The sequence below is a fragment of the Hipposideros armiger genome, unplaced genomic scaffold (genome assembly GCF_001890085.2).
Source record: "Hipposideros armiger isolate ML-2016 unplaced genomic scaffold, ASM189008v1 scaffold_170, whole genome shotgun sequence".
NCBI classification, from domain to species: domain Eukaryota; kingdom Metazoa; phylum Chordata; class Mammalia; order Chiroptera; family Hipposideridae; genus Hipposideros; species Hipposideros armiger.
In genome coordinates, this window is record NW_017731520.1 from 2,877,709 (window position 1) to 3,021,887 (window position 144,179).

Genomic DNA, 144,179 nt, shown 5'->3' on the forward strand with positions numbered 1-144,179 from the left:
AATGTTTTACAAAAGTGAAGAAAGCTGGGGAAATTCGCGATGAGGCGGCCCTGGCCAAATGAGTGCTAGAATTTTCTAGTATTCGCCCCAGCTGTTTCTAATCTAACCCTTCACTTTGAACGGAAACTGTGGTTTTATTCCGTTGGCGGAATGCTTGTGAGGATGCTTATTCGGATTGTGTGTTTCGAGAACTATATAAAACAAGCTGCCACAAACAGAAGGCGTTCTTTAATCAATGAAGTGACTTGTATGGGAGTAAGGAGGGGGCTTCCATTAAAGTTGATGGAAGTTTTTCCAATAAAACAACGTAATTGTGAGACTTCCTCGTTAAAAGCAAATGAGGATGTAACCAACTATGTATGTATTTTCAGCGCTCTCTGGGATCACTTTTTCCAGGCTTTNTGTAGAGGGCAGTGTCACTGGCCCTCATATGTGGGATCCGAACCGGGGCCCTCTGGCGTCCCAAGCCAGCTCTTAACCATCGTGCCACTTGGCCGGCCCACTACATACCTTTTTAATACATAGTTTTCTATGCTGAAAGTGGGCCTGTCACCAATTACTGATTTTTATTTATTTTATGTTCTAGCATCTTCCAGGAGGGCAGAGGAAGAGGATGATGACATCAAACACTTGTCAGCTTGGGCTACTTAAATTAAAACGGAATTTTTGGACACCTAAGTGAATGAGCTGTACATAGGACATAAAAAAAAAGGTTTTTTTTGCCAAGTTCCGACGTTAACAAAGACCCTGTTTTATATTTACACTGGATGAATAATTGTCTTTGAAGTCTCATAAGTGAAAGTTCAAAAAAGGAGTCGTGTCTGACAGAACCAGGGATGAAAAGGGACTTCCTGGCGGCATCTTGGGGGATGTCTCCATTTGACGGGAGCGACACTCCACCTTGCTCACGACTGTTTTTCAGTCCTGGCCCTTACTTGGTGCTCTCCACACATGTGTTGAAAGGAGACAGGATCCTCTTCATATACAAAACATGTAACAGTTTATAAGGCACTTCGGAGGGATGCGTTTAGGAGAGCTGGGTGAATAACTTTGTGTCCTTTGCAAATCCAAGTGCGTGGTGGGGCGTCCTCTTTGGAAGACACGAGCCCACGGTCGGTGTAAACACGCCAGGTCTCTCGGAGGAGAGGTTTTCTGTAGAGAAGGCTGGTGCGAATATCTACACACACAGTTCCACTTGAGTTTTGCCATTTAAAACCTTAAAGGAGCTCTAATTGACATTTATTATGCCAATTAAGCTGGGAATGGGGCATTGGATGCATTTCCCCAAATGTCTGAAAGCGCAAACAGCTTACACCGCTGAGCGAGAGCCCCCTGGGTGTCATTTAGTCACTTGGGGAGCCGTGCGAACACTCCCAGGCCACTGCGTGAGTCTTCATGGTCTCCCGTTTTGTGCTCCCTTGTACATTCATTTACACTTTATGGCATATTCCTTGTAAACACATTAAAAAAAAACAACAGAGGCAATTAAAAGTATATCTTGAATAACGTTTTGGCCGTCATTATTTTTAAATGAAAGCCAATTACCAAATTGTGTATCGCCCATGATATGTCATGGACCATAAAATGACAAATGTCTCTGTATAAAATGTTCTAGTATTCCCTCCGTTTGCTTAGCAACACGGTGAAGGAGAGAGCGCGCTAGACCTGGAGGTAGGGGTCCTGCCTTCCCGCCCCCGGTCTGCTGCAAACGCAGTGCAAGGAGGCAGGTCGTACTCTGAGGCTTCGTGTCTTTATTGGGACATCTAAGGGCTGGACTTGGTGATCTCTAATGGTTCCATCCTGCCACGGGCCTTAGCAGTCTCTCACCCTCCACAGCACAGATCCGTAATCTTACAGATGTCTTAAACCTTCGTTAAAATGTCTGTCATCTTGAGAAGTTTTCTTGATTGCATAGACTAAATCAGGTCTCCCTGTCATATGCGTTCATGATGCTCTACCTTCTCTCCTGTCGCCTAGCACAGCTGATATTGCATAACTACTTGACTTATTACTCAGTGATGTTCTTCCTTGCTGGTCTGTGGTACTCACGAGGGCATGAGCTGTGTTCAGTTCAGTAGGGTCTCCCCAGCTGTCTGCACAGTTTCTCATACACAGCAGACATTCAATAAATGGTTCTTAGATGAACGGCTCTTCAGTTTTTACATCTTTTGGGCCATAACAGGAAGTGGAGGTGCCTTCTACCCTCAAACAACTAGAAAACTGGACAAAATACATGCAACAGTAGTTTCCAGACACTGGACAACAGGCAGCGTGAGACTAATTCCTGAGAGAGAAACAAATGGAGGGAACCCTTCCAGTGTCGAGCTCACTGCCTTCACAGCGAAGGACACACACAGCCCCCGGTGGTGTGGGGGAGAGTGGGAGAGGGAGAGGTGGGGTGGAGAGAGAGAGAGAACGTGCTCTGGAGGTTGGCAGACGGCCCCCTTCATCTTTGGCTGAGAACTCGTCCGCGTGCATGAATTAGGAAACTACTGAAGCCAAGAACTGCTGGACAGAAGTAGGCACATCCCCAGGGCTCACACAGGTCGCGGAAAGCTTGTGTTCCCACTAGCCATAGTGGGAGGACCTCCTAACACAGGAGTCATCAGATGGCATCCTCAGAAGGGTGTGGCCTCAGCAGGGAGCTCAAATTATGCCTAGACTAAAGGCTGAAGGACTGAAAAGCGAGTAAAAAGAATGAAGTGATTCCAAGTAGCCTAACTGCATCCCAGGACAAAAGCCCCTCAGACTTAAAGGAACATAAAAGCTAAAAAAGTCACAACCACAAAACAACTAAAAGAAAACTGGCATCCCAATCTTTGGATTTCGAAGACTTAGTGTAAAAAGAATGGAGACTATCTCATTAGTACTTTTATACAAATTTGATGTTGAAATGTTATTTTAGGTGCATTGGTTTAAATGAAATATATTATTACAGTTTACTTCCCCTGTTTTCTTTTACCTTTTTCGAATGTGGCTGCCTGGACGTTTAAACTTACGTGTGTGGCTCCCACTCTATTTCTATTGGTTAGGGTTACGGCAGGAGGTGCATTTCTTATTATCCATGAGTGCACTGACACCCTGAAGTACTAAAATGACAAATTGTTAAGAACAAAATTTTCAAGAGGTGACGTCTTATTCTGAAAAGAAAAAATGCAGTCTCAAAGGAGGCCTTCGCTGACCCCATGAGACCCTCTGGAGTCATGTCTGAGAGGAGACGACCCCTCCTGGGATCAGTCATTGAATGTGGCTGCCCTGAAAAGAGTGTGTCATCTTGGGAGGGGCGTGCCCCAGATCAGGCTTCAAGCAAATGAGGGACTAAGCCCTCTCTTGAATGAGCGCTGGGGAGATACATTGTTGACCCCCATTTCCATCATTTGTAAAATAAATATTTACAAATATCTTTATGAGGTCAATAGGGGGATTGAAATCTAACAATATTTGGAGTCAGCAAATTGTAGCTGGAGAGAGAAGAGGGTGGCAGAGGAACAGGCTAACACCTACTGAGTGGGAATTGCAACCGAGGACGTGGAGTGGGAGACACGAGCAAATCCAGGAGGCTTCCTAGCTTCTAGGACACGTTTGGACAATATGGAAAAAAGTGTCCCATGTCCATCCAGTCAAGTGGTAGCTTTCCTATATTATGTGACAAAGCTACTTCTCTCAGAATATAAAACGCCAGCCTCTAAAGGAAGATATGGAGTACAAAGGAAGAATTTTATTTTTTTCAAACTAAGGTGACACAAAGTTATCAAACCTACTACTGTTAGAAAACTAGCTGAAGCTAAAAAACACCAAAACAATGGAGTTAAAGAATAAGGAAAGTTTTTGTAAAGGAATAAAGAGAACGTGAGACTAGGAAAAGGGTAATATGGGGAATAGTTCTGGTAGGGAGTTATTTAAGCTTTTTAGAAATGGGCACCTGTCAATGTTGTGCAGCTGGCAGCTTAGTGAAAACTCGGTAAAATAATGGAAATGAAGTCAAAGGTTTATTAAAATTCAAAACAGTTGATAGTGACTTTTAGCACTTCAGATATGAAAATGGGTCAGGCAAGGGGCAATTTCATGTTTCTACCTTATGGAGACACAGGGGAAAACCCACCAAAAATACAGCAAATGAAATGACGCCTGTTTAGGCCATTTGAGATCTACCCTGATTCAGCGCTCCCGCTTTCTTCCATGAGATAGTAACTCAAGGTAAATCTCCTTGGGATACGCCTCCTTTACGCGCGACAAGCCTGTAAAACAGCAGCCCGTGTTTTTAGGCCTTGGGACTTTCATTTGTATCATCCCTGACACCTGCCCTCCGCTTTTCCCTGCACGGAATGAGATGTCACCAAGTGCTACACCCGCCGCGGCCACCAGGCGGCACTCCAAGCACACCGTGAGGCCCGGCCTCCCGCCCGCTGCAATGGCCACAGGCAGCTCCGTTTGTGGGAAATGGATAACGGTCCGGATTTGTATTAATTGGAACTTCAGAAATGCAAACAGTTCTTTGTAAACTAGGCAACAAGGCAGGCCATATGGTCTAATGGAGCCTGGAAGGAAGTCGCCTGGAACCCATGCGTTTGCTTTCTCTCGTTCTTGGGTGCCTCTGCAGGCGTGACACCTGGGGTGGTCCTGCCTTTCCTGAGCACAGGTGGCCTGCGACCGTGGTAACTGGGAGGTGCCTTGCTGGACGGGGCAGCCTACCACACTGCTGCTCAAGGAATTCACAGGACCCAAGTACAATGCTCAGACACAAACAAACAACCGTTGTGGCCCTGGTCTGCCCAGGCTGCGTGATCTATGTGGTGAGTGGGCTTACACAGGTGGGTACAGCCCCAGGTAGTAAGCAGTCCACTAAAGGAATGCACAGGGCGCTGTGGCTCTTAACTTCCTGGCTGTCCCAGTGGGAACGTCCCACGCAGAGCTGGGACACAGCATGTCGTAGCTCGGGGCTCATGGTGGGGATTGGAGAGGCAGCTGGATCATGAAAGGCCGTGTACGGCATTACAGCACATGTCACGGACATGCCCTGCCACTCAGAAGGTGGCCGGTGTTTGCCGACTGAGGGCCTGACTGCAGATTATATACACTGTTGGGTAACTGAAAGCAATGCTTTAGCTGGCAGGACGCTTCGTTAGAACCCGAGGCCAACGCAGACTCGGTCTCTCACCAGTATTTTTCCAGACTTCACCGACATGGACTGAAATCTCAACCTGGGCAGGTGTATCAGCTGCGTGGGGAGAAATTTTTATTTCCAACTCTCAAAATGCAACGTTCTTAGAGCATAGCTCCTCCTACTATATAGCAGAAGCTTGTAAAAAATAATGCAATAAAGTTACTCACATAATGTTTGCTTTCAAACATTGCTAAGTTTGAAACTCCCTTTGTAATTGAAAGAGCCAACCAAGGCCCAAGGCACACTGTATGTTGAGTCACAGTGGCCATGCTGTACCTTGAAAAGACATTTAGAAGTGACTTCCATGTCATGTGCATGTCTTGACAGCACACTAAATCCATACTATTCCTTTGACATACTTGAAAGGTGAGACTGAGTTAGATGAAAAACGCTTCCAAGAATACGTTTAAGGAAGTTTGATATCTGACCACAAAGAGAGGAGCTTCCACAATTCCCTTATTTCTCTGTGTCCTTAAACAAAATGCCTTTTGTTTCATGCATTTACAGTGGAAGATTCATTGTAACTCCCAGCGTTGATAAAACAATTTGCAAGCGTCACTAATGAAACGAGACTTAGTGGAAAGGCTGCAGAAGTAGAAGGTTGAGAATTCCCTAATGAGGTTTGGCTTTATTCTTCCACTGAAAGACAATGTAGAGAAAATGTTGTTTGAAGCCTTTGAAGTGGGAAAGTCTTGAGCACATTCAGTGAGCGGTAAAAGGCTAGTACGGGTGGTGAATAAGAAGAAGAGCCCTGTCCAGCTGGAAGAGGTGAGCTCCAATTTGTTGCCAGCTTGGGGGTGTTAAAAACGCGTTTGCATGAAAATGGCTATTCAAACAGAGATTCTGCCATCAGTGAGTAAGACTGCAAAAGGTAGGAATATGGGCAATTCAGCATTGCAGGTAGCTTTTTTTATTTTTTTTATTATTTTTTTTTAAGTCTCCTGACTGTCACTGAGTTATCTTTCTAGAACACAGTGTGGTGGGCGCTGGATGAGGCCAAAATGCCTGACTGGCACCCATCTTTACATGTGCACACAAAACTGCATGCTGCCTCGCTTAGCAGGCCGGCACCCCCCATGTTGACCTGGGGTTTATGGTGCCATTTCCGGGCTGCAGGAGGCGCCAGCTGTCTGCCGAGCACTTCACACGCCCTTCCTGTGCTGGTGAGCACCGTTCCCGTCTCCATTTTAAATGAGCACTGAGTTGTAGAGTGGCAAGGTAACTTAGCCCACCTGGTAAGGGCAGGGCCAGAGCTCAACCTCAGGCCTGCTCCATTTTAAAGTACGTTCGTGAATAGAATTGGATTAAGAGGCCAGTGAGTTTGGAAGGTTCTGAGCCTCCAAGAGTTGGAGAAAATTAGGAACTAGACAGGGCCTGTGGCAGGGAGAGGAGGCAGAGGACCTTAACAGACTCAAGGGACAGAAAGGTGGCCATGTGGGCTGCCATCAGGGAGTGCAGCTGGCAGGGTGAAGTCATGTTTAGAGGCCGCAGAAGGAAGTCTGACATGGCAGGAGCTCATGTGAGATACTTTGGTCATTGGGACACGGGGTGGCAGTGGTGATGGAGAGAATTGGATCGATTCAAGGTGTGAGGAAAGCCACCCTCTTGCCCCCCAACCTCGGAACACGCACTTAACTGGCCTGCCAAAGTTTTCCATCTTCTCTGCAAAACGCATACAGTGACGCCCATGTCACCCCGGATGGTCCTGGCTGGTCAGCTCCTCACCGGCACCCTCTGTTCCCCCAGGTCCCGCCACCAAGACAGCTGGTTACCAAGCATCGGTCTGATTTCCAAATTTGTGTGCACTCGCTGCCCTTAAAATTAAATTTTAAATAAGTGTATTCATAGCAATACTGAAACAATGAAATATGAGAACCGATGCTCATTTCTAGGGAAAACGAGGTCAGGGGGTTTGGAAAAGCTCCGTAAAAGTACAGGCCAGAAAAACAACAGGAAACGCTGCGCTTTGGGTCACAGGCTCCTTCCTACGTGTCTCGTATCTGCGCTCGACGGAAACCCAAGCAGGAAGCGGCAACTGCGTCAGGGCAACGGCGTAAGAAGACGGATGCACAGGAGCTCCCGTCCGTGGAGCCGACGCAAAGGCCTTGCCCTTCTGTTAGGACGCTGGTGGACGGATGCCCACTTCCGTGCAGTAAGTCACCGTGAAGAGTTTGAGGTGTCTGTCATAGTTTGTGTGTCCCCTGACCTGTCACGTCAGGGACGTGGGCTTCCCGTGCGTTCCGGAGCGAGCGTTGACGCGCTGGAGGAGGGACAGGAGTCAGGGACAGTGAGGCGTGCCCCTCGCGCGCAAGCCCGAGCTGAGTGGCCTGCTCAGCACGCCCTTCCATCCCACTTTTTTTTTTTTTTAAAGATTTTTATTGGGGAGTTGGGGGGATGGGAACAGTGCTGGGGGATTGGGGGAAGGGGAACAGACAAGTTGCTGTCGTTTTGTTCTTCAGTCTAGTTGTGGAGGACGTTGCTTCACTGGCCCAAGTTGGCACCATCATTGCGCTCTTCCCGGGAGAGGCAGATCAGTCGCAGGCTTCTGGACGGCCGCTCACTGCAGCTGCTGGCCACTCACGCTGGCTGCTGGCTACACACGGTAGCCCATGGCAACCCACTGCAGCAGGGGCTGCAGCCTACACCGTCGCTGGGGACTCAAGGCAGCCCAGCTCCAGGTTGAGCTGTTGTTCAGCATCTTAGCTGTAGAGGGCAGTGTCACTGGCCCTCATATGTGGGATCCGAACCGGGGCCTTTGGCGTCCCAAGCCAGCTCTTAACCATCGCACAACTCGGCCGGCCCCTTGCACCCCACTTTTAAGGAGCAGCTGCTGCACTGCACTTCTGCTTCTGGCCACCCGCCGCCCTCCCTTCCGACCCTCCGGTGTCCACAGTTCATCGCGAACTCCTCTAACCACGACGCTGCAGCGGCCACACCCGCCTCACCCGCCTGCGTATAAACCTCGTCACCCTGCACGCCTTGAAGGGGTTGCGCGCCTCTCAGTGACGTTTATACCCAGGACGACACACAGTAGGTGCTCAATGTTTGTGGAACGAACAAAGGAAAGAGCAGGCCATCCGCTCTCATCTCTCGGACCGAGAACTATCTTTGCAAACATTTAATGAAGTTCCCTCCATCCTATAGTTACAGACTGAATGTTTGTGCCCCCCCCCACCCCCCAACATTCATACAACCCCCAGTGGACTTGGAAATGTATTGGGCTGTGTTTGAAAATGGGGCCGCTGAGGGAGTACTTAAGGGTAAGTGAGGTCATAAAGGGTGGGGCCCTCATCCTAGAGGACTGGTGTCCCTAGAGCTTGCCTCAGTGCGCGCGCGCACACACACACACACACACACACACACACAAGCTGGTGGGCAGCTGTCTGCACCCAAGGGGAAAGCCCTCCCCAGACACCTTGATCTGTGTTGTTTAAGCCCCCAGGTCTGTGCTATGTTTTGTTATAACAGCCAGAGAAGACTAATACATACACATAGAACACTCAGTTATTCGCTCTCTTCCTATTTGGTTTGCCAGAACTGGAGCCTCAGAACTAAGCCTCACAGATGCTTCTGTCCCCTTCAGCTTTCAAACAAGACAATTTTCTCCCGGAATTTTTTTCCCTTTGCTAACAAACTACACAATATCACAGGAAGAAAAGCCTTCCCCCCGCGCGCAACCCCCGCCTCCTCAAGCTTACAATCTACCACCCAAATTTCAGATAGTTTTTGTCTTGGTACAACGAATAAAACACTACAATTTACAAGGTTTAACAAGAGGCCGGAGTCTGTGCTGCTCTCCCGCTCACCGCCTCTCATATTTGCCAGATGGCTGTCACAGATGCCCCCAGGCCATGACCAGAGAGGGTGCAGGCAGGGCGCCTGCCTTCCTGCAGGGAAAGCATTTGGTTCCCAGAGCTTCCAGACTGGCTGCGAGGAGCGGAGAAAACGAGTGCAGTTGACCCTTGAACAACATGGGTTTGAACTGTGAGGGTGCACTTACGGGAGGACTTTGATCAACAGTCGGCTCTTCCTACCCTGGGTTTCCCATCTGCAGATTCAACCAGCCACCGATGGAAAATAGTACGTATTTTCCATCAGAAGGTTGCGAATCTGCAGTTGGGAATGTGCAAATGCTCTTGATAATCCGTTGTTTGAATCTGCTGGTGCAAAGGGCGGGCTGGAGAGTCAAAAGCTGTAAGAGGGTTTTCCACGGAGTGGCAGTCAGTGCACCTAATCCCCACGTTGTTCAAGGGCCGACTGTATTTAGTTTATCCAATTCCTGTTTTGGGGGGCAAAGAAGAGGGTTGCAAATATCTGTGGGTTAGTCAATGAATGAGGTTTGCCGTGCAGGGAACTGGAAGGCTGGACTGGCGGATGAGCTAATTCTAGCCGGTCCCCCTGTTGTGGGCTTAGTCACCCCAAGGTGGGCTTTCCATTTCACACTCTAGCCACCATCTAACACCAATACCTCTGATTGCAATTAGGTAGGTTGCTAAGCGTTACCTTAGGTTTAAGGTACTTAAAGGTCATACCTATTCTCATCTGTATCTATTACAATAAAATACTACTTTTCATCTGCTGTATATACATTGGCTGTATTGTCTTTTATTGTTGTTTGTTTTGTGTGGAGATAATGACACTGCTCTACTTTTCTGTCAATGATAAAGTGGCAAGTGGGGTCTGTTCTAATTTGAGGCTATGGTTAAAAATCAGGATCTGAGTTTATCAATAGTGTGCTCCAGCCAAGAGCGTACCCACAGCTTCCCACTAGCCAGCGTTTCTAAGTTTGCACTCCACATGCACTGATCTCAAAGGCACCTTTGAAAGGGAAGAATAATTCAGCTTTCTGTAATTAATGGCATCTCTTACACTGCAGTGTTGTACAGGCTATGACAAGTTCCCACCTCATGTAGTCTAAAATACTCAAATCTGAGACTTCACCTAATAGAAGAACTTAAATAGGGAAGAAAATTGGAGTTAAGAGACAATCAGAAAAATGACGTCATGTTTACTACACAAACAGTAACTCATAAGGAAGCTATATAGGTCAACCACAATTTATTTGGCTTAGAACTGCACCCCCCAAAAGAAAAACAAAAAACCAAACAAACAAAGAGAAAGATAGCAATAGAGTTCTTAAGAGTAAAAAAATAAAATAAAATAAAATCAATTGTTTAGGAGAAGCACGGGTTTCTCTAGAACTGAGACCTAAGAGAATTTTCTTCTGTAAGTCCTTGGTGAGGGTCCGCCATGTGACATAGTGGCCATCAGCCTTAAGAGCACATGTATTGAAAATACAAATTTTGATGAGTGTTTTTGCTAATAGGAGCCAACAGCATACAAGGAAAGTGCGTGATGTGGGAAAGGGAATTCTATGAAGAGCCAAAATGTGGATCGACTGTGCAGCTCTTTGAAAACCTCTCAGAGGATAAAGTTCAGATGCTTCTATTTCCTAATTGGGAATACAAACTTGTAACATAGTCCCCAAACTCCTCAATCCCTATAAATGACAAAATCCATTTCAAAACCAGACAAATTATTCTTAGACCTAAGGCCACTGTTTCCTTGTACTTACTATCAGACAGCTGAAGTAGCCTACATAGATGATTTATCTCAGGAACACGTTTCCTAACTAAATGTGCTCTAAATGGCGAATGGCAGTATAGGAGACAGATAAAACACATTTTAAAAGGCTAAGTTTTATGGCTGGACTACCTACACGTAAACTTAATTTTTAAAAGGTTAAAAGATTACCCACAGAAGTTTTCTGTTTCACTTACATTCATTTTTTTAATTAATATTGGTTACATATGAAGTGCATTGCACCTATTGTCCAAGACTTAGAATGATCAGTAATATAAAGTGTAAACACACCAACTCATTCCACATCTGTGAAATGCAGCGGTTGTAACTGCTGTAACTACATTTATAATAATCCTAAGGGATTACGTACAGAACGTAGAATCTGGACAGGGAAAACGGTATTCAACATCTGAACAACACAGTGACTGTTGTACTGAAAAAATAATTTATTACATGAATACAATACTGGGAGTAAAATGCATTATAAAAGTAAAAAAGTAAATTCTAATATAAATAATAGTGGTTTACCTAATTTACAAGTTTTTCTTCACCCATCCAAAACTTTCAATACAATCTTCTGAAAGGGCAGAGTTTGAAAGTGTATGGTTCACTTTAAAACAGACACGTCGCACTGTAATACCTGGAATTTAGCACAGATTCTCTTGTTTTATAACACTAAAAATGGTATTAATTTAAATGATTGTTCTTTTTAAACCTTTTTAAAGCCTAGGAATATTTTGAAATAAATGGCAGACCAGTTTGTTATATTCTCTCTGTCTCCCAGCAGAGTGAACACGTTTCTGATACCCTTTGTGTAAAATATTCTAAGAGCATGCTTGTGCATTTTGATGCAGACTTTTCAAATTTCTGAAACTTTGGTACAAAGCAGCCTCCCTTTTAGATCACAGGTTAACAATAAGCGTTGGATCTGTTAATCTACATCAGAATTTTAAATAACCACGTCTTAATACGTACATCAAGTTACTGACAAACTTTTCAATGGTGAAGAAAGAAAACAGAGCTTGTTATTCTATTTCCCCAGCAAGCTTCCCTCAGTTTTTGGAAAGTACACGGTGTTCAAGATACCAATTGTGATTCCAAAATGCTAACATGATTCAAACGTTTATTAACAGAAATATGCAAAACTTCCTACTATAAAAATGAAACAAGGCACTTTCAACAACTCTGCGCAAAGCTGAAGGAAACACTTCTTCATAAAGCTGACTCACAGACCCTAGGAGACTTCCGTAAAAAGTGAAATAGTGGTGGCATTACACAATTCCTTTTCCCAACTCTACTTACTGAAGAAATTCACCAATTAAACTTGGCACAAAAAAGTTTAATTACCATAAAGTGCATCACTTGGCTAAATATATTAAAAAGAAAATCAGCCAGAATACATTATAGTAACATATTTACATATACAGACATAAAAATGCAATGCCAGGAGTCAACATAGTTAGGGACTTTGCAGTATATATGGCTTTTTATTTTTATTTGTATAACTCCCAATTTGCTTAGAATCTATAATCTATTTTCAAGAGTATGCCTTGATTAGCAAAAAGAGGTAGTGTTCTGAAAAAAGGCAAACTCACTGATTCTACAGGTAGAGATTTAAGATAAAGATTATGGGGAAAACAAAATAGACTGGGATACTTATAATATTTTGATATTAATGAATTAACATTTAACATCAAGGCTATTTTATCGTTTAGCTATGTTATTACAGTTCTTTCAAATCATTTTCCTTTGGTATTAGACAGTTTTCTTCTTTTAGGAACATTCCAAATAAGCAATTTTTATTTAGAGATGGTAGACATGGCAATATTTAAAACTCAATTCATCTTTACCACTGATTTAAACCATTAGTGAAAATATATCATGTCGAGAGATACGAAGAAGTATATATCAACCAGATAGTAACATGCAATTAATTTCCACTTGACTAAGATAACTGGTACTTTAAACACACATTGGTTTGGAGCAATATATTGGCAAAACACCAAAATAATTTATGCACAGTATTAAATACGAAGCTTGAATAAAAGACAATTTAAAGCAGCAGTGAATATATTTCCTATCCCAATAACTTAAAAAAACTTTTCTTTATGTAAACTTTATACATGTGCATTCTTGCTGTTTTCTGAAAATGCTTCAGTGTTTTTTTTTTCTTTTTAAATATTTGCACTCTACTCTAAACGAGCTGAAACGTGGAAATGGAGGAACTGCTTATGATGCATAGTCTTCGTCAGCACTATATGCCACTTCTGCTACTTCTATCTCTGATACCGAATTTTCAGGTTCGCTAAAACATGACTTGTTGTTAGCTCTGCAAAAAAAGGGAAACGTGTCAGTGTTAAGAATGGATGTGTGCTATCACCTTTAAAAAAATCTTTTACCTCGTGGAAAGTATATTTAAATATTTAATAAAAAACTATTTAAATATTCAAACAGAAATTCACTATTTTCAACTTGTCACAGCTCGATGGCGCTTTTGGGGATATATTTTTAGATCTTTCAGCTCTCCCAACTCCCATTTATCAATAAAAATCTAGTTTGTAATTCCCTTTACCAACATAAAATTTGTTCTCATAATTATAGCTTAACCATTACCACTAATGTATTAATAATTAAAACTTGGATTTATACGCAATAAAAATTCTATGTGCTTTCAAAAATGCCATTTTTCATCATTTCTATTTGTAGGCAGGAGGTTTGCTATTATAGTATCCCACATTTTGAATGGAAAAAGAGTGACACGGTGGGAGATGAAAGTAATTTGTCAAGATTGACAAAATTAATTAACTGAGTTACAGCCCAGTTAATTCAGACATAGTTTCAAAATAAATAAGAAAACGTACAGCCTGGGTGCCAGAGGCTCGCTTTCAGGACAGCCTAGAATATCTGTAGTCCTGTTTGCTCAGCCGTTCATAAAAATACTCTGTAGAGTATTATAACAATTGCCCTCCAATTATTCAGGTGAATAGGCTGTAATAAACCAAACATTATATATACCTAGATTCTGCATCCAGGACTTCCTGGTCAAGTTCAAGTGCAGAGGACTCCACCTTTAGGATCTGTTCCTCTTGTGTCCCTGACAAGTGCAGTGAGTCTTCAGGTTCTAAACACAATGCTCTAAAAGTAAATCACAGCAACAAGTCATTTTCCTGTTAAATATCTTCATGAATAAAATGTGTATATATTTATTACTGTGACTACATGCAGCCTTAGCGTCTTCCGCCATCACATCTTAATGTAGTCCTAGGGCTAATAAATTGCTGACACTGGGAGTCAATAGAAACATTAGCACTTACGATTAATTTAAAATGATTTTAGCATCAATTCAGTATATGCTGATGAGAAGTCAAACTAGAACTTTCATATGTGACAATTTGGCATACATATCTAGAGACAGAGACACCATTTAAATAGGTTAAAATGAATAACGTTTATCTTGTTGAACAGCTAGATGCTTCTTTTCCCCATGTTTCCTATCCTTCAAATGCTCAGTCTCCTAAATAAATAATCAAGACCATTTTCTCAATCTACAAAGAAGTGCACCGACAATCTGTGACTTTGGGAATCAGAAATTCGCTAAACCATTCTAACATACGAAGTGCAGTTAGCCCAGCACAGTACAAGCTGCCTCGGCCTGAAAAGGCCGGTGCCACACACACCTGATCCTGCTCTCCAGCGTGTCTATGCGGACTTGCTTTTCATCCAGCAGCTTCTTCAGTGACTCCACCTCCTTTTGTTTTTCAAGTAGTTCTTTCTGAAAACGGTAGTTTGTCTCTTCTAAAGTCTCACAGAATGCCTTCAAAACAAACAAAGCCATGTGCAGAAAGAGAATAAAATTAACTACATGTGCAGCACCTTTCTTAAGAGCATGACCGAAGACTCAAGGAACACGGATGATCAAGATAATATGGCTGCAGCCCAAACAATGTGTTCTCCACCGTTTTAGGCATCTGCTGTCTCGGCTCTCTTAACCTCTGCCTACCACCAGTGTGTCTAAAGTGAATATGGGATGGAGCGTAGAATGGAAAAAAGCGACTAACAACCATGGTTTTATTTCTATTCTCTCTAGTCTATTTGTGCCCAGTCCTGAATGATTATACTTAAAAAAAACCCCAAAAAACCATGGCTATTCATTCCATTTGAATTGGCTCAATAATAGTAAATAGAAATAGTAAATAGTAAATCCAAAAGCATCTACAACTTAATGAGAGATTTCACCTAGGATACGACATGTAAGATAAATCAATGAAAAGGAAGCAGCCGAGAGGACGTGGCACCAGACGATAATACCAATCCGAAGGAAGGAATGGGGAGGACTGGAAATAGTCAGTATACGGATAAATATAAAAGCATGTAAAAATGTTTTTTCTCATTTCTTCTCTTAAGTTCTTTGAAAGCCAAAAGATTGTATACAGAAATAGTTACTATATTTTGTTGTTATGTTTACAACATATATGGATGCAAAATAGAGAGCAATAACAATGCCGAGGAGGGAGAGGGGAAAGGGGTAATATTGGAGCCCAGCGTATAATTCACTGGAATTAAGTATTATTTTGAAGTAGACTGTGTTAATATGCACAGTTTGACACCTAGAGCAACCAGTAAAAAAATAACTAAGTGACAATTTCTAAAGAAGAATCAAAATGGGATACTAAGCATATTTATTTCACATGATAGTTGGCAGTTAAGGAGGAAGAAGACTGAAACAGATGTGACGGATAGAAAACAAACTGCAAAATGGCAGACATACAAGGCAGATATGTCAGACAATACAGAGCGAGACCTGACACTGTTAGACATCCATAGGAACTTAAAGACTCTCACCTCACATCTTACAAGAAAAACTAGCTCAGGATGGATCAGAGATCTAAATGTGGGAGCTAAAACTACAAAACTTGTAGCAAAAAATGTAGGAGCAAACCTTTGTGCCCTTGTAATAGGCAAAGAGGTCTTATGATACAACACCAGAAGTAGAAGCCATAAAACAGTGAGAAAATGAACTTCATCAAAATAAAAAACATTAGCACTTCAAAAGACCATGAAGATGAAAAGGCACATGTAGACTGGGAGAAAATATTTATGAATCATATATCCAAAATAAAGAACTCTTACAACTCAGTAAGACGAACAGCCCAACTAAAAAAATGGGCAAACGGCTTAAATCAACAATTCATCAGAGAAAACATATGAATGGCTAAAATGCCCATGGAAAAGTGATCAACACAAAAAAAATCATAGGGAAGTCCCAGTTAAAACTGTAATGAAATACCAGTGCACAGCCACGGGAACAGCTGTCGCCCCAAAGACAGACACTATGATGCTGTCACATCAGGGCTGTTCGTGGTCATCCACTGGCATGACCAGCTCTCACGGCTCAGTCTGCAGCCTTCGCTTCCCCTGCACACGACTGCGGCAAGCCAAGCCCTGGGGGAGGGGTGGAGGGTGGGGGTGGGGGACCCCTGACTGTTGAGAAGGGCAGACTGAGCTCATCTGAGCCGCCTGCAGCCTCGGGGAAGGAGAATCAGAGATGCCAGCTCTACCCATCTTTTAAGAGAAGCTGGGAGGTCAATTTTAAATGTAAAATCTCCTTAATTTTTAAAGCCTAGAAGAAAAAACGTTTGTGAGGACAGGGAGGAAACTGGAATTTTCATACACTATTGGTGGGAATGCGAAATGGTATAGCCATGTCAGAAAACATTTGTAAGTTCCTCAAAACAGTTAAAGGTAATCTGCCACAAAACCAAATAGTCCACTCCTGGGGGTCAACCCGAGAGATGAAAACGTAAGTCCACACAAAGCCTTCCACGAGATGGCTCATTACAGCATCATTTCTAGAAGCACAAAACTGGGAACGACGTGAATGTCTCTGGACTGGTGAGAGTGCACATGAAGCATGCCAGGCGCACACTGGGAACCGTTCAGCAATAAACAGTGTCGACAATCGACAGAGCTATGAAATGGGTGACCTTCAGAAACAGTGTGCTCAGTGACAGACACTAGAGGCAAAGATCGCGATTTTCAGGTATGCAAAGTCTGTTACGCATACTGTGTATACACAAGAGTATGTAACTGAATACTGATTTTAACCACACACAGATACATGTATATACGCTGTATGATTCCATTTATAGGACAATTCAGAAAAGGCCGATCTGTAGAACCTGAAAGCAGACCAGTACTCGTCCGGGGCTGGGAGCACACTGATGGCCAATGGCCGGCAGGAACTTCTTTTGAGGCGATGGTGGCACATTCGCTAAAAATTATTAAATTGTACATTTACAATGGAATAGCAAACAACAAATTTTATGGATGAAAATTTTACTTCCATAAAGCTGTTTTGAAAAAAGCTATGGCATTCACTCTGATACAAAGAAGTGACTCAGTTTAATTGAAAACATTACAAACCTACCAATTAAATCTGTTCCATTTAAACACCATTAAGCATTTGGGGAAAAAACTTACAAAAAAATCCTAGCTAATCTATTATTACCAAATCTGTTTTGTGAATCTAGCCAATTGCTTCAAGAAATAGGCCACTTTAACACGTCAATTACTGTAATTTGAGTAGCCTCAGACTTGAGCTGAATTGATAACAAGATAATAACTTTTACCTCTGAAAGTAAGTTTTAAATTTGATTTTAACTGTAGGTTCTTGACTTTGACACTTAGGTGGAAGAAAATGCAACATACGAATAATACTTTTAAATGTAGTAAAATAAATTTCCAAAATTTCCAAATAATTTTCTTTTCTTTTGTTTTTTTTTGGAAACAGTAAAAATAAAGAGAACAAAACGCAGGACTTAATTTTGGACCTCTGACTATAATGGCATGCATGAATTTTTACTTTTTCACTGAACTAGGTTCCTGTATTTCATTGAAAGAAACTTTTGACTCAAGTATTAAAAGCTTTCTGTGCAAAACTCGCATGGTTGAAATGATAATATTTTGCTGTTTGCTATTCCTTTCAAGGAACAATGTAGTTATTGTACTGAATTATTTGTTCCTCTTTTCATGTGATATACAATACAGCACTCACCCTGCTTTCTTCTAAGCTATCAAATGGACCTGGTGGATCGTCCAGACAAAGAAATTCTCTCACTGCCAGGCTTTTCAAAGGGAAAAAAAAAAAATTAGCAGCGGTACAAATAAGTTTACAAAAGATAGCAAAAGGCAAAAGGTACTTTGAAACTACACAGTGTTTTAAGCAAGGTGGTTGCTGATATACCAAAATAAACAAGTTGGTTTACATGGCTTCATACAAGTAACCAAATATAAACATAAAATGTATAGAAGATACAAAGATTTGAAACTACTGGGTTGTCAGAAAAGTCATGACACATTTTTGCAACAAAAAACAGAAAAAATAAGTCATGACTTTTCCGACAACCCAATATTTTCTAAGATCTTATGAACTGCAAAACAGAGATGGTGAATTTATGTTACATAAAAACTACAGGACATAAAACATAATTCAGGATAATGGCACAGACCTAAATGGTGGTGAATAGACATTTTATCGCTTTCGAAGAAATATTATTTTGAACTAGTCTAAAAAAGCCATTATCTTGTTACGAGGAAATACTATTTCTACCTTATACTTGTTTCCTTTTTAGGAGGGGCTACTAAAGTCACTGAGGAGTGTTTACTCAGAAACCAGTTAAAGATTTTTCTTGCGATTATGTTTCTTATATTAATTTAGTTAAGTATTTTCCCTAGAGAATTCAGGAGAAAACATTCTTAGCATCCCATTTCTGAATTACCGTAAATTTCAAAATAATGAAATAACATGGTATTGTTAGGCTTATACTTTGCAATGATCAGAAATAGGTTAAGAAGGTGGAAAATTGACCTCCTTTGTTACCAAAATACTCCATTCTCTAAAAGCAATTTGGGACAGAGAGACAACTCCATGTGCATGTTAAAACATAAAGGTGAAGGCTTAAATTTTTTTAGGTGTAAAAGGGCAGCAATATGATTTCTTAATGCGCCACAGAAAGGAGATGCCAACCCATGCTGAAATGGGGTTGGGGGTTCAGGATGGGCCAGATAGGCTGATGATGACAAGGGATGGTCATGAAGAGAAAAATGGGCTTTTTAGTGAAATCTTTCCAAAAGAAAAACAATATGAATATAGAGAAGTGGTGTTAAGAAGGAAATCCAGAAGGACCCAAAGAGGAGCCAATTTCTGGGCTATATAATCTTGACAACTTGGGTAATAGGGGATACACTGAAGGAAACCTAAAACTCGAGTATTTTTAATCACGGAATAACAGAGATGGAAAGGTCTTAGAGGTGGCAGAACCATCCACAGGAGGCATGCTTTTATTCCTCTTACATGTGCAGCCACCAGAACATCTACACATTTCAAAAATGGGAATTTCCACCTCTTAGAATAAACCATCCTATGTTTGAACAACTGAAAATTATGAAGTTACTTCCTTCACTCAGCTGGGACTTTTCTCCCTGCAGCTTTTGTTCATGAGTCTTTGTTCTGCTTTCTGGGATCGTTTGGGTAAATCAAAGCCCTCTTTCACACGATAATCCTAAATATGTCGGGAATGTTGTATTTTCTGTAACTTTATGCCTCCAAGAAGCAATACTAATACACCAACATTTTCTTTCCTTTTTTTTCTTTTCATGTCAAAGCCTACATGGTCTCTGCATTTATGAGGCTGACATTTCCGCCCCAGCTTTATTGGGGTATAATGGACAATTAAAAATTGTGTACGCTTAAAATGTACCATTTGATTTGATATACGCATGCGCTGTGAAACAGGAACTACAATCAAGCGAATTAACATATCCATCACCTCACATCGTTACCATTTCTGACATTTTCAAAGGACCTGGGACTTTCACATATGCTATTCTGTTTCATTTTCACAACAATCATGTGAGATGAGGACAGGCATTATTTTACCCTTTTACAAAAGACACCAAAGCTCAGAGGGTAAGATGTGTGGCCCAAGGCAGCACAGCGGAAGTGGCAGAGCTAGCTCTTAACTCTCTTCCGGGTGCAATTATGGGCCTTTCTACCCTTGAATTCCTGTCTCTTATATTTCGGATCATGTGGATTCTCTGGGTGTGCCGGCCACTTCGCTCTGACCACATTCACCTGCGAGTTTCTGTCTTCAGTCAAAGCCTCTGGAACACTGCAGCTGGCCTACTACCACAAGAAGAACAGGGGCACGCTACGTCCTTTTCGTTTAGATATTATACTTTCCAGCCACCCATTATTTATATCAGAGAACCAGCTACTAGGCAAAAATGACTCACGGGAAATAAGTTAGCCTTGAGATTGAGAGTTTAAAAGTCTGGATGAAACCCCAAGATAATGGCTCTTCGGACTTTAAAGTCCTAAGAAGCGTAGGGAAGGGTGTTTTTTCGGACTTTGTGTATGACACCCCAACATGAGACATTATTTTCTTATAGGTATGTGCCCAGATTCCCTTATTCTTTCGAAACGTTTTTATGTTCACAAATTACTCTACTGGAACGCTGCCGCTGGGAAAGAAAAAGTGGGAAAGGGAATTTATGTGTCTCTTTTTACACCTTTGGTTTATAGCAGAAAGTGAGCCCAAGATCAACAGTGATGTTGACAATATAGCCAACTATGGGGATCTTTTTTTTGGAACGGCTTTTGTATTTCATTCTTCTTCCCTAAAAATCCTTACGATCAACGGCTCACTAGAGCTCTACTCAAATGGAATCCAATGGACTCCCTCGGTTATTTTCTCAATGTAGCTCTGAGGTTATATTCCAGACCCTAATGTCTCTTTAATCTGTAACGTAAGAATGAAACTTAAAACTGGCTTTACGACTTTGATGGACAAAACAGTTCTTCAGCGGTTCACTTTATTATTTCTTCTGTTTGAACAGGACTCATTGGGAGAGGAAGGCAGTCAGTCAATGCTCTCAAGCGCTAGTTCCATCCCAGGAGTGGGGCATGCGAGAATTTCTGGGATAGCAGCGTTTGAGAAAACAATTTCTCTCTCAGAGATTCTCATACCTTTCCCCCCCCAGAAAAGGAGGCCCTTACCTCTGCTTGAGAATCACTGACTAAAGAACCTTAGATTTCATAAATACTTAACTGCCTATGAGTGCCATGGTTATCCTATGTATTATTATCAGTGGATGATTTATAAATTAATCAAGTTAATTCAAATCAGATATAAATACCAAAGGGTCTACATTATTAAATGGTCTATGGATTAAATAGAAGTCAATTTTTTAACGAAATCTTACTTTTTTTTTTTAATTGTGCAGATAGGATCCCTATAGGTCCCTCAGCTCTCTTCTGCACTCGGCCTTTAATACTCTGCTTCCATTTGATCATGATAATGAAGGCAAGAAAACCATCCGGACAGGAGAGCCAAGTATCTGACTAGGAGAACATCCAACAATCTGGAGTTAAAGGTAAGGAAATACTCTCTGTCTTTCTGTTCCCCTTACGTATTACCCAGAGGACCATTTCGGTGCGTCTGGGAAAATCGTCACATAATTAGGATCAGGAGTTGACCTGACAGGCCTGAAGATAAGGAGACCACAGGTGGCATCCTTTAGCACTGTTTATATTATCAGAGTAAATGTGTCCTATAACTTAAACACTTTCTTTGATTCTCTTAAAAATTTTTTCTTTAAAAGTTTTACTGTGTTTTCAAACTTGTTACAGAACTGTTTCATCCAGTGAAACTTCACCTTCTATTTACTCTTTTTCTTTCAGAGGAATGTATCTGTTTACATTTCACAATTTTTTTACAAGACCAGTCATTTAATAGCTAAATGTGCTCTTTATCTGAAACTTTACGCCTAGTTTAGACCTTGGTTATTTCTCACCTAGTTGCTTTTAGCCCACCTGTGTCCCTTCGCTCAAGTTTTATTCCTTTTGAGCTAGTGCAGTACTTCAAAGACCAGTGTTGTGTTTGAAATCCAGCTTAGTACCCATCTATGCCTCCTCTAGCCAGAGGGACAGAGCCACGGTCCTGCCGTTGGCACGAAGCTCCTGCAGGTGGTCAGGAAAAGTCACCTAGGGAAGTGAGGGTGTGTCTGCGATCTGAAGGGGATGGACGGGCTATCTGGGCCTGGGTGGGATAGTTGAGGGAGACGCTGCCTTCCAGGAACAGAGGACCGAGGGGACGCTGGGAAAGTAAAAGACCACTATAGCAGATGCACAGAGAATAGGGGTGGGAGGAATATCAGAAGGTGAAGTCACAAAGACGGGCGGGCAGGCAGGGACCAGAGTGGCCTGAGCGGCGTCACGAAAGGCCCCTGAGGCTCCAGTGGCCCCAGCAGTGAGAGCGGACCAGGCGGACCACCAGGAGCGCTCTGCAGGAATTAGGAGAGGCAATGGCTTCGACTAGGGCAGGGGCGTCAGGACTGGAGAGAAGCAGACAGACTTGAGGGGAATTCAAACACAAAGGGAGGGATACGGGTGGGAAGGCGGCATCAAGGACGGCTCTCAGGTTCTGGGCAGATGCTGCTGCATACGGGCGGGGGTGGGGGAGCTAGAGAACAAGCTGTCAGGTCTGTTTCAGGTTTGAAGGCACTGGAGAATTTCCAAGGGGCTGTCAAAGAGGCAGTGGCAGGGAGGAACGTGGCTTGAGGGCCCGTGGTTCCTCTCACGGGGAAACGAGGCTGGTGGGCAGAGGTGTCACGTAGCCGTCAGGTTTAGGCGGCACACACGAGCAGCGAGATGTGCATGCACAGTGTGACACAGGTGAACGAAGGGTAGAAACAGAGACAGGATGGTTTTCCCGTTCTCCATCCTATTGTGAAAAACGCTGCTCAAGGCAGTTTCAGACATAGGCACCTATACAATATTCACAGCTGCCTTGCAAGTGCTTTCTGCTTTTTCACAATAATTCTAATGTATATGATAATGTAAATGTCAAAATTAGATAGTCAGCTGGTACTAATAAGCAATTTTCCTGTATATATATATATTCAGAAACAAAACCCCATAGATATCTCTTCTCTCTTTTTAATGGTTTTTGGTATGTTCACTTTACCCTCTATATAAATTAACCCAACTTCACAATTTTCATATTTTTGCATTACTTAAAAAAATATATAAAGAATATTACCTTCAACATTATACAGTGTCATACTACCCAAAAATCTATACGAGGGCTACTTTGTTAAATGATTGCTAAAATATTAAATACTAAAATCAAGTTTACAGTGGATTCAGTGGTTTGAATATGATTCACTGAATTTTTAACATTGCTGACTTTTTAAAAGTGTTAATACAAATCAAACGCCGAATAAAGTCCTTACTGAAAAAAAGCAAGAAAATTCCATGCCATGCTTTGTTAGAGAGGACAAGTAATTATACTCCTATCCTATGTTTTTCTTCACCTTGAATAACTATGGTCCTAGATTTATTCTTTGGTTTAAACGAATTGTTAAAATGCATTCATAACCTTTTATTTCAATTCATTACATACCAATGAGCAATGTCCTTGTGAGCTACTAAATTTTGAAGAAACGCTTGCAATCCTAATTGTCTATCTTCTAAAAAGTCGGTATTGTAATTATCTTTAAACCAGCGTTTTGGTGGAAGCGATAATCGAAAGCCTGGAAACATCTCTTTTAACTGAAAAAGAAGAAAAAAGAATACGTGATGTTCAACTCAATTATATCAATTCGACAACATGACATGAAATCATTTAAGAAATAAGCTGATTATTCAAGACATAAGCTTAAAATAAAAGAATTAAATTTAGCTAAGCTTTTTACACCGTAATTGTTTCACTTCTTGATTTCTCCCAGCTGTTTATACACCGGAGTCATAGTTGCCCCACAGCCTTGTCAACACTTGGCACTGTCCGTCTTTCCAATGTTAGCCATTCTAGTGGGTCTGTAGTAGTGTTTCATTGTGGCTTTAAACTGCGTTTCTCTGCTGACAAATGATATTAAATATCTTCTCGTGTGCTTATTTGGATCTGTGTATCTTCTCTGGTGAATTATCTCTTCAAATCTTCTGACCCCTCCACTTTAAAAAAACATCAGGTTGTCTTTTTATTATTAAGTTGCAAGAATTCTTGATATATTCTGGGTATAAGTCCTTTGTCAGATGTATGTATGACAAATATTTTCTCCCAGACTGTGGCATGACTTTTCATTTTAACAGTTCTAACAGAGCATATGTTTTAAATTTTAATGTTATATCTACTTCATCCATTTTTGTCTTTTATGGGTTCTGCTTTTTCAGATCCCATCTAAGAAATTGTTGCTCACTCCAAGGTCGCAAAGATACTCTTTTATGTTTTTTTCCTGGACGTTTAGTTTTAGCTTTTACATTTTGGTTTATGATCCATTTTGCATGTTTGGCTTCAGTTTTACTTTCTTAGGAAAGACTTTTCCAATCTGCCAAGCTGGGTCAGATTCCTCTTTATATACTCTGTTCAAGTGACTATAACTGTGTAACAAGTTACCACAAAGTTCAGTGGTATAAAAACCCCACCATTTATTGGGCCATGGGCTCTGTGGGTTAGTAATTCATACAGGGCACCATGAGGATGGCTTGTCCTGCTCCACAGTGAGTTGGGGCCTCAGCTGGAAGACCTGACGGTAGGAGCTGGATTCACCTGAAGTTCACTCCTGCATGTTCACACACACAGTGAATGATGATGCTGGCTGTTGGCTGACAGCTCAGCTGGGGTCTCAGCCACAAGCCTAACATGGAGGGCTGTGGACTTCCTCACAGCATAGAGGCTGGGCTTCAAGGAGGAGTGTCTCGAGAACATCAGGATGAAGCTGTGTACTTTGTATGACCCAGCCCAGGCAGACGCATCATTTCCTTGGTCCTTTATTGGCCAAGTAGTTGCAAGCTCACCCAGGTTCAAGGGGGAGGGAAAACAGATTCTATTGGGTTGTCGGAAAAGTCATGACGTATTTTCTCTGTTTTTCATTGCAAAAATGCGTCATGACTTTCCCAACAACCCAATACCTCTTGATGGTCAGTGGCAAGATGGTAGAGCATACGGGACTGAAAAGGTTGCTGTGCGCAGTTTTAGAAAGGACAATTTGCCACAGATTCTCAAATCATTAATTTATTTTTAAATGACATTCATCACAATGTAAATAAATTCAGCTAAGCTTTTTACAGCTTGATTGTTTTATTTCTCGATTTCTCCCAGCTGTGTATACATAGGAGTTACAGTTGCTAAACAGCCCTGTCAACACGTGGCCCTGTCCGTCTTTATAATGTGAGCCATGCTAGTGGGCATGTAACAGCGCTTATTTTAATTTTGGACCTTTCTACTAGACCAGTGATTCTGAGCTTGGCTGCACATTGGAGTCACCCAAGGAACTTTAGAAGATATGAATGATTGTGTGCAACCTCGGACAGATTTGGATTTAATCAATTAGGGTGTGGCCTGGGCACTGTAACTTTTGAAAATCTGCTGGGGAAGTTCAAGGTACAGCTGAGATGGAAGCATTTTACTGCACTGCAACTACTATGTTGTGTTCACAGCTGCCTCCCTAATGTCTAGCACAGTCAACAATCTATGGTGGAAAAGTGGGTGAATGAAATGAAACCACGCACATTCACGTTTCTGTCCTTAAATAGAAAACTAAATATCACAAGGTTAAAAAAAAAAAGACCAGCAAAAGGGAAAAATTCACAAGGTAAAATGATAAGTAAAAATATAAAATATAACATCTGTTTACATTTCTATAACTATGTAAAGATAAAATGAGACAAAAACTAGAAAGTAAGTTGGACAAATGAAAACCCTGATTTGATTTTAAGATGTAACCAGATGTATTTTGGAGTTTTGTTATTTAATGTGCTTGCAATGAAAATAATGAAAGCCATGAAGAAGAAATAAAAATAGCCTTTCCATTAATTTTAAGCATTAAAATGTAACTGTCACATATGTCCACATGCATGGTTACACTTTATTTTTCCCTTAAAAATATCCTCTGAAGACGGAGCTGTCCCACAATTAATTCTCTTCATATTATGGATAATGGGTAATCAATAACTTCATTTTGAACCAAGTACAATTTGGAAACTATACATTAGCTTAAAATAACTTTAATAAATGCCAGTTTTTATATTTCATTAAATTAAAACATTAATCCATTTCCTGGGAAAATGAAATCATAACAGGCATTTGACGTTTCTATAAACAAGCCTTCAAAAAAGGAATGCGCATGTTTTCAGGATTCAGATGAAAAACTGAGCACACTCATCTCAGTCTGTCCTTCTGCCGCGCCACTGAAACTACAGTGAAGGAAGAAAACAGAAGACAACACACAGGAAACTAGAATGTAGAGAAGATGGCGAAACTGACTCAATAGAGCCGAGGAAACCTGACGTGTGGGAAGATCTACACCCAGTTTACAGGACGGAACCTCCGGCATGGGCAGAACAAGAAGGAGGCTGAAAACGCCTTTCTGGAGGGTTTGCTGAGCCCGAGGAATGAACCCCATAAAGATCCGGGCATCACAAGTTCTCCAAAAGCCACCCGCCTTCCTCACTCTGCAGTGAGGCTTAAAGTCAACAACGGCGTCAGCCAAGGAGTAAGAGATTCCAACCCGTCTTTGGTACACAAGTTTTAATCGTGACCAGACAACCAAGAATTACTACAACACAGTTCCTTTGACCTGGAGGACAAACAGAAAAAGTAACTCCAATAAAAGACAACACAAAGAGAAGAGAACATGAAAGAACAAAGATACAAATAAATACAATTACCAATATACTCATGGGTTATTACATTCATGGAATAAAAGTAAGATGACAAAAAAGGGAATAAAAAGATGCTCTTAGACAGACAAGGAAATCTCCAGAATAGCAAAAAAGAAGAAGAAAACGAAAAAAAGGGTAATGATGAGGAAGTAGCCCCAAAGTTCTATTTTACAAGAGAAGTTACAGAAGGAAAGAACTGAGAACACAGAAGGGAGGAATTCATTCATTAAGCAACCCAAAAACATCCCTCTGAACTGAAGAACACGAGTCGTCCAATTAAATAAGCCCACTGAGTGTCCAAGAGAATAGAAGAAAAGAAACCCACAAAAAGGCATTGTGAAATTTCAGTTAATTATACAGAGAAAATTCAACAGACTTTTAAAGAAGAAAACCACAGGTGACCTACACATGAGGAGAAAGAATGCCCTTGGACTCTCTGTAGCAACACTCAACGCTATGAGCAAGATGATAACAGCTTCACGTTTTCAAAATTCTAAAAAAAAGATTCCCAACTTTGAATTCTAAACCTATCCCAAATTTTAATCCAGTCTGAGGCCAAATGGAAGTATTTACACATGTGGGGTCTGAAAAATATCACTTTCCACGCAACCTCCCTCAAGAAGGTACTGGGGGTTAGTTCTACTAAGAGAGAGGAAAGAGTAATTCAAGAAAGAGGAAGACCAGGATGGAGGAAACAAGACCCAACGTAGCAGAAAAGTCAGAAAGGCGAGGTCAGGGTGCCACCCAGGAACCCCAAGATGAGGTCAACCAGTTCAGGACAGCTGAGGACAGGGAGACCCGAGACAGAAATGTTGAGGATTACCACTGAATCTCTCTTGAATGTGAGCACTGAACGCCTGGTTGGGCTTTGCCCAGATGTTCATGTGAACTTGGCTTGTCTTGACAACGAGCTGATAACGGTTCTGCGCCCTCGCCTTGCTCTGCTGCCTGGAGCCAACTGAGAAGAGTCATTTTACCTCCCAGAAATGGTCAGCTTGGACCTACTTCTGCAACCTCAAAGTAGAAAATAAAGAGCTTTTAACTAGAATGTGGAGAAAACCACTTCTCGTGGCCATGTTTCTGCAAACCAGTCATCACCAAGCCCTCTTTCCACACCTGCCAGGTGCCTCTCCTCTGCTAGGCCCTGTGTTCCAAATTGGCTCCTGAGTTTGCCCTCTGATGTCCTCAGAAGAGGCCTTATAAACTCCTAGAGAACTGAAGCCAGACAATAATCCAGGGGATTAAAGAAAAAAAGAGGAAGATAAAAAAAGAATAACGTTCTATAAAAACTGTTTTCTTTCTGACCAGTGTTATTTTAATTATGTGCAATAATTTTCATATTGTCAATTGGCTATTTTTTTCCTCATTACTACAGGTGAGTGGGGAATGTGAACTCTTTAAAGTTAGGATCAGGGGCCGGCCGAGTGGCGCGATGGTTAAGAACTGGCTTGGGACACCAGAGGGCCCCGGTTCGGATCCCACATATGAGGGCCAGTGACACTGCCCTCCACAGCTAAGATGCTGAACAACAGCTCAACCTGGAGCTGGGCTGCCGTGAGTCGCCGGCGATGGCGTAGGCTGCAGCCCCTGTGGCAGTGGGTTGCCATGGGCTACTGTGTGTAGCCAGCAGCCAGCGTGAGCGGCCAGCAGCCGCAGTGAGCGGCCGTCCAGAAGCCGGGGACTGATGTGCCTCGCCCAGGAAGAGCACAATGATGGTGCCAACTTGGGCCAGTGAAGCAACATCCTCCACAACTAGACTGAAGAACAAAATGACAGCAACTTGTCTGTTCCCCTTCCCCCAATTCCCAGCACTGTTCCCATCCCCCCAGTTCCCCAATAAAAAATAAAAAAAAATAAAAAAATAAAAATAAAGTTAGGATCACATCTATATAGTTTTCATATAATTCCAAATTCCTACACAGACCTGAACTCCAACTATTCATTTCATAAATACTTCATGATTGGTTTTATAAAGACCTGATTTTAAAAAATTATAAAAACCATAACTAGAATTTAGCCTGTGTGTCCACTGGTACACACATTTTTTATTCTTGCCAGTAAAAGCAGGTGATGGGTGTAGCTCTTTCTGGTACTTAGAAGACTGACACAGACACTTACTAATTTTAAGTGTCCGACTTGGATTATCAAGGAGATATTTACTATATTTAAATTAAACTCCTACTAATGTTTTTTTTAAAGCTTAAGAGTTATCTAAAATCTCAGCTTGCCTAAGAAGAAATATGTTAGCATTAATCTAGAGAGATAAAGGAAAATAAACACTAAGTAATAGTGGAGCTCTGAAAAAAAATAATAAGTCATAAGGATTAAAAATTTAAATTGTTAGAAATTAGTCCGCATGAACAAAAATTATAACAATTTCATAAGAAAACTGAGAATTCCACTTAAATATCTGGTAACTTCACGAATTCCTTCAATCTTCTTGTTTGTTAAATCATTAACAAAATTAATCAAGAGAAGAACAGAATTATGTTTTTAGTTCATCAGTGTAGCACAAGAACTCAGGAATAGCAAATAAAATTCATATAGAATGGTAGAAACACATTGGCAACAATACTTAAAAGTATTCTGGCATACTACAAAAATTCATCTTAACAATACATACTTTAATAAAGGGTAAAAAAGTTTAGCATTTTACATTTGACCTTTTCATTCAAACTGAGGCTTTCAAAATGGCAGAAACTTTTTGGCAGCCAGGCAGTTGCAGAGTCACAGAAATGGGTTTCCAGCACCACGCGTTACAAGGATATACCAGCTTTAGAACTTCTGAGTCCTCCGAGAAGGAAGAGGGGGAGGGAGGCAGGTGGGAGAAGGAGGACCAGTCAAGTTTCCTCCAGTAAACACCTGTCGAAACTGGGGAGTCATTTCTGGTCCAAGGTCATATTCCTTAGCCTTACAGAAGCATCACAAACTACTTGCTTCTTTTGGAAGAATGTTCCTTCTCTTGGTTTCTGCACCCCCACCCCATCCCCGTCCCCCACGGGACTCATCTGACTGATTTCCCTCGAGCTGTGGACAGCTCAGTGACTCTTTCTCTATTGTGCTCTTACTGCAATTTACTCAATCGATTCCCTATTGCTGGAAGTTTACGTGGGTTCCAATTTTTAGCTATGGAAAACAAACTAAAACACAAAGAAAACAACAATATAAATACAACACCTTGATAAGTATTTTTAGAGCTAAATCTTGCCCATATCCCTGATTTCTTATACAGGATGAATCCCAGAAATGTGACTACGGTGTCAAAATTAGGTACAACTTTAGGGTACACTCTAGGAAGATCCATATTTCCAACAATGGCAAATGGATAATACCGCTTAAATGTCTGTCAACTTGACAGCTGAAAAATACTTTCTCAATTTTCTTTTCTTAACGTGCTTGTGATAGCAAACATTTTCCGAATTTATCGGTTATTGCTATTTCTTCTGTGGATTACCTTTTCATATCATTTGTTGTATTTCCTACTTGTGGGTTTGCTTTTCTTGTGACTTATTTTTAAGGGTTCCTCATGTATTCAGGTTTATTATTACCCTGTCTGTTTATATGTGCAGTCCACCGAGTTTTAGATGGCCCCATGACCTTTGCCCCCGGTGTTGCTTCTGTGATTTCGTCACCTTACACAGCAAAAGAGGCTTTGCAGATGTAATTAGGGTTACTATTCAGTGGATCTGAAGATAGGGAGATTATCTGTGTGGGCCTAATCTTATCATGGGAGCACTTTCAAGTAGAGCTTTCTTTGTGGCTGGTGGCAGAGGAGAAAGTCAGAGAGATTCAAAGCACAAGAAGGACTTGACTTGCTGGTGCTGGCTGTGAAGCTGTGGGGGTGGGGAGGACATGTGCAGGGACTGGAGAGGGGTCTGCAAGAGCTGGTAAGGGCCTCTGGCTGACAACCAGCAAGGAAACAGGGACCTCAGTCTTCCAACCACAGGAGAGTGAACTCGGCCAACAGCCTGAATGAGCCCGAAAGCCGATTCTTTCCGTCTCCAGATAAGTCCAGGCAAAGGCTTGATTTGCCAGCTTTTGACGCTGAGCAGCAAACCCAGCTGAGCCCACTCAACCCCCTAGATAATACCCAGCTCTGTTTTAAATTACATTTGTGTTAATAATTTTAAGGGTTTCACAGTTTTATATTAAAAATAACTTTTTGTTTCCAAAAGAAGAAAGTTATGTGGAGAGATAAGGCTTCAGGCTGGTAAAGTGAAATGAAACAGAGTGAATTTTCTCAGGCACTCAGATAATTAACAAGGAAGAGAAAACGCAAGTCTAACAGCAGAACTGTCAGGAACAGATAACAATTCAAAATTGAAAAGTCAGTTTTGGATTTATTAAAGTACTTACTTTATTATTCAGCCTAGAGAAGTCAGTGTATCTTCTGAAAACTACCCAGCTTTCTTCCGGAGTTTTCTTTACTAGTATTTTATATACCTATGTTGGGTGTGCGGAGGGGGAAGAGGATTAAAAAAGAAAAAAATATATATATGCAAATATATTTAAAATGTCAAGTCACATACTTAAAAAACTTTTAGTTGATAATCTAGATCTTACCACTTATTATGTAAAAAATACCAGAAATCATTTAGACCATCAATTGTACAAATCATCAATGTAGGCACTGAAAGCAAGGTTTTTTCTTAAGAAACAAGACTATGGCAAATTTGAGACAAAACGCTTTTTATGGTGCACACTAATAATAAACTACCGTATTTGCCGGCGTATAAGACGATTTTTTGGCGCTGAAAAATATGCCTCCAAGTGGGGGGTCGTCTTATACGCCAGGTACACTTCAGATAGACTGCCCATAGTGCTTCCCCGTGCCATAGTGGCCTCCCGATGCCCGCCCACTTCATTCCACATACTGTTCAGGCATCAGCAGCGCTGCTGGGTGTATGCTCGGCTGTTATGCGATTTTGCCACACTCGCAAAATCGCACACAGCCGACCATATAACAAACTCTGTATTTTGAGTGGAAATGTTAGGGGGTCGTCTTATACGCCGAGTCGTCTTATACGCCGGCAAATACGGTAATCAGTTTCCAAAATACATGTTATGCCAACATATTTTAAAATTGATAAAAGAATCATGCTTGAAAAAGCTATGAAAAATAACCACTATTGTCCTACACAATCAATTTAATTTTTAAACTCAATAACTACAAGGCAAAGTTTTCTAATAAATTTGAAGTTTTTATCTTCAAGGCTAAATTACAAGCTAAAAATTACCCACATTAGATAACAGTTTACATTTCTATCATTATACACAATCATCCAGGCTATGGAATAGAAAAACTTGGTTGGAGCAAGTCCATGTTTTAAAACACATATAATAAGAAAAAACTAGATTCCATTTTTCATAAGAACAATTTTAGAATTTATTATGAGGAAGGACTATTTATAACAGAATCTCGGAGGAAATCTGGTGCAGGTTTTGGGGCTACGCTATAAATACATGGCACATATGAAGAACTGAATAACAACCATCTGTTGAATGAATGAAACGCCCTTAAAAAGAGTAGCTTTTTTCCTTGCAGTCTGCTGGACAGTAACTTTCAGCTGTAGCTGGAGAGTGGCACTCCAGCCACATGTGGCTACTGGACACGTGAACTGAGACTAGTCCAAGTTGACGTGCACTGTGACTGTAAAATCCGCACCAGATTTCAAAGACTTAGTATGAAAGAAGATGCGAAAATATTTCATTAAAATGTTTTTTTATGTTGAAATGGTCATATCTTAAATATATTATTTTAAATAAAATGTTATTAATTATAATTTCATCTGTTTGTTTTTATTTTTTTTTAACATGGCTACTAGGAAATTTTAAATTACAAATATGACTCACATTCGTGGCTCACACGATGGCCCTACTGGGAGCTCTAGAGACAGCTCATTATTTAGGAACTGTACACCACCCTTACCACTTGATTTTTCCCCCTGACAGACAACTCTTTCAGCTTTTAAGGGGGAGAATCAGCAAGAGCTAAGGATGAATCCTTTAGTTTTGAAATAAGACACTAAAACGCAAGTCATTTATCTTTGTAACATATAAGTGAGAAAGAAGATTATTTGGATGCCCTTCCAAGTCTCCGGGAAGTCCTGATCTAAGATACAAAGGTAATGGTGCCTGACACCTAATAGGTACTGAAAATACGTTACATTAATGGATAAATGAATACGATTAATCTCGTATCTGTTGCTTAGTTCTTCCTCTATAATACCTTGAAAGACTTCCTATTTATATAGCACTGCCTTACATTTGCCTATGAACTTGCATTTTCACACACGTCACCTTGGTGAATGCTCATTCCTTTATAAGTAGGTCGCTGTAAGGAAATGAGCCACCGGTTTATTATCATTTCCAAAACCACTCTAAAAAAAGTCAGGTTCATGGAGATGTCCCAACACATCATTAGTCATGATAATGTAACTCTAAAGATTGTCTCTTCATAGATTATCTCAAGTTTTTTCTTGGAGGTCCTTCTATGCTGTTGTAAATTTACAGTATTAAATATTGACATCAACATAAAACTTTAAGAAAACCCAAGAGAAAGAACAAAGTATTTCAACTGATACGTGAATTTAGCAAAGTCGCTGGACACATAAATATACAAGCCCAATATACATAAACTAGCAAAGAACAAACAGAAAACAGAAAAAGATAACAAGACATCCATGCCTAGAAATAAATCTAACCAAAAGATGTAAGACCGCTGCCCTGAAAACTACAAAACATTATTAAAACAAATAAAAGACTTAAGTAAATGGACCAGGTTCATAGATTCAGACTCAGTATTGTAAAGGTGTCAGTTCTCCCTAGATTAGTTCCACAGGTTTGATAAATCCTACGCAAAGGACCAAGAACAGCCCAGGCCATCCTGGAGAACAGCACTGCGGGAGTACTTAGGCCACCTAAGTACTTCAAGACCTACCATGAAGCTTGAATAATTAAGACGGTGTGGAACTGGTAAAGGAGGGAAAAATGGAACACAGAAACAGACGCATACATTTATGGTCATCTGATTTATGACACAGGCAACAGCACACATGCTGAGGAGAAAGAGTGGTGTTTTCAATAAAAACCTGATCGCTTGATCCCATACAGAGCAATAAAAAATGTGTGTTGGCCCTTACCTCACAGCATGGACAAAAATGAATTCCGATAGTCTACAGATCTAAATACGAAAGGTCCAACAATTGCTTTTAGAACATAGGACAACATCTTTTTTTTTAGTTGGGAGTAGGTAGATTTTAAAAAGTGCTGATCAAATAAAAAATTAGTAAGTTGGACTGTATTAAAATTAGGAACTTTTGTTTATCAAATGCATCATGGAGGGAGTGAAAAGGCAAACCAGAGAGCGAGAGATGATGATGATGTTACATGTTCCGAAACAAGACCTGTGTCCAAAATGTGTAGAAAACTACAAACCAAACTGGAAAAGGCTTCCCCAGAGAAAAATGAACAAAGGTCTTGAACCGATCCTTCACAAAAGAGAATATCCAAATGGCAAAAAAAAGTCTTCAGTTTAATTAGTCATTAAGACGTGCAAATTAAAACCACAACGTGGTAGCACTCTATCCACTAAGAAGAGCCAAAGTGAAAAGGATGGAAATAGACCATATGCCGGGAACGCATGGAGCAACTGGAACTCTCACACCCTGCTTAAAGGAGTATAAATTAGCACAACCACCCTGACACTGCCATCAGTGTCTTCTAAAGCTGGGCATGATTCAGCAATTTCACTCCTAGGCCGACATCACACAGAAATGCGTACATGTGTTTACTGGGTGACAAGCACTAAAGGGTGCACAGCAGTAGTATTTGTGAGAGCCCCAAAATGGAAATAATCCAAATGCTCTTCAACAGTAGAATGGATAAATAACTGGTAGTATATTTACATAAAGGCATACTATCAGCAATAAAAAAAAAACGAGCAACCTACAATTATATGCAAGGTCAAGGATGAATCTTACATACATAATGCTGAAGAAAAGAGACCACTCCCAAAAGACGACATACTCCCGTAATTCCATTTACATCAAGTACAAAAATAGGCCAAAGGAACGTAGGCTATCAGGTGAGTGGGTGTGACCCAAGGAGATCATGGGAGGTGGGTAAGTATGCGAGTAATGTTGTTTGTGCTAGTTGCATAGGTGTGTCTGGTTTGTGCAAATTCATTTAAGAAAAACAAAAAGTTTACGCCAATGACTTAATTTAGAGGTGGAAAAATCATGTGAAGTCTACCTTCAAGACATCACAAGTACACGCTATGGTTAATGAATGTACCACAGGTTTAGAACACAGGTGAGTCAATCTTTCCCGTTCTATGGGTGCACAGCAGAAGTCAATACTCACGGTAAATTTAGCACGTTCTTCCATCACCTCGTAACCCAGAATAGTAGGCGTCGAAGGTCTATCTTCCAAACTCGCTGTTTCAGGGTTTTGTTCTTCACTTTCCCTCGGTGTAGCAGAATATTCAATGGAAGAATCTGTGCCTGTAAATTTAGTCCTAACGACGGGACTGCTACAGTCACATGAAGTGCTATCCATTTGATCAGGTACACTTGTCTGTTTCAAGTTACCCACATTGGAGTCTTCCAACTGGCCTTTGGAAGAGTTTGAGCTTGTGGAGACACTCCCAAAAGAAGAACTTCTTTGGTTTCTGTGGGTTGTAAAGCCGGAAGCCGAGTTCCCTATGGGCATAGGGACTGGGACATAAGGAGTTGCCATCTTCTTTGGGCCTTTGCAACAAAGCTGCACACTGCTGAATCCAAACACTTAGAGAATAACTGCCGTGCAATCCATTATTGTCCTCTCAGGGATTCACTGTCTAAAAATGGGGAGAATACATTGAAAGATTAGTCTTTAATCTGGAATAGTATCCAAAAGAAACAAAACGTTCACATCCATTTCTTTTATTTTTGTGACACTCTCTTATTTAAAATGAAAAACACCCCATATCTCTTCCCTGCATTGCAAAATATCATCTCTAAGAATTTCCATTTGCAAGGTAAAGAGAGCAGAACTACTTCACACCTTTAATCTTGACACTTATATGTTATCCTTTGTTTTCCACACTGTATTTCTTTGTGATGGATTTGTGCAATGTTCACTTCACCTGAGTTATAAGAGTCAGAAAGAGGAAAAGTGGCGAAGACCTTCCTAAAGCTTTATTTCCTGCTTATAGTCCCGACAGTACTACATACAGTACAGGGAGGAAAGGAAGGAAAGGAAAGAGGAAAATTATTCACATTATCTTTTGACTTAGTGAAACTAAAGAATTACCCAGAGTAGTAACAGTGAACCATGAGCTTAGATGCTCTTAAAGTAACAATTCGTTAATCCCAGGATCAAATGTAATTGAAAAAAAATAATTGGTCATATTAAATTAATCAAATACAACCCAATGAACACTAAACTTACATCCAACAGGATGAAATGATTAAAAGGTTAAATGTTCTACATCGTGTCCCTAAACTCACTAACTCCGCTATGCTGTAAACTGAGGGTCCTTAACAAAGCTTCGTAACTCACACTCAACAACCTCTGTTGTCAAAAAGACTAATTTCAGAATAACTGAATAATAATACCAAGAAAAACAAGGCTCACCACTAAGCTAAGAAACTTATATAAACGAATAGCTACAGACCAATGAAATCACACGTAACAGCATGTAAACACATCTACGCAACGCCACCGGTGAGAAAGGTGGAAGGTGAGCCACTCGCACTTGCAAAGGTGCTGAAACGAGATTTTTCACCCAGCACGTGACTCTGGGCAACCTTCCCCATCCTCAGAGCGTCCAGAAACTTGAGCTGCTGATTCACCGTTCCTCGGTTCCGCCTGAAGGCCTCCCCGAAAAAGAAGTCAATAAAAGTTTGAACCCGCAGCCTTTTGTCAAGGCCTGCGCGCTGGCCCTGCCCTTTGCCACGCGACTACCTGAGGCTGGGGGGGGCTGGGGATTTGCGGGGTTTGGGGGGCTTGGGGGAGGACGCACATCAATCAGTACGGCCGCCGGCTGCAAAAGCAGGCGAGCGCTACGCAAACGTTCAGAAAACGGTGGGCTCCGCAAGAACGTCTTGTCTGCACGGTCGCCGGGCGTCCGGATGCTCGGAGCACCAGCGTCTCAGGTCGTCCTGCTCTGGAAGCCCTCGGACAGGGGAGGTGGCCCGAGCCCGAGCCCCGGACACGGCCAGCGGGCGAGGGAAGTGGGTGCAGAGAGCAACGTGGGGGCACCCGGCGCAGCTCGACCCCGGGAGTGTCGGCTGCGCGTCTGAGCAGGCCACGGGGCTCGGGCTCGGTGGGTGGAAGACCCCCCACTTCCAGGGGGCGCGGGAGCCCCAAGGCTGTCCCACCCCGGCCGCCCCGTGCGCACGGCGGGGTGGCGGTGGCCTGAGCTGGCCCGGCGCCCCTTGGTCCCCCGGTGGAGCCCGCCTGCCGCTCGCCGCCCGCCGCCCGCCTGGCACCCGGCGCAGGTGTCCCCGCGCGGGCGCCCAGGTCATCGCCCGCGGCCCTGTCCCTACCTCTGCCCGCTCCGCAATCCCGATCGGCCGCGCTTCCCGGGACGGTTAAATCCGACCCGCCCGCACCGCAGCTCTCCGCCTCCACCCACGGCACCCAGCGGCCTCACGTGATCCTCCGCCTCCTGAGCGACTGCTCTCCGCCTCGGCCGGGCTCTGCCCGGGCTGCTGCGCCCTGGATCCCCGCGCGGGGGAGCGAGGGGGCGGGGCGGGGCGCCGCTCCCGGAAGTGACGTCACTCCCGGGCGCCCGCCCCCGGCGGCGCTGGCAGGAGTTGGGCCAGGGTCCTCTGGCAGCTGGTTGAACCTAGTTTTGTGGTAAGAATTCTACTTTCTCCCCTCCAGCTGTATTATTTTTTTTATATACGTCAGGCTTTGGGCAATGGAGGCTACGCTCCCTAGTTTGCCTGACAGGTGAGCAGAAGACAATTCTCAGGAGAAGCTCAGGCCAACCGAGGTCAGGGCTCCTGCTTTGCATCATGGGACTTGTAGTCATCATCCGCTTGGGCTGGTTCTGATAGGTTATAGGTGGTTTTCCAGAATTAGCAGCGCTTTAAGGGATGCCAGTCTATTCTGAGAGTGGGACGATGGAGCACTGCACTACAGTCCGTGCCTACTGCATTAAGTCAGAAGTCTTCACCGACAGAGAACTGAGATTCTCTCGTGTTTTTGCTGTTTGCTTTTCATTTTACAAGCGAGAGCAATTTCCCCCCAAATGATACAGTATCAGGCATGTTAGACTTACACTTCTGAAGAACCGTAAGGGTTTCGGGAAAGTCGTACTTTGGTGGTCAAATACCCAAATTCAGACCAGTCTGCAGGCCTGAGGAGGTGTGCCATTTGATAGAAAGATCATTCCGTGATTTCCAAGGATTTGGAATGTTCCCAAGACTGGGAAAAATTGGTAGTTGTTATTTCAAAATGAACATAGGGAGGTAATCTGGTTTGTGGCATAATACTGTTTTGGGCTGATAATACGGCCCTTCCAGTGTGAATGAGACATAGAAGGGGAATTCTGTAGAAGCAGTAGACTAGCACAGGAGGTGGTTTTCAGGATAGACTTGGCAGTTTTGGCCCCGAGGTGGCAGTTACATCCATGAGTTCTGTAAGGGGAGAAGGGTAGTGAAAGACAAGACAAGAAAAATGAGTCTTGGATGATTTCCCTCCCTGGTGGACAGGGCTGTAGGTGGGAAAAGGTGCCTGTGATGGGGAAAACCTGATAGCCCAATATCAAGGAAGCCAAGAAAAAGTCAACTTTCAAGAAGTAGGGGTAGACGCATCCCACAGGAGGAAGGTGAAGGTCTAGACGAGGTCCCTGAAATTGTCCGAGAGGAACTTCCTTCACAGATTGTTGAAAGGAGCATACGGGACATACATACTGTATGCATCCTTTGTCTCCCAGAATACCTGCTGTTGATGAAGGTCTAGATTTTACTTTCAGAAAATGAACTGATCATATTTTTTCATTAAAAAATCTTTTAAAAATGAGGTATAATTGGCATATAACATTGTATTAGTTTCAGGTGGGCGGCATAATGATTCGATGCTTGTATATATTGTGAAATGATCCCTGCTATAAGTCGGGTTAACATCCGTTACTCTGCATCGTTACAAAATTTTTTTTTTTCATGTGATGAGGACTTTTAAGATTTACTCTCTGAGCAACTTTCAAATATGCAATACGGTATTATTAAGTATAGTCACCTGCTGTATGTTACATCCCCATGACTTATTTTATAACTGGAAGTTTTACCTTTAGGCCCGCTTTACTCATTTCACTCAGCACCCTCCTCAGGCAACCACCAATCTATTCGTATCTATAGCTTAGTGTTCTGTTTTTTAAATTCTCCACATACGAGGTGTTTGTTTTTCTCTGGTTGACTTACTTCATCTAGTATAATGCCGTCAAGATCCATCGTCCATGTTGTTGCAAATGGCAAGATTTCATATATTTCTATATGTGTATATGCGTGCGTGCACACACACATACCACATGTTCTTATTCTTTATCTATTCATCCATCAATGGACAGTTAGGTTGTTTCCATATCTTGGCTACTGTAAATAATGCTGCAGTGAACGCAGGGGTGCATATAGGTTTTTAAATTAGTGATTTTGTTTTCTTTGGCTAAATACCCAGAAGTAGAATTGCTGGATCATATATATGGTAGATCTATTTTTTGTTTTTTAAGGAACCTCCGTATTGTTTTCCATGGTGGCCACACTAATTTACATTCCCACCAATAATGCACAAGGTTTCCCTTTTTTCCCATATCCTCACCGACACTTGTTATTTCTGGTCTTTTTGATGACAGCCATTCTGACAGGTGTGCGGTGACATCTCACTGTGGTTTTGATTTTCATTTCCCTGATGATTAGTGATGCTGAGCATTTTTCATGTACCTGTTGGCCATTGCGTGTCTTTTTTGGAAAACTATTTAGATCCTCCGTCTAATTATTGGGTTGTCAGAAAAGTCATGACGCATTTTTACAATGAAACACATAGAAAAATACGTCATGACTTTTCCGACAACCCAGTGTTAATAGGATTTTTTTTTTTTGGCCATTGAGTTGTGTAAATTTTTATATGTTTTGGATATTAATCCCTTTCCAGGTATATGATTTGGAAATATGTTCTCCCTTTTGAAATGTTTTTTCATTTTTTTGATGATTTCCTGTGCTGTGCAGAGAGCTTTTTAGTTTGCTGTAATCCCACTTATTGATTATTGCTTTTGTTGTCTTTGCTTTTAAGGTCAGATCCAAAAAAAATCATTGCCAAGACTGATGTCAAGGAGCTTATCACCTATGTTTTCTTCTAGGAGTTTTATGGTTTCAGGTTTACATTCACACCTTTAATCCATTTTGAGCCAATCTTTAGTGTGGTGTGAGACAGTGGTCCAGTTTCATTCTGTTACATGTGGTGGTCCAGTTTTCCCGGTGCCATTTATTGAAGGGAATTTCTTTTCCCCATTGTATATTCTTGGCTCTTTTTTTTTTTTTTTTAGCTGAGCCATCCTGCTACCTATTGGCAGCTCAGCGGCTGCTCAGCTCGGGCTGGACTCGAACCGCTGTTGCTCAGAGCTCAAACTCTTGAGCGAGCTCTTAACCAACTGAGCCACTCGGCCGGCCCCTTATTCTTGGCTCTTTTGCCGTAACTTCATTGACTAAATATGCATGGCTTCATTTCTCGGCTCCTGAATATCTTTAATGATCCAGAAAGAATATCCATAGTTGTCAGAGTAAAAGTTACATTATCACAGACCGTATCTGATGGCTGGTCTCCATGTATTGAATATTTTAGTTAAGCTTGGATGCTTTTATACAGTGCACACAATCAAATTGAGTTGTGTACATTTTAATGTGTAGAGGAACTGAAGACCATTTTCTGCCCTTTCATTATTTAAATTTTATAAAATATATACACTTAGCAGGACATTTTAAGTCCACTCAAGGTGCAGTTTTATACAACTATATATATATATATATATATTTATATATATATGTATATACATGGAAATATGTAACTGGGGGAGGAGGGATTTAGGGGAAGAGTAAAAAAAATACACAGCAGAAAAATGTATATACAGTAGGAAGACATCTTTTGAGGTTGCTTCCTAGAGCCAACATTACCGCCTTATCTACAAGGCTGGGCCCCTTGTGGCCATGTTTGTGATATGTTACTCTCGTAAGAAATGTTTTTTTGTCAAAGTTGACTGTGCCTGAGGAAGACATTTGACCCAAATTGTGTCCAAAGGGTGCTGTCTCCTAGGAATCAAAATGGGTGGGGAGGGGTAGAGATACAGACTGGGAATCATGGCAGCTGAAGTCAGACTGAAGGCGACTCTGTGTGAGAAGGTCCATGCAGCCCCACTGCTGAGGTCCCAGGAGTTGATCTGGTTTTTTCCATTCTTCACTTTTCCTTGGAGCTCATGGGAGACTCTTGTGTTTTTTTCAATAGACTTGCTTTTTGCTTAACTCTAGCCAGAGATGGTTCTTTTGCGTATAGCCAAAAGTATAGCTAATACAGCAAGTTGGAACGAAGCAAACTGAATGAGTAGTAAAAGCTGATAAAATGCAAACAATCCTTTCTCAGTGATTTATGATTACTAATATCTCATAAAAAATGTCTTTTTCAGTTATTATTTTGGCATCATTTTGTTGATTCCCTAGTTTATGTGTATTGTTTTCCATTGGCAGTGTTTCCGTGTCTTAATATTTCGGGTCTGTACCCCACCCGCCCTCCATTTTCTCACTGCCATGGCACTGTAAGAGTCTAGAGAAGGACCCACAGTGGTCGATTCATAGAGTAACAGGAACTGATTAAAGCAGTAGCAGGGCGATATTTCAATGGACCTGTGACCTGCGTAGTTTCCTAAATCCAGGGTAGGAATTACACAGCGTTTAGAGATGGTACAGAGAAGACCGTCTTCCATACAGTTACCACTGATTAGTGATTTTCTACTAATCATGTTACATAAGAAACATGGTAAAAGCTGATCCTACTGGAAACACAACAGACCAAATTTCTTTGCAAAATCACAGGTATAGTCTTAGAACTCAAAGGGACCTTAATGATCATGAGGCTAAGCCTCCAGTCAGAGCTAAGACGACGGAGGAACACAGAGGTGAAGGGTCTGCCTATAGTCACAGAGCCAGTGAGTCTGTGACTTCCAAATGTGTAAGCTTCTCCCCATACGTGGTGAGACCCTCCTTTCTACACTCTGCCGTGTCCCAAATGCCTTCTAGCCTCCCAGTAGCGTCCTGCCTCTGGAACGTTCTCAACATTTCACACCTGGGAGGTCCTCGTGGGTTTTGTACAGGAGGAAGGCTTGCGTTAGGCCTTTATGGGTTGGTGGGAATTGGATGCGTAAGGGGGGAGGAGGCGGGGCACGCCGGGCATAATCAAAGGCTTAAGAGAGGACGTAACAGCGCGTGGGGGGTTGTGGGACCGGGCGACTGGCCTGATTGGACTAAAGAGCGTTCAGGTGCGACTGGAAATAGAGAGATGAGCTCCTACTCACTCCTCAAGTCCTTCTCAAGGGTAATCTCATCAGTAATGCCTTCCTGGTAGGTATTACTGGAATGGAATAAGCCCCTCCTCTATAGTCACATCGTGTTGGGTTCATGATGGAGGCAAGCACCCCATTACACTGTGAGTACTATGTGTGTGTGCAGCCTGGGGGCCAGGGTCATGGTAGACACCCACGTTAGACAGCGTCTTATATGGCACCTGAGAGGGGCAGGCCCTTCATGTAGTGTCCCCAAGGTTACTATTTGTTTTACACCCAGCCCACTTACATTTCTTCTAAGACCCGTGTAGACATCTGAATGTTCAACTCCCAGTTTAGAGAATAAAATCCAAATTCTTTGAGTCGGCCTCTGCGCCCTTTCATGAGCTGACTTTTAGCCCCTCTTCTAGCCTGTTTCCCCCAGATGAATTAATGAGCTAATCAACTAACCAGCTGTTCATTGAGTACCTGTCATATGGAATGAATCTCAAAGTTCAGCCCTGTCAATTATTTCCCATGCTGAGCTCTTCAGTTTTGCTCTTGCTGGCATTGGTTGTTGCTTTTGCCCCGAATTCTCCCACCTCCCCCATCCCATTTCTGAGGCTCCGCGCTAGGTGACCTCCCTCCGAAAGCTCGCCTGAATCCCCCTCCTCCATGTCCTCAGTCCCCTGCAAGCTCCTGCGATGGCCGTACTCCCACTGGCTGTGGTTATCTCTGCATGTCTGCCGTCCTGACTAGCCCACGTGGTTCCTGGGGCAGAGAACAAGTCTTTTTCTTCTTCTCCACTGGCCGGAGAACCTCTGGCATATGGTGGGGCTAAACTGAATGAATGAACGAATGGAAAATGAGTGATTACAGTTTTCTCATTGGATCATCATGGTGGTTTAATATAAACAAACAAACATGCACACATACATTCTCCATGGAATTTTTTTTTTTATTTTTTAGATTTTTTGGGGAATTGGGGGAGGGAACAGCGTTGGGGAATCGGGGAAGAGGGATAGACAAGTTGCTGTCCTTTTGTTCTTCAGTTTAGTTGTGGAGGATGTTGCTTCACTGGCCCATGTTGGTATTGTGATCTTTGAGCTTTTCCCGGTAGAGGCAGATCCGTCACCGGCCGTTGGACGGCCGCTCACCGCGGCTCATGGCAGCTCAAGCTGGCTGCTGGCCACTCATGGTAGCCCATGGCAGCCCCACTGCAGCCTACGCTGTCACCGGTGACTCATGGCAGCCCAGCTCCAGGTCGAGCTGTTGTTCACCATCTTAGCTGTGGAGGGCGCAGAGCACTGGCCCATGTGGGATCCGAACTGTTGATCCTGCTGCTCAGAGCTCGCGCTCCCCAGCCAACTCTTAACCAACGCGCCACTCGGCCGGCCCGAATTTGATTTTAAAGAAACATTAAATGGAAGCTAGCTCTATGAAACAAATAAAATGAAACATCTCTGGTTACAGCGAAAGGATTCGTTCATTTATTCAGAATAATTTGTAAGCCATTGGACTGGATAGACGATTGCTAAGGTCCACTACAGATCTAATGTTCTGTGAATTTATGCGTGTCATTTAAAACCTGAAGAAGATAATCAAAAAATGTCACAGCCTGGTTAGCAGTGGTAAGATCTATCAAAAGCCTTCAGCAGAGCAAAAATAAAATGAAAACAAACAAAAACTATAAACTCCTGAAATTAAACAGACCAGCGAATCAGGTATTATTGTACATTTACATCTTGTTCTAATTAAGTTTCCGATATGCTCTGACACCTGGTATAAACATGGAGAAGGAATTCTGTTTTCTGAGGTCCCAGTGCCAGGTGTCAGCATCGCAGTGTGTAAGAGATCCTTCCAAAATAAAAATAAAAATTTCTCGGGGGCAAAAATATAACCTGGAAAGAAGTAGCAAGTCTCCGTGCCATCCCCAGAATTCCTGCTCATCTTCTAGGTGAGCTTGCTATGCTCAGGGAGGGCTTACATCGCCTGGGTTCCCGCTGGCCTTTTGTTTGGATAACTTCTGACTTCTTTTCATCTGTAATATGCAGCAATGATAGTCCTTTCTCATAGGGTTTTTGTGAAATAGAAAAATGCTCATGCTTGTTAAGTGCTTAGTACACGGCCTGCTGAACGAACACTAGCTATTATCACTTGAGTCAGCTAAGTAGTTCGTTAAAAAGATAGACAACATGAATAATCACGTAAATGGATAATTGTCGAATGAATGAATAGTAGTTAACTATGAGCAGAGAACTGAACTATTGATTTTAGATGTGTTAATTATTTTAGTTCTCCCAATCATACCCTTAACAGGTGCTACTATTATAATTTAGTTTACAGATCGAGTCACCAAGAGGCTGATTAGTTTGTCCTTTTTATAGGGAAGGTTAGTCTCTGAGAGGTTATCTTGGTTGGCTAGGTTGGGACTCCAGCCCAGCCTGTCTGCCCCCTGCCCCCCCGGAAGCCCATGCTCAGATTCCTACTCCAGCGTACTTGTACATTCTCTGTCATTGGGGGTAGGGGGGCTGGGTATAGATCCTCGACCCCTCAAAGAGCCACACTTGGCAGGACATAGGTTGAAAACGAAGTCTTTGGACTTAGTTCCAGGAACTCTTGGTTCCTTACCCCATGTAACACTATGGTAGCTAGCCCAAGTGGTTTCATTTCTTTTTTCTTTTCCTTTGGCTATCACCTAGCTCTACTATAATGTAAGCATCCTAGTTTGGCTCCTAAAATAATTTGTCTTGATAAACTGATGTTATCTGGTGCCTGTCCTGCCCTCAGCTTCTCTGTTGTTTTTCTGATTTGCTCTCTGGTATTAGTTTTGATGATGGCTCACTTCTTTCTTGTTGAAAAACTGGATGGACCGGAAGGGTTGGGAAGGAGTTATCAGGGTGAACGCTTGTGGCATTCCGATGAATGTTTATGCAGGGGCAGACAATAAACATAACAGGAAATAATCTTGAAGAATTGAGCTAGCTCTGTGTTCTTTGAAGACAATAAAATAGAGTAATAAGATCAGAGTAGTTGGGGCATCAGATCAGAACTCTCTGAGAACGTGCCTTCATTGCTGAGATTTGAATGTAGAGAAGAAAACAACTTTACAAAAACCGGGTGGCAGAGCATTCCAGGACAGCGGCCTCACATGTTCCGCAGGAAGAAGGAAAAACAGTTAGCAAAGTTCTGCCTTTCCCTCCTTCTAAGAGCTCCCCTTCCAGGAAATCGGGTGCCAGATGCTGCTCTGATCACATATGGGACCCATATGGGACTTTGGATTTTAGCATTGAAACCCAGATCTTGCTAGTTTCAAGCTTCATTTGAAGGATTCTGGCCTCTTGTTGATTTCCCCGTTCCTACGTATCCTTAGGGTCCCCAAAGGACACCTCCTGTGCCCTCCTGGGCTCTGGTCTGGTTCTTGCTGCCTGCCTCATGGCTGGATGAGCCACCATCGCTGCTTTTAGCCTCTGGCTGAGTCGCGCTTGCCTGCACAGCGCCACACTGGCCTCTCCACATTCAGTGTCTTCTGGGTCATTCTTCCACCACCGATGCAGGCTGGAGACCTTCCAGCCATGCTGCCTGCGCCCACCGGACCAGAGACCCGCCGTGCCAGCCTGCCGCCAAGGGAAATGGAGACCCCTTTCACTTCTGGTTGAATCCTGAAGTGTTACAGGGTTTGGCGAGCGAGCGCTTTAGGTTTTGCTCACGCAGTCCTTTCCCCCAGGGAGCCCCGTGCCGTGTGGGTGCTGAGTTGGCAGGAGCCCCTGGCACAGCTCTGCAGTGGGCCTCCCGGTTGCCCGCCCTCTGAATCTCTCTGTGTGGCTCGGGCATTCCTGCCCCATGAATCTTGGCGAGAGGTCAGAGCCCACTGCCCACTGTAGAATTCCAAATGGCCGTGCACTGGTTCCTCAGCCTCCCTGCAGGCGGGTCTAGATGGTGCCCGAGGCATTGCTGGTCCTGTGAATCCTTTCCCATGCCAGCCTGTCGGTGCACCGGGGTACAGGCGCCACTGCTCAGTGGTAGCAGCGGCCTCACAAGACTAGACCCATGGTTTGGTTTTAGGCTTTGTTCCTGGCTGTGTGTCCCCAAGCTCCCCCACAGGCTCTGGGAGCTAGCTAGTATTTTTAAAAATGTTTGTTAGTCTTAAATTGGACAGTCACTTTTGGCTGCTTGCCACCTAGACAAGCGAAGGGTCAAGAGAGAGACCAAGAAAAAGGAAGGGCTGAATTCCTGTGCTTGGGGGAAAGTGTTCTCTTTTTCTACTGGGTGTGAGCAAGGAAGCACAGAGTCCCGACTGCAAGGGCATCGCCGTGTGAGGATGGCAGAGTGGAGAGGGGTCAAGCGTCGGACGACGCCCCTGAGCCTTTAATTTTGCTGTGCCTAGCATCTGCTCTGCTCCAGACGTGAAATTGTCTGAGGTGACGCACGTCTTTATTGATAAGCAAGCTTCCATTGGGATTTTCTGTTGTTGCTGCCTTTTCTACAATAAATACAAATAGTAAAGCCTAGCCTCTATTGAGAAGTTACAATGCTGGAGGCGCTTTTCATTCATTCAACAGCCATTCATTGAGCACCTGTATCTATTAACTCGTTTAATCGCTATAACAGCCCTAAGGTCGCAACAGCATAGTGTTATGTATGCAGCTGGATGTATAGACTTCCACACAGACACGGACATAATAGATACAGATATATGTGTCCACAGACATAAGCGTGTTGATGGATATAGGTGTGGGGCTGCTGCAGATATGGCTATGGTTATGGCTACAGGGGTGGGTGTAGATTTACACAGATATAGATAGACGAGTAGATGATCAGTGAGATTTATCACCTAGGGCAGCTGAGGCCCAAAGCTGAGGAGACCCGTTGCTAAGCACTCCCCGTTCTAAGGGAACGGCGCACGTGGAATGGGTGGCAGCAGGCTTCTCCTGCGTTCTTACTGAGGGGTGCCGGTTCCGCATCGGTCCTGTCGCCCACACCACCAGGTGACATTCGTGGAGGCCTGAGAGGGAGAGTGATATGCCCGCTGGGAGGATGCAGTGTTTGTGAAGAGCCTGTTGCTTTCCCATCACAGCAAATGACAGGCTAACCAAGAGTTCTCAGCGTCCTGATCAGGATGCCCACTCCTCAGCCTGGGCTGTGCCCCGCACCAGCCAGCCTCCCTTCCTTCAGCTCGGTTCACGATTCCCTTCCAGGTTCCGAGGTAGTCAGTATGCCTTGCGGGGTATGAATAAGAGAAAATATGGTTCACGCTTGCTGAAACATTGATAAGAAAATACGTTGGCATCATTACCTGGAAGGTGATGGTGTGAGGTTTGGGTGATCTGAGGAATTCCTGGCTCTGCTCTGTCTCCTGTGGTGGGAGGCCCGCTCGCCTCACTGCAGGACGGCCGCCAGGACTGATCAAGTAAATGTGTGTCCTTGTTTATTCCTGTGGAGGAAAGCGCTCCACCTGAACAGTCCAAGCAAGGCTTGAGATTCACCCTGATTGGACTGTTTAAGGCCCATGGCCAACAATACACCAGTGATGTTGGCCAGGAGACTAGAACTTGTTTGCTGGCTTGAGTCAACTCAGGTCAGCCTATGACGTGGGAGACTTTCAATCAGCTTGACCCAAAGTGCATGGGTTGCATGGGGGATGGGGTGTACATCTGACTAAAAATCTGGATGCTGTTAGGAAGGGAAAGTGAAACATGGATGCTGAAAAACAATCATAGTATTCTCTGTAAGGAGAGTTAATGGCGTGATGAGAGGCGATCAGCAATGGGGGCATATACAAACCCTAGATAAGAGGCAGAAGAACTTGGATGGGGTCCCACTTAACAGGTACAGATGTGCAGCTGTTAGGGAAAGGCTGGATGGTTCTGAAGAACCGTTTCTCACTAACGATCAGCTTATGCTTCCACTGGGACCTGTCTTCCTTTGAGGAAAGTCAGGTCAGGTTGAGGAAATGTGTCTCCCTGTCTGGCGATCCCCGAGGAGAGGCAGCGGTGTCACTGTGGTCGCTTAGTGATGGGAGCATCTGCATGTTGACATCGGTCCAGCTGGAGAAACGGTGAAGTTGGCACCCAGCCCCAGTCCTCCATTCCTGGAAGTGGTGACATGCGCTCTGTGGGACAGAAAAGGAGGGGCAGGCCCCGGAGGCGGATTTCCAATCACGGGTTGAATACTTCTGCCTGAACGTCCCGTCAGCACTTGGAAGGCATTGCTTCCCCGCTCTGCCTTGGCTGGTGGTGATATCCCTCCCTTCCAGACCACCCAAAGCGGAGAGCTTGAGAATTGTCCCCCGAGTTCCACTTCTCCATCCCTTACACCCCTCAGAGGCAGTCTCCGTCAACTGTTTTCTAAACAGCATTAAAGCTGTTGTCTCTTCCGTCACTGCAGACTTCCTTCAGGCGGCTGCATCTGTTGCCTCGGACCAATACAGTCAGCCCCGAATTGGACTCCTTGACACTGGACATTCTTTCTTCACTGTTGCTCCTAGAGTGAGAATTCTGGGACAGAACGCTACAGGCATTATAATCACCGGCTCAGAACCCTTTATTATTGCCCCGTGACTTAGGAGACAAAGTGCAAAACCCTGCAGCCTGGCAGCCGGCCCCCAAACACCTTGACAAACTGGCCCCGCCCTACCATTTCAGCACATCCTGCCTAATTTTCTTTCTCTCTCTCTTTAGTGCATATCCCGGATGACTCGCTTGTCATAAATGTGAAATGCCTCTTTTTCCTTGGTCCATGCTGTTTCTTCTCCCTCCTTGGGAAGATTCCGTTCATAAAGCTCGCATTGTAAATCCAGAACTTTCCCAAGCTTACTTGACATTTTTTCCCTCTATACTCATATCTGTCCTTTGTATAGATTTTGGCCTTTGTCACGCTGTATCGAAATCGTTTTCATATTTGTCTCTCCATTCATTCAGTCCACCCACATTTCTTGAGTACCTTGTGTGTGTGTGTGAAGCATGATTTCAAACCCTGGCCATTTAAAAATAAATACTTTATTGACTTCGGTGAGCAGTTCAGTAGAGATCTGTATTTAAATCAATGGACATGAACGTGTCCTAGATGCGAGGATGAGTCTCTGAGCAGGGCACCCACCTGATCAGTATAAAGACAGAGGTGGCTTGACTTGGAGTTGGAGATGCATGTCAGGCTCTGTGTGAGTCACTTTACACAAGTTATTCCATTTATTCTTTTCACCAACAACAGATATTTATTGAGCACTTACGATTGCCACACAATGAACCAAGAGATACAGTGGTAAACAAAACAATTAGCTATGGCTCTCGCTGCGTTTGGAAGGGGACAGAAGGTAATTACAGTATAGCACCGTGAGCCCTGTAATTGGGTGACAGCAGCTGTTCTCAGAAAGGGGTGTGCTGAACCCCGGCTGCGGGGCAGGGGGAGGGGAGCAGCCAGCGATGACTTCCTGCCGGAGGGGACATCCGGTTCAGACCTGAAGGGTGATTGAAAGTTAGGCAGGAGAAGGGGATGGGATTGGAAGTAGGGGCAGGGCAGTACTTCCTAAGGCCTGGAGGTGAGGACAGCGTGGCCGAGTGAAGGGTGTTAGGGGCAGAGCACGCGTGTATGAGCATGTGCGACTTCCCACTCACCTGGACTTTAACGTGGAGGGGCCAATGTTCCTTCTTAGGTCGTTTGCATAATCAAGTAACGGGCTGATCTGTTGTCGTTGTCGTTTTGTAGTAAGGAAAGCAAGCGAGAGAGCTGAGAGTGCCTTTCTCAGACGTGCCCTTCCGCTTCCGCTCCGAGGGAATGAGGGGAACCGGGGAGCCTGACCCACTGAGCTCTCTGGAATGGATTGCCTCGTCTGTGCGGCTGGAGTGGGAGCCTGGAGGCCAGGCGCGGTGCCTGACGGGGACGGGGAAGCATGGAAGGCAGAGCCGCCTGACAGTAGGAGAGCCCGATGGAGAGAGAAGACTTGAGCCAGCTGCTCCGTGTGGAAACCTGCAGCGGGAGGAGAGATGTGTCAAGGGGATTCTCAGGCAGCTTTCTGAGAAGTTCTTGGTGAAACTGCCGTGTCACCCCCTGAAGAACCCCCAGGTGCGATCTGCTCTGCCCTTCAGGCGTCCAGACGCAAGGCTTCCAGCTCTGTGGCTGGAACACGACGTCGAGGCTGGAGTCTGGGGGGCCCTGGGAGCTCTGTGGGTTTCCGAAGCAAGGGTAAGAAGGGCAGCAGGGAAGTCTGCAGAGCAAATACCACAACGTGTGGAACGGGGGGAGGCCCAGGCCGGAGCAGGTCACCGAGGGCCTTGGCAGCAGGTGGGGCGCTTCGGAATGGACTGTGGGCACGGGCAGTGGGAGGGCAGGGCGAAGGGCCGGGGATCGGATGTGCAATTCCGACAGGTGACTCATCTCCGGTGACGCAGGGCAGGGAGATTGGCAAGGGCACTGAGCAACCCTCAGAGGGCAAGTGTCGTTAGCAGCGTCCCCAGATGCCGGAGCAGAGTGCTGGCAGTGAAGAGAAGGTTGGGGTTCTGGACGGTGGGACCCGAAGTCCCTGAGTTTGCTGTGTGGGTCTCACAGTCCCCGTCCACGAGGCTGGACTACTCTTTGAAGGAGGGAACTGGGCCTTCTTGTGTGTGGGTCACAGTGCCTCTGCTGGTTATCTATTGACGAGCGACTGGCCATGACAAAACTCAGTGACCTCAAACAATCGCAGCTTTTATTCGGCTCCTGTACCTGCGTTGTGACCAGGGCTTGGATGGCGCAGCTCAGCTCTGCTATGCTCAGCAACCCCAGGGGCTCTGTGAAGGTGGGGGCCGGGGCCCCCCGTGGTTCCCTCACAGCCACGTCTGCCTGGAACCTTAGCTGGGGCTGTCGGCCAGAACCCGTCCACATGGCCTTGCCTTGTGTCCTCACAAGGTGGTGACAGGGTTCTGCGGGGGAGCACCCTCAGAAAGGGAGGACCACCACGAAGTGGTGCCACTTGTTAGAAACTGGCCCTGGAAGTCGCCACATTCCGTTTGTTGGGAATGTGTCACCAAGGCCAGCTGACACCTACGGAAAAGCACCGAGACCCCACCTTTTGATGGGAGGAGTGTCACGGTGTTTGTGGGTGTGATTATATCCACTGCGGTGCCTCTTAATAATAGCTGATGCCTACCAAGCTTAACACTGAAACATAATCTCTTCTATAATCTCTACTTGTACTGAGTTATCTGAGCCCCGTGACCGCCTGTATGCTTACACCCATTTCACACACGAGATAGTAAGGGCTGCAAACAGCTCCGCACTTAGGCAGCCTGGCTCCAGGGCCCGCCGTCTCAGTCACTCCGCTGTACTGGCGTTTGCAGCGCCTGGAATGTCATCTGGGCCCACTTATGTTTGTTGGATGAATGAGTGCTTTGTATTCTGAGACTCCCTCAAAGGCTAGAGAAGACATTCCTAAGGGAACGGTTTCATAGTCCACCCTGCATCCCACATGGAATGGGAGGTAGACTCCTTACAAGTGATAAAGGAGCAATCAGGGATTTCCAGTAAGTGAGGAAAGAGCCTACCCAGTGTGACATCTGGGTGTCACACGCTGCTAGTCACTCAGGAGCCGGAGTTCCTTCTAAATAGATGCTTTATGGCAACAGCCTTCTCTCTCTCTCTCTCTCTCTCTCTCTCACACACACACACACACACACACATCATTGAAAGAGCATTTAGTGGTATATATTGTGCTTAGATTTTTTTCTCCTTTCCCCAAACTGGCTTTATCTCAATGGTATTTACTTTAAAAGAACATGAAAGAGAGAATATATTCTCTATGGAAATTGTTTTTTCCAGACCTGCTTCAATGATACAGTTTATTCAGAATCCAGGATGTGCCACCTTGTGGCAAAATTTAGCATTTCACAGGTATATATTTTTAAAGCAACATTTAAAGCAGCTCTGCAAGAAATCCACTGCATAGCAAAATAAAATATACTGACTTGTTTATATACAAGTCACTTAATATGGTTTCTGAGATATATAGTTTGATATTAACATTAGCAAATATTATCCAAAGGTATTTGTTGAGAATTCAATTGATGATAAGAGAAGATAATGTAAATTACTGGAGAAGAATATCAACATAAATTGAAAATGCATTAATATGCAACTTAATTTTTTTACATTTTGACTACTTTAACTGAAACACATTTTTATGGAAGCAAAATATTAAGGATTTTTGGGGAGAAGAAGGAACGCCTTGAAAAAGAGAAAGGGCTCCCCTGTGTTCCTCTACCTGTAGACTGGACACTGTCAGGGGTAAAGACCAGGGGGAATATACACTTGACTTGCTGGTACCTGCACAGCACCTGGGCTCAGGAAGGGCCTGTCTAATGGACGAATGGATGAGCAAAGAGAAAAGTGAGATTTCTGAGCTGGTGCCCTGAGTACCAAGCAGCATGCTTGCTGATCACACAAGGGCTCGTTTCCAATGGCGAGTGTGTGTGTGTGTGTGACATTATACAGGTACATACCGCCCTAGGTGACAACCAAAACATTGGGAAACAGGTTCGTCACAAAGGAGGTTTTGTCTACTTTTTTCACTCTTGGCTGTTCCATCCACTTTCTTCATCTCTGTTAATTCTTATCTTCAGAGCTTGAAGTTTCCTGGAAAGGGTTAGGGACGGACAAACTGCTTGCTCAAAGCCACCTAGCTCCCCCAAAACTCAAGCCTGGTTTAATTCTGGAATGCCTGCAAGGGTGCCATTTGGGAAGGGGGCCTGACTTTTCCACCAGGGAGGTGGAGTGGAGCAGAGGGGGACTCCCATGGTAATAGTAATTCCCATCTACGTAGTACCTGCCTGGTGTCCCTAAAGCTTCACATTGCCTCACTTCATCTTCACAACCACCTCCAAATACTGTTCTTATTCTTTTTCTCCAGATGAGGACGTTGAGTGTTCCGGTTCCTCTATCTTTGTTGCACATGACATCAAAACAACCTTGCTATGTTTGCAGAATTCACACGGGGAGGGCCTCTCTTTTCTCCACAGTGCCGAGGCCGCAGCCGGAAGACCGGAAGCTGGGTCTGTGGCCGTCGGAAGGCCCCTCTGCTCACACTGTGCCGGTGGATGTGACATGGGCTGCTGGGCGCTTCCTGAGAGTGTGGTGGACGGATTGCAAAGGTGAGTGTTGAGAGAGAGAGATCGCTTCTCAGACTAGCCTTGGAAGTTGTGGCCGTGTTAGCTTGTGCCACATTCTCTTCTCTGAGTGACCGTGTGGCTATGAGCAGTGCCCAATTTCAAGAGGAGACGCTGACTTCTTCTCTTTAGGAGGGAGCAGCCAGGGTCTGAGGAGAGGTATTGATGTGGCCGCTACTTTTGGAAAAGACTGTTTCCACACTGAGGGTAGAGGTTGAATGACTGTCCCAGCCTCGCAGCGAGGAATTGGAGCCGCCCCCACAGGTGAAATTTGCGTGTCTCCAGCATCGTGGGCTTGATCTTGATCACACTGCACAGTAAAGTGCTGCAGCGTCAGCAAGGGCTTAAAAGAACCGTAATACCTTGGTTTGCGAGCATCATTTGTTCCGGAAACAAACTCCTCATGTTGCAAGACATCGCTCGTTGACCACGTTAAAATGTATTAGAAATGTTTGCCCGTCTTGTGGAACACTCGCAAACCACGTTGCTCGCAATCCAAGGTTTTACTGTATTGTGAATAGCAAAGCCAAGAAAGTTACACGAACAACTTACATTCAAAGTTTCGAATCTTACAGAGAGCCCCCGGGCTTCCAGATGTGCAGACCACTGAGGCAAGAGTTTGTGCCTGCTTTCTGTGCCTTTCTAAGGTCACCTGCTCCCCTTTGACCTTCAAGTGTGTCATTTATGCACATATAACTCACAGCGCATCCACTCTGGTTGCTTGTTTCATTCGGGGCACGATCTTCGTCTAATTTGATTCATCCCTTCTACCCCGACAACACCGCTTTTGAGAAGCTGGCTCACGGTAAACCCTCAGGAAATGCTTGTCACATGAATAAATATGAGTTCTTACTAGTATAGAATAGCAGAATAATGTGACTTTGTTACTGTTGAATGGTTCTGGGATGCTTGGACTATGCGTGTTGTGACGGCCCGGCTAGGAGATTCAGGTCACAGGGCTTTAAAACGGTAAATAATGCTGTTTGTGTTTTGTGGTGAATGTGGTGGATTCAGTCCTGAAGCTTCGCTAGACCTGTGCGGAAGCTGGAGGCATTGAGTTCTTGGTCTTTGCTCTGTGGCATGGGCTGATTTTCTAGGAAGAAAGATGAATCATGGTTACGAGATCAAAATAAAAGTAGCATTGGATGGTAGGAAGGTCTCTTCCTGAATGTCACCATATCTATCTATCTATCTATCTATCTATCTATCTATCTATCTATCATCTATCTATCTATCATCTCTCTTTCTATCTCTCTATCATCTATCTCTCTATCACCTATCTATATCTATCTATCTATCTATCTATCTATCTATCTATCTATCTATCTATCTATCTATGTGTCTGTCTATCTAATCTATCATCTGTCAGCTTGCCTTCCTCCCTCTCTCCCTTCCTTTTCTCCTTTCTCTGTCTCCCTCTCTTCTTCTCTCCCTCTCTCCCTTCCTTCCTTCCTTCCTTCCTTCCTTCCTTCCTTCCTTCCTTCCTTCCTTCCTTCCTTTCTTTCTTTCTTTCTTTCTTTCTTTCTTTCTTTCTTTCTTTCTTTCTTTCTATGTATCTATGTATGTTATCTATGTACATATATTTGTAATTTTAACATAACTCATAACTAAGATCATGTTATTTTTTAAATATTCTATTTTGCTTTTACTCTTAAAATATATCTTAGAGTTTTTTTCGTGTAAGTACATAGGAATTTATCAGTCATAGATCGCTATATACAATTTGATGGTGTGGAATTATATTGAAATAATTCAATAATAAATATATTGAAGTAATTCCCTATTTGTGTACTTTAGGTGGATCTTATTTTTTAGTTGCTGTTGAAATTATAGATACTGTTGAAGTTTCACACCTGTGCACAACAAGAATTTCTATAGGATGGATTTCTGAAAGTGAATTATTGAATAAAAGAATATGCTTTAATGTCTTGAAAATTTTCATAGATACTGGCAAATTACTCTCTAAAATGGCGATGTGGCTAGAGTCCTACTAGTATTTCCCTCTATCTTGCAGTGCTGGCTTGGATGTGAGTGAGGGAGAGAAACGGCAGGTCCAAGAATCCTCATGTTAAAAAGGAAAGATTTTGAACTGACATTTGGTGTGAAATTCTTACTCTGCCACTAACCAGTTGTATGATTGTGGGTAAATGAGTGATTCATTTTCAGCTTGTTTCTTCATCCCTAAAATACAGGCAATGCTAATACTCTTTCTGGATTGTTGAAAAGGGTAAATGCGATAACTACATATGTGAAGTGCTGGCTGAAATTCTTGGAACTATGAGTTATTGTTAAATTATTTTTCTTTTCTTCCCTTTGTCAAAATTTTATTTCAATATATTACCTCAAAATATGTCTCATTTTGGCCTTTATACATCTTATCACAAAGTCCAGCTTGATTACCAAATTTTCAGAAGAATAGCATTTCTTGTGAAATTACATCTTAAATGTCAAAAAATATATATTGGGAAAAAAATGCATTTTGAATTTGCTGACTTTAAAAATCCACATACCCAGCATTGTAATTTTTTAAAAAAACTTCCTTTTAATTGCTCTGTTTGACCATATAATAACAATCATTGTTTCTTGATACATTCCCATCTTGCAAAATGTATTTTAACAATGCTATACTATATCATACTAATCCTGGAGAAAAGCTATAGTTTTCTTATATAATTTTTTCATAGCAGATATACTACCTTAAGGAAATATTTTTAAAGAGCCAGAGTTTCTTCTGCCCTTTAATGTAAAATATTCCTGAGAAAAAAAGGACAACATTAAAACTTCACAATTATAGTGTAACCATTGATTGCATTTCCAGAAGCTGCTTGGGCTGAATAAAATTATTTGGTTTATAATGAGTTTTAGGAGAAATGAAGAGAATGGAGGCATTGGAAAATGAAGTATGTCTCTTAATTGAAAAGAGACTATGATTGTTTCTTTCCAATCTAAATCGAATTATTATGACAATGGTTTCATGCAACTGGAAAGAGGAATTATTCTCTGGAAATAATGGCTTCATCATATAACCTAAGAAATATAAGTTAAAAAAACCCTTTAGTTGTTTTTCTGCTGAAATGTTTTAAAAGCAAAAATATTTTTTTTGTTTATCTGCAGAATTCATTTTTTTCTCAAAATAATATATAAACATTAAAACACAGGTGTCTTATTCTTTACTGGAATGTTCATTTGGGCCACTGTGAGATATAAACTACCTAGGCAAAGGAAGTGGAACTCTGCATATGATACACACACACACACACACACACACACACACACACACACACGGTGCCAAACAAATGTATACACATTTTAAGAGAGGAAAACGGTATTAAAATTGTAAAACTCAGTATATACTGGTAACAAAAGATGAATACAAGTCACATTTGACTTCTGCAATTACAAGAGGTGCTCAAAGTGGTTCCCATCAGCGTCCAGACACTTCTGATTACGGCGAACCACTGCTTGAGCAACGTTGACCAAAGTGTCCACTTGTATACATTTTTTTGGCACCCCCGGTATATGCAGAGGGTACCAAAAATATATGTCTATAGATATTTTAAGAAAGAAAAAAGCTGTATTAAAATTATGCTGATGGTAACCACTTTGAGCACCTCTTGTAATTGCAGAAGTCAAACATGACTTGTATTCATCTTTTGTTATTGGTATATATTGAATATTATAATTTTAATACAGTTTTTTCTTTCTTAAAATGTGTATACATTTCTGTTTTTGGCACCGTGTGTGTGTGTGTGTGTGTGTGTGTGTGTGTGTATGGTGTGTATTAGGGTAAATGTTTATGATTTTAATTGATTTACTTGTTTAGACAGTTTCCAGCAATTACCTTGTTTTTTTTTTTTTTTGGCCCTTTTTAAAAAAATTTATTTTATTTTATATATAAATATATGTATATATATATATATATATATTTTAAGATTTTATTAGGGAATCGGGAGAGGGTAGCAGACAAATTGCTGTCCTTTTGTTCTTCAGTCTAGTTGTGGAGGACGTCGCTTCACTGTCCCATGTTGGTATTATCATTGCGCTTTTCCCGGGTAAGGCAGATAGGTCGCTGGCCATTGGACGGCTGCTCCCGCCAGCTGCCGGCCACTCACAGTAGCTTATGGCAGCCCACTGCAGCCCCACTGCAGGCTACGCTGTTGCCGGCAACTCACGGCAGCCCAGCTCCAGGTCAAGCTATTGTTCACCATCTTAGCTGTAGAGGGCATAGCGTCTCTGGCCCTCATGTGGGATCCAAACCGGGGCCCTGCTGCTCAGAGCTGGCATCCCAAGCCAACTCCTAACCAATGCGTCACTCGGGCGGCCCAGCAATTACTTTTTATTTTTTTATTTTATTTTATTTTTTTTGTAAAGATTTTTATTGGGGGAGTTGGGGGAATGGGAACAGTGCTGGGGAATTGGGGGAAGGGGAACAGACAAGTTGCTGTCGTCTTGTTCTTCAATCTAGTTGTGGAGGATGTTGCTTCACTGGCCCAAGTTGGCACCATCATTGCACTCTTCTCTGGCGAGGCAGATCAGTCGCCGGCTTCTGGACGAGCAATTACTTTTTAAATGTACTGTTTGAGATGAATATGATTTAAATTTTCAGGAATATACGTTACATTTTTGTGTTATACACGTAAACACATACACAATCCAGGACATGAAGAAACACCACAGTGGACGTGGGATCTCCCAAATGTTGATGCTTATAAAGGAAACATGAATACGTTTTCCTCACGTGCTGAGAGAAGGAATACTTTCAAGTATCTATTTTTTTACCTTTCAGGAAAATAATCTCCCAAATTCCAATACTCACTAGATCTTTAATAATGTCAAATGCTACCCACTTTTAAGCTCCAGAACAAATGCTAATTGTCCAAATCCAGATGTTAGAAATAATTTCTAAAGCCTTCAATCATTTTCCTTTTCCCATTTACTGGTACATGTACCGTGAAAATCGTTCTTCAGGCAGAGCCCTTAGACACTCAGTCTTGTCTTGATTGGGTTTGCACATTTTGGAAGCTGAGAAATTTGGTAAAACAATGTAATAATACTTATCTGCCTGTCTGTCTATCTATTGTATTTACCTGGTTAATATCTTTCTATCTAACCTACCAATCTATCCGTCCATTTCTCACCAGTTTACCTACCGTGTATATACTCTGTCAGTTACATTTGTTTTCTTGCCCATTTTTGTTTAACATTCAGTAGATCAGACTTTCAGAATAGAGGCATTTGGGATCAAATGCTCCTGGAATCCCCTCGTCTGTTCACTCTTGGACAGTTGTAACTGTTTGAAGATCCTTTCTTGTTTTGAACCAAAGCTTCTGCCCACTGGGCTCAGTGTTACTAAGAAGCAGCAGGCCTGATCTTTCCTGAAACACTGACCTTGTTTCATAGCCCAACTGCTCCTCTCCCATTTGATCGTCCACTCAGCCCTCTCATTGGCTTTCACACTCAGCTTTGGGGCTTTGTTTTAGATTCCTGTCTCCAAACGAGAAATGCTCATATGCAGAAATATATGTACATACTCCCTCCCCCGTGACTTTCTTTTTCTGTATTCCGATGATTAGCCTTATTATCCACAAATCTTAGTTGCACACAATTCTTAAAGGCATCGCCTATGTCCACACCAGTGTGCAGAGTAAGAGAGTCAAATAAAATCAATCTGAGATTATAAACCAGTGTGATTAAAACAACCTCATACGTCTAACTCTGATCCCCCTCTGCACACTCTTCTCGAAGATGAATCTTCTGAAAATATGCCTTGCTCAGGTCAGTATCTCAGAACCCTTCAGTAACTCTGGAGTGCAGACACGTTAATCCATCTTGTCAACTTCATCTACAACTCTCCTCTCGTGAGCAAAATCAATCTGATCATTATTCTCTGATAGGAAGTGTATTGTAGGGTGCCCGGCTGCCTGTCCAGTTGTAGCTCTGCCACCTCCCTACTGTGCAGCTTAAGTGCTCTGCGTCACTGAAAAAGGACTAGTAATAGTATCCCCTTCGTAGGGTTTCGAGAAGTATAAGGGTTCGTGTATGTAAAATCACAGAAAATTGTGCACAACACGTGGAAAGAATTAATATACACCAGCAAAAACTGGCGGATTGGCTTCATTGAGTTTATTTCCTTATACCTTTTTTTGTATAAAATCATTACTTTTTTTCTCTCTTTATGTAAATTCTCCCTTCAAGACACATTTCAGATCTAATCTCATCTTTCAGTGGTGCCTCCCCTTCTGAAGTGGTGTTTCTTTTCTGTGTCATCAACTCAGTGTTCGCTCAGGGTCGTCTCGTCATTTATTATTCAAGCTGGGTCTCTGGATGGCGAAAACGAGCATTATTGATAGTTACATTGGGACAAGTGGCATACATTGGAATTGACCTGGGCCAAGGGACAGATGGTTACCCTATGCATCGTGGAGCCTTAACTTATCAAATCTGTGATTATCAAATCAAAGCAAACTTTATGGGCATATTGTTATGGCAAATCTCCCGTCAACTTAACTGCCACGAAATGAGGTTCATCAAAATGAACCCCAGCTGTTTCTGGCGCTTCCCAGAGAATGGCTTCTCCTGGGTTCAGGCACAAACCCCCCAGGTCCTTCTGTTCAAACTTCTTCATTTGCTCCTCAGGCTGCTTCTGCCTGGCTGCCCACTGGTCCTTCGGAGGCAGCCCAGCTCCTCCGACCCCACCTCCTCCCCACGCTCCCTGCCCTCCGTAGGCTTTGGAGAGGAGGAACCGCTCTCACTTGTATTATACCTTCCCGAAATGTATGCACCAGGCCTTTCTTAATGACCCACAATGCACCCGAGGCCATGCTAATTCTTGCTTAGGCTTTACTGATGCATCATGGGTAAACAAGGATTTGAAGTCAGAGAATACCTCACAACCACTGCTTAATGCTGTGCCCAACCTATGGTCACTTCTAGGTCATCTTTGCCTTCATCCTGTTTGCTCTGACCAGGGACAGCTCAGACTCCACCATGTGGACCACGCCGGTCTCTCAGTTTTCTTCATGTGTCAAATGCTCCTGCCTAGAAAGAGCGGTGTAAAAACAAAGAAACAACAGGCCTAAAATGGAGCCACTTGTGCTAAGCCCCACATTAGCAAACCAAGACTTAGTATCTAACCTACAGTTTCAGCTTCTCTCAGGAAGGTGACGTTTAACCAGTCAACCTGGAATTATCTGCTTAACACTAGTGTGGTCATCTGCCAGACGGACCCCTGCCTTCTCCCAAAGGAAGGTGACCTTGCTGAAACAATCCATCCTTTGCTGGAATAACATCCTTGCCCTACCTCCTTCTGCCTGTACAAGCCTTCCATTCTGTGCAGCTCTTGGGAGCTCCTTTTCTGTTTGCTGGATGGGATGCTGCTGAATTCATGAACCATTGAATAAAGCCCGTTAGATCTTCAAATTTACTCAGCTGAATTTTGATTTTTAACACAAATATCTTCTATACCCAAGTTTCTTGCCACCCCCAGCTCTCTGGTGTAACCTCTTTTAGGATGATTCGCCATAGGAAAACGTTTTCTGTCTGGGGAAACTCTACCCCAATCCTCAAGGATGTAGTCTAGTTCTAGTCTCTCATTCAGATGGTCATAACAGCCTGCCGTAGGTATATTTCCCTAAAACTGAAATATTTAGCTTTTTTCATCATCACCTATTACGTAGTATCTGCTATTTTTTTATTTGTAGTTTCATAAATACGTTCCGTATCCTTAACGAGATCATGTGTTCCTTGGGGCAGGTATTCCTTTGCCTAGCAAATTGCCTGGTGGCGCTCAGTGAAAGTCTGTGTTTGATGAGTGAGTGAGGTGATAAGTTAATATAGAATGCTCCTAATGTGTGGCTGCCCATCCCTTCTCAAGTTGTGTCTCCTGCTTTTGTGTAGAACAACTTTCTGTGAATCTGGGTTCTCTTGGCGGAGCCATGTTGCCAATGCCTTCTCCTTCTGGTGCATGCTGCTTGTGTTGTAGCATAGCTTTCCTCCTGGGGTAAGTTAGTTTTGTGTTCTTGGCAAAAAGCACAAACCAGCTCAAACCTTGGTGAAAGTACGTTGTTTTGTTTTGTTTTGTTTGGAGGAGTGAAATTCAAAGGAGACGTGTATCACAGCATCACCAGGACAAACGCTGGACTCATGGTGATCCGTGTCAGGAAATTTCACCAGCAGCATTATCTTTTTCTGAACACACCTGTCAGTAGAACTCGAGGGGACTGCTCTGGCAACTCTTCAATTGTTTAAGATAGAAATGGTTCTCTGAAGTTATGAATTTTCCTCTTCTCAACTCTAATAGTTTTCACATAATAATATATCTTTGTCAACCAACACTTTTATGTGAGCTCCATTAGCTATCAAATGTGACACAAAACAAGGAAGGGCTTACTCTTATCAGTGCAATGTTTCTTTCTATCACTCGTGCTGACCTGGTGTCAGCAGCTATTTCAACAGACACCATCATCAGTACTCACAGTTAACCTCAGAGATGGATTCCCAGATTTTAACCTTTCTCCTGCACACTGAGGCAAAGAAAAGGGAAAAAAAGCCAACAACAAAACGATTCTTTATTTGAACAGAAGATGATAGAAGACTCAGGAAAGGTAGCACTATGCGAAAATTTCTGTTATTTATTATAACTCAGTTTTAAGGTGACTTTAAAAAATTACATACTCATTTTAGCTAAATATGTTGAAATCTTCCAAACAATGATGGCAGATCTATTATTTTTACTCCTTCATTTGTTGCTATAGAATTTTAATGCTTTGCATTTTTGCTGAGCGTTACAGTTTTTAACCTGGTTTGTGAAACAAGCAGTGAAATCATGTATTAGTCTTTGGTGGTAGGTCAATATTAATTACATTATATTTTATGCAGTGTGCAGTAAACTCAAGGAAATTGTACTGGCAAGATATGGAATTTTCTCTGGGAAACTTTTAACTTAGTGTTTCTTGGGGGCCATGGAGGGGACAAATCAATACCACCTCCGTTCCCCAAGGAGCAGGTCAGGTGGAAGTCCAAATATTCCCTTTCTTCCACATAAAGCTGATAATTCGGAAAGTGGCGTATATTTGCATACAGGTGTGTTTGTTAGTATTGAATTTTGGAATTAGGCCAGTTTTGTCACTGAGTCCTAACTGCCTGGATTGAGGCAGCCCCCGCACACGCCCCACTACCAAAGGGCAGGGCCCAAGGAGCTGAGCAGACTGCCCACTCACTGCGGGCAGGGCCTCCCCGGGGGAACGGGGAGGGCAGAGGAAAGGGATTGCATCCCAAGCTCTGCTTGCACGTTTGCCAGTCGTGGAAGCCATGTAGGCGCTCGTGGATGAGGGCTGTCTCTCTGCTGAGGCTCCTCCGGCATTAGAGGAATCGTCAGGAGTGGGCAGTAAGTAGCTGTCGCCACTAAAACGTCCTGCGCTCAAGGGTGAAGTTCACCTCCATGTTACTTCCTATCTCAAGTGCATCTGAGTACATATCCAAAAGGGCCCATCAGAGGTTCCTCAAATGAGAAGTCATCAATGCAGCCCCCTTCTTTTTATCAGATTCCCAGGGAGAAATTAAAGTTGTAAACCTAATTCCCCTTGTAAGTTGTCTTCATCTAGTGCTAGCAGGAAACAGAGGGCACACTCCAAATGGGCAAATGGAGAAGAGCTTAATGAAGGGACTGCTCACGCGGGTGCGGATGGTGTGGGGAAAGCGCCGAGGATGGGTGGTCCTCTGGGGTTATCAGGGGGAGCTGTCAGGACCCGAGGCCTGAGGAGAAACCCGGAGGGAGAGGTTCCCGCCATGTGGAGGGAGTTGTGTGCAGAGGGCCGCCTCGCACAGAGGTTTGCAGCCGGCGCGTGGTGACCCAGCAGGAAGGGACCAAGGGGGCCAACACCGTGACCCAACCTCTTCTTGTCCGGTCGGTGTGTTCCAATGGGTGGACCTGGTGGGGAGTCGTCAGCGGGCAGGAGCCTGTGTAGCTTCTGGGGTGCAGAGCATGCAGAGCAAGAAAAACCAGCTCCTAAATTCAAGTTCAGGAAGTGTGAAATAAAGTCCAAAAATAAAGTCCAAAATAAAATCCTGTTGCCCTTGTGTTGTAAAACACCAAAGCAATCTAAGTCCCAAACCCGTGCTTTAAAACTTACTCTTCTGCTCAGTCTCAGCTCGAGGCATTTCTCAGTGCCTGCGGGAGCTGGGTTTCTTTTCACAGCTGCAGGCGGGACTGTCTCCTCCTGCGGCGGCCCTCAGAAGTTGTATTAGCGTAATGCCAGACGGTTAGAGAGAAACAGGATGCATCAGGCTATCACAGCTCTAGGCTCACACGCAGTGGATTTTGAAATGACCCACTCCGCAGTCCCTAGAACAGTTATACAGAGTCCAGAACCCGGGATCCAGTCTTCAAAGCTACCTGTGGGCTGCTCCCAGCCAGTGGCTGAACACGGCTTGGGGACTGGTGTGGCCTTACCTCAGACCCCCGTGGGGGGTGACCTGAGTTAGAGGTCTCCCGCTGGCCTTGCCGTGCCTCTTGGAATGGCACTGCAGTTGGCTGCTGTAGGCTCTTCTGCCCATCTCTCCTTAGCAGGCGTCGAACTGCATGGTGTCCTGAGGACTCTTCTGCTCTTGTCTGGCTCCCTCTCGTCTTCTGCAGGCATTCCCCCCCCCCCCCCCCCCCCGAGTTAACCTCTCCCACGGACTTCGAAGGACTTGAACTCACACACATTCCAAACTCATGGAATCATTAGGTAATTCTTTCCGTCTTCACTAGGACTGAATGAGGAGAAGGAGAGGGCGAGAGTGGGAAGCGAATGAACACCCTTGCACTTTGGGATACGCTGTTGGGATTGGGAAATACACGGCATTACGAGGAATTAGGGAAGTTTGAGAATACCATCTTGTCTGCTTCAGCTACGTCTCCATGAGAATATATCTTCAGGGGGCTGCCGGGAGCAGAGACTGAGCTGGCCCTTGGCATGGCCTCATGTTGCTTTTCCCTGTGATAAGAAAATACAGCTGATTGATTTCACCAGGGGCATAAAAATTAGATGTCAGTTGTTGAGTTTTCTAATTTCAAATTTTAAGTAACTGCTGTTGTATCCTCTAAGTGCTGTGACCTCCTGATTCTTTCTTTTTAGTGCACTTCTGTCAATTTGGTTACAACTGTCAGCAAGCATTCCATTGTCCAGCCTAGAAATTTTAATTCATCTGTTTCCTCCATCGTCATCTTTGGAATGCGCTACTCAAAGATACCCAGGACCTGTTTCCCCCTTTCCGTTCTTCCTGGTACTGCTCCTGTCATCCAGTTTGGCCCATTTCAATGGCCTTGTTACAATCTTTCTGTCTTGAGTCTCTTCATTATTCCAGTTGATTCTTTTTCTCATCTATAAACCAAAATATATTACCCCTCTGCTCAGAAATTGCTTTCCATTACTTATAAGGTGAAGTGAAAACTTATTGTGCTGCAAAAAGTCCTTCATAATCTGACCCCAGCTTCTCTTTTGAGAATTATACCAGGAAAACTCCCCTGTTCCAGTCTCACATAATCATTGGCTGTTCTTCTGTTTGCCGGTTGTCTCACTCCTCTGTAAAATTGTGAATGTTTTTCTTCAGACCTTGCATTTTATTTCTTATTTCCACTTTCATTCACCTGATAACTTCCCTCATATTCTTGAAAGCCTGGCTCAAATCACCTCCTCTATAAGGATTTTTCCAGTCTTCCCAGAGAGAATTAATTATTTCTAAAATCTGTTCTTAAAACATTGCGTGTATAGCACGTTTCAATTATATTTTGTGTTTCCCCCATGTGTCTTTGTCCCTTTTGATTGAAACTCTAATGAGGGTAGGCAATTCTGGTTGGCACGTAATAAATATTATTAAATTCAAGTGAAAATTTCAAGATACCAGAAAAGGGGTCTAGAAATAATCAGCATGGTTTAACATATACCGGGGTGCCAAAAAAATGTATACACATGATTTGTATTTATTCATCTTCGGTTATCAGTATTTATTGAGTATTACAGTTTTAATACAGTTTTTCCTTTCTTAAAATGTGTATACATTTATTTTGGCACTGTGTGTGTGTGTGTGTGTGTGTGTGTTTATATATGTTTCTATTCAATAAATAGTAAACTAATTTTAAATAATATATGAAAAATAACATAAATTAAAGTGACAGGCTTGATACAACGTAATTTTCAACATCATGAAAATTTTAAGATTTTGGTCTTCATCAAAAGGGCTGTAATATGCAGAATTACTTCAATTGTGCTATTGCGCCTGAGTGTCTCTTATGTCGTTAGCGCCAAAGAAGAGTTTTAGCTTAGGGTGTAGTGAGGTCTTTAGTCCCAAACTGATTGAATATTTTCTATGCGTTATTTCTTCTTGGTCTCTTTTGTTTTATTGTCAACTCTCTTAATCAGAAGCAAAAATAATCAATATAAGCAAAAAGAACCTAAGTGTAATTGAGTGTAGTTGTCAATTTTGAACTAAATTACTAGAGCAAGTACTAAAAGCGTATGTAGCTGATAAACCACAGACGTGTACAGCAAACAACATTAATGGAACACACACGCCGAGTCCAGGTTCGTTTTTGTAGCCTCTCAGCAGCTCTTACAGGAGGACGAGAGAAGACGTGTGTCCTTTCTGGGTTCCAGTGTCCGCAGTTGTGAAATAAAAGGGTGGGACTAGGCTTATTCATCTTTTCAAAACGCTTCTGTGTTAGGAGCTAGTGCTGGGAATACAAAGACGGGCAAGACGGAGGGCACTCCTGTCTTCCAGCGACTTAAGAGACACAAGTGAAGTTGAAGTTCTTTGCCCTCTAGGGTCTCATCAGCATGACGCGATGGTGTCAATTAACTGAGATGGATAATTAAACATCATTCCATGTTCGCTTTTTTATTCAGTTGTTTATATGATTAAAAATTTTCATTGGAAGACAAGTTTCAATGGTTGAATTGGGATACACATATTGTCACGATTTTGTGTAGCAATTGGCTGTTGACTTTAAACAACAGAAAACTGGTCGACGTGTTGACCACACCTAGACTGGGGTTAGTCAGAAATATACGCTTCAATTAACACAGAGTCCCTCGTAGAGATTTCGCTTTGCTCACCGACTGTTACTCAATTCTAGGTTAACATTGGTGTTCGTGGCCTTTTGGATGACTCGGCAATGGGGACAGAGACTTTTTCTACTGATTTAAAGGTTGTGCAGAAGGGACAACTGGTTAAAAATATGAATTACGTAGCCCACTTTTGAAGTGAACAATGGATGATGAATAAGAGGGACAAAGAAATAATCAAGCATTTACTACCTTAGTAAATCTGCCCCAAAGAGGTTTTGGGGATTAATCGGAACGACAATAAAGACACTGAGAGGAAGATAACTGATTTTGAATCCATATTATAAACGATCCCAATATTGCAGCCATACTGTATTCCTGCCAAGTGAAGAAATGTGTGATAAACAGAGTCAGTGGCAAGACGGGTACCTTTCCGCTCCCTTTTCTATCTGCAGATTGGAGTGTAGGATTCCCTAGAGTAACAGGAATGATGTTTTCGTGGCAATAGACCAATATGGGTTTGTTTTTTTGGCAGTAATTTTATGGCTTCTACATGAAGATCCACGCCTGGTAGGTCAGACGATACCATTTATTCTTTAACATAGAGATGATACCTCTTCTGTTATGGCAGCTGGGAACTGAGGTTGCATGTCTCCTTGGAAGGAGCAAGATACAAGGTAGCAGAAGACTTGGCTTGAGAGGAAGTAGAAGCGTGATACCTTCCTTTTCGGAACATGTGGATTTGGGAAAGGAAAAGAAAAAGATGTGGCCAAGAGGTCGGATTTCCATGCCCCCCCCCCCCCCCCCCGTTTTCCTTCTCTTGGGAAAGGGACCCCGTGTATGTGGTAGAAGCATCCAGACATGTGGCGAAGAACGTGACCACAGCATCAGGTCTCATGGAAGCAAACCCAGGGGAGGCAGCCCGGCTCAGAGAATCTCCTGGTGGGCTCTGTCCAGGGTGGTATGGGTGCAGACAAGTATCGGGAAGGGCGGTGGCCAGTGGGTGACATGGTTAGCATCCTTGGCTCCCCAGGTGGGCACAGAGCGTGAAGGGGTTAGGAAATTTCCTTATCTTCTGGTGAGAAGATGTGGAGGGACTGATAGTGTCACTGGACCATCAAAGGCCGGAAGCTGAGACCGAGAGGTCTCTGTGTGAGGGACTTCATGACCAGAGTCACAGATCTAAGGGCACAAACCGTCATGGTGGAAGCCATCATGATGTTTCAACAGCTCATCACACAGTAGCAGGCATGGTTCAGGAATGAGAACAAACCAGCCTCATTACAACAGAGGGCGCTGCAGGGATGCAAGCTCACCTTGTATGCCCAGACACCGTCCAGGGGCGGAGCCAGGAGCCAGGGGATGGGCCAGTTACTACGGCAGCATAACAAACCACTTCTGGGCATAAAGCAACGATTTTATGATGCTCATGGATTTTGTAATCTGACATTTGGACAAAGCGTGGGGAGGATGGTATTTGTGGACCGCATGGTGTATGAAGCCATATCTAGGAATGCTTACTGGCTGAGCATGACTTGATGGCTGAGGCTGGAGTCCCTGGGAGGTCTCTTCACCCACATGTCTGGTGGCTGATGTTGGCTGTTGGTTACGACCTCAGCTGGGCTGCCAACCTCTACATGGCCTCTACACGTGGCCTGGTTTTCAAAAACGTGAGAGCCTCGGAGTAGCTGGACTCCTTACATGGTGGTTCAGGGTCCTAAAAGCAAGTGTCCAGTGGACAAGGTAGAAGCGACATCGCTTTTTATGACCTAGCTTTACAAGTCACACAGCATCCCTTTTGTCATACTCTATTGTTTAAAGCAATTGCCTACATTTGAGGGGAAGGGACCTAGACCTTATTTAACACACACAAAAAAACTTTTAAAATCATGTTGTAATTTTATATATATGGCTTATTTAATTTAAAATATTTGAATTATACAAAATAATATATTTAACATATATATATATATATATATATATAAAGTAAATTATATGTCAGATATGTAAAGTAACAAGTATGTAAAGTAGGTTTCATATAATTGGTATGTATAATATTGATATAAACACTTGTGAGTATACTATTTAAATTATTTTCCTGAGGTTTTGTCTTATTCTTTCACTTGGAACATATTCCTTTGTTTTTTCACTTCGCCTGACTCTGGGTTGGTGTCTGTGCATTAGATGAAGCGTCCGCCTCTCCCAGCCTTGAAGGAGCGGCCTCGTGCGGGAAGTGCACCTTGTTGTTCCTCCTGCCCTAGATCGTGCTTGTCTGTCTGACCTATGTGGTTGTCCAAGCAGCCTCTCCTAGTTGTAATAACTCCCAGGCGTTGAGGGTGTGCCAAGACCTGTCAGTGTCCCCACAGGGAGGTCTCAGTTCACACCGAGAGTCAGGCTGATTGGAAGCCAGACCCTCAAGCAGGAGCTTTGAAAGTGCAAATATGTACAGTCCTGTGGGACTGCAAGCATAGACCCCATTGGCCACCAGGGCCAGGTGAGACAGAGGAGTCTCAGTGGCCACCTCAAAACCCCGGGCACCAGACATGTGGAGAAGCTCCCCTTGGGGAGACACTCTGGAACAGCAGAGGGGGAGAGAGTGCAAAGATGGCACCCTGCCGTGTCCAGAGAGCCCCCCAGCTAGCCCCCAGTGTGTGTCAAGTCAGGTGCCTGCCCCTTCGGCCAACACTCTAAGACAAGCAAATGAGCCTCTCCCACACAAAGTCCGGGTGCACCTCCGGCAGCTGCTCCCGTGCTGGGCCTGGAGAGGGTGAGTCCATGAGGGGAGCCCGCTAAGAGCCGTTTCTCAGATGGCTATCGTTTTGTGGGTCTCATGGATTATGAACCCCAGTGGTTTTCAAAGTGAGATGTTTTGGGGGCTCATTTCTCAGGGGCTGGTCTTAAAAGCTGGGGGTGCCCAATGTGGGGTTCCAACCATTCGCTTCTCAGGGAGAAGCCCCGGGTTTTGAGCTCCTTTCCTGACTGTGGGACTGTGGTCAGTCCCTGCATGGGGTTGGGGTTCACGGGGCGCTTGTGTCCCAGCCTCTCTTACTCACTTCGATGTGGGCCTTCTCCCCTTTGCCCATGCGGAGGGGCTGCTCTGCCAGTTTTTAGGTTTGTTTCAGAGGAAGTTGTTCCTTATGTAGCTATAGATTTGGTGTGTTTAGGAGAGAAGGAGAGCACAAGATCCTTTTATGTCGCCATATGGAACGGGAATGTTAGACCTTTCTTTCTTTCTTTCTTTCTTTCTTTCTTTCTTTCTTTCTTTCTTTCTTTCTTTCTTTCTTTCTTTCTTTCTTTCTTTCTTTCTTTCTTTCTTTCTTTCTTTCTTTTTAATTAAAGTTTATTGGGGTAACAATGGTTAGTAAAGTTACATAGGTTTCAGGTGTACAATTCTGTAATACATCATCTATATATCACATTGTGTGCTCACCACCCAGAGTCAGTTCTCCTTCCATCACCATATATTTGATCCCTTTTACCCTCTTCTACCACCCCTTCCCCCCTTACCGTCTGGGAACCACTGAACTGTTGTCTGTGTCTATTCTGCCATAGGCAAAGATGAAATAGTGCCATTTGCGGCAACATGGTTGGATCCTGTGATTATTATGCTAAGCGAAATATGTCAGACAGAAAAAGTCGAGAACCATATGACTTCACTGATATGTGGGATATAAAGCTGAAAGCAACAAAGGAACAAGACAAACAAAGAGACCCCACTTCTCGATGGAGGGTGGCAAGGCCATGATGTGGAAGAGCAAGTCAGATGGGAGGTACTGTTTGGCATCTTTGGAAGATACTGTGAGACTCCATGGAATGTCTTTACTTGAAAGGGAGTGTAGTACACTGAAAGGAGACTCGTTAAACCCTAAGTGACTGAGATAATACTAATTGGAAAGTTCAAATTTTTGTTACTCAGTGGAGTGCGGTTTATGGAGAAGATTAGATTAGGATTTTTTGTTTTTTTTCCCCACATAGTGTATAGTAGATATTTATTTTGTAATCCCACTATGTTAGTCTAGTTGATTTGGGTTTAATTTTAAAACCACTGTATTCTCTGTCAGTGACATTTTAATTGCTAGCCCACATCTCCAGTGCTTAATCTCAATTTCAACAGTCTAGGAACAAACTTTTCTCTCTTGATCTATAGTCAAACCATCTTTCAAGTACCTCCAAATGATGATTGCCTGTTTCTTGGCGTGCTCAAAAGTTCTTCACCTTCACCTTAAATCCCAGACTCCGATGCTTTTGAGAGTACATGCCTGTCCCAATTGTGAACAAACCCCTCAGATTAAATGGCACTTTCATTCACTTAAAAAAATTATATCGTTCCTTATTTGTACTCAAGTGATTATGGTATTCCTCAAGTCCGCTTGCCCCCAGTCTCAGGTGAATTCCGTATATGCCATCTTATCCATTTATTAAATTAGACTTTCTAATCATCCCCTAATTTGTTGGAAAAAAAGCAACAAACTACCCAGTCGGCAGGAGAAACATAAACAGATTTATTAAGACTGGGAAAAATATATGTCTATTCTAGAGTGACCAGAATGGGGCATCATGCACAGACATTTTTCCTTGCAAGCTTTTGGAATGGAGCGAGAAGTCAGGTACTCAAATGAGAATGCAGCCGTGATGCAGACAGGTGCACATTCGCTTACCAGTAGAGCGAATTCCTGCCACTGAAAGCCTAGCAGAGGTGCGGGCCAGGCATGAGGCCTCCTGGGCGTGTCCGAGGGAAGCCCTGCCCTGTGTCGCCTGCCCCTCTCCTGAGCCCAGAGGCCTTCCAAGGATGAAGAGTTTGAAATGGCATAAGCAACCTTAGTATGTATATTGTCATTTACTGACTTAATGCTTGCTATTTTTAATGTTAATGTTAATGAATCTTTATTCCTATAATTGTGTGGTAAATGCATTTAAATGAATGTGTCCTGTGTGTTTTAGTTATTTATATGATTTCTAGGAGAGGGTAGGAATTCACGGAAGGCCATCTTGACATGTGGCTACAATTCCTTTATATTGATGATGTAGTTGAAAGGCCTTTAGACAGAAGATTGTTTTGGTCACAATTTTGCTATTAAGTAAGAAGTCATTTCTTTTTTTTTCTGGGCTTCTAGTTTCCTAGTGTTAAACAATAGAATGAAGGTATGTGAGGTAAAATAATTTCAAAGTTTCCATTCAGTGTTATGAATCTATTAATTAGTTTCTCTTATTTGAAGGAGGTGATGAAGAATAGTAATGAATCTATAGTTTAATTTTGCATAAAATGATTCTTGTGTGTATCTACTTGGTCACACACTGACAATTATGAAGGAATTGTATTAGGAGGTTTTGACTATTTCTTTTCTATGTAACTTTAAATAGGTTTGTAGACTCTTGATGGAATATATAACTGAATTATTTTTCATTATAAAGGTGGAAAAATTTTCTGTACAATAACAGCACTTCACATAAATTTAGAAATACCACAGATGAATAAATGTGAAATTAAATTGCTCTTGAACTTCAGGCATATGAGCTAAATTTAATTTTGTTGCATGATACAAATGCTTCGTTTGTATTCATGTGGAAGAATAGAAAAACCTTGTGGAGATAATAGAATGCTTTGGAGAGAAAATAATCAATTTAACTACAATAACTAAGAAAGATGACTGATACGTGTGAAAAAGAAAAGAAAACTTACCTCATTGTGATTATTACTGTGAAAGGTACTTGTTTTAGAAAAAGGCATCTGCATGTTTAGCTTTTTTCAGATTGAGAGTATATTATCTTAAATCGTGACTTAAATATTTTGTGATATTTGATTATATTTGAGATTTTACTTAATAGTAAATTACATAAACCATTAGCTGAGCATAGCCAAAGCACATTATTTTGGAAACCACTAAAGCGTAATAATCATTTTTGCAGGGTGAAGGCTGGAAATGGATTTGCAATATTTTTCTTGGGCAAAACAGAATTCCATTAAAGGTAGTTTATATATTTTTCAGCTAGAAAATTTCCCCCCAAACAACACTGTATGTAGAGCTACAATTTATGATGGATCTAAAAATTGACTAGAATGGCGCTGGTGGGCCCTAAGCCCAACACCCTTGGCCATTCTTTTTCACCCAACAAGGCTCGTTATGCATCTCAGAACCCTGGGCATCGGAAGAGAAGTTTGAAAATCAATAGCTTATTGCATTAAGTAGCTCTGTGTTAATATATAAATGACAACATTAACTTATTACAACATGACCAGTATTTGAGAAAGATAGATGTTATTTACTGACGTTTCTCCTTTTGTGTGTGTGTGTGTGTGTGTTTCAAATGATTGTTTTCTTACTAATAGATATTAAATTTCTTCTCTCAAAGAGAGTGGCATATGAAAGAAAGGCAGTCTTGTTTAAAATGTGTTGCAGGCTGCCTAGAAATAATTAGATGGGCTCGGGAGCTTCTATGTGAGAAATCAATGGGTATCCTCAAGCAAATGAAATAAAGCATTGCTCCCAAGTTTGTTCAGATTACTACCTTAAAATGATGGCCAGAATCAGACGTTTGTGAAAAACACAGCACTATTGATTTATCAGAATAGTAGGAAGCATATTTTATTTTGGGTTATTTTTATTGAATCACCTCACTTTCGAAAGATGTGACATGACTGGAGTGTCACATCTGGATGTTTCTCTAGATGGTAATGAGCTGTTCAGATTTACAAGTGAGGCTTGCGGTGGCTGGCAGTCTCTCCAGTGTGTTTTATGGCATTTATACAATGTGTTTGTCTTTGTAGGGTGTTTGCCACTGAGCATCTCCCAGACAAGCAGCCGATACATACTTGACTGACAGGGCATAGCTCCTAGGCTAACAGATGTCTTGGTTGGCAGTCTCAGTGTAGCAAAAGCAGATGTACTGGCATTTGTTTACCTGCTTTCCCGCCTTCCTCAGTTTCTGTCACCCTCAGCCATAAACATGGCACTGGCTCACCTGAGCGTGTAATCTCAGATTCACCTTACCTTTTTTCATCTCATATGCCAGTCGTCAGCGAATCAAGGAAAGTCATCATTTCCCTAACCCCACGAAACCAAAACCATATTTTCAACCCAAACCTCACGTCCTTGAGCGAGAACTGGATATTCCACATGAGAAGCTGGGCAAAGGCCTGTTGGTCCTCAGATTAGCTTGGCTTCTTCTAGAAAGGGAGAAACAGCATCCTCAACTCACTGTAGCGATAATCTTGACCTTGGTAATGGACATCAGACTAGACATCACTAATCCTTGAGAACTTGCGAGGCAGTTGGATGTTATAGAAATCGTCCAAGCCCCCAACAAGTTCTCACTCAGACATTTCTGTTTGTGAGCCTGTGGGATAATCATATTGTGCCAGGACCTGCCGGAGAGAAACCAAGGCGTTCTGTCACGTGCAGGACTTTGGAGATTGTTTGACAGGCAGCATTGTATTGTGGGTAAGAACTCAGACTCAAGAGCCAGACTGCCTGAGTTCAGATCTCTCTTCCGTCACTTGATAGATGTGGAACTTCAAGCAAGTGCCTTCATTTATCTATCCCTCAATTTCTATATGTCTTAAGTGAGGATTATGAAAATCACTACCCCACGCAATTGTGAGACTTAAATGAGTCAATACAGGTAAAATACTTCTGCGTGGCACATGGTGGGCACATAGTGAACCGTTACTAGTTGGCAGGTGCTGTTTGTCTCTTGGCTTCTCAGTTCTCCATGCTGCAGCCATTTGAGACTCACTGAGCTGGACTCCAAAAGTAATAATTCAGAGGATTCCTCTCCTGATATTTATCTGCACCAATTGATATACGTGTGTGTGTGTGTGTGTGTGTGTGTGTGTGTGTGTGTGTGTGGCTTTTGTAAGAAAACGAGCTGAAAAGGAGGCCAGTGGTTTGGTGTGTTTCCAGTCAGGTCCATGGACTGGGTTTGAGTGGCCGTGTTTAAGGAGTGACAGAGCTGTCGCTCTCAGCCAGGGCTGGGGGGATGGCAGGCGAGAGGTGCTGGTCAGACGCTGAGAGGACTGTCTGCTGAGACGAGGTGAGCGGCAAGCAAACTGAACTTCGGAGCATTTCGGCACAGCTTCTGAAGGCTCACTATTGATTTCCCATCACAGATTCCTTCACTCTAGCCTACTTGCCTAGTTCAAGTAAATCAATACCCTTTTAACATCAGGCACTTAGAAAAAGAAACCCATTAAGTAGGTGCATGCCCCAAATGGAAAAACCTCAGGGTGAGTCGTTTTCCAGGCCCCGTTTTCCCGGGGCACACTCCAGAGCTGGTGTTCAGCCACAGGGTGTCTGGCATGGGTTAGCCGGTCGTTCCAGTGTGGACAGCTCCCCCTGGACCCTGGTCGAGTGGCCTGGACCCCCATCTTCCCAGTCCTGGGAGAGTGGAGAAGGGCCATTGTGACGGGTAATACCAACCATCGCAACCCAGGTGGTGACCAGAGCGCGGTCCTTTCGGAGCTTGCTTCCTACCTGTCTCCCAAGGATGTCCGCCTGTGAGAGCAGAGTCAGGGCCTCGGTGGGTCCTGTCTCAGAGCCTGTCTCAGTCCCCTGAGGTCCCAGCCGGAGAAGAGGGCGCCACTATTTCATGAATCAGCACGCAGTAGGTGCTCATTGTTCGCAGCGGTTATCCTGCCCTCTGGGAAACGCTGCCTCAGCGAATTCTGAGCCACTGCCCCCCAGGGAAAATAGAGGGTCAGTGCCCGGGAGCCTCTGGCCACAACATTTTTATCAACGTAATCCTGTTTTATGTATGTTTCTATAAAAAACCCCACAAATGTTCTGAATGTTATTGATTCATTACCAGCAGCACTGACCCCTGCCTGAAGGCACGTCACGGCCTCCTGTGCCCTGGGACCTGAAACCACTTCCAGTTTAAAGGCACAATCACCAACAAAAAGCATAATAAGACGACAAACATGGCACTAAATATACTTGGAAAGGACACTTTCACAGGACGCTGGTTTAAAAGGACAGTTTATACTACTAGGAGTAAAACAGGTAGACACGGTGTCGCCTTGTTTGACTTCAGCTAGGAATGTGCACGGCTGACAAATTTTTCACCTCTGTGTTCAAGAATTACTGGAAAAATGCCACATGTATTCATTTCGGGTTACAGATAAATTCTAGCAAGTAGGCAAATTTGCAGATATGGAATCTGCAAATAATGAGATCAGCTGTATCCTTCAGGCTGGGTCATATGGATGGGTAGAGTTATTTATTTATTTTAAAGATTTTATTGGGGAAGGGGAACAGTGTTGGGGGATTGGGGAAGGGGAACAGTGTTGGGGAATTGGGGAAGGGGAACAGCCTAGTTGTTGTCCTTCAGACTTAGTTGTGGGGGGTGCCGCTAGCTCAGCTCCAAGTCTAGTCACCATCCGGTCGCCCATCGGTAGCTCGCAGCCACTCAGCTCTCGATGCCATGTTCAATCTTAGATGCGGGTGGGCCTAGCCCACCATCCCCTGCGGGAGTCGAACCAGCAACCTTGTTGTTAAGAGCACATGCTCTAACCTCCTGAGCCACCCGGCCACCCCTCCTGCTAGCTTTTAGCTTATTGATTTTAGAGATCTGTTGGCCTCTGTTCCCGGAGTTAAGGATTACCTTCCTAACATAAGACTTCCCATTTCCACTGCCTCCCCTTGGAGAGTTTTGTCACTATTACTGGTCTTCTGCCCTGAAATCAGGTCCAGGTATACGAGTCATAAGCTAAGAAGTTATCTTCCACCCCTCCTTCTTCTTCCTCCCCCACAGCCAGTGAGTCAAGATCACTAAATATCTCAAATTTATATTTCTTCACATCATTACTACTCACCTGTTATACCAAGCTATCGTGTTGAAACAGCCTCCCAACTGACGTACTTAATTCTTGCTCTCCTCCGCCTCCCAATCTATCTTCTCATCGCAGCCCCCACTGGTATTGTGTGAAAGCAAACCCGATCTTGTCTGTCCTGTGCCCACTTGGTGAAAATCCTCCAGTGGATTGCCGTTGGCTGTAGGATGTGGGTAAGACTCCTTCACGTGGCCTTGTCGTCCCTGTGTGGTCTGCTCCCTGTAATTCCATCTTTATTGAGGATTCTCGTCACCTTATTCCTTTCACTTTATTCCATGAGACTTGCCTCATGCAGCTCCCTTTCTCGGAAGGGTCTTCTTTCATTTATTCACTTGGTTAACACTCTGTCACCCTTTAGGTATAAACCCAGTTTTCTCTTCTTTAGGGAATGTTCCTCAATCTGTTTGACTAGCTCTAATTCTTCAGTGAATATGCTCCAATAATTCATATCTGTCAGCTGCAGTTCACGTTTGTGTGATTTCTTTTGATTAATGTCTTTATCCTTTACTAGACTAAATGTCACGAAAGCTATTTTGTTGATAATTTTACCGCCCATACTTAGCAATAGAGGGGAATAAAATAACAAAATGAAGTGAAGTAGAGGGGATCAGGTAACACTGGTTGGCTGAATAAGCAAATCTGCTGAAAATGAAAAATACGGTACCCACAGCTACATCGCTGCCCATTACTACCCTCCCTGTAGGCACAATTTCCTTTAGGAATATAAAGTTCATGTCTATATTAGTGAGAGAATGCTCACAATACCAACTTCCAGATGGAATGAAGAACCCTTTTCTGTGAATTCTGCTTATAACAAATTTTAAATGGAATTTAAAAATTTTATTGCTCTTTCTAGAATGTAAATACTAAAGCCCCAAAGGTAAGTGTAAAAAGTGTTTCTAAGATCATGTACGTGTGAAATATACACACAAAACGAATGACGTCTAAAGTTCTAATTATCATTTGCATACTACGATTTTATGACACTTTTATTAACTTATGCTAGTATGCTTGTATGCCAGGCACTATTCCAGGTGTTTTACAAGTACTGCATGTGTTTAATTATCAGGGCCACATTATGAGGTAGTAGGTATTATAATTATCCCCATTTTATACATGAGGAAATAAATGTTTATATACTGGGGGTGCCAAAAAAATTTATACAAGTGGACACTTGGGTCAACGTTGCTCCAGCAGTAGTTTGCTGTCATCAGAAGTGTCTGGACGCTGATGGGAACCACTTTGAGCACCTCTTGTAATTGCAGAAGTCAAACGTGACTTGTATTCATCTTTTGTTATCGGTATTTATTGAGTATTTCAATTTTAATACAGTTTTTTTCCTTTCTTAAAATGTGTAGACATTTTTTGGCACACCCTGTAAATTAAAATATTGTCTAATATTCAGCAGTGGAATCAGGATTCAAATGCTGGTGCTTTGGCTTTACAGAGTTTAATATTTGCTTAGATTCTCTTTGGGTGGCCTCCAACATCTAGCCAGTCCCTTGAAAGCCGTGATTTGAAGGTAAAAGTTGGGCCCTTCTGAATGACAGAGTGGTTTTTTTCCCCATGCCTAGTCCACTCTGGGCTTTAAAAATCTGCGTCTCCTTTTTCAAGTAAGCAGGGAAGCAGGTGAGAAAATGAGCATTTATGAGAAGATAGGTGGTATTTCTCTCATGGAATACTTCCCCTGAGGAGTAAGAGTGTTAATTCCGAAATATTCGTGGCAAGTTGGGAAATGGCCAGAATTGAAGGATTTCAGTGTGACTCATTAGATTGAATGAGAGAAGCCAGAAAATTAGTTGAATACACTAAATCTGGTAAATGATCTGTCATAGAATTCAATTTAACAAATCCTTTTAAGCAGAATGTACATTTTTGTAGGTTTGGCAAAGTGTCAAAACCCATGAAATATTTGGAGGTCTCAATTCAACAGTGGCCTCAAAATAGATTCTCTTTAATGAAAGTTAAAAGTTAAAAGGCAAAATTGAAATATATCCTGCCTTAATGTTTCGCAAAATTGCCTGATTACCAGATGATACTTAATTGGAAGCTCAGAAAATAACGATGAGCAACTTAATCAGGAAAAATCTATTTGGGCTTACTCTCTGGAGGAGAAGTTTGCAGACAGTAAACAATAAACTAAAGACATTTAAAAATGAATCTGACAGGGAAAAACAAAATGAAACCAGTCCCTCCCACTGCTAACAGGCATGAAAACAACGAAAAAAAAAAAAAGCAGTTGTTTAACTTAATATATCATACATTATTTTTGAGAAAGAAGGTTAGACTTTATCCAGTCGTGAAGTTGTGAAAAATGAAAAATAGAAAAACCTATTATATAGGTTTTCCCTGTATTTAGCAGTGGCAGCTAAAAGTCTTTAATCAATGTCTGTGATACATTTGTTCTGTTTAAGCATTAGATTTGGCATGCAATGAGTCCAAATTTGTCCAAACTAGAGGGAGAAGAAAAGTGTGGTCAGCGAACTAGAAACTTTGTTCTGGAAATTCGGAGTTGCATTGCTTTTCTTGTAACAGCTATTTTAGCCCCTGGGTGTAGTTTATGGAAGCACAGGAGACATTCCAGGAATTCTTTAGTGCTGTGCTATCTGATACAAGTGGCTTCTTAAATTGAAATTCAAATTAATTAAAATGAAGTAAAATTAAAACATTCTTCCTTTGCTTTAGCTACATTGTAATTGCTTAGTAGCTGCTTGGGGCTGGCGGCTGCCATGTTGGACAGAGCATACATAGATATTGATCATGTCCATCATTCCAGAAAGTTCTACTGCAGAGTCAGGCTTTGAGTATTTATATTTGAGCCTCTCAGTGCTGTTTTTCAGCCTCCATGGTCCTGCTCTATCTCTCTGAAGCCCGTAGGTCCTATTCATCTTCTAAGCAGACATACTGTAGTGAAAATGTCTTTTCACTAGTCACTTCTTTTTTTTAAATGAGCTTCAGGTGTACAAAACCATGTACTAGTTAGACATTTAGACCCCTCACAAAGGGATAACCCCCCTCCCCCAATCTACTACCCCTCTGACATCGTCAAAGCTGTTACAGTTCCACTGACTCTATTCCCCATGCTGTGCTCCACACCCTATGTGACTATATGTATATAAAATTATAGTTGACATTCAGTATTATTCAGCTTCAGCTTCAGGTGTGCAGCGCAGTGGTCAGGCATCTACGCCGTCCATGAAGTGGTCTCCCTAAAAAGCCCAGTGCCCATCTGACACCCTACAAAATCTTTACATTATTGATTATATTCCCGAAACTGTCTTTGGTATCCCTGTGGCAATCTTGTGGTTACTGATTGTGCTTTCTAATCCCCTCACTAATCATTAGAGAAATGCAAATAAAACCCACAATGAGATACCACCTCACTCCGGTCAGAATGGCCATCATCAATAAATCAATGCTACTCACTCCTTAAGACTCAATTTCCTAATCTGTGCAGAGTGAGACGATAGACAGGGTTTTTTGTGAGAATTATATAGTGGTAGCTTTACCTCTTCTTCAGGATCAGGTTTAATTTTCTGCGCCCAGCCTGGTGAGGTCCCTTCTTCCCTGAAGCCCAAAGTGCCAGGCCCATAGCTGGAGCTCCCAGTTAGTGGGCTCCATGCTGTTTCCCTGACAGGGGGCTGCCTCTGGGAGTCGGGACTTTGCAACCCGCAGAACCCAGAACTGGGAGGCAGAAAGCGAACCTTCTCCATGTGGTTCCATGGGAGTGATGCCAGCGAGGCTCTTATGTCACCTGCTGGTCCTCAGAGTTATGCGTTTACCTCTCGGCAAAGAGTGCCATTGAATGCACTGAGAGGTGTGCGTGTGCGTGTGCGTGTGCGTGCGTGTGTGTGTGTGTGTGTGTGTGTGTTGCATTCTGGGGAATGGGCCCCCATTCTTGTAGGATATTTTCTCTGAGCCAGTGCCTTAGCTATGCCTTCAGCAGGCTTTTCTTTGCTCTGTCAGGCTGGCAGATCCCGTGTGGTGCAGGGTGTGAGAGGACCACTGGGCCCCAAGTTCGTTGTCTACTCTGCTTCACCTCCATTGGCCTGTTGTGATTTTGTGTGAGATTCACGTCGATGCGTCAAACATTTTTAAGGATGTTGGAGAACAGTACAGGCTAAGGCCCAAAGGGAAGGGAACGGAAGGCATGTCTTAATATATGCATGTGGCAGGCCCGTAACCGATTGCCCTTTGATGCGGGAAGGGGTGACCCTACCCCCAAGTGATTACTTTGCCTCCTTGAAATCCTGTCTTTCCCACTTAACCTTCAAGTGCTATTTAACCTGTCTGAGCTATTTTTTGTTATCTTTTCTTCCAAAGCATCAGTTATCTCCAGCAACGGCCACCACTGTCATTATAATTGTACAAGTCCCCCAATATTTCTCAAATTACTGATGAATTCCATATGCTGGTGCATCTCCTGCTATCGTAGGCCATCCAAATCTACCACCGAATGAAAACTTTGGTTTTAGTATATATATTGCTACTCGGCGGGGCACTGTTTATATTCCACTGCTCCGCAGACATGGCTTCCTCTCTGCCAAACACCCAGGAGGTGATTATGTTCCCGGATTTCCTGACTTTTCCAGGCTGGATTCCCTGGAAGGCGGAATCAGTGTGATGGAACTTGGTTAGGGAGTGCTCCCAGAATCCATATCTGTGGAACGGTTGCCATATTTAGCAAGTACAAATGCAGGATGCCCAGATAAAGTTAGATTTCTGAATACTTTTTAATATAAAATGCACTATTTGGAACATACCTGGAATCCCAGTTTAGCCAGCCGTCATGTGTTCTGCGTGACAACCCTGTCTCAGGAGGACGGGAAGGAGATGGAGCGGATGCGGGGACACCGGACTGCTCCCAGGAACGACAGAGGCCTCAGCGGACCCTGCTGGGAACTGAAACGGGGGTGGCCCGTCAGCTCATCCCACGTTGGGGTGAGGAGGCTGGGTTTCTCTATCCTTGCATCCACCAGTCATGGGGTGGGACGGTGGCCAGGGGAGAGTCATGACCTTGAGGAAGGCACCTCCCCAGCTGAGATGAACTTGCTGTGAGGGCTGTCAGCCAGCAGTACTCGCAGCAGCCAGGGGAGTATAGTTCCGAAGGGAGTACCTGGGTCGAGGGGGGTACATCAGGGGGTGTATTTTAGTCATCGTTGTGATAATCAGCATCCTCCTGTAAATCCTCTGAACGTTGTGTGACAGCTCACACTGAGAGCAAGACCTCCGGTGATGGTTCCCTAACCAGGCTGTTTGTCACCGCCAAGGCTCTGGATGAAGTCCGTCTCAGAATAAGGCCCTCGCTCCCGGTCCCCAACACCCTGCTCTCCCCCCCCAAACTCTCTGGTGCTCCGTCCTCAGACCCAGGTGTTGCCATTATTCTGGACCCAGGCATGAACGCTTGCTCGGAACAGATCTTTTTGGGCTTAGGAGTCGATTCCTATTTCCTTTCCTGTGATGCAGTGAAGGTCAAGACTTTTAACCCATTTGTTTTCCTCTTTATCTTGTATTTTTAAGCTGCTTTCTTCAGCTTGCAGGATTTCAAGTCTCGTATCCTAAAGGTATATGCCCTTGACCCATATATTCCTTTAGCTTCAATTTCCTCAGTCCTCTTCCTTTTTTCATTCGTCAAAAGACTAACCTAGACTCGCTCTCCATGCTCTCTAAGATTCTCTACCTGCTGGTGTTGGTCTTCACCTGCACTCACCTGCCCGAGTGACTAATGGGTTCTCCTTAATTGCCTAAGCCAGTGGCCATTCTTTTAGCCTCTATGTTACTGGAACTTCCATTTGCAGTCATAGTTCAGTTTCTGTTTCTGAATGTCTGTACGACCTTGACTTGACAACTCTTCATTCTCCTGCTTGTCTTCATTTTTCAGGACTTCAGCATCTCCACTTTACCCTGTTGACCCTCACATGTGAGTGTTCTTTTATTTTATCCCACTTGTCTTGGGACTCTATGTGTTCCCCCTGGACATTTTATTTCCTCTATCGTTTCAATGAAGAGTTGCTGGTTACTCTTGATTTGATCTCTTCCAGGCACGATCTTTCCCCTGAGTTTCAAGTTTGTACATTCAACTCTTCAAAGGTTATCTGTGTTTGGACATTCCAAAGATGCCTCAAAGGCAATATGAAAAAATTACAATCACCATAAGCTAGGCCCCCTTCCCCGTTTAAGCTGGTGTTCCCAGACACACAAGCTTGAATTCTGAGAGCTGTCTCTAACTCCTTCCTCTCACTTTCTATGTTCAAAAATCTATCTCATCCTTTAGTTAGTTTAGCTTTAACTAAAATATTTCTGGAGCGTCTCGCTTTCACATCTACTCTTTCCCATATTTTTCTTCTGTAGAACTCCTAGAGTGACCTGCGATACAAATCTAACCATGCCAGTCTTCCAACTAAAATCCTTTAATGGCTGTGCATCATCTGTACACTCTAAGATGAAACTTTCACTCTTCAACTTACCTTCCTTCCACACACAATCAGAAAACTGGGCAATATAACTACTGCAACAATTTTTAGTCATTGGTTAAACAGTTAGCATGATATTGAAGGAAGGGCAACACATGAGATGAACCTACAATCATGCCAGCTCTCTGCTTCTGGTACTTTCCGGACAGTGTAGGGAGGGGTGTCTTCAACGGAACACAGTGGTCTCATTAAGTTGAGCTGACGGAGTTCAGTGTCCAGGAAGCTGGGTGCATCTGGAATTTGTGGCGAAGAATTACGGAGAGGTGGAAGCTGCCTGGAGAAGGAATGTGAAACATCTGTGGAAACCCCTTCCATTTGTTCTACGTACTAAGCTGCACATATGTAAGTATGAAGAAACTCCCTATGGCCAGACAAAGAACAGCTGGGAAGCTGTAAGCTGAAGTTCCCAGTATTCACACAGGGCTGGGGGACATTTGAGTTATGATTAGCTAGACTGATGAGTCCTTTGTGAACACTTGGGCCTTCGGGGAGACGCACAGGGTTCATGCCTTAGTATAAGATGCCACTAAACTGCCAGTCTGTCTCACCTGGGGCTTTATGGAAAATGATTTGAGTAACTATTTCTTATTTATCTCAAGGCTGGCATTACTGCATCAGAGATAAGTTAAGCGATTAGGTACACTAGAGTTTCATTCTTTTGTGGAACCCCAATTGAGGAGTATTTTATACCCACTCCTCAAAGATAAAAGCATACTTCAAAAGGATCAAGTAAGTTAACTGCCTGACAGACCAAAATCTAGTCTCCAACAATGTAAAATACACACGATATCCATCACCCAATCAAAAATTACTAGACTCATGAAGAAGCAAATTGTGACCATGCCTAGGAAAAAGAAAAAATTCAGTCACTAGAAACAAGCACAAAAATGATGGAAATGATGAAATTAGCAAATGACATGAAACATTTCTTATGGATATTATAAATACACTCAAAGATTTAAAGGAACACACGAACATAAAAAGAATGAAATGGAAGCTATAAAATGAAGTATAACTTTTAAAGATGAAACATACAATGTCTGAAAAAAAAATTCACTGAATGGGCTTAATAGCAGATGAGACACTGAAGTAGAGAAGGCTGGTGAACTTGAATACGCTGATAGAGAAAGCCCAGAAAAATGAAGCCCAGTGAGGAAAAAATAACAACCAAGAACCTCAGAAAACAAACAGACTACAAAATGTAGAGCCTCAGTGATTTTGGGGATAATGTCAAGCAGCCTATCAAATGTGTAATTGGAGCCTCAGGAGAAAAGAAGGGCAGAAGAAAAATGATTTCAAGTCCACAGCAGTTTGCATGTTTCACTATGCATTTTATGATCTATCTTTTGCCCCTCTTTCAAGTTTCAAATCTAAGCCAATTCTTGACATTTGGTTTTCTCTTTAGCTCACTGAGTGACTCATTGTTTATCACACATGTTATGCTATTTCTTATCTCAGTGTGTTTGTTCATTCTGGTGTCTCTTTAAACTTACCCACATTAGCTATAAGATAATATATTTTGATTTGCAAATAAAGACTAAGCCATACTAAATGAGATTTAAGGGAAATGAGATTCTTATTATTGTTAATGGTACGTATAATGAACATTTTCATAGCGACAGGAAGAAATCAGTAAAGCAAGCAGAAAAATCCTCTTGATTATGTTTTAAGATTTGTTCTCTAAAGAAAAAAAAAAGCATTGTTTTAAAAACTTGTGTTTGATTGGGAGCCCTTGATTCCAGGAGGAACAAGTTGCCGCTGACAGTTTGTGGATTAAAGGCTGGAGGGAAACTGCAATCACCTGTGCTCAGCAGTCACTGTGGTTAAAAGCAGGGCTTCCCACCTGATCGCAACATTCTAAACATTGTATTAAGCCATTTACTTAAGGGCATTTTAGAGAACAGGTGAATGGAAAACCTTGTCACATTGTCTTACAGGGAGCGATCATGCTGTGTTGAACGGCTGTATCAGAGAGCAACTTTTGAAAAGCTGAGCCAACTTGGAGAAAAAGAGAGTTAAAGGGTTGTTTTCATACATAAAGGTGACAAACCATGAGATGTCCTACAGACATAGAATATTACGTTTGACCTGTGCAACTTGGACAAAGAATATATTGATGAAATCTCAAAAGTGAATTAATTTGAATGGAATTTTGAAATTAGTTCATTCTTTTTGAATACACTCAGTTTTTCACATCATACTTTATATCCATATTCATAAATTGTTTTAGAAACCAGTCTACCTACCTACCTACCTACCGTCTTTTCCCCTACCCATCTATTAAATCTAATATTTAAATATATTCATAACACTAGAAAACAAAATTCTCCAAAAAGATGTTATTCTGGTTCCAAATGGTCTAGAAAATTTCTATCCCAATGTAGACCTGAGGTTGTAGAATCTTGAGTCTTTTTTAATCAGGTCAGTTCTACTTTCTGTTCCCCAAAAGGCCAGGTAATTCCTTTCTCAGAACCAGACTACAGAGAGTCTCACTGTGCATTTGGCTCAAAGGTCAGCAAATAGGGAAAATATAACTGTAATCATAGCACTTACAGAAAAGGGAAAAATGGGTGTCAGGCTGAACACAGAAATGGATAGTAATAACTATATATATATATATATATATATATATATATATATATATCTTCTCTTTTCCTTCCATAATACTTCATTCATGTATAGAGGTAGATTTAAATTATTTTATTAAAATATACCCATTAAACTTAAATCACATGTGAATAAACTCTTAAAATGTGCTCGTTCTTAGCTTTGTCTTCCCCATGATGTGTTCGTTGTGGCTTATGCTTTATTACCTCCTATATCAGTCTTGCGTTTTAGGGGACAGTTCCAGAAGAAATTAAGTTCCATTTACTGTTGCCTCCCTCTCCTTTATGGGAGCAGCACTTAAGAACTCAATCCATGTCATTCGTTGTTGACACTGTTGCTGTTATTTCTGTTCTACCGTTACTGGGATTTCTGCCTTGTGTTTCTTGTTGGAGCTCCACAACTGCACGCTACTAGCCATGGTTTAGGAGAAATAATGAAGCCACCTGTCTGGGTCGCCATGTTTTAGCACTCTTCTCCTTTAATAGTGCACGTCGCTCTGACTGACAATAATTAGTCCTTCCATGGCTGCCTTCTGGTAACTTTAAGAATTCCTAGCTCCGTAAGATTATGAAACAATATGCCCATGGATTGCCTGTTCCATTTCCCAGACAGAGCCTCAGCAGGGTAAACCCCGCGGTCCTACCAGCCTGTCCTCACTAACATAGCGGAATCTACTTGAATGCCTAGTACTTGTCATCCATGCATTTCAGAGCAGAAGGGTTCTTGAGGCCACACTGCTGTGAGATATGGAGTAGCTCTAGGTAGCTGTGAGGAGAGTCTTCCTGAAACCAAGCTGTGAACCCAGGGCACCGACAGAAAATGTGTTAATACTTACTCTTCGAGGTTTTGGTCAGAAATAGACTCGGTGAGCACTGACAAGCCGCTGGTGACGGAAGAGACTGCTCACAGGTGAACCCAGTCTGCCTGGAGGAGGGCTGAAGCTGAGACGACGACGACGAGACGGTGTCTTCGCGGTTTTAGCTCCCTGAGTAATGTAAAATTGTGAACTTCTCCATTAAGCCTTTCTTACATAGTTTGAGGTCTGAGATTTCTAAAATTGCCTTACAGTAGCCTGGGCTTTTGGGGGAGCAGAGAATAAAAGAGAGTAGAGAGAAAGGCCTGTGAATCCTAAGATCTTATCTTTGAAGGAGAAATATGCTCTATTATCTTCACGGGTGACAGCTAAACTAGTGGCAGCACGGCGAATGACTCCGAAATTCTTGGGAGACTCTTCTGGCGATCCTGTTCCATTATTCATTTGCATTTGTCATTATTGGAGTCTAGTTAAACATTCTTATGCTTTTAAGAATTTTATTGAAGTACATCATTTATGGATGGCCTGGGTCTTTTCGACAGTGACAACACAACTGCTCAGCAACACTGTGATTCTTTACATTTCTTTTAGCTTATGCAAGAGCTGTGCCTGCAGAATTTTTCGAAGTATAATGATTCTTGTTGTATCAATTTTTGTATTATTGCTAACGAAATGGCATATGGAATGAAGTTGCACGAATTATAGCTCTGGTCTGCCCCTTTAAGGAATTTGCTGTGTTCTTGGTTTTATGTGGTCCTTTGTTCGTGTCAGTGGCTATATATTCAGAGTATTGATTTGTTATCCAAGGGTATACGCATTATCTGTGAAATACTCTTTGTTTTATATGTTATTTATAATTATTTTGTTTTTATCAAAACAGAACAGGCAAGCTAAAAATTCAAATAGTACAGATAGGCCTTAATGAAAATCTCCATTCTTCATATTCACTTGTCAGAAGCAATCATCTTCAACTGTCATTATTAGACCTTTTGTTGTTTAATCCCATACATCGAAATAAGCAGCCATTTCTTGAAGTATCAACTTTGGAAATATTAACTGTATTGCTTGTATTATGAAAGGTAAGTATTTAACTCATATTATTTCAGTCCCTTTCTGCCTTCTCAATTATTGATATTTGTATTATTAATCTTTATTAGTTCCTTTTGTAACTTGAAGCATTACATATAAACCTATTTATTATTCCATAAAATTCAGATGGCATCTCTTGAGTTTGCACTAATGTAAGACACAGTTATTAGCACCTCTATCATTTCTTTTCAGAGTCTGCAATCTATAATTTTACTTTCACGTTATTAATATTGATAATATTTACATTTGGTTCTCAAGCATAATTGGGTCTTCCATTATTAACCTGTAGGTTGACTTGAGATAAATAGCCTATTCTTTAGCTCACCATATCTTTATAAATATTCCATGTAGTATCTATATTTAAATAAACACCTTAGAAGTTTTTACAGGTTGATCCTAATTAAATGTTATTATTTTAGTATTTTTAGCTTCAAAGCCAAGTGGCATGCTAGAATTCCCTCCCTAACGGTCCATGGCGAAGACTTTTCTGTTACAAGACTATCACCAGAATTAAGGTCAAATGAATCATCTTTTCTCACTCTTCTTCATTAGTTGAAAATCATGCCGTATTGTAATGTCCTTCACATTTGAGCCATGCGTTTTTCTTAACATTACTTCTGTGTTGTTTGTTGTGGCTTCTTCGTGAGGGGTTTCTTCTTGGAGCCCACTGATTCCCTCTCCTCATTTGGACCCATTGTTTTCTAGACTTGCTGCACAGCTGTCATCTTGGCAATTCATTCTGTTGGAATCCTGGCAGAGCTTACTGTCTTTCCCATTACAAGCCTTCCTCTTTTTATTTTTCATTCGTATTTAAGTGTACATAGTCACATGGATTTCCTAGAGAGAACAGTGAACTAGGGTTTTGAGTCCTTGAATATGTGGAAGTATCTTTGATTTGGACTCATATTGGATTTGTAGTTTGCTGTGGTATAGACGTAAGGGTACGTTATAATTTCCCGTAGATATTTGAAACTTTGCCCTGTTGTCACTTAGCATCTCATGGATGATAAGAAACCTGAGACCGGATTCTGCTGCTTCAGAAAATTTCATTGGCTAGGTGACTATAGTTTCAGCATGATTTGTTTGATAATAATTTTATTTCATCATCCTGTTAAGTCCATTTAATTTATGTAATACTTTTGAGTACAGATAGCATGTAACAAAAAATTAAATATAATTTGGTTAAAAATAGTTTGGAAGGCACAGAATTTGTTCCCATGGCAAATATTAAGTTGTGTAAAACCTTCTCCCTGGCCCAGATAATTTAGAGGTCATTGTGATTATGGTTATTTTATATCATGTTCATAGTACTTAAAATGGACTTGCAATTTCTTTCAGGATTTTTAGAGTAAAGATTATTATCCCATTATTTTGTATCATATTTTTTGAATTTGAAGAAAAAAAATTCAACTAATTTTTCTCAAATTATACAGTTTTGACATTTAGAATGCGAGGGATGATAAGAAAACGTAGGATAACACTTACAGCGTTATACAAGCATCAACTAAGGTAAAATATATCTGTATCACTATAGCAACATGTTATATCATTTAAAAAGCATATGTTTTGGAGCCAAGCAGACAACGCGTTCAAATAGCAGCCCTCTTCATGCTGTCTGTGTAAACCTTGAGAAGTTGGTTATTGTTTCTAAGCTCCAGTTTCCTTATCTATGAAGCAATGCAAATTGTTTTTACCTATGGAGTTATAAGACTGTGTGAGATATACTATATATAAGACCTCTCTTATTGTTGTCACCGATGTAAACGTAAGCATTTTATACATATTCTCTTTATGTACATTATTCTTCAGTAGCTTCTCACAGTAGATGTTATCAGCAAGTAGTCAAAATTGTTGGTATACACTTATTCGAAAATCTCTTTATTGTCCTTTTACTCTCTATAAGATCTGTAGAGACAATCTTTCAAAGCTGACATTGATAATTTGCATTCTCTCTCTCTCGCTCGCTCGCTCGCTCGCTCGCTATCTAGATCAGTAATTATAGCCAGGGGTTTATCAATTTTGTTGATCTTTTCAAAGAAACAATTTTTGGCTATTTAAACATTCTCAATCATCAGTTTTCTCTCTCTTTGACTTCTGCTCTTATTTTTATTATTTCCTTCCTCCTATTTACTCTTGGTTTACTTTTCTTTTTCCTGGCTGGTTCAGGTGGAAGTTCAAGCCATTAGAATCAACCCTTTTTCATTTTCTAATATAAGCTTTTGAAGCTATAAATTTCCCTATACATGTGGTTTCACTTGCATCCCACACATTTTGTGAGTTGTATTTTCATTATCACTTTGGTTGTAGACATGTTACATTTTGTCATCAGGTCTATTTTGTCTGATATTAATGTAACATTGCTCCAATCTTTTTATGCTTACTGTTCGCCTGGCATTACATTTCCATCTATTTACTTTTAACCTGTCTGTCCTTTATTTTATTTTATTATTGTTATTATTTTTTAGCTGGGCCATCCTGCCACCTGTTGATAGCTTGGCGACAGTTCAGCTTGGGCCCATGTGGGACTCGAACCAGTGACCCTGTTTCTCAGAGCTTGCACTCTTGAGCGAGCTCTTAACCAACTGAGCCACTCAGCCGGCTCATCTGTCCTTTATTTTTGAAGTATATCTCTGTAAGAGACAGCATATAGTTGGCATTTGCTTTGCTTTTTAATTTTTAAAAAATCCAATTTGATGATTTAGTTCTGTCCATTGGCACATGTAGTCCGTTAGCATTTAATGTAATAATTGGTATTGTTGGCTTACTCGGTCACTTTATTGTTTGTTTCCTTTTTGCCACAACTGGTTTTGGCTCCTCTGTGCCTCTTTTCTTGCTGTCTTTTGAGTAAGTTTTAAAAAATTCCATTTTTAATTTAGTTATTGGCATTTTAGTCATGCCTTTCGGCATTGCTTTTTAAGTGCTGGATCTAGGAATTATAATATACATTCTCAATTTTCCACACTGTACTTAAAATTAATATTTTACTACTTGACACAAAATGTAAGGTTAAGATGGAGCCTCAAACAGAAAAAAAAACATGCTTTTAAGCATCTGAAGAGCACGACAGGCGAACCATTGCCTTTAAACAACAGGACTTTTATGAATGGTCCTACCAGTCTCACAGGCAGCTTGAGCCCAGGAGGGATTTTCCTGGCTGGATTTGTGGGTGTGGTTTTTATCTAAGAGAATGAATCACACAATGTTTTTAAGATAATTTCACTGTTAGACACATGGGCAACTTGGACCAAAAGGAATGGAGTTAGTTGAAAATAAAATACAATACAATGAAAAGAGGCCTTTGAACCTCTATTTATATTGGGTAGAAAGCAGACTGAGATACATAGTATCTACTTCATTATTTTGTGTAAATTAAACCGGGATATAGTGATGGTTGGTACATCAAGATGAATTCTGGGAATGTCTTACAGTTCACTCGATGGGCTTTGCAATATTAAGGCACAGTGTAAACCCTAATAATTTTGCAATTTAAAGTAGACCACACTGAATAAGACAGCGATTAATTCATTTGTGGAGACATGGTTTTAATTTCCTTAATAAGTGTTTCTGCTGGATCTTTACTAACAACATCTATAAATAAATAATGACGGACATGCTGGCTGTGATTATGGACATCAGAGCATGCATTTGAAAAGTTTCAAAATTGTTAACATTTAGTAATTTTGGTTGTTTAGAATCCTACGTTCCCCGAGACTGCTAATGAGTCAGTTAATGAACAACAAGGCTGTCATATATCTCCTTGTGAAGATTAGAAATACCCATTAATTCACTAAAATTAAAAAGGAAATAGTTACATATGGAATATTAATTAGAAAACAGATTCTTTATTTCAGTGAAAATGTTCACAGCCTCTTTGGGATGCATCTGAAACATTTGCTAAAACCATTTTTTTCCCCTCCTGGTGGCAACAGCCAGACAATTTAAGCTCATGACTTGTAATTTTCCAGATGCTCTTTTTAGAGTGCTCAGTAATCTCATTTGGACGTGGATCAAGACAGGTGCAGATGCTGACGCCCTACTCAAAGCTGCATGACAAATAAGAAACCTCAGAAAGTGTCCTTTTGCAATTCATATTGTTGAAAGATGGTTAATTATGTGAAACGGTAAAAGTGTAAGCCATAGTATAATTTAAAAATATATATATATCTGTGTGCTGTCTTTCTGTGTGCAGAATAGACGAAAGAACTGAGGCAATTTGAATGGGTAGTTCAAACTAACCAATATTTTTGACTTGAAAAAATGTCTACTCAAGGTGTCTGAATTCTGGAGAGTTGCTTCAGGTTTTCTCATTACGTAGAGTGTGTGTATTAGAGCATGTAGGCCATGCTTGCATAGGTGTCTGTATATGCATCGTGTGTACCAAATCCAGAAGGCATTTTGGAAGGGGTGTTGTTTACCTTGGAACTGGCCTCGCCATCAGAATCTTGACTCAAACTCTCAACAGACCCAATGCAATAGTCTGTCTACAGGGTCTCCCAGCCTCGGCGCTGTGGACATTTGGGGCGGCCCTGGGCGTTATAGATGTTCCACAGCACCCCTGGCCTTTGCTCACTAGGTACTTCAGTGGTAACAACCCAGCGTGTTCCCAGGCATGGCCAAATGTTCCATGGAAGGTGCGGGGAATGTCAACATCACCCCTGGTTAGGAACCACTGGCCTGTATACATAACCTTACTGTTATGTCTACACTTACTGTTATACCTGGAAGGGTGTATATGGACAGTTGAGCCCCCCGAAGAGCCACCATACTTTAACTGGTACCTAGTCAAGAAGTTCCTTGGAATCAAGAAGATGATGTAAAGTCGTTCTTTAGAGTTCTGTTCCTTCCAGCTCTATTGCCATCAACTTGTCCTTCAGTTTATATACAGCCAGCCTCAATGGGTGGCTGGAAGATTATTCAATTATTCTACTGTAGCCAGAGCTGAGAACCCTTTCCTGGTTGCATGCTAAGAAGAGTATGTTGGAGTCTTACTTGCTTCAGAGTAGAGAACCCATGAAACAGACACAACCTGACCTTTTGAATATTGATTGACTCTCTTTCCATTGCTTATATGTAGCTTTCTGCTGAATTAACAGTTTCTTATTAGGGGTGAGGATGGCCAAAGCTGTAGAGAATGAAGGGGCCAGTAAACCCTGTCATTCACGTGTAAATAATAATTCATAGACAATATGTAGGTGATACATTATAGAAATGTACTCTTGAAACCTACATAATTGTACTAATCAATGTCCCCCCAATCAATTTAACTTCAAAAAAGAAAGAAATAAATCTAATAATTATTAGTTTTTACAAACACACAAAAATAAACACAGGACTTCCTTACTTTTATGGGCTAGCTCAGGGGTCAGCAAAATTTTTCTGTAAAGACCCACACGGTAAATACTGTAGAGGCAATATGGTCTCTTTTGCAATTTCTCACTTCTACTGTCGCTGTGCGAAAGCACCCACTGCCAAGAGTAAATAAACGGACATGGCCATGTGCCAATCCATCTGTACTTACTCAACGAGTCGTTCGCCCAGCCCTGACCTAGAGGTACATGACCAATGTATATATAATAAGCAATATATTGTTTAATTTTCCTTGAATTCAAGCTTTATAAAATTGTATCGTCATCTCCTAAGTGTTTCTGTGAAAACATGGTAAATTATGAAAGCATTTTTAAGAGTCGTTGTTGTGGATGATGCAAATTCGCAGTAATTGCCTCCCTACATCTTTGCATTTGGTTTCCTCTTGCTGTTCACCTCAACTTAGTTTTAATTCATTAAGTAAGATTGAATGATTTTTTAAATAAGTATATTGGAAAGAACAATAATCGCAGTGTAATGGGATGGACTTTTTTGTTTTTAGCATAAATTCCGCTCATCTCAAAACAGAATCAATTATACAAAAAAGCTCCTCTATCCTTAGGTGGAAATGCAAAGTTACATTTTGATTCTTTTCATGCTCCCATTTTATCCCAGTCATGAGTTAGGTTTCCTATAACCATTTCAGTTCAGCGTAATGAGTAGTGTCCTGAAGCATCAATATAAAAAGTAATATAATATTACCACGGTAACTTGTAAGAATAAGAGAGAATCCATAACTGATTAGCTTACTGGAATTTAACTCACTCATAAGATACTCCTATATCAAAACAGTAAAAGAAAGGGAACCCTGAAGGATCAAATCCTGACTCCATTTTTTGTTTTGTTTTTGTTTTGGCTCTCAGAGCCATCCAGCTTTCCGTCTTTCAACCCCAAGTTGCCTGATCCCAAGCAGAAAGTGCCTCAGTCCAGCATCTAATCAAGCTCATGGGTAGCAACTGAAGCCATTGACATTATTTGGGGGAAAACTGGGTATTCAGGAACAATGTCAGTTTGAAAACAACATCAATCTACCCAACGCATTTATTGTCAAAATATAATACGTAATTTCTATTTAGTTCTAACTAGCTGCAAAAGGCAGACTACCAATGGCCAAATGGTAGGCATTACATAAGCAAAAACTTATAAATCAAATGTAATTGATGTGGAAACCACAAGACCACAATGGAGTGCTAACATTCTTTGCAAGATGACAACTTGAAATAACTCCCCCAAACTGGCCGGTTGCCATAAGGTTAATAACAGCTCCCTAACTAGGGATGGGTAATTTTATAGCCTTTCTGCATTCTGTCTATGGCATTTGATGTGATTTCTGTTTCAGGGCTCTGATCTCCTGGCTGTGAGTAAGTACTGTGAATGCACAAATAGATTGCAACGAAAGTAGAAAATAGCATGTGGCAAATTGCAAGATTAATTGGGGAAGGGCTCGGGGGTTGCGCAGATTGTTAATGATTCTAAAACTGGTTTTCATTCCGTGAATTCACTCCTTGACTTGGAGCTAACTATGTAATCATGTCCCAGGATTTGCTTTTCGAAAATATTAGTCTTCACAGAAGAAAGATAGATAATTGACCTCCTTGGACCTCTGAAGTATTTCCAGGCTAACTCAGAAACGAAGAGAGATTTTGCTACTGCTCTGTATGAAAAATCTGCTTTTTTGCTTTCTCTTTTCTTTCTTTTTGGCAAGAACAGTCAAATATATAGCTACCTGTAATGGGACTTTAGGACACGTGAAAAGCGCTTTGGTATAAAAATTCCTTCTTTATTGGTTGACTAATCTTTTGCATTCTATGGTTAGAAATTCTTTGTCTTTTTAGACACCTAGTGTCTTGGGAGTGAAAACATGAAACAGTCATTTATAACATTGAGCAATTAATTTATCTTATTCTGTGAGTCAGTTTTTATAGCAAGTCATGGCTAACACGTATTGAGTACTGTACTATGTTCCATGTATTTCATGTCTTATCTGATTTCATCTTCACTTTAATATTATGAATGTGTTAATTCTACACCTGTTTTTGTGGGTGGGGAAACTGAGGCTCAAAGACGTAAATAATGTTGTTCAAGGTCAGAGAGCTAATAAGAGGCAAAGCCGAGGCTCTGCTTCAGGTCTCTAATGCTGCTGTTTATGCTCTTAAATGCTACACTCTGATGTTAGGGAAAGGGGGCAGAAGGAAATAAAAGCGCCTGGCACCGAGAAAGACATCACAGCAGGCTAAGGTCAGGAAGGGGCAGAGGAGGGTGTCTCTTCGTTGCTTTTCGTTTTTCCTTAGTTTTGGGAAGGCTGAACTGTGGACGAGCACAGGATGATGCCTCGGCCATTGTAGGGAGTACAGGGTTTTCCAAACTGTAAATTATAACTTATGAGTGGGTCACGAAGTCCCTTGAGTGGATTATGAGCAGCATTTTGGGGGAGACTTGTACAATCTTAGGAGATTTTATTAAAATATGTTATAACCCTCGTTATGGGAGTTAAACAATGTTAAGATCCAAGATTAGAAAAAGAAAATTTTCCGAAATATTTACTCATAGCCATGTGATAATATGTGTGTAACAGCGGGTACTGGGGAGATCTATCTACTCAGCGTCCACCTCACAACACCCCCAAGCAGTTGGGGAGCGGGGGCGGTTATCATAGGTCCCGGTGCAGAAACTGATTACTTTGAACAATTCGTTGTAACTCTCCCCAGAATTGCATCATAATTGTCTCAGGCTCCCAGGCCTGAGTCAAAGCAGCCAAGCAGATGCCATGGAGGAAGAGTTATGTGGTCAGCATGTTAATAAAAGCAAATAGAGAAGAGGAGAAAACATCAGCGTTGGCCGAGGGATTCTTAGCACGCACACGGCATGTTAGAACTAACGCCTGGACACTGGTGGAGCGTGTGTGAGACAGAAAACTAGCGGGAAGGATGTGAAACGCCACCCATTGGCTGGATGGAGCTCTGATCTCCCGCGCCTGGTACCTCATCTGAATCTGTAGCAAGTGATAATAATAGTGAATGGATGCCTGTAAGCCCCTTCCCCTTTGCGAGGGACTGTTCTGAGAAATCTGCATACATTAATTTTTAGCCCTCACAGCAAGTCTGTGATTTAAGGACTCTTCTTAGCCTCATTTCACAGGCTTGGTGAAGTAGGCAACACGTCCCGGACCCACAGCAAGACTGAGGAGGAGCTGGTGTGTGGCTCTGCCGTCTGTGCTCGTGATCCTGACAGTATCCCGACCGTCACACAATTAGGGCATCAGTGTGGTATAAGTTAATTTTATATGAACACAACTTATATTTAATGGTGAAACGAAGCTCAGGGGAACCTGAATCTCTGTCGGCAAAGCACTGGCATTTTCAACTGAGTTTCAGTGTATGTGATATATATATATTTTTTTTTTTCTTTTTTTTTTTTCTAAAGAATATTATGGAATGAGACTCTTTCAGAGTTTGGGGAAATTTTACCCTTTTGATTGAAATAACATGATTGCCTTTAAATAGGTGGTTTTTATTATGAGAGGAAGGAGAAGGAGGAAGTGAAAAATACAGAGGCATGTTGATGTTGAACTGTTGGATATGCGAATGTCCATCGCGGACACAGAAAATGTTGAGTCCTATCAGCATTTGGCCAGTAAATGCAGAACCAGCATGAGTGATATAGAATAAATGCTTAATTATAGGGATCAGACCTTAGATAATTATGGGACCCAATGGAAATGTCTCTTCAAGGACTCTTGAGTCTAGTGTTAGGCCTGACGTTCGTACAGGTCCACGAGGCTGGCTTCCGGGGAGGAGAGCAGGATGTGACGTGGGAAAGAGCAAGGGGATACTAGACCTTCTCTCATGCCCTTCAACCCTGGGGAGGTGAGACGGGTGCCCTGCACAGGAAGCTGGCGTGCGCCACAGAGATGCACACACACCTGGCCCAGCTTAGCGGAGCAGAAGGAGGGACTGCATAGGAGCTGGACGTGCTGTGGGTCTGGCTGCTGTCCTGTCAGCGAGGTGAGTTGCAGCAGACCTGCAGTGAGGTGTGCGGGCTGCCGTGTTGCCTGGCATGCTTGCACCGATCTCCAAAATGGAAACAAGAAAGTAGGATGGAAGGAAGGAAAGGGGAGCACATCTAGAGGCATGTTCCTGGTCGGCTGTTGCATAAGGACATGTAAAACGTTGTCCTGAGAAGGGCAGGGAGTTAGGTTTCTCTTACAGCCATCCAGACACAGAAGCGTGTGGTCTCGGTGGGAGACGGTCCAGCTCTAGGAGGTCCTCTGGCCAAGCTCCTTGCATGTCCTTGCGCCTCCATCCCGTGGGGAGCTGTCCTCCTCCAAAGAGTGAGTGTGGCGCCAGCACATCTGCCTGCGGCCTGCAGAGAGAGAGAGGGAGAAAATGGGTGGAAATGGGCTTCAACGACGGGACCGGAAGTTGTACAGCTCTGTATTTGTCTGTCAGGTCTGTTTGGTCTGTAATGTCATTCAAGCCCTTGTTTCCTTATTGGTTTCTGATTAAAGTTGGTTGTTCAAGTCCCTGCCTATTATTAGACTGCTGTGTATTTCTCTCTTCAGTCCTGTTAATATTTGCTTGATATTTAGGCATTGTGATGTTGGGCACATCTATATTTATAGTTGTTGTATCCTCTTGATGAATTGACCTCTTAATCATTATGTAATAACGTTTGTGTTTTGTTAGAGTTTTTGACTTAAAGTCTGTTTTGTCTGATGTAAACATGGTCACTGCTGCTCTCTTGGTTCTCATTTGCATGGAATATCTTTTTCCATCCGTTCACTTTCATTCTGTTTGTATTAAAGCTAAGGTGAGTCTTTCATAGGCAGCGTATCTTTGGATCTTGCTTTTTTGTTTTGGAGGCAGGCTGAGAAAAATCAAGACCAGTGACTGCTGTACGTGGCAGCCAGTGGGAAGGTTTATTATTCCCATTAGTGGTCTTCACTCTGAAATGTTTATATAGCTAATAAAATGTATCTAGTAAGATGTTTTCTACCCATTTTAATTCCTTTTAAAATGACCTTTTACCTGACATTTCTTTATTGTTATTATTATTATTATTATTAGTTTCAGGTGACATTTCATGGCAACATCCTAAGATTTCTCTTTTATTTTTTTCCACTGAAGGTCTCTATTATGGTTTTAACTCTTGGTTCCACCTTGATGTAACATTTAAGTCTCACTTAATATGTATTTTTGAGGTTATTTCAAATAGGGAAAAATAATATGAGAAAGATAGAAAAAATTCGTATATTCCAAACGGCTGTAACACATTTTTTTATTGACACTTCAACTAGATATTACAGCATAACTTAGGTGGCCCATGGTTTCAGAAGCATATTTATACTTATTGATGCAGTGTTGCCCTTTCATTGGTTACTCCCCAGTAAATGTTTTCAAGTCATAAATGGATTTGAAGTCATCTAGTTTCTCCCAAATTATTTCTCTTCACATCATGAATTACAAATAAAAATTGTATGTATTTACAAATAAAATATATCCATATGGGGCTGGCCGAGTGGCACGATGGTTAAGAACTGGCTTGGGATGCCAGAGGGCCCCGGTTCGGATCCCACATATGAGGGCCAGTGACACTGCCCTCCACAGCTAAGATGCTGAACAACAGCTCAACCTGGAGCTGGGCTGCCATGAGTCGCTGGCGACGGCATAGGCTGCAGCCCCCGTGGCAGTGGGTTGCCATGGGCTACCGTGTGTAGCCAGCAGCCAGCAGCCACAGTGAGCAGCCAGCAGCCACAGTGAGCGGCCAGCAGCCGCAGTGAGCGGCCATCCAGAAGCTGGCGACTGATCTGCCTCACTCAGGAAGAGCGCAATGATGGTGCCAACTTGGCCCAGTGAAGCAATGTCCTCCACAACTAGACTGAAGAACAAAACGACAGCAACTTGTCTGTTCCCCTTCCCCAATTCCCCAGCGCTGTTCCCATCCCCCCAATTCTCCAATTAAAAAAAAAATCTTAAAAAAAAAATATATATATATATATATCTCCGTATGTTTCAGTACCCTTCACCTTTCAGTACCCTTCAACTTTTATCATTAATTCATTCATCTAGTAAACAACGACTGATGTATATTGGGTTATCGGAAAAGTCATGATGCATGTTTGCAATAGATTGCACTAGTTCATTTTTGGAAGTAGTAGAGTCATTCGCATCTATGTTATTGCTATGTCATTTAATAGCTGCCAGTTCTAGCTTCATTCTAAAAAAAAAATATTGAGCGATTTGGTTGAGTTTTGGAGATTTTACAACAAGTTGAAGATGGAAGACCAGACTGTGCATTTTTGCCATATTTTACTGTTTTACTTCCATAAAGGGAAGAACGTGCATCAAGCTTGTGAAAAGTTGCATCAAGTTTATGGTGACAATGCTCTACAAGAACATCAGTGCCAACGATGGTTCACGAAATTCCGTGCTGGTGATTTTGATCTCAACGACGCTTCTCGGTCAGGGAGGCCCACCGAGGTTGATGACGACAAAATAAAGGCATTCATCGACTCAAACCCACGTTACACGACATGAGAGATTGCAGAAACATTGAACATCCATCATTCAAGTGTTCACGACCACCTGAAGAAGCTGGGATACATAGGCAAGCTCGATGTTTGGGTTCTGCATGAACTCAAAGTTGTTCATTTGACGGCAGCGCATATAAACATCTGTGATATGTTCATTAAGCGTGAGGAAAACGATCGTTTTTTGAAGTGACTGATAACTGGTGATGAGAAGTGGACTGTTCACAACAATGTGGTGCTCCAACAGTCTTGGTCCCGACGTGATGATTTGCCACAAACAACATCGAAAGCAGACATTCATCTGAGGAAGGTTATGCTCTCAGTGTGGTGGGGTTTTAAAGGTGTGTTTTTTGAGCTCCTCCCAAGGAGCCAAACAATCAATTCGAATGTGTACTGTTGGCAATTGGACAGGTTGAACAAATCCATCATCCAGAAAGAATGCAGGTTGGTTTTTTTTTTTTTTTTAGTTATTATTAGTTTCAGGCGTACAACACAATGAAATAGTTAGACATTTACACCCCTCACAAAGTGATAACCCCCCTCCCCCAATCTACTGCCCCTCTGACATTGTCAGTAGCTGTTGCAATTCCATTGACTCTATTCCCTATGCTGTACTCCACACCCTGTGACTATATATATATATATATATATATATATATATACATATATATATATATATATACACACACATATATACACATATATATATACATGTACACACACACATATATATATATATATATATATATATATATATATATATATAATAGTTGACATTCAGTATTATTCAGCTCCAGCTTCAGGTGTGCAGCGCAGTGCTCAGGCACTCACACCGTCTGTGAAGTGGCCTTGCTCAGAGAAGGAGTCGGCAAGGTTAGATCACTGCGTTGGAAGGTGAATGTTTAGGCAAGATGGTTTGTGAGAGGTAAGCAAGAGCTATGGTCTTGTTTGTTATGCAGAGGAGTGTGGCACTTGAGGTCAAAGAAATAGGGGTGAGACATGAACAATTTGTGTCTCATTAAGGTGGCATTGTAATGGAAGAATTTATGAAGAGGAAGATCAATACATTTAATTATTTTAACATGCAAAGGCTGCGGGTCCAAAATAAAAAAGACTAAAATTAAGAAGCAAGTTAAATTGTGACAACTATCTATAGTAAGTGTGACAAAGGTTAATCGTTTTAGTATTTAAAAAGTTCATTCAAATTGAGAACAGCAGCACTGAGAAGACCCTCAGGGATTGCAGCGTGTGACACTAATGATAATTAGGAAATAACTAGGTTAACAAACTTGTTAGCATTCAAATTAAAACAACAGGGAGGCCTCACTTTTTGTTTGTCAGATTACAAAACTTTTGAAACAAGAATTACAGTCAGACTACCCGGTGCTGACAAAAGTATGGAGTAAAAGGAATTTCATGCTTTGCATAAATTAATATAATCTTTGTGGATGTAATTGTATATTGAGTTTGAAAATTGACCACATTCAATGACCTAGGAGTCTCTCATGTTGGAATATTGGCTAAGGAAATACTCTGAAGTATAAAAGGGGCTATTCTGATGCTTAAATAAGATCAATGATGTGAAGCAGATAGTGTATATCCTGACACATACAAACACAAAATGAATGTTATTATTATGGTTATTATTGGCACAAGTATGGGCCATTAAACATCATCAAAAGTCACTTCCAGGAGCATTTGTAACCATGTGGTACAGAGAATAACAGGAGTTCAATTTGGTTCACTACATTATATTTAAAATAGGTCTTAGGAAATAATTTGACAATCATGCCCCAAAATATACACCTTAGAGTCTTTTGTACGTAGACATGATCATAAACGATATTGCGTGATCATAAATAATATCGCACTTGACCATTAATGAAGAGTGATACAAGTTTGTAGAGAAACTTGAAATAAAAAATTCCATCTATCATTTAACACGAGAAAGGAGAACGGTGAAGCAGACTCCCGAACAAGTATGTGCTGTTGTCTGAAATGTTCTTAAAATGGGAGAATTAAGGCAACACTTGAGGCTGTTTTTCTTATGGTCAGGGGCTGTCACCCAGTGGGAAGCCGGGGAATAGAAAGCAAAATTATAACTGAGTGATGGGAAGTGGTTTAAATTGTACTTTTGGAAACTGCATGGAGTCCAGGATTTGGGACAAGTCATTTTTTTTTCTTCCATTTGAAGTATTTCTCAGGCTTAGACTCACTCAGATCATCCAGCACATAGCGATTGACATTTTGTAAAATATACACAGTCACAACGTTCAGGGTTAAGACGAATTTTTATTTTCAAGTGCACTTGTCCTAAGGAACTGTGCTGCACACAGCACGTCACATCGGATAAAGTGGAGGGAGAAATTGAACTATTAGATTGGCTCCCACCTATGCACTTACCAGAAAAAAACACACCTGCCTCATTGGTGAGAACTTAATTGCTGCCACTGTGGAGTTATTTTGGCCTTGAAATGCACCCAGGGTGGAGTGGGGTGGGGAGAAGGGGAATTGTTGGTCTTCTGAGTTCCCTCTACCCCCTGCCTTTTCCCCTTCCCCTCCTTCTCTCTCTCCCTCCTGCCCTTCCTTCGTTCTTTCCTTCACCATTTCATTTTACATTCCTGGCTTAGCTGACCTGACTCTTGAGTTAGTCTTGGTTCAGAAAGAGTGTGAGAACCTGGCACAGTTATAGGTCCCCCCAAGGATGTGCGGAATATATCTTGATGCCATGATGTCCTTATTTCTGTGAAGTGAGCATAAGCTTTAGAGTGGGGTGACCCTTGTCGATTCCCAGTTGTGCTGGTTATTAGCCATGTGACATTGTTGCATAAGCCACTGGGTTCTCTGAGCCTCAGTTTTCTTACTTATAGATTAGATCCTATAAGAGTCCGTTTGCAAGGCTGTGGCATATAGTAAATGTTTCATATTTGGTGCCAAATATTTAACCCCCCCTCCCCCCTGCAAAGAAACAAACAAACAAAAACTTGTTGGGTTTCCTGAGAGAAGATTTGATACATAGATGACCTTTCTTGTCACCATGGTATGCGGCTCAGACACCAGTCACAGAAGCTCATTCGTAGTGTATAAACTTAATTTCTGAAGTTCCCGCTTCTAGGAGTATACCATCCTTTGATCTCCCATTTAAGAAAGCAGAGGAGGAAACCACAGTTGCAATGTTCTGGAAATAATTTTGAATGTGATTTCGTTTATTTTGAAAAGGGTGAGTCCATTTTTGTACATTGTTAAAATTACTTAAGACACACCGCCCAGCCGACCTCGGGTGAGTCACTGACCCCTTGAAGGAAATGTAGTGGGTGAGAAGAGTTTGACTGGAGCACACCTTCAGACCCCTGCTGGTAGCGTCATTCCACAGAAAGTCTGCATCTGGTGGAAGAGGAGAGCAGCCGCAGTTTTGAGAGGTGGATTCTTTGAGGAATAACTAAAGGCAGGGAGGGAGCTGTTATAGGTGAAAGGGGTGAGCGTAGTAAGCTGAGCAGCCTTGAAATTACCTTAAGATGCTGGACCCTTTCAGCTCTCTCTCACCAGGGTATTAACGAGGGAGGGAGAGGCGGAGTGGCAGAGGGAGCGGAAAACGATTCGTGCTGAGAATATTTACAATTTAAAGTCTGCAGCAGCAGAGTCTGAAAGCATCCTTCTAATCTAGTCACCTTAGCCGCCAGATGTTTTTACTTAGCGTGAAGAGAACAAGCAACCAGGGCCTTTCCTTACAAATCCGTCTCCTCTTTCTCCTTATGGGTAGATGGCGGATAACAGTTGTTTCCAGCCTACATATCGCTGTCACCGTGAATGAAAAGAGTGTGTCTAGGACAAGTCAGTTCACCGCCTTTGTCTTATTATCTCATCTGCTTCCTGAAGGGAAGAATCAGTTGATAGAGGTAGCTTGCCGTAACAGTCTATGATTCTATGAATGTGAATATTCAGAAAGGCGTCCTGTGGCCGCACAAACATCTCCTTTACTAATTGGAGTTCACAGCTTCCTCTGGAGGCCAAGGGTCAATGAGGGGACGGGCTCCATCAGCACGTCCATTGGGGCAAGTCACCTGACCCCTCGGTAATTAGAGCGTCCTGGTCTAGTGCAGGGGCTGTTCGTGAGAGTTGAAAGAGATGAAGCAGGAAAAACACTTTTCACATCATAAAGCTGTGTAATTGTCATCTGGTATCATTAGGTGAAATAGGGCAACACGATCATTATGGATTCCGGGAATTAATCAAATAAACAACGATGGCAAAAACAGTATTTTTCACTCATCTAATTTTAACTCGAAATGAGCAATAGAGGCTCCTTTATTAACAAGCAGTGTGTCATTATTTTCAGGCTTATTGTTTCCTTACATAACTAAGAGGTTGCTATAAACATTTACTATGGAAGACAGAACATAATTCTGCCAGTGAGAATTTATCCAGTTGAAATACTCACGATGCAAATAAAGTTTTCAAAAGTTATTCATTTGTTAGTTACACATAGGAGTATTAATTTCACAAAAAATATGTTACTGACTCTCCCCATTATCTGCCTCCCTCTCTCCCTCCCTCCCTGCCCCCCCCCAGTTTCCCCCATCTCCCTCTCTCTGCCTCCCTCCCCATCCCTGCTCTGTTTCTTAGACATCACAGAGTGATCTTTGATGGTTCGTTTCCTTTTCTCTCCATAGTTTCTCTCTAGGCAGACAAGCTTAGACCAGGTCATGCCTTTGACAGTCAGTGATGTACAGGCCATTTCTTCTTCTCTGTCGGGTCGGGACCCCTCTTCCAAGCTCCAGTACCATATTTTCAGTTGCCTGCTGCTTATATCTGACTATATCGAGTACGAGCTTCCACTCACAGTGGATCTGTTATTAATATGTCCTCCTACACCTGCTTTTCCCTCCCTGGTTCTTTGTCTGTGAGGGGCTACTGACCTCCCTGCACGCAGGCGCCAGACCTTGATGTCATCTCTGTCACCCTTCCTCTTCCTCTTCTCATCTGATTCAACAGTTCCTCAGAATGGGACTATTTCTTCACTCTTCTCCATTTCTAGACTCACTATACAGTTACAGTTTACCTCTTACCTGGGTTGTCGCGATGCTTCTCAGCTGGTTTCTCTATCTCCACACTCTCCTCTAATTCATTGTATATGCAATTGCCAGATCAACCCTAGTTCTTGGAATCATAGATCCCAAACTTAGAAACAGACCTCACAGTGATCTTGTTCAACCAGCGGGACGCTCTTTAGTTTTCTGTAAATCCCAAACCAAATCTGTGCTTAGATATCTCTCCCACACGCCTTAGCCTTTGAAAATAACCTCGCTATTTTCAGGTATTTCCCCCCTCTTCCTCCTCTGGCTGTCCTTCCGCCTTCTTCCTTGAGCTGAAATCCTTCTCCCTCTTTTGTCTTAAGTCTGTCCCCTGTGGCCGTGCAGAAAGTTGGGATTTCAGATCTGTAGGTAGTTATTCCGGGTCACAGCATGAATGTGCTCCATTGGGCTAGGGTTTCGAAGCTGTCAGGAGCAGTGCTGGTTTTAATCACGCTGGTTGCAAACTTCTGCAGAAAGAAAATAGAAATGTACAGCCACCTCTGAACCCAAAGGTATCCTGGCTGTGTAAATTCTTTTTTTTTTTGAGAAAAAAGGCAGAATTTTAAGGCCAGGAACGTAAAAACATGCATTGTGAACTCCTTTGTGGTTGATTTAAAAGTATAATTTAAGAAATATGATTTATCTCCTATACTAGTCATTTTTTTATTTGATAAAATTAATTAAAACATGTTCCATGATTATTAGAATTTACAAGTTTAGATTTTTAGATACATATTGGAATATCTTAATCACAAGAGAGTAATTATATCTTTACACTAAATGGCAGACAAATACAGCAGAGAAATTTGCCATTTAACACAGAGATCAGATCATACCCAAATTTAATTACATTTTAGACTTTAGTGTAATTGACTAGTTATCGAATATGTCCTCTATATAGCTCCCTAAGTCATAAATGTTCTGGATTTCATATCCCTTTTTATGAGCTGATGGGAAAAGAATTACTACAATCTAGAAACCAAATAAACAAAAGAACTTTTACGGAACTTTCCACTTTTCCTCTGTTAAGGTTAACTGTATTCCTAAGTAGAGAATAAAATTTATAAAATTATATATATATATATATATATATATATATATAGTTTCAAGATCCTTTATTGCCCGGATTATTTTCCTTGGAGAAAGACTCGTTTTGTTCAGAACCTTTTTAGCAGATGCTGCGGCTACCCTTCGGCACGTGGGCTTCCCGTTCATAACCGGTGTCCTAAGGCTGGTACCTGTGGTTCCTGGCTGAGCCTTTCTCTGTCTGGTACTTCCTGCGTCTTCGCCCATACCATCTACTTGTACTCAGATCTTAGTCTCATGGTTAGCTTCTGGGGATGCCCCACTCAAATCACCCCTCTTATAATATCCTACTGTGTACTCTGCACTCAAGCACAGAGTTTTTCCTCTACTTGAATCTTAAGAGACAGGCGATATTAAGATGTCACAGGTGTTTTGGTAAGCCATGTTAAGATTTTTTTTTTAACTCTAAAGCCAAGGGGAGATCACGTAAAGGGTTCCCGCCAGGGGAATGCTAAGGTCAGGTGTGCTGTGTGGTGGGTGGATTTGAGAAAGGCGAGGCCTGAGGTCTCTGTCCACTGAGGCTGTTGCTGTGGTTCAGGAGAAATAGGGCCTCACTGGATGACAAGCATGTGACAGCAACGCAGGAGACGGTGTGGTGTGGCGAGATGTTTATGGAGTAGACTTGACACAACTTGGCCACTGGATTCACTAGAGGTGGAAGGTGAGGGAGTAACTGGCTGGGTGTCGGTGCCGTGTTTTTCCTTCTTTTTGTTATATTAGCTTCAGGTGTATGATTAGATATTTATGCCCCTCACGAAGTGATAACGCCCTCCCCCCACCCAGTCTGCTACCCCTCTGACATCACATGTAGTTGTTACAATTCCATTGACTCTGTTCCCTATGCTGTGCTCCACGTCCTGTGACTCTGTGTGTGTGTGTGTGTGTGTGTGTGTGTGTGTGTGTGTATTCTAGTTGACATTCAGTATTATTCAGCTTCAGGTGTACAGCGCAGTGTACAGATTGTACAGGTGTCTGCACAATCTATGAAGTGATCCCCCTAATACTTCTTAAGGAAGGAGACAGTTTGGGGAGAGATACCTTTTGTTTTTGACATGTTATGTTTGAAATATTTGTGTGAGCCTGAAGATGCATATGTTGTTTCAGAGAGGGTGTAAATAAAACATGTTTATGAAACTGATATATACCTTTCACTTTATTTGTTCAAAAGTATCTTCCACTTTCCCTCCATAACACCTCATCTGTATCAGTTTTACATTAGCTGTATTTGAGGTTTTTTTCTGTTGCTAAGAACTATTATATATTGTGATGTAACCATGTGGACTAAATTCTATTTGCATATCAGTTTATACCTCTTAGGTCCCAGGAGAGAGATTAGAGCATCAACATATGTGAAACTTGTATCTGTAAGACATTTGAAACAGATAAAATAATTACACTGTGTGTGAATGTAAAAGGATGGTGTGTGGGCAGCCATCCTTTAAAAAGTGACTCTGTAATTGAAGAAGAAAATTCGTTTTGTAATATTTGAAAACTCTCCTTGGTCCTCTGCAAAGCTTGAATATGTATGGCAAGCACTATTCGATATAAACATTAATGACTTCATGAAATAATTTTGTTTTTCCTCCTTTCAATATGTGCTCATTTATATGCCTAGCAATGTTTAATGGGCAAAATACCGGGTTGTCGGAAAACTCATGATGTATTTTTGCAACGAAAAACAGAAAAAATACGTCATGACTTTTCTGACAACCCAATAGGTAAACCTCCCTGCCCTCATGAAACTTGCATTCCAATGGAGAGTGGGGGGAGATGGACAAAAGATCATAAAGCAATAAATGGGAAAATCATTTACTATGACAGGTGTGTATAAATGCTCTGAAAAAAATGAAGGACTCGTTCATGGTGAGGGAATAGGGGCTAGGGGCAGGGGTGGGTGGGGAGGGCTGTTAGGAGTGTTAAGGTAGGTCTGCGGATAAAATGAGAGCCAAGCAGGTTGTAGGAGGTGAGGGGGTGATTCAGCCGAGGGAGTGTTGAGAGGAGAAGTGTTCCAGGTAGAGGATCAGCTAGACCGAGGCCCACGGTGGGAGCAGACCTGGGATAGTCGGGAAATAGCAAGGAGACCAGTGGGCTGGCCCAGGTGCCAGGTGAGGGAGGCTCTTGCACGGACTGTGCTGTGAGACCTTTCGCTTTGACCGGGAGTGAGATGGGAAGCAGTGACAGGCTCGGAGCGGAGCAAAACTAGTTTCTGATGTATGTTTTTAAAGCACCACTCAAGCTTCTGTGCAAAGAGTAGACAACGGACGGTCAAATGGGAAAGCACAGTGACCAGTCAGGGTCTCTCACCGCTGTCCAGGTGAGGGAAGCCTGGAAGAGACGAGAAAAGCTGGGATCTCAGTGTACTTTGAATGGAGAGCCAAAAGGTGGGGGGTACCGCAGAGCAGCAGGTTTTGGGGGTGGGCTGATGTCCAATTTTTGCTATGCTAAGTTTGAACTACTTATTAGATAACCAAGCAGTTAAAACAAGAAAATAATGGTGAGTCTCTAACATGGATAACTTATTCTGACTCAAGCTTTTTTCCTCATTATTTATTAGTTTTGTTCTATACCAAATAAAGGACAGTCTATTTATGACAGGGGACTCCAGGCAGTATGGTTATGAGCCTGAATTTATGTGGGTAGTTCTTACAGATGAGGAAAACTATGTGTGCTGAAAGATAATTTACAAAAGGGGAACTGGAGGACCTTATGGAAAAGGATTTCTATTAAGGGAAGAGGCAAAGATAGCAGAGCTTCTGATGTCCAACCAGAGGGACAGGTGTGGCCCCAGGATAGTGTGTCTTTCCGATTGTCCCAAGTCCAGCTTGTATTCCTTCTTCCTCCCATGGCTGACTCATTTTTAGATGCTATGAGAGAAAGAGCTGCGAATAAAAAGTGGAAAAGTGACTTTCACTAAAATCTCTAGAAGATATTAAGACAGGAGAGGTTAGGACATTGGTTCATTCCTGACAGATCCTTACGGGCGAGAGAAGGACCCCTCTCTCTCCACAGTGGACTGCAGCACGGAGCAGCTCTGGTAACTTGGCACTCACTCTGTCAGCAGCACCAGCTAAGGCCATGGCCTCGTATGAGCTGGCAGTGTCAAGTGCAGGAGGCCCAGGCGTTGCCGTGTGGTGGCGCCCACTAGAGATGGTAGCAGGCCTAGAAAAGATGGGACTTAGTCACAAGGGAGATGTCTGTGCCCTGCCCACATTCATATGCAAAATCTTAATCAGTGTGATGGTGTTAGGAGTGGGGCTTTGGGCGGTAATTGGATCAGAGGGCGGGGCCCTCGTGAATAGGACTAGTGCCCTTAGAAGAAGAGACACAGGAGATATGACCTCTGTCCCTGCTGTGGGAGGGTGTAATGAGAAGGCAGCCATCTGAAACAGGAAGATAGCCTTCCCGGGACCGAGTGCTGGCACCCGGATGCTGGATTCTGGTTTTCAGAACTGGGCGAAATAAATGTTTGTTGTGTAGGCACCTGGTCCATGGGGTTCTGTTACAGCAGCCCAGACAGACTAAGCTAGTAGACCCCCAGGTCGTGTGAGAGTCCCACTGGGACTCACAGCTGTATTGAGAGAGAGAGAGAGAGAGAGAGAGAGAGAGAGAGAGAGAGAGAGAGAGAGAGAGAGAGTGTGTGTGTGTGTGTGTGTGTGTGCATGCGTGTGTGCTATGCAGACAATTGGGTGCAAAATATCATGATGGATTTGCGAGCCAGGGAAATGTAAGTTTTACTATCCAAGTGATTCGGTTTTGGCCTCGATCTGAGGTGGACTGAAGAGTGGCTTTAAATGCATCCGTTCTTACCAAAAAAGAAAAATACTGTTTATGTGGTCACCTTGGTTATAGACACGGGATGCTACTGAAGCAGAAAGTGTGTGTCCCATTTCTGAACGAGCCTGTTGGGAAAGAGTGTTTAGGAATGCAGTCGTTGTCAGCTGTCCTCTGTGTGCGACACCAGTGCACGCGCTTTGCACAGGATTTTCATGCCACGAGCCACGTGGTCTCGGTGAGGCCTAGACAGGGAATAGACAACTTGATTATGAAGATGATGATAGTGATGATGATGACAGCAGCTTCCCAGAGCGACTCGTGTGCCAGGCACATGTTTGTGTCACATACGTTGTGCTGTTCCATCTTTATAGCAAGACGCTTAGATTGACATCATTATCTTCATTTTACAAACGAGGAAGCGGAGCATCCCATCGGTTAAGAAGTTTGCCCAAGGTTACGCAGCTAAGCCGCGGCAGGGCTGTGCAAATCCAGATCTTTCTGACCTTGAAGTCCACATTCGAGACACGTGTGAAGACAGCTGCTGCTTCCGTCATACTACCTAACAAACCGTTCCAGAATTCAGAGGCTTTCCCTTCGGAACGTTTGTTTGTTTTTCTTTCTCCTGCAGGGTGGCTCTGCTTCAGGCTGTCCGGAAGCAGGGCTTGGCTCCAGCTTTGGGCTGGTGTCAGGTCTGCTCCCACCCCTCATTTGGGATGTGAGAGGAGAGTGTTTTTATCATGGCCATCAGAGATGCCCAGGTAGACCACATACGCCTCTTCTTAACACCTCAGCTCCTGTCACCTCCACAGTTCAAAGGCATATGGCGGAGCCCAGAATCGGGAGGGTGAGAAGCATCACCCGTGGGAGGGACTGCAGATCACATGGCTAAGGGAACAGAGTTCTAGTTTTATAGAATTGAGACCAGTTACCCAATTCATCACAGCACCATGGCACGCTACTTTCCTGTTGAGAGGAAACTTATCACTGCTTTGAAAGAGTCATTCTAACTGTATATCCATGAATGGTGCTTTGGAAGTCCCATCTTTCTGTGTGAAGAGCTGCATCACGCAAAATAATACATCTTAACACGTTTGAAAGGCCTCTGCTGACACTGAGTTTTCTAGTTAACTGTCACGTGCAAAGGCACATTTACTACTTTTATCGCTTATATGCATTTCTCTTTCAATAAGATAAAATTAAATTTAGGCGTTCCCATGTGTGTCCGAGTTGGACCTCTTTATAGCTCCTAGATTCATCCCTCACCCACTCCCCGTAAATGCTGATGTCTTGCGCACGTGGATGTTTCTATGATACTGAACTTCACCTCTCCGTCTTTTTATGTATGATAAGAAAGCAACTGGTTGATTCATTAAAGTCAGAAAAACAGTATGATCCAGAAAATTATTTTGCCTCATTTGTACCAAACAATAGTATCATTGCTTAAGGTTGTTTTTCTGTTTCGTTTTGTTTTTAAAATTTCAGATGATTGTTATGGCTTCATGCAGACAATACTTTAGTTCATGGAGATTCTAACACATTCAGTACTTGCACATTATTTAACCTCCAAATTCTATGATTTTGAAATCTTCCAGGGAGTAATTGCTAAAAACGCTGAATTATTGTTTATTTGGAGCCCGCCAGATGGAAGTACATTCAACAGTCACCTGGAATCAGGGGTTCCCTTCCTGAATAATCTGCCAGCCGAGTTCCTACATGTAGGACCTTCAACATTAATCTGAAAGCACTCTAAAAGAGAGTCGTAACATAGATTTTGGCTCTTTATTTGTCTTTGGCTTTCTTTGTAAGGAGTCCTTTTCAAGAATGATGGAACCAGAAGTAGTTGTAACAGAAGATAGCTTCTCGCGGAGAGAAAGCTCAGTTTAGACATTTCACTTCCTTAACTTTGCTTTCCAACCTTCTATCGAAAGCATCTATGGGGCTGATAAAGCATCTGGAGAGTAAGCTGTGAAAAGCCGTCCGCCTTAGATAGCTGAGAGCAACAGTTGGTCAGAGGGGGCCTCTTTTCCTCTATGTTGTAGCTCAGCTGAGGAGTTTGTTTTTTTTAAAGATTTTATTGCGGAATTGGGAAAGGAGAACAGCCAAGTTGTTGTCCTTCAATCTTAGTTGTGGAGGGTGCAGCTAGCTCAGCTCCAAGTCCAGTCACCATCCGGCTGCCTGTCTGCAGCTCTCAGCCACGCAGCTCAAGGTGCCGTGTTCAATCTCAGTTGTGGGTGGGTGTAGCCCACCATCCCATACAGGAGCCGAACCGGAAACCTTGTTGTTAGGAGCACGTGCTCTCACCAGCTTAGCCATCCTGCCACCTATTGGCAGCTCACCAGCAAGGAGCTTGCTTTTTGAACTTGGCAACCTAGCTTCTCCAACCATGCAGCCCTCGCGATACTCAGGACATATAGGACAGCCAGCACGTGAGTTCGTGACTTTCTCATGGAACAAACCTGCAGAGTTCACTTTGCAAAACATCCAACCGTTAGTGTGTGGAACACACCTCCAGAAATGAGGCCGCAGTCCCAGGGGCCACGGGGCGGCTCAGGCATCTTCCCTCTGTTATGGGGCTTATAGTGCAGACAGGCCAGCTTTCACAGCTTTTCTCCTGCATTTCATTATGGAACTGACATTACATCTTCTCTCTGGATAAAGGGAGCACAGCAGCCTGTGATGCAAGTTATCTTGGTTACATTTGTGACTTCACCTTCATAATACTGAGGCCTGGCCTCATGTTAAAATAATCAGAGTTGGCATCTAGCCTTGATTTTGGTTGATCTGAAAAGTTTCTGTGTGTGCCAAAAACAAAACAAAACAAAACACCTCTTTTCTTAAAATTCCCAAGGCTGATTTGTGTGCTGGACTGGTCATTTCATTTGGCATACTTCACTGACCTTGACAAAGGAGACCTTCAAATACCACTAACAATCCTTAGCACTGGGCAGCTCTTCTGTGGTTCAGGATTTAGCTACTTATTCAGTTTTTGGCAAGCGTTTCTAACATGTCAGCTGAATGGATTTTCCATTCTGTGTTTTTGATGTCATAAAATCAGATTGCCCGTACCTGTGTTTTAATCCCGTAATTTCTTTTTTTTTTTTTCATATTTATAGCTGTTCCCTGTCCAGGTTTGGGTATCTGTCTGTTGCAGCTGATTCATGGACACTCTCGCTGGCCTCTGAAAGGACAGAGTGAAATTTCATAGAGCACTTTGGCATGTCGCTCGCCACCATTTCTCATATGTGAGAAATAGACTCGGGGCATAAATAATTCGTTAGGTACAGAATGTGCAGAAATATAAAGAGGAATGGCTGTTGAGATAGCGAGTCAGGAGACATAATTAGGTGTGGGCATCTGATGGAAGATTTAGGATGCCAAAAGTTTTGGAGCTGATCCGATAGTAGAGAGGAAGTCCTTGAATATGGGCAGAGTGTAATGAAAACTACATCTTAGAAGAAGAACTTGGTATAGTGTCTTAGCTAAGCTAACCTGGGAAAAAATAGGAAGCCATAATAAGTCATAATGGTAAGGACAGGTGATAATGAGGTTTTAATAAATATGTTTTTAAGATTTATCTGCTTTAGTCAAATATGATTGAAAGTAAAAATAATATTTTTTTCAATTTTTGGACGATTGGCAAGCATACAGATTTAGAGAGTCTTGTGAAAATTTAAGTAATGAGTTAAAGGTTCTACTAATTTTCATCTTTCATTGTCCATCCTAGGTTTCTTACTGCCATGCTTCTGTCTGTCTCAATTATGCAGGTCCTACCCTTAACTGAATGATTTAGAAGTAGCTGGATTTCTGTAATTATACATTTTTACTTGAAAGAGGAGTTTTAGATAACCCACAGTAATTATCTATCTATTTTAATATCTACCTACTGATTATCTATCTGCCTATCTACTTATCATCGTTCTATAGGTATAAATTATTCAACATAACACATATTTCATCTTTACCTACAGATATAAAAATTATAAAATTCTAAAATCCGTATTTTATTTAATTATACATTCTTCATCATCATTCATTTGCTCATTTAATTAATTAGCAAACATCTGTCTTCTTAGAGACTTGTAATTAACATGTGTAAAGCATTTCAGGATGACTTTGAAGGACAGATCATTATAGGTTTTGACTTTATATTTCAGATTTCCCCTTAGAGCTCACTGCTTCAGAATTCTCATTGGCAATCTCAGATAAGACAATTGCAGCCATCTATACCACCTAGGTTATACCTAGGAATTGAAATAGATTACAAACTGACTCAAAAAAAGTTAGGGTGTGTTATCTCAAGTGGTGGTGTAGTTCTATATTTTTTTCCTAGACTCAGACATATGTGTTCATTAAAGAACAGTAAAATCCAGTCTACTATTATATGTCACATCAACTCTCTAGATCTGAGCTAATCCACTAGCCACTAAATAAATATGGCTGGTCTGAATTGAGATGTACTGTATGTATAAAATATACACTGAATTTTGAAGATTAGTACAAAACAAAAAAAATGTAAAATATTTCATTAATAGTATTGATCACGTCTTAAAACACTAGTTTTGAAATATTGGGTTAAATTAAATATTAATATTATTTTACTTGTTTATTTTTATGTAGCTACTGGAAAATCTAAAATTAAACATGCAGCTCATGTATTTCTTACATGAGCTGCACGTTTTTACATTTTTATAGTCTAATCATTCTTGTAAATAGTTTCACAGATAAATAGCCTATGAAAATTCTGTTTGCCAAATTTCCTTTGGCTTTGTCCACAGTAAAATGTTACATTTGTTGGGGTCCACACCCATTCTCCCACAGTCCTACCCCAGTGACGCCCCCATTATTAGGTAAGAACAGAAGCATGTGCTTGAAATAAGTACAAATTGGTACTTCTGTGAACACCAAATAGAAAAAAAAACAACCATAGGAAGGAGAGGCAGCTGTTCCCATTTTTTAAAAAGACTCACTGATTCATTTTGAATTGTCTTGTGCTTGCTCTGTCTTGCCAGATCTGTCTCTGTTGGATGCATTGAGGATGTGGCTATCCTTGAGGACAATCCAATCTGCTAAGGGTCATGATATCTCACTAAACTTAGTGAATCTTAGGCAAGGTACATTGGTCTCCTAGTCTTGGTAGTAAAAAATCTGAGGCTCTAGAAAGCAGAAGCTTCCTCTTTCTTTCTTTCTTTTTGGACTCCAAATTTATTTCAGTTACTTTCACCTGATAAGAGATACTTGGGACCGCCAGTGCTTTGCTGGGGTAGACCAGTTGTCTACTCAGCCACCACCTCTGCCCTGACTATAGCACCGCAGCCTGATGTTGTAGGAAGGTTGGACTGACCTCGTATCATCAGTCATAAAAGGCGAGAACAGAACACTTTTATTGAATACCTACTATGTGCCAGATACTGAGGGCTATTTATACACATTTTCTCAATTAATCCTTATTCCAAGCTCATAAAAATTATGTTAATATTCCCGTTTCTCACACACACAAAACAAACAAGCGCTGTTTATCAGAGAGGGCCCCTAACTAGCAGTGATGGATCCTGGGTTTGAAACCAGCTACGTTCAAGTCCATTCATGATTTTTCATGTTACCATTTTGCTAGGAATGCATCTCCTGTTTAGTAATTACTTATCATCAATAAATGTATGATAATTAAGTCTTGTTAAAATTTATTATTTACATTTCTCCTCCCACTATAGTTAGGATAAAAAATATAAAATCTTGTCACTTCATACTGTGTCACAGCTACTTTTTAGATAACATTCCTTATAACTCACCCACACTTCATTAAATATAGACTTCATGACTGACACTGAGTTATCTTGAACCACTTCTGGTCATTTGTCAACTGTTACGTCTTTAAAAATAGTGGTTTTCACTACATGCCAGGAACAGTTTTCAACACTTTCTGTGTATCCTCTCATTTAATTATCTGCCAAACCCTACGATGCGGGTACTGTTGTTTTGAGGAAACTGATGCAGTGGAGGTTTTGACTACTAACTAGAAGAGCCAGAATCTGTGTGCCGTAAACGTCTACATGCTATAAACGTGTATGTTCTTCTGCTTCTTTCTCAGTAATGGGCTACCTTCTCTTTATGGTTCTTTCCTTAGAAACATATCCATTTATGGTCAGTTTCCATTTCCCAGGAAGACTGCTAGGACCAATCAGAGAAACACCGTGGAAGATAAACTGAATTTAAGTACCAGAAACAGGTATTTATCTTTAGTGTTTTGCTTCTTCTTTATCCATATTTTGTGAATTTATTATATATATATCCTTTATTATAGGTGTTCAATAAGAATTCAAATTCGATTCAAATTTACCTAGTCTTGACTTAAACTAGTGGTCAATTACTTTTGGCATTGCCAGTGGTTGGTATTTGCATCTGTCTCTGGGTCTGTGATTTTTTTCAGATCAAATGGCAGGGAAGAATGTGGTTTTGGAAAGACAGAATCGCCAGGCCCAGTCTCTGCCAAGTCTGAATACACCAGTGACAATGATGTGACAAGAGTCTTATTTAAACTTCTAAGATGTTTGGGTCATAAAGTCGAAAAGACCTAGAGGAAAGGAAAGTGGCAAGACATGCTGCATGTAAGCGGGAGATGGAGGCTTTTCAAGGCGAATCAGGTAAGTTGAATTTTCAGCTTTTTTTTTAGCTGAGCCATCCTGCCACCTGTTGGCAGCTCAGCGGCAGCTCAGCTCAGGCTGGGACTCGAACCGCTGTTGCTCAGAGCTCACACTCTTGAGCGAGCTCTTAACCTACTGAGCCACTCGGCCGGCCCTTCCGGCTCTTTTTAAAGACACCTTGTGTTCCATATTTGCGGACATACCTCACATAGTGTTCATTCAGTTGACTAGCCTTGCTTACTTTGAGCCGCTTCTTTTATCGCCTCTAATTCCATTGACGTAGTTGACGTTGAAAATGTGCATCAGATCTGCTGTCTTTGAGTAGAGATGTGACTTTATCCTCATAAAATGGAGCTCAGAGTTTATTAGAGGCTTTCGGTGGCATTAAGAACTTTGTTTTCCGAATGTACAGTAAATTGCACAGAAAATGACCTTTAATTTTTTTTATCTAATTCTGGAAGTAATTTCCTGTGTATTTCCCTCCATTGTTCTGAGAGTATGTAGAAAATGGGGAGGAATTTAACAGATGAAAGGATCTCATGCTTACTCTATTTCCTTAATGTTTTTGTGCTTTGAAATGTCTTGACATTACAGCCATTTCTGATTTTGAAGTGGGATGTATAAAATTTTAATGCTAATAAAATGGCCCCCTCATTTGATGTCGTTTCTGTTCTGAGTATGTGTTTGAAGAGGGTAAAGGCAAGACAGCTTAAAGTATATATTGTTCTGAAATTCAGTTGTTATGTTGATAATGGACGTCAGCCTCTAGGCGTCTGTGTTTGTCAGAGAACGGAAGGGCTAAGCACCATCAAACTATCCTTCTGGTTTTGTAGCATTTGCACTAACATTTCTCCCTCTTCCTGAGGCTCAGGTTCATTATTCAGGTTCTGTCTTCGATTCAGTTTCAGTTTTCACTACACACATTTGGGAGTGCGTATATTACCAGGCAGCTATCATCTCTCCACTTCTATGCACCTTCAGAGCGAGATCCTAGAACAAGCTTAGTTAACTGAAAACAGCAAGAATGCATCCAGTCTGTAGGGTGGATGTGCTAGGCCATCATTCGTCTAGATTCCAAAACATCAGCATGCCTGCGCAAATAGGCCAATGCATAAACAAGACACAGTAACGAAAACATTGCATTTTTACTCCTTTCCTTCCCTCCTGAGGTCTTCCACGTCACTTGTTTATTTAAAACCTTCCAATAGCTGCCCTTATTACACCTTGAAATGATCTTGTCCTTTGCCATGACCTGCAGGGCACTGTGTGACCCGGTCCCTGCTTGCCTCTCAGTACTTATCTCAGTGATCCTCCGTGTCATCCAGCTCCACACACTGGCCTCTGTCTGTTCCCTAGAAATGCTGAGCTCTTTACTGACTGGGGGTGTTGGCATTGTTTATTCCTTCTTCCCCAAATATTTCCCTTAGATCTTCTCATGCCCGAGGCCTTCTTACCATTCAGGGTTCAGTTCCAATGTTACTTTCTTAGAGAAATTTCTCTTTCCGCGCTCTTTAAAGTAACTGCCATCTCTACCCTAAGCCACGTTACCCATTTATTCCCCTCGCTTCATTCTTCTCTCCCCACTACATTCAGTTCCATGAGATCAAGAATCTTATAAATTTTGTCAATCCTTGTATTTTCAGCTTCTAGAATGCATCCTGACATATAGTAAGTGCTCAATAAATACTTGAGTGGATGCATGGGTCGCATAGTCACAACACAACTTATGCTTTATGTGGAGGCTACATGGATCAGCGTTGTGTTTGGGCAGCGTTTGTGTAAAGGTTTGAAACCGCTTTGGTCAAAGGAGACAAAAGAAGAAAAATGGCTTTCACGAAGCTGCATTCATTATGGGAATGAGTTGCTGACAGGAGTTCTTCTTGAAGAAGCAAAAATCCACAAAACAGCTCAAAGAGCAGAAAGGAGACTTCACATTCCTTATGTGAGGTGGTGGCCCCTCTGAGAATTAAAGATGAAATGTAATGAGACTAATTGCGTGAAGGAGTCTCTTGGTTTGACCGTGATCGTTCTTTGGAATCGCCTCTGCCCCACATCTATCTTACTAGGTTTCGGGAAGGGAAAGACAATTACTTGGACACAAATGCATTTTCTTCCTTTCTTACTGCTCAGCATCAGTGCTTGGGTTTGATAAATTGCCTAAACTACCTGGCTGGCTGGAAGGGAAAGTTATGTTTTTACATTTATATTAAACCCAAACCTTGTGCTTTAAAAATAAATCATCCCATCTGATGGTATTGCCTCTCTTTCATTTGTTTGCTATCGAGCATGAGTTAAAGGTTATGTGCAGAACAATCCTACGGGAGTAATTTACCGTCTCAGGTAGCAGAGAAGCCCTGTAACCAGTAGGCGTCACAGACAGAGGAGCTGTCAGCGAGCGAATTCATTGCTCCCATTCCCGGAGTCCTTTTGTTTTTAGAAGACACTAAAATGTGTTCTCTTTTCTTAGCGCGTGAGAATTTCAGAGATGTCCTGTGGCCTGTCTTTTGGCACCGTGCAATCCATATAGAAAGGACCCCTCTGCCACCTTATGATGGCATTTCGGAGGGATGGGAGTGGGCACACAGACACTACACTGAGTGACAATCACTGTGGTGTCTTAGAGCTTTTAACATTGGGTGCAGGGCATGGAATAAGGTCCCGGGGGACTCAGCATCATTTCCGTTGGGCAGTGTTTTCTCATTAGAGGCCTTCGCTGGGCAAAGGGTGTGAAGTGTGTGAGGCGTTAGGTTTGCCCCTGGCCTGGCCGGCTCAAGCTGCCATTCCCGGCTCGTGCTGCTGTCTCCAGGGCGGCTTATTTCTGCATACAGAGAAGTTCACGATGAACTTTCCTAGCCTCTTCTTCAACGTTTTGCCTTTTCCAGTCTTTCCAAGTGACTATAGTAATATATAGTCAACATCCTAGCTGTGCGACTTTTAAAATCCCTGTAATGCTTTGGACCTAAACATTATCTGCGAAGCATGGGCCGCTGAACGTGTAAGCCATGCTCATTCCTGCCTCTAAACTAGAAAGACAAAGTCACCAAAGGTACTTTTTCCACATGAGGCAACTCCTTCTGGCAAGGTAGTAGTAGTACGAATATACGGACCTATATTTTTGTCATTTTTTTTTCATTCAGAAAAAGGGTTAACTGTTTTTTGATAACCGTGGGATGAACAGCCTTTACGACATTAAAGAAGGCATTCAGGATAAAAGCATTATAAATGTAGCAAGGCTTCTATTCTGAACACAAGCCGACACTCGGATACGGCCAGCCGCAGTGGGGGCGGGGCCCACGTGGGAGCCAGCGGGTCCTCTTCATTGAGGAAGTGAGGCGATCCCCTGGAAAGAACCGGCCCCAAGGAAGCGCACCAGGAAAATCAACTTTTACCGGGAACAACTCCTTTGGCATCAGCAGAGCTTATTTTGAAGGCACTTTGCAAATTTCCGTTTGAACCCATTCCTGATGCATGGAAATATGTCTGCGTGCTAAGAATAAAAAGCACTGTAATGAAAATTAGACTTGTTTCACTAAAATATGTAACCTCTTGGGGCACAGCCTCCCCACCCCCAACTTGCCGCCACCAACAAAGTAAAATGCAGAGGGTGCATCGCCCCCTCGCCTCTTGTACCACAGCAGAAGACTTTGAGGCTTCATACACTGATGGCGTTTTCTAGTAGGAGACGGCAGAGAAGGGATTAACACCAAGCTACTCATGAGACTATGGAAAACATCTCCTGGGAATCCCTCAAATACTTGAGGGTGGTCGCAGGCGACTTTTCAAGGGGTTGAAGTTCAGCCTTGGCTGGTCGTCTCAGAGGCAGTGGGAGTTCGTTTATTACAATTAATCAGACTCCATGACAACGTTTAGACACCCAGGCTGCTGATCGATACACATGAAGCCCACATGCCAGAAACCTGGGGCTGCGAATTTAATGCAGCCAGGTATGTGTGTTCAAAGCTTTGCAACCAATAACTCCGGTGGTTGAAGAAGATTTTTAGATTCACATCATTTAAACATGAAGTTTTCAGCCAGCGGAAATGGATTCTCAGTCTTTTGAGCCATCATTGCGTGAACGATCACACCCGGAGTAGAACGGCATCGAAAATGTAGGATCACTTATGAATATACATTAGAGCAGATGGCCACAAGGAGAGCCAATTGGACCGAATAGTGAACAATACAAATTAAGAAATTCATAGTTAATTAAAGAAGATTATGGGGACTTAGAGGGGACATAAAGACCCGGGACCTTCTCAAACAGAGGATCAGCATGTTGGAGCTCTGCCACCCTCCGTCTCCAATGTGTCGAAAGGACAGTGATGCGTGGAACAGATGAAAAGCCTCCATTTACAGTGCAGCCTTCAATAACCCAAATCCCTCCATCCAACACGCTGGGACCGAGTGTCATAAATTCCTGAGTAATTTGGTCTGGGTATTCCTCTCTTTTATCCTGCTCTGTGCGTTCGGATCCCATTAACTTTTAAAAGGACTTTCATGCCCAGGCGATAATAGGCACATTTAGTGGGCACGGTGACTTCCTGTACTTTAATAGTCTCCAGCCCTGGGAAGAGCTTGCTTTACAGAATGTTAATTCTCCAGGGCTCTGCCCTTAGCAGGTCTCATTCAGTCAATATTTATAGAATGAATGCAGGAGGTTGTTCAGGGAGAAAAACAGATTCCCCTTAGATGTAAAAGTACTCTGTACGTCTATTTCAAGAGCCACCTGTAAACCCTATCCATTTTTTCCAAGATTCACCTCCAGTGAACATTGATACTTATCATCGTTTCATTCACTGCTCTGCTTAGTCGTTCAGCTAGTCCACATTTACTGAGTATCTGTGGGGTGTCAGTTGTTTTGTTTGATGCTGAGTGACAAAACATGGTTTTCATCCTCGATGGAGTCACTGTTTAGAGAGGCAACGGAACGTGTCAATAATTTACATAGTGCAACGACGGAATTACTGTAATAAAATATGGACAAATTCTAGGAGAGCCTAAAAGAAGAAATTCTATTTTTTGCTTGGGTGGAAAGGAAGAAAGTTTTGCGAACGGCATCAGAGAAGGTAACTTCTGAGCTGAATCCAAAGTGGGGCTTGGCCGCCTGTGGCCCACAGACCAAATCCGGGCTGTGTCTGTCTCTGCTTAGCTCACATCTGTGGCTGCTTTCATGCCAGCAAAGCTGAGTAGCTGTGACAAGGACAGATCCGCGGCAGGGCTGAAAATCCTTCCTCTCTGGTGCTTTCTGGAAAAAGTTTGCTGACATCTGGTCTAAAATATGGTGGATTTCCTGGGCCAAGGTTAGAAACATTAGCATGTCCAGAGGTTGGGAGACATGACGAGCGAACGTGGGAGATTAGAAGAAAAATGCTGTTTAGGAGAAGCAAGTATGTTTGGCGTGAGGGCTTCACCAAGGAATCTGAGGGGTATCGATAGAGAGTTTGAACCAGAACTGCAGAAGAGTTTAAATGTCGGCAACACTCTTTAAACCATTGGGGGGGCGGGGCGGGGGACACAGCACGGACTTCTGGGCGTGTTTTGAGTTCTCTCACCCAGCTCTTGGGAGGAGAGGTCCTACGTGAGTGTAATTTCAAAAGAGGAGCTTTATGCTCAGGAAAAGAGAGCAGGAGGAGTCAGACTCTTTCATCTTTGGCTCATCTTTGGGATGATGCATTTTTGGGATGCCCTTCGGCAGGTGTGGAAAGGTAGGCATGGGGCTGTCTGTTAATATGGGAGGGGCTCCTGGCCATTGGAAGTCCTTGTCAGACCCAGAGTCTAGCCTCATGTCAGGGAGGCATTACCTAAGCCTCTTAAATCGGTCTGTAGGGGTAAAGACATCCTTGCAATTTAAAAAGTGAGCCAGCTCAGTTCACCACTGAGGGCTTGGGGACAGAGACTCGACTAGAAATAAGTTTGAGGATATAGGTTTTGGGGGTCCTAGATCTTGCCTGTCTGCCACCGCTTTTTACCTCGGAGATGTCACCACGGCAGGGACAGGAGTCTGGGAGAGGTGTGCTTCGACACATGGTGCCTGAATCTACAAGAGTGGATCCGAAACCAATCAGTACGCCAGAATCAACTGGGAGGCCTCTGAAAAGTATAGACCCCCGGGCTCTGCCCCAGTCTAGATTCAGAATTTTTCAGCATAGACCAATGAAATATTCAATTTTTTAAACCCCCTAGATTATTTGTTATGACTCAACCATTTTGATACAACATTTGGGAACCTCTGTTTTCCAAGATGGTGTCTGTTCAGGATCACACCGTTGACACTCCTTCCTTACACAACACTCGAGTTTTGCTGTGTGTGTGCTCAGTGACATGACTCATGCACAGTCTGACAAAGCAGGAGTTTATCTGAGAACCAATATCAAAGCCACTGGAAGTTTAATTAGTGAGTGATACAAACTAGGGAGGTGATGTGCTTTAAGATTATTAATAGTTTGGCAGAGTTGCATAGATGGGTTAGTGAGAACACATGACTATGCATAGTTCAAGTCACTGAGTTGGAATAAATTTAGATATCATTCTGAGCTTTTATCAATCACAAGATTTCTTCCACAAATTTCCTAACTGATGGCTATTAGGGAAAAATCTGAATTAATTTAGAAAATCTCATTGCTACTTGTGGAAGACCCTGGCACTCTTAGATAATGGTAGAAATAGCTTTCTTATGCCAAGCCAAAATGTGGCCCTGTCATTTTTCACTCAGTGACTATAATATATACATCCTTCAAACAATATTGAAGGAAATCAACATCTTCTGTTTTAATTCACTTATTATGTTTCGCCTTAGTGTTTCTTTTTTTCCCCATTCAAAACGCCTACTTTTTTCCAAATAAACCTCAAAGAGCATGGCTTTCCAATTTCTTGTCGCTTGGTACACGACCTTTTAAACATCCTTTAGATCATTATTTCCCAAAGTACGCCCTTTGCGATGCTGGTTCTGAGAGCTGCGTCTTTAAAAAGAGTCTCATGGGAAGTTCACCTGGGAAAGGTGGAAACCGTACCTTCTGAGAGCTTCGCCATGAGCACTGCCATGCGCGCTTCCCATGGGCCCTGAGTTCGAGAAAACTGTCTTTAAAACGGCATATGCTTAACCTGGTGCTTTTCAAACTTATTTCATCATAGTGGCTTTATGTACCGTATCATATTAATATTCCCTTAAACACATTTTAGGAAGTACTGTTGTACGTTGCTGATATCCCTCTTTAAATGTTAGGCATAGGGGGGAAAATAATGGGACATTCCTAAAGTCCCCTCATCTGTGCTGAGTTCAGATGCCTTTTGTCTTTCAAAACACTTTTCTTCTTTTGAAACGTTTTTCGTAATAGAGCCCATGACCATAGTAGCAGGTTTTTTGTTTGTTTGTTTGTTTTTTGTATTTGCATTATCCTACTGTTTCTCAATGAAATTCTGGTCAGCTAATGTCATTAAGGGTTTTCACATTAAATGCTGTCAAATTAGGTCATTCTTAGCTGCTGGTTTAAATAAATAAATAAATAAATAAATAAATAAATAAATAAATAAATAAGTTTTTATTAAAATTTGATTGCTTTTACCCCAGCATTTTATTTCTGGGAAATGATTTTAAATCTTGGTTTGGCGAGCTGCTCCTTTCAGTATGTTTCCTCTGAACGATTGATAAACGTGGCTTCTGTGCTTTTGTCCCAGCCTGGGTCTCATTTGAAGCCACGAGGCTGATGGTGGCATCTTTGCTTTCTTTGGCCGTGGCTATGTTTTCGTCGCAGTGTGGCTGCAGTGGCTCAGCCAGCTGCATGCCCACTCAGCTCCGAATACTTGGCGCCTGTTTCTCTCCTTTATTTGCAAGCGTGTGGGAGATTCCTCAATGTCAGCTTCCATGCCATACTTTCGCTAGCCTCCGAGGGGCGTGGCTTTTCTGTATCGTGTTTCATGTCACTCAGCCCTTGGCCCTCGTCTCTTTTTGGTCTTCCCGACAGAGGCCCCAGGGACGCACATGGGGCCTTGCTTCGTTGCTACTTTACGTTTAGTGTCTGTGATGATGTAAGATGGTGTCGAGAGGAATTTTCTTTTGTAGTTTTATATTCAGGGAATGACGTATGTTGATTTTCAAAAGAGGCAGCAGGTCACAGGGTTTGTTGTAATTATGTGTCTGCTAGTAAGGGTTGTGAGCCCATCTTGTACGAGATCTGTGTGTCAAACCATTTTGCCGACAAAAGTCACCCATAATATTAGACATTATGACAGCCCAGATTTCTCTCTGCCCCTATCATCAGGAGAGCGAGGAATAGAAAGGGTAGGGGCCAAAGCTTACTTGTGCTGAAACCTTTCTCTCTGAAGACACCGTACAAAACAAGAAGTCTCATTGGAATTCTTCCTGACTCCAAGTTTCACCTGACCCAGGATGCCTGGCGAGCTTAGGTGTTTGTCCCCTCTGCCCTTTTCAGGAACCCCTTGACCTCTGGGCCTTAAAGTTACACTTAGTTCTCAGTGACCGTGACCCCAAACTACATTATTTCAGGCAAACATTGCCATTTAAGGTCACTGCTGACCATTCAGTACGCTTTGGAATGACACCAAGGACCTGCTCTTATGAGGCACAGCATCCACTCCACTGTCAAACGCCGGGGCCATTTTGCCACTTTCCTCAGTCATCTTACATTAACGATGAGTGAGAGTGATGAGGAGAAAACGGTGATGAAAATGTTGTTGTTTAAGTTCAAGAAAAATCCATTTAAACCTCCCTACACAGGAGTAAATGATAGGCTTTCAAGCTGAGACAGAACCTGTCTATTTATCAGCTTAAACTGCAATTCATAAGAAAGATGGAAAAGCCCTTGAGGATGTTTGAGTAAAAGTCATCTTCTCACAAAGTGATTCTTATTGCCTCTTCTTTAATTCTGCCCCCTAAGATTACTAAGGATTTTTCTTTTAGAAGGAGTAGAATTAAAAAAAAACACAAAAAAACAACCTGAATATTACTTGGAGAATCTGTATATATCAGCTGCTTTTCAGTATTGTCCCCTGAATACAGAACAGGTTATAAATCTCCATTAATAGGATAAATGAAAGTTATGCAGCGTTTCAGAGAGCGATTCCAGCAATGGGTTCAGCAGTGTTTTGGGAAGTAATTCACTGAGGTGGGATATTCAGAGGTAGGCGGAGGCACAGAGAGTTGGAAGTCTGAGGGGTAACGGATGTGTTTGACCCCCAGCCTCTACAGCGAAGCAGTGACACTTCTTTACATGGAACCAGACTCACCGTTTCCGTCCTAGAATTCCTGGCATATTTCGTGCCGAGGAATACGTGCATCCATCTTCGCCTCGCGCAACTGGAATCTCACCACACAGAACAGAGTACACAGTTTAAGATAATTTATCAGAATATGATTCAGCGTCACGGTAGCTATAAAGCACCAAGGTCAAGTTCATTGATTTTGATGACAAGAGATCCAGTAATTATAACAATTCCAAGTGATTTTTGTGTCAGCATGTTTGTGGTAGATGAGATGTTGCAATGAGCAGTGGTTTTGGCTTGATTTTGTAGATTGCATCGCTGATTCACCTGACACTGAGCCACACAGGGGCAGGATCCTATAGTGAGGATGGCTTTTCACTGAGCTGGAATGTAAAACGGATCAAGAGAAAATGTAATCATGGAAACTGTCGTGCTAATCATCAACAAGGAGGATCAGAAAGTAATACCCAGGACAAGTCTCAACTTGAATGACTTACCTTTTAAAGACTGAAAGTAGATTGCATTATTGGTTAAACATATTCAACATTTATACAGCTAAAGAAGTGATCACCATAAGCCCAGTACCTATCTGACACTGTACCACACTATCACAATATTATTGACTATATTCCCCATGCTGTGCATTACATCCCCATGACTTATTTGTTCTATACATGGAAATTTGGACCGCTTATTCCCCTTCACCATTCCCCCACTTTTTAAAATTTTCAATTACAGTTGACATTCAATATTACTTTATATTAATTTCACTTGTACAGCATAGTGGTTAGACATTTATATAATTTAGAAAGTAATTCCCCTGACTAGTCTAGTACCCACTTGGGGATATATATAGTTATTACCATATTATTGATTATATTCCCTGTGCTTTACATCCTATTGACTATTTTGTAACTTCCACTTTGTATTTCTTTTTTTTCAAGATTTTTTTTTTTTTGGGAATTGGGTGAGGAGAACAGTGTTGGGGAATTGGGGAAGGTAGGGGAACAGCCAAGTTGTTGTCCTTCAATCTTAGTTGTGGAGGGCGCAGCTAGCTCAGCTCCAAGTCCAGTTGCACCGTTCAGCTCAAGGTGCAGTGTTCCATTAGTTGTGGGTGGGCATAGCCATCATCTCATGTGGGAGTCAAACCAGCAGCCTCGTTGTTAAGAGCACGTGCGCTATCCCTTGAGCCACCCCCTGGCGGCAGCTCAGCTCAAGGTGCCAAGTTCAGCCTTAGTTGCGGGTAGGCGTAGCCCACCATTGAACAGGCAACCTTGTTGTTACACCAGCTGAGCCATCCTGCCACCTCTTGGCAGCTCAGCGGCAGCTCAGCTCAGGGTGTAGTGTCCTGGCCCATGTGGGAATCGAACCAGCGACCTGTTGCTCAGAGCTCGCACTCTTGGGCAAGTTCTTAACCAACTGAGCCACTCGGCTGGCCCTCCAATTTGTATTTCTTAATCACTTTACTTTTTTCACCCTGCCCCCACAACCTTCTCCCATCTATCATCCTGATAGATCTAGTCCCCATCTGACACCATACATAATTATTACAATATTATTGATTATATTCCTTATGTTTTACTCTACCTCCCATTACTACTGTGTAACAACTAATTTGTACTTCTTAATCCCTTCCCCTTTCATCCACCCCAAACCCCTCCCATCAAAATGTTCTCTGTATCTGTGAGTTTGTTTCTGTTTCATTTGTTTATTTTATTCTTTAAATTCCACTTATAAGTGAAATCAAATAACATTTGTCTTTTGCTGTCTGACTTTCTCCACTCAACACAATACCCTCTAGGTCCATCTATGTTGTTGCGGATGGCAAGATTGCATTCTTTTTTATGGCCGAGTAATATTCCATTATACATATATACCACCCTTTCTTTATCCATTCATCCATTCAGGGACACCCAGGCTGCCTCCACATCTTGTCCATTGTCAACAATGCCACAATGAATGTGTGGATGCACATGTCCCCTCAAAGTAGTGTTTTGGGTTTCTTTGAATAAACGCCCAGAAGTGGGAATACTGGGTCCTTCACTGCCTCTTCTTATAACCTTTGTTTTAAAGTCCATTTTGTCTTTTTTGATGTAAGTATTGCTACTCCAGCTTTTTTTTATTTTTTATTTCCATTTTCGTGAAATAACTTGTTCTCTTCTACTTTCAGTCTCTCTGTGTGTTTTGATCTGAGGTGAGTCTCTTGTATGTATATGTAAGGGTCTTGTTTTCTTATCCGTTCAGCCACCTTATGTCTATTGGCTGGAACATTTAATCCATTTACATTTAAAGTAATTGTTGGTAAAAAAAAAAAGTAATTGTTGGTAGATATTTAGTTATTTCCCTTTTATACTTTCTCTTTCTTTCTTTCTTTCTTTCTTTCTTTCTTTCTTTCTTTCTTTCTTTCTTTCTTTCTATCTTTCTTTCTTTCTTTCTTTCTTCTTTCTTTCTCTTTCCTCTTTCTTTCTTTCTTCTTTCTTTCTTTCTCTTTCCTCTTTCTTTCTTTCTTTCTTCTTTCCTTCCTTCCTTCCTTCCTTCCTTCCTTCCTTCCTTCCTTCCTTCCTTCCTTTCTTTCTTTCTTTCTTTCTTTCTTTCTTTCTTTCTTTCTTTCTTTCTTTCTTTCTTTCTTTCTTTCTTTCTTTCTTATCATCTAAATGAATTCCTTCTAAGATTCCTTGTAATACTGGTTTAGTCCTTGGATTCAAATGATAGCTTTGCTGGGTAGAGTAATCTTGGTTGTAGGTCCTGGGTTTTCATCACTTTGAATATTTCCTGCCAATCCCTTCTGGCCTGCAAAGTTTCTGTTGAGAAATCAGCTGATAGTTTTATGAGAGCTCCCTTGTAGATAACTAACTGCTTTTCTCTTGCTGCTTTTAGGATTCTCTCTTTGTCTTTAGCCTTTGGCATTTTAATTATGATGTGTCTTTGTGTGGGCCTGTTTGAGTTCATCTTGTTTGGGACTCTGCATTTCCTGGGCTTATATATCTGTTTTCTCCCCCTGGTTAGGGAAATTGCCCATCATTTTTTATTCAGATAGGTTTTCAATTCCTTGCTCTCACTCTCTTCTCCTTCTGGTCCCCCTATGATGCGAATGTTGATATGCTTGATGGTGTCCCAGAGGCCCCTTAAACTCTCCTCATTTTTTTGGATTCTTTTTTCCTTTTTCTGTTCTGACTGGGTGTTTGATGCTGCCTTATCTTCTAAATTGCTGATTCTGTCTTCTGTTTCATCTAATCTACTGTTTATTCCCTCTAATGTATTCTTTATTTAAGTTATTGTATTCTTTATTTCAGACTGGTTCTTTCTTACGTTTTCTAGCTCCATTTTTATGTTCCCCGTCTCTCTGTTGAAGCTCTCCCTGAGATCACTGCGCATCCTTATAATCAGTGCTTGGAACTCGGAGTCTGGTAGATTGCTTGTCTCCATTTTGTTTAGTTCTTTTTCTGGAGCTTTGTTCTGTTCTTTTATTTGGGACACGTTTCTTTGTCTCCCCATTTTGGTTGCCTCCCTGCCTTTTTTTCCCTATATATTAGGTAGGTCTGCTGTGTCCCCTGGTCTCAGTAGAGTCGTCTTGTATAGTAGGTGACCTGTGGGCCCCAGTGGTACAGTCCCCCTTGGTCACCAGAGCCGGGTGCTCCAGGTGTGTCACTTGTGTAGATTGTGTGTGTCCTCCTGTTATAGTTGAGCCTCAGTTGCTGTTTGCACATCAGTGGGAGGGATTGACTCTCAGGCTCATTGGTTGTGAGGACTGGCCGTGACTACAGTGGAGGAGGTATCGTGCAGGGGCTGACCCTACAGAGCAGGGTTCACTTTAGTGGGGCTCTGGTGCCTGTTAATCTGCCCTTGGGGTGTGTCGTACTTGGAGACAGCTGGGTGATGCTCAAGCTTGGTTTGAAGCTGGCCAATGGGCCTACCAGCCCCAGAGCCACCAGGGAGGTGACCCACTGCAGGCCAAGTTCAGCCACAGCCTGTGCCCTGCCCGGAGCCACCTGGCATGAAGTACAAAGCAATCTGCAGATGGCTGCCTTCTGCACTGGGCTTGGAGGCCAATCAATGAACTGAGGCTGTTGCTACTAGCGCTGGGCTTAGGGCTGCTCAGCCAGAGGTACAGAACACGCCGAAGCCAGAAAGTCTGCAGCATGAGCCAAAGCAGGCGGGTGGTAGGAAAAAGCCCTGGAAGCAGCTTGGGAGTGGCGGAAAGCTGGGTGGGGGGTGGGTCTCGAACCACCAGGTTGTGGTGAATGAATGACGTCAGCCGACTTGATGGAGACTCAGATATGGCGCTCGCCTGCGTCTGCACGCAGGGACGGGGAGGGCTCAACGAAGAGACAATGGCTTCCGCCAGCTCCTGGCTCTGGGAGAAAGCTGCCCCTCCAGTCCTCACCTTGAAGCCAGACAACTCGGTTCCTCCCTGTATGTCCCTTTCACCTTTCAAGCTGCTGCCCCAGCGCTGGAGCTCAGCGTGAGTGAGTCCGTCAGCAGGTGAGTCCATGTGCGGTCCCTCTAAGAGGAGCACCTGGGACTGCAGCTGCCCTCCGTTCCACTCAGCCACAACCCCCGCTGGTTTTCACACCAGAAATTATGGGGACTTCTCTTCCTGGTGTGGCACTGGGGCCCCTCTCTCCGGTGGTGACCTCTGCAGCTGAGATATCCTTCCTGATATTTAACAGTCACCCATGGGTGTGGGACAGCCTGTTCCACATCTCTGCCCCTCCTAGCAGTCTTGAGGCGGCTGCTTCTGTATGTCTTTAGTGATAGGACTTCTGTTCAGCTAGACTTCAGGCGATTCTCAATGGGTTGTCCTGTGGTTTAGTTGTAATTTTGGTGTGGGTGTGGGAGGAGGCGAGCACCGCGTTTACCTGCTCCACCGTCTTGACCAGAACTCCTTTAAGTTTCCCATCTTCAGGGAAAACTTCCTTGACCCTCCAGCCTAACCTAGACTAGATTAAGTCCTCCTGATACATGGGAATGTCACCTTTTAGTTCCTTTTCCTTTTCAATTGTACTACAATTACTCCACTTCTGAATATTTGTCTGATGTCTATTTTGCTTGTTTTACCCTCTTTTTCAAAAAGGCTGTGAACCAGGATAGGCTAAGTGTTGTTACAGGAACAATTCTGAAATCTCGGGTACTTACTACAACAGAGGTTGGTTTGTTGCTCATGCTCAGTTTTTAGTGCCCGTCTGCAGTGGGCTCAGCTTTACACAACTGTTCAGTTAGGACAATTGAGGTCACTCCATCATACATTGCAGATGCACCCTCTAGAACAAGGTTTCTTTTTTTGTTGTTGTTTAATTTGTTTTTGTTTAGTTTGATTTTGTTGACTTAGTCTGGGGGAGAGAAATGGGAAGATCACTCAAGGATTTCTCAGTATCCATTGGCTGGATTAGTCACATAGTCCCGCCCAAGTGGAATAGAATTAGGAAGTGCAGTTTTCCTTGTGCCCTGGAGGGAGAAGAACCTGATATTCATGAACAAAGGTAATCATTTTTCAATTGAAAACTTTAGACGAGACAATGGTGAGAAGGGAATGATGTCCCAAATTAGGGCCATGATTGAGACAGAGCTTTTAGCTGTTCTAATTAACTTAGGTCCAGTTACACCACACACTGCTAAAAGGAGTTGCCTCAGGACTGCTAATTCATTTGCAGTGGTTATTGAGCAATTGTGGGAAAGAGAAAAAGGTGAAGAGAAATTGAGAGGGACAAGCTTAATCCCTTTTCTAACAATTTGTGGGAAATAGAGTCTAAACTGTACACCAGTGGGGTGTGGCAGGAAAGTTCCAGAAAGTGTGGTGCACACATAGGTGCTTGCCTGGGGGCCATTACTGTTCCACATGGTAACTAGAGAAATAAAGAGTCAGCATTCATAAAACTTTGTAGACAGTTGTCAGAGAATTTTATATCTATTGAATCGAATGATACTTTTACTTTTTAAAATTAAAATGATTAAATGCACTGGCGGGGCCGGCCGAGTGGCTCAGTTGGTTAAGAGCTCGCTCAAGAGTTTGAGCTCTGAGCAACAGCGGTTCGAGTTCAGCCTGAGCTGAGCAGCCGCTGAGCTGCCAACAGGTAGCAGGATGGCTCAGCTAAAAAAAAAAAAAATGCACTGGTATTTTGTGTCTTTGCTTTTTATGTTCTTTCATTTTTTTTTCTAGCATACTATTTGCATTGTATTTTACAAAAGTTTCCATTCATGATAGGTTGGAAATTTAAGAAGAACCAGCCTGGTTCCTTGCCACAGACTTCAAGGTTTGTGAAGCACTGCCTTGAACACTTAACGAAGGAAATGAAGGGATGTGATCACTAGGAATGAGCATGTGTGGATACACACAGATAGCAAGGCATCTCAGACCACATGTATTTTTCTTTCTAACCACCGCTTAATCTAGTAATATCAGAGAAACACAGTATATTTAGTGTAAATGGATTTTGGCACGTGACACGTTTCTCACCTTTGTGGAAAAGTGCTGCAATTCGGGCTAGCTGCTGGCTTTATTATTAATTTGTCAGTTAAAGGGCTCTGGTGTGTGTGTCAGTGCTGAGTTCCAGTTCCCCCTCCCCCACTGTTCCTGGGCCCTCCACGTCACCTTTGGTGGCCACATCCCAGCTCCCCTGGCTTTTCAGTGGTACCTTTGAGGTATGGAGAATGGGAAACATCAAATTAAATAATTTTAACAATTTAAAGGTAAAGATGAAGGGACCTAGCGACAGCATATGTAATAAAGCATATATATTTCAATAGACAGAGTTAAGTGTGTCTTGAAGGATATGAAGGATTGACTGAGGAGTTTCATGGATAATGGGAGAATTATTTAAAATGCTGCCTTCCAGGTCAAATTGACAAGTACCTACTTCTTAAACATTTAAACATTAATATAGTAATTAGTTTTAATTCTGGCTGATTTAGGATATCTGGTTATCTTATATTTTGTAACTTGGTTATATTGAGCAATAAGTAAACGGGCTAGTATCCTTTTGAAACGGTAGTTCAAAGTAGTATGTTTGATAATAGGAAAATAAGTCATGTGTTTTAAAGATTTTAGGTCCTTTAGCCGACCTAGCAGTACCTGGCAGGGGGTATTGGGTATTGATTTCTTTTCCGTATATCACTCTGTGGGCTAATATTGAGATTGCAGTCTCAGTTAAATACACTAAGGGTGTTTTTCAGCTGGCTATTTAATAGCCATTGTCTCCCAATCTGTCTGTACGCAATTGATTTCATCTAAATCTAGGACCTGAAATGTTTCCTATGGGATTTACATATACATGTGTGTGTGTGTGTGTGTATATATATATATATATATATATATATATATATATATATATATATATATATATGAAATTGGTTCTACCATGAAATTTATTTTTCTTGACCGCATTATGAATAAATGTGGTAAAGTTGTCTTTAATGTATCTCCTCAAATTAATGGACAATGGGTCACTAGAACCATATTGCAAATTTTCATCCATCTGTTCATCAACGTATTTGAGTTTATAATAGCCATTCCATCTAACTTTGCTGTTAACTAGACAGTTTACTTTCTGTACAGGTATTGGAGGCTTTGGAAATATGTGTTAAATCAGGATATATTTTCCTGAAAAGTGACATTGTAAGGTGTTTGTTTTATAATTCTATCAAAATATAGGAGATCAGGGTATTATAATCGGAGCTTTTCTTGGTGACTCTGGCTGGTTTCTGGAGACAGCTGCTTCCTAACTATCCAGATGCCACAGTTCTCCCAGGAACCCATACCATTACTATAGTTTTTGCATAATTGTCCCTTTCTTGTTGAAAAATCATGGAGATCTGTCTTTATTTTTTGGACTCACTCATGTACATCAGCTAGGATTCTCCCCTTTTCCCCCAAAGATTCCAGGGTAGGGGCATTTCTAAATCTTATCAAATGTTCTGAGTATTGTGAGTTGGAGCATGAAATTTACCAGATTTATGCATTCAGAAAAAAAAAAAACTTTCCAAGATACTATGATAGTTGAGTTTCTTTATATGTACCCTATTTTGTCCCCTGTGTGGTTTTGACATCCATAACTTTGATGTGGCTAGGTACCCTGTAGGTTGCATCTCTGACAACCTTGCAGGACATTTGGTCCTTTCCAAAAGATCCATGCTCAAGATGTTTCTGCCCTCAAATAGCCCATAACATTTATTTCTACTTTAGGATTACAGGATAAATACAGAAAACATACCACTGTGTTTTCTTGGCCCAATAATTGTGTTGTGACTGTATTACCGATAATAACCCTTCTTGCCTCGTATCCTAGCTGGTCATGCACCTGGGGTTAGGGAGACGGGTAGGGAAGAAATCTTGCAGGAGAGGGATTATATGAACTATGGACCAAACGTACACTAATGCCCTGACGTTTCTTTTACTTTCTTTCTTGATAATCTTACCTATTGGCTCCCAATTGTGCTTTTTCCCTTAGGTCTGTGAATTTCTCTGTAAATATGTTTTCTTTGCATAGAATCCTACTTTGTCGTCCTCAGTGGGATGTGTTATAGATCTATGGCTTTTGCCCCATATGTCCCATTTACCACCAGTTGTCACTGATAAACATTTGACCAGTGTACTTGTTTAAGTTACATTTTACAGCTTAATTTGCAAGGCACCCATATTCCTAACTGTCCTGGGTACAGGCCATAACGAAGCCCATTAGTCATAAGCTTTAGGAGACCAATCCCGATCATCGTCTTTTATGTAGTTAGATGTTCACTTTCTGTGTGTTTTTTTTTTTTTCCTAATTTTTCTTCTATAGTCATACTTTTCAACTGGTGGAAGATCTTATAAAATCCTAGCTATGCCCACACATCTGTATTAGTTATCTATTTCTGTGTAACACATTATCCCAGAACATAGCAGCTTGAAACAGAAAGTGTTTATTACGGTATCACTGGGTTTCAGGGGCAATGCATTCGGGACATTCCATACTGGGTCTCAGGAGGGTCAGCCGAGCTGGAGGCTGGGTGATGCCAGTTACCTCAAAGCAGTGCTAGGGCTGCAGAGTCACCATCAGATTCACTCGTGTGTGGTTGGGAAGTTTGGGGATCCTGGCTGGCTTTTATTGTAGTTGGAGACCTTAAGGAGAGAGAGAGAGAGACCAAGATGGAAGAGACACTCATTTATAGCCTAATTTCATAGGCGACGTACCATTATTCCTGCCCTATGCCATTGGTCACACAGACCATCCCTGGTACAGGTGGGAGAGGACAAGGGTATGAGAAGTGTGGTCATGTGGCCACCTTGAAGACCAGGTACGACAGTGTCTTTCAGTTCCCATCCAAGCCTTCACGTGGAAGCATTTTGGGTTGCCTCGGAAGGAATTAGAAATTCCCATGGAAACTAGTCAAGTTGGCGCAGTGGACTGAGACTACGAGCCTTTGTAGGTTCTCTGGCTCGTTGTAGATAAATGATCACCAAATGGGCTACTGTGATTAGCATTATTGTATGTTTCGGAGGATGACGTAAATGTCCGCCCCACAGTTTCCAAATCATTCCATTTCACAGTTTTCAAAGAATACAGAGAAAGATTGTGCTTGTTAAATATAGAGAGTAGCCCCCTGAAAGATGACCTCTTATGTGGATGGCCTTCACCACATTTCATTCTAGTTCAGAAGTTTAACGATATGAAACTGTGTAACGATAGTTTATTGTTATGGTGCAGTTGTTCAGTACTTCATGAAGATAGATGGAGGGCGGAGGCACAAAGGCCATGCACTCATTCTAGTTTTTCAAATGGTGCAGTGCCATGTCCCCAGCAGGGGAGATGAGATGATATGATATGATGCTTACCCTCAGGGAGCTTATAGTAATGACGAGTTTTGGAAGAGACTTGAACTTGAGCTCTCATTTCGTTTTCCCTTACCTGCAAGTGTTGGGATGGATATCCTGTCTGTCAGTTTGGGATCCTGTGAAAACTAGTCAGGTGATCTCTGTGGTGTTATGATCTATTTAAAAACACTGTGTTATCTAAATCCCTTATTAAAATGGGAGGTGCCTGTCACAGGCATCTAATGATCAGATGCCATTACAGGAAATGTGGCTTTCCTCTCTGTCGGAGATGTCTAAAGTTTCTCATGCAGTCATAACTGTTACCAGGTTTCTCTTACAAACATGAACCTAAGTGGCAAAATGGAAGTAATCTGGTAATTAATGCAACACAGAGTCACACCCTTTCCCCAGTTATTTGGCAAATGGAATCATTTTAGGTTCCTTTTGGGGGAATCATTATTTCAGGCAAAAGTGATTTTTGGGTGTTTGAGCCTTACATACAACATTTGAAAATATTTAAAATAATTTGGAGTAAAATACTATTACCCTTTTGAGCAGTAAAACAGAGAGATTAAAACCGTTTCTTAAGTTCACAAAGTCATACTGCAAAAAAATACAGAACTCAGGCTCACATTTTTGTACTCCATTGGGCCCCTACTAAAATGTCTACTTTTAAACCCAATCTTGAAATTATAAGGAGAGAAATCATCACTCCAAAATGGACCCTCATCTGTAGTTTAAAAATTTGATCTTTATTTTTCTTGGGGGTTCTCTCACGGGGGCAAAAGGCAAACCCCACAAAAATATACAGTGATCCAAAATGCTACAGTACTGTGGGTTTGAATTAGCATTAAAGGAAAAATTTAAATTAGATTTAATTAGTGTAAAGCTCATTAGATGAGAAAAAAAATCTATATTAGTTCCTTGCTCTGGAGCACATAGTAGGCCATTGGATTCGTGCTGTGTTAAACTCAACCTGAGACCCTGAATTGCAGCATCCTTATTGTCCGACAATAGGCCTGATTAATTCACAACTGATTATGATGTCTAATCCAGGAAAATGAGAGATAATCAGCTTGTAAAAATTCATTCTTGTGGTGCGATACCTTTGAATTCTGAACTCTCAAGGAATCATTTCTGCAAGTGCCTCCTGGCATTTTGCTATTTGCAAATTATGGCTGTATTTCTTTAAGAAAATTCAATATCTGAAGATCATTATTTACCACATTCATGGAGGAGAGCAAATGGTTACTCTTTGTCCTGTATAAAGATCCTGTTTTACCGAGCGATGCACACTGCATGGTCCCTCTCAATACGGTGCATGTGAGAATGTGAATTGAATAACAAATGTGATGTACACAGAACTTCCAGCCACGCATCCACTGTGGAGCAAGAAGAGAGAGATTTTTTTCAGTGTAAAGCTATTTCTAATGAATTTGTGTTCAGGCTAAGTGTAAACCATTTAACAAAAGTCTCAATCCATGTTTGGGAATCTGTTGATTTTTTTGTTACCCATAATCTTTTTGTGACTCTCACCTATCAGGGTGATCATTTAGCATTCGGTTCACCTGGGCCTGACTGACGCTGTCTGAATTAGATCAGCCACGATGCTAAATACGGATGTAGAACATTTATGATACTCTAATGCATCGGTTGCCATGGCAGCTGCTCTTCTGGCCTGATTTGGTCAATTTTGTTTTTTTTTCAAGTGAGTAATTTGATAATTCTTTCCAAAGGGTAAATGTCATAACGTTCTTGTTACTACACTGAAAGAACCAGATTGTTTCTTTTCTGTCCTAATGGCCTCCTCCTAATAACCATCATACTTTGTTCATTTCATTTACATTCAGCGGATACCAAGACTTCAGTTCATGCATTTTAAAAAATGTGTCACTAAATCTCTCTTTACTTTTAATTCCTCTTACCAGCAAGATGACCTTAAAAATTAAATCTTTTTAATATAAACATAGGTTACGCTTTCCTTGAGAAACAGTATCTAAATGCATCACAGTTAATAAATCCTTTAGCTGAAAGTGCTCTTACCTGTCTCCCACCACCATCATCAAAAGCGTTCATTAAATGTTGCCGGTGAACGTTAGATTGGTCACAGTGAGCAGGGCTGAGACCCTGAGTGAGACCCTTTGACCCCCTTGTCCCGATAATCTTCCTGAAATGAAATGGAGCAGGATTGGAATGGGCCTCGCTATGAAACGTTCTGTTTCCCTCAACCGATCTCAAACTCTAGGCAGCACTCTCACTGTACGATTGGAGACACAATAGTGAGTTTGCATTTGCACGCTTAACTGTAATGCTGTATGAAAAGTAGGGGCATCGTGAAATGGATTAGGACATTGACATTCAGCAGCGAGAAAGGAAACAAGTCACTATGCAGCCGTCACCAGCTGGCCTTTGGGTGGCAGTGTGTAGCAAGGAGAGCCTGCCTATGCTAGTTACTGCGTAGGGTCTCTAACAACGAAAAGTAAGGAGAAGAAGAAAAAACAAATCAGCTTCTTGTCAGAAATGTCTTCTTGACTCTCCTGCGTTTGGTTTCGTTCTCTAATGCCGGTCTCTGGTTTGAATCTCTGAAATCATCCCCGTGCATTTTCTCAGGTTCAAAGCCAATGTCTGTTCTGTAATGTGTCCCTCCAGGTGTTAGGAGCCTTGTGGGTGGGTGTTAACGGAGGTGTTTTGACTGACTTGTCAATACTGAGTTGGAAGTAAACATCTCAACGGATCTGTCACTTCATAGTTTTCAAAACCTGGAGCACAGGAGTCATCTGGAGAGTGTTGGCCTAGATATGAAGAACAGACATGTAGATAGACATACTGTCTAAAGAATATTCAGACACTGGTAGTTGCTTTTGACTTCCACAACTCCTGTGAGTTGCTCTCTGTGCTATCTCTGTTCCTTCTGGTTTTTTTGGGGGGTTAGGCTTGGCCAGATCTGTTCAAATGCTTTGTCATACATTCAAACATGAAGCCATGTTTATCCCTTTTCATTACAATCAAATGCCCAGGCTGATCCCTTGTTGTTCTTATGTGAGTATAATTTCCATATCCAAAACGTGAATGTGGAAAAAGTCCCTAGGAATTTTTTCTGATCGTCGTTTCTCCTGTTCTACCCAGGACTGCCTGGATTTTTGCATTGGTCTCTAATCGCCAATATTTCTTGTACACGAGGCAGTAAAGGACGTAGACCAGTCCAAACATTGCAGCGCCACGTCTTGATCAAAGATTGTATTACCTTTTCTGTAATTTTATTCTGTCCGTGTCTGATTCAATTAGAATTCCTTCCAACAAAGCAGGTTACAGCATCTGGAGCTTTTGATCTCCTTAAAACCTCTGATGTAATCGGGCACAATGATCGCTTCAGACAGAGAACACAGACCCTCAAAATGCATCTCCTCAATTGCAAATGATACTTTTAACCCTCCACGTTTCCTGCAGCTGTTGCCTTGAGTTGGCAGCTGGGCTGACTTGCAGGTTGCAAACTTAACTAGGGCAGAACATTGAACCATCTTTTAATGCTGTTTGTCAGCAATCGCTTATTTCCTTTGTCTGCTTTTTTATTAAAAAAAAGCAATGAAACCCAGCTTATTAGTTCACTTTATTAAAATAAAGGAAAAAACCCCAACAAAATAAAACTCTTGCAAAGGAACTATTTAAGATACTACCGTTTGCCAGCTATTTGACACTACAGCCCTGATAAACTGCAAGCGGTTTTCTCTCTTTCCGGTCTTTTCGATGTTATGTTTCTTGTTTTCTTTTTCAAGTTTATAAAAACAGTCTTTTTCCTTGACCCTAATTTGCTGCTTCCCATCTTCAAGCTGTAATGCCTGTTGTGGTTTATCAGATGTCACTTGTTTTTATGCTTTTCACGCTGTATGGACTGGATGCTTTTGTCCTTTTCACACTAGCCTGGATGGTTGTGGGTCTCAGCTTCCTGACACAACTGTCCTTGCCCCGTGTAAACTTCCTCTTGCGGGTAGATCACAGATCAGCTGCTGTTTAATAAAGCAGGCATCTCATTTTATTCCTTTCACATCCATCAAAATGTCTTTCCCTAGAACTGGCGTCCTTCCACTATTATTTGGTTAACTGGCCACATACAAGTGATTTTTCATTTCTTGATTGGAGAAAGAAACCCTCAAGAGTAATGTTTTTCTCGTGGAATCGGAGGATCCCAGCTTTCCTCCTAGAAACAGAGCTTGCTGTTTTGCTCTTTTGATACCTATCCAGCCTCTAGCACCTTGAGGCTACTGGCTTTTATGAAAGTTGGTGATATTTGGGAGAAGACGTCACATCCCGGGGGTGCCAAAAATATGTGTACAAGTGGACACTTTGGTCAGCGTTGCTCAAGCAGTAGTTCGCCGTCATCAGAAGTGTCTGGACGCTGATAGGAACCACTTTGAACACCTCTTGTAATTGCAGAAGTCAAATGTGGTTTGCATTCATCCTTTGTTATTGGTATATATTGAGTATGACAATTTTAATAGTTGCGTCCTTTCTCAAAATGTGTATTCATTATTTTGGGCACCCTCTGTATTTAAGCTCATCTTGACTTAAAAAAACAAAAGAAAAATTGCATAGCCTAAATTGATAAACTGCTAAAATTGATAAACTGCTAAACTTAATTAAAGTAACAGCAACCCTGAATGTTTATGTGTATATGTATATTTTTTACTTGTAAGGGTCTCCAGTTGTAGCATCCCTGCATCGACTCCCATTCATTTTCTTCCTATCACTGCTAAGAAACAAGCAAGAGTTATTTTTCTCATTTTGTGGCTGGGCAAAATGAAGCGAGGCTAAGTGAGCAGAAATATGGTGACAGAGGAGGGAATAAATGTCTCCTGATTCCAAGCCTGCTGCCTCCAGCACTTTGAAGCTGCTGGTTTCTATGAAAGTTAGTGATATTTGGAGGAAAATGTCACCATCAGAGCTATAGCTTTTCCTGGACCAAGGGGATCCTGTGTCTATTGTCAGAACGCAATTCAGCGATGTGTTTTGGAAAACTCATGTGGATCTGTAAGTGCTAAAAGGAGGCAATTTTCTTTGATTATTCTGAGAGTCTGCTACCTGATTAGAAAGGGCTCGCGATGTCCTGTGAGTTTCTCCTAACTGTGCAATCTTGGGGGCTTGCTATTAAATTATTGCTAAATGCCAAAAGTAAGAGCATCAAGAACTTTCAGATAACACATTGTAAGGACTGTGGATGTCTAATTTTTTTTTTTCTGAGGAGGCCAGCCTTATCTTTAAAAACATGTATATTTAATCTTTTTTCCTGACTGCAATATGTGTTTATAAGGTAAAAGTTTAGAATATGCAAAGATGCAAAACCAAAGGGTCCATCCTTCTATCACTTTGGTCTGATTATTTTTCATATTTTTAAGTAAGCACACATAGGGAACTTTATAAAAATGGGTTTGTGAGTCTTTCCAAGGAACTCTAGTAAATAGCACCTTTTATCCGCATCTAAAATGTTAGCGAGAAAAACCACAAAGAAATATAGAGACCAAAATAATAATTATTCCTGATAGAAGTTAGGCAGAGCAAGTGGCCTTGGATCTGTTAGCCAAGTGGCCTTGCTAATAGAGCGCTCTGGGATCCTGCAGATTTCCCCGTCCCGGCCCAGATTGTTCAAAACTGGAGCCAGTCCAAGTAAACCTTCCAGCGTGGAAGAGAGGAAAATTGTGTCCTCTTCGGAGGAAATGAGTGGGAATAACAGAGCACGCCCCGTCGTTTCCCAACTAGCTAACTCACAGGACCAGTAGAAGTCTGCACTGTACAAATCAGGGTCCCTTCGCGGAAGGACGCCTCAATTATGGGAACATATTTCCCATTGACAGGGTCACACAGTACCTGTTAATTTTTATTTTGCTCCCTCCCTTCCATTTAACCAGGAAACTTGATTTTTCTCTAGATTCTATGTCAACTGACTGGACTTATATTTAAATGAAATGACTTGAGGGAAAGGTGTGAAGCAATCAGTAGCATCTAGGAAACAATGAAAACACAGTTGCCGAGAGAGAGAGAGAGAGAGAGAGAGAGAGAGAGAGAGAGAGAGAGGAGAGAGAATGAGAATGAATACAATGGACGTTTTGCTGAGAGAAATAAACCAGATACAGAAAGACAAATACTGTGTAATCTCACTTATATGTGGCATCTAAAAATATAGAACTCATAGAAGCAGAGAGTGGTGGTTGTCAGGGGTTGGGGTTTGGGAGAATAGGGGAGATAGTAGTCAAAAAGTACAAACTTTCAGTGATAAAGTGAACAAGTTCTGAGGATCTAATGTAGAGGATAGTGGCTATAGTTGATGATAATGTATTATATACTGAACTTTACTGAGAGAATAGATCTTAAGTGTTCTCCTTATGCACATAATGTAACTGTGTGAGGTGATCGATATGTTAACTGGATTGTGGTAATCATTTCACAATGTATACACATATTTAATCATCATGTATACCTTTAAAAATCACATTGTACAATTTAAATACATATAATATTTACTTATCGATCATACTTCAATAAAGCTGGAAAATACACATAAAAGTAATCTGGCTTTTTGGTACTCGGAGATTTAGGAAATTGTGAAAATATACAAAAACTTGCCATCATACCTTTATCTCGTCCTTGCTAATAAATGTGAATAATTTACTTTTCTTTTTCTCCCATGAACCATACATTTATTTAAAATACTTCCCATGAATATATTAGCATGTGACTGAAGGACGTGTTCATGCTGTGTCAGTCATAGTTGGTTCATTAGTTGAGCAAAGAAGTCGTAGTGTATGTAATTGGCAAGCTTGGCCTTTGGCATATAGTAGGTAGTTAAAATGGGAAGCTGTTTATTATTATCATTATGTACAGAGGGAAAAACTAAAATGCAATACGAGAGAAAGACTGACACTACCCAATTCAAGACTTACTGTAAAGCTATGCAAGCTACAGTAGTCAAGACTGTGACAGTGGCAAAAGAACAGACAAATATAATAGATCAATGGAACAGATAATGAACTCAGAAATAGACCCACATAAGTATGGTCAACTCATCTTTGACAAATGAGCAAAGGCAACACAATGGAGAGAAGACAGTCTTTTCAACAAGTGGTGCTGGAACAACTGGACATGTACATGCAAAAAGTGAAGCTAGACACAGACCTTGCCCTAGCCACAAAAATTCACTCAAAATGGATCATAGATCTAAATGTAAAATGCAGAACTCTCAAACTGGTAGAAGATAACAGTGGGAAAATCTAGATGACCTTGGATTTGATGAAGACTTTTCAGATACAAACCCAAGGGCAGGATTCATGAAAAACGAATTGATAAGTTGACGTTGAAATTAAAAACTTCTGCTCTGTGAACGACAATGTCAAGAAAATGAAGACAATTCACAAACTAAGAAAAAAATTACAGAAGACATAGCTGATAAAGAACTGTTATATAAATATATATATAGAATTCTTAAAACCCAACAATAAGAAAACAAACAATGGGCCAAAGACCTTAATGAGCTCCTCACCAAAGAAGATCTATAAATAGCAAATAAGCATATAAAATGATGCTGCACATCATATGTCATCAGGGAGATATAAATGAAAATGAGCTACCACTCACTGCACACCCATTAGAATGGCCCAAATCCTGAACACGGACACCACCAAATGCTGACAGGGATATGGAGCCACAGGAACTCTCACTCACTGCTGGTGGGAATCGAAACGGTGCAGCCACCTTAGAAGATCATTTGGTGGTTTTTTAGAAAATTAAAAATTTACCATATATGATCCAGCCATCACTGTCCTTGGCATTTACCCAAAGGAATCGAAAACTTATGTCCACACAAAAGCCTGTACACGTGTGTTTATAACAGCTTTATACATAATCGTGAAAATTTAGACACAACCAAGATGCCCTTCAGTAGGTGATGGATAAATAAACTGTGGTTCATCCACACAATGGAATGTCATTCAGCGCTAAAAAGAAATGAGCCATCAAGCCATGAAAAAAAAAAAACCTGAAATGAATATTATCAAGTGAAAGAAGCCAATCTGAAAAGGCTGCGTACTGTGTAATTCCAACTATATGACATTCTGGAAAAAGCAGAACTGTGGCGACAGGAAAAAGATCCCTGGTTGTCAGGGGTTAGAAGGAGGGAAGGATAAATGGGCAGAGCACTGAGGATTTTTAGGGCAGTGAAATTACTGATATACTACAATCGTGGGTACATGTCATTATAAAGTTGTCCAAACCCATAGAATGGACACCACCAAGTATAACTATGGACTCTGGATGATGATGTGTCAATTTAGGTTCATCATTTGTAACAAATATACCCTCTGGTGCGGGACGTTGACAGTGGGGGAGGCTGTGTGTGTGTGGGGGGCAGAGGTGTATGGGAAATCTCTGTACCTTCTGCTCAGTTTTGCTGTGAACTTCAAACTACTCTAAAAAATAGAGACTATTAAAATCAATATGGAGAAATGCATAATTCTGTGCTAAATTGGGTTATCTACATATAGACTCTAAGCTCGAAGTAGAAATACATCAATATTGGCTTAAATAACTGAAAAGGACTTAGTGGAGGAAACTGGACATTATTTGACCTATGAAAGATGGATGCACTTTGGCTGTGGGTCAAAGGGGGAATAGTATTAAAGGTATAACAGCAGCTGAGTCTCAGAGAACTTAATTGTCTTTTCTCAGAGACAGTGGCACATCTCGGATTACAAGATCCATCCGGTCCTTGGTTTTCTTCTCAAAGTGGCTTCGAAAGTCTGTGTTGAATGTTCAGCGCTGAGAATCTGGGTCAGTACTTTCATCGTTATAACGATTCTGCTTTTCCCCGTCTGTTGCTCGGACCACCTGTGTTCCCCAGGTCGTTGTGACAGATACTGAAAATGGTCAGAATTGGAAAACTGAATCTGAATAGTACTGCCAATTAGAAGAGTTACTTCTGTGGGCATTCATCTTCAAATCTCATGGAGCAATCCTGAGGAGCCCTTCAACACCTTTGCTTGAGTGTATTTGTGGTAGCCACTAAGTGACAGTAGCTGTGGCCTAATCTTCAGGGTGACATCACACAGGAATAGTCGCTGCAAGTTACCGAGTTGTTTGTGCGAGTCAATACTTAAGGACACAGTGAAAATTGCTGAAACCAAGAATATCAGCATCTAAAAAATTAGCATTTAAAAGTGTTTTTTTCCAGGGGTTATATAAATTCTACAATACACAGGGGGTCCACTGCACTTTCACGTTTATAATAATCGGTCTTATAAAATGTCACTTATGTTTATGATTTCTTGGGACTTTTGGTAATAACATATGCTACTGTGGAATTCTTTACCATTTGCTACTTGCTTGTGCTATGAGTAATGGAAAAAGACTGTATTATGTAGTCTCTGGAGTAGGGAAGCTTTTTCTACTGGAATAAATTCTTGGAGTAGATTTCTGATTCATGAATAGATAAGGAGGTGAAAAGATTCAGTTAGGGGTAGGGCTTTGAGTTATGTTAGCCATGATTTTTTTCTCCCTCTAGGGAAAACCTAAAACCCAAGGCAATGCTAGAATTCTCCTTCCTCTTCCTCTTCCTCTTCTCCTCCTCCTTCCTCTCCTTCTCCTCCTCCTCCTTTTTAAATTAAAGTTTATTGGGGTGACAGAGGTTAGTAAAGTTACACAGGTTTCAGGTGTACGATTCTGTAATACGTCATCTACATATCCCATTGTGTGCTC

The 144,179-nt window shown here is 42.1% G+C and overlaps 2 protein-coding genes and 1 long non-coding RNA gene across 7 annotated transcripts in view; 2 read left to right on the forward strand and 1 right to left on the reverse strand.

Moving 5' to 3' along the window:
* The window catches only part of CHMP4C (charged multivesicular body protein 4C), a 42,002-nt gene extending 39,970 nt beyond the window's left edge, over window positions 1-2,032 (forward strand). Inside the window, exon 6 of one of the 2 annotated variants that reach the window (XM_019651981.1) lies at window positions 587-2,032. In XM_019651981.1, the coding sequence (XP_019507526.1) occupies window positions 587-651 (65 nt within the window). In that variant the 3' untranslated portion in view covers window positions 652-2,032. The remainder of the gene's footprint in view (window positions 1-586) is intronic. The other variant, XM_019651980.1, reaches the window with a different exon arrangement.
* Window positions 2,033-11,173: 9,141 nt separating this feature from the next.
* SNX16 (sorting nexin 16) lies at window positions 11,174-37,189 on the reverse strand. 4 transcript variants are annotated; one of them, XM_019651972.1, is made up of 9 exons: window positions 37,001-37,189; window positions 35,514-35,595; window positions 34,833-35,307; window positions 30,825-30,911; window positions 23,212-23,360; window positions 17,802-17,871; window positions 14,425-14,561; window positions 13,763-13,882; window positions 11,174-13,076 (listed from the first exon to the last, which is right to left on the reverse strand). In XM_019651972.1, exons 3-9 carry the CDS (start codon window positions 35,205-35,207, stop codon window positions 12,977-12,979), a joined length of 1,038 nt encoding a protein of 345 aa, XP_019507517.1. In that variant the 5' UTR covers window positions 35,208-35,307; window positions 35,514-35,595; window positions 37,001-37,189; the 3' UTR covers window positions 11,174-12,976. The 4 variants fall into 4 exon arrangements, with proteins under 4 accessions (XP_019507517.1, XP_019507516.1, XP_019507518.1 ...); XM_019651971.1 differs by lacking the exon at window positions 35,514-35,595; XM_019651973.1 differs by lacking the exons at window positions 35,514-35,595; window positions 37,001-37,189 and adding an exon at window positions 36,475-36,681.
* A 56-nt stretch (window positions 37,190-37,245) lies between these two features.
* Window positions 37,246-115,429, forward strand: LOC109387832 (uncharacterized). The gene is made up of 4 exons (XR_002125102.1): window positions 37,246-37,313; window positions 52,971-53,102; window positions 114,919-115,020; window positions 115,222-115,429. It is a non-coding gene; the product is annotated as an uncharacterized LOC109387832 (long non-coding RNA).
* The last annotated feature ends 28,750 nt before the right edge of the window (window positions 115,430-144,179 follow it).

Coding starts and splice junctions, on each gene's coding strand:
- SNX16 (XM_019651971.1), bottom strand. CDS start 35,207: ATGGCAACTCCTTATGTCCCAGTCCCTATGCCCATAGGGAACTCGGCT. Junction 30,912..34,832: donor AAGAACGTGCTAAATTTACC/GTGAGTATTGAC, acceptor CACCCAACATAG/GTATATAAAATACTAGTAAA. Junction 23,361..30,824: donor TCTCTAGGCTGAATAATAAA/GTAAGTACTTTA, acceptor CTTCTTTTTCAG/TTAAAAGAGATGTTTCCAGG.